Genomic DNA, 144179 nt, shown 5'->3' on the forward strand with positions numbered 1-144179 from the left:
AATTATGCTACTTGGAAAATTGATGCATGGAGTAAACTTATGGAAAAATGACTAACTCATTATATTGATGGAACTATTGTTGCTCCCATTGATCCTAAGGCTGATCCTGTTGGTCACTTGGATTGGCTCACTAAAAATATCATGGCAATTGGTACCTTAAGAAAGTATGTATCAAAGGATCTCATTTTTCATATTGAGAAATGTACTCTAATCAAAGATGCTTGGCAAAAGTTTCAAGACTTGTATGGTCAAGTTGATGAGATTAGGGGATATCAAATTGATAGTGATCTCACCATGTTAGATCCCAAGAACTTTGATACTATACAAGATTATGTCACCAAGGCAAAAGATTTGAGGGCACAACTCAAGGATTGTGGCATTGATAAGAAGGATACTCAATTGATCTTTGATTTGATGGGCAAACTTCCACAAGAATATGCAACATTTCTTTCTAGTTTCCAAACCCATAGGATGACAATGGGTTCAAGCTACACAATGCCTACATTTGATGCTTTCGCTGAAATGTTGATGATGGAACAAACTAAGTTGATAAGCATGGGCATTCTTAAGGCTTCTAAGTCTCGAGAATTAGTAGCAAATCAGGGGAACAAAGGAAATCAAGGAATGGACAACTCAAACAAGAAGAAATGGCAATCAAAGCCTAAGGACAAAGCACCATCTTCTCCACAACAAGGAGATTCATCCTCTTCCAAGAGGGACAATTCACCAAAGAGGGAGAGACCTACTTGTGCCTATTGTAAAAAGTTTGGTCGTGAGGAGCGTCGTTGCCATTCTAAGAAGATTGATGAGCTCTCACAACCCTCAAAAATCATAACATTTATTTGCCTAATGTCTACAAGAAGGATGATTCATCAACTTCCACTTCCATGCATTCAAAAGGAAAAGGGCAAGCATTCATGGCTTCTAAAAGTGGGAAGACTCACTCTTTTGGGACAAGAAAAGGAAAATCTCTTTGTGCTACTACCAGTCATGATTCAGGGAGATGGCTTCTAGATTCAGGGGCTTCTCATCATATGGCATCTTCGAAGTCTATGTTTTCCACATTTGAGCCTTGCACCATGCCACAAATTTTGATGGGCAATCATACATACATGTATGTGATTGGGAAATGATCTATTGCCATTGGGGATAATTCTTTCAATGATGTGTTGTGTGTACCCCATTTGACAAACAATCTCCTTTCCATCTATCAAATCACACATGGCGCAACTAAGAGAATTGTGGAGTTCACACCTTAGTCAGTTTTCATTAGAGACTTGGAGACTAGAGCTATTGTTGCGACTGGGGTTGTTGATCATACATCTCGGTTATACTCCTTTTCAGATTTTGTTGATGAGGATGATTTCACATATGATGATTCTACACATGATGATCACACTTATTGTGATTATTCAAATTTTGAGGAGAACTTTGGGTACTTGAACTTGCGTGTTCTCACATGTGACCCCGTTCTTGAGCCTTGTGATTCATCTCCTCCTATTGATATTACATCACCTATTGCACCTGATGATGTAGATAGTGCGACAATTTTGCCTTCATGTGATTTAGTGCAACAGGATATATCTTATCTTCCAACTCCAGTTTCATTGGATGACTACTTGACAAACATTGCAGGTTTACTTGTGGGATCCTACATTGTAGACTTGGGAGACATCATTGATGATATTCATCTTCTCTTTGATGAAGATGATCCTTCTTCGTTTGTTGCGAGGGAATACTCTAACCCTCTTGTTCATTCTCTACATGATCATTCTTTCGAGGTTGACATACATCAGTTGGAGGAGGTCTCTTTATGTTTAGAGGAGACATGTGAGTCTTTGGGACCTGTTCTACATTCATCTCCACTAGATCTTGGAGTGCCTTTTTCAGCAGTGTGGGGCAATTTACCACCTTTGGAAGGGGTATCTTTCATCTTCAACATGGGGACACTTGAGCAGTTTTCAGAGACTTCATTCATCATGATTTTTTTTCATACATTTTCCCTTCATGATTGGGGAGACTTCATGGATACAACTTTGGTTTTGTTTCTTCCTAAGGGGAGGAATGTTGTTCGACGTTCATGGAGCAGTTTTTTCATTCATCATCAAGCTTCTATCATTGGTGCAAATTCTACATTGAGGGGGTGCTTCCTAGCTTCTCTTCTTCTCTCTTGTGGGGGAGACTTTTTCCTCACATGGGGTTTTGTTCCTCACATGCTTCTATGAGAGTTCTCTTGTATAGTTTTCATCTCTCTTTTGGGGGAGGATTTTTTCTCTCTTTCCCCGTTTTGTGAGAGATTTCATTGCATTGGTTTGCATGCATTTGCATTTGTACATGGGTACCTAACATGGCCTCGTAGTCGGGACCCATCTTGCATTGCTTAGTTGCATTGTAGACTTACGTGCGTTCCCCTAAGTTGCACTTAAGGGGGGGTGTTGGTGTAAATAATTATTCATCGTGAATATTATTACACCTCACTTGAGTTTACTTAGGAAATGCATTTCATAGTAGTTTGGGTATGTGACACTTGGGTGTTTGTGCTACATTGGGATAGTGTGTGTAGGAGAATTTCCACCTTTTATGGTGTTGATATTGTTACTACTTTATCATATCCACTTATTGTGGAGTGATAATTCCACTTTCGGTGGGTGATCCACCTCATGTGGAATATTTTATTGTTTCTCCTACCTACCACACCTATTTCTTACCTACCCTTGTTTCTTATTGAGCCACATGTCATGTTTGTGTGCTCACATATCCATATTTCCTTGCCTATATATGCAGGCTCTTATTCATTGTATGAACAACTTTGATCTATTGATCATTTATCTATTGATGAGAATACAGTTTATTCTTGTCCCATGTCTTGTCTCTCTATTTTGTACATTTCATTGAGCTCTTGATCTTGGCAAAATCTCACAATGAGGAATCATGCACATACAATAAAACACACAAAGACAAAGGGGAACCACACCAACAAGCTAATCTAGAAAACAATCCACCTCCCAATATTGCTAATTATTGTAAAGAAATGGTAGGCAAGGTGCTAAAGGAGCTATTAATAGTATAGTCTAGCTCCAAACATGGATCATTCTCTAATGAAGGATCATTATGTGTGTTACTAATAGCTAGAGTTAAGGGTTTAGAAAAAATAAGTATAACACATTATTATTTTCAATAGTTTCAACCACGTTATTTGAATCATCGTACAAATTTATTATTATAGGTCGTTTAATAGGAGGAGAAGAAGAATCCCTTGGAATCACTAAATCTAGCTTTCGATGAGGTTGGGCAAGGTATGGATCATCTTTAGTGGTGGGTGACAATAAGGATGGTCAAGAAGGTGGGGCCAAATCAACATCTAATTACTCAGGGGAAGACTCACTTCTCATAATAACCTCACCAACCTTAGCACGACATCTTCATCTATATTCTCTCACATTATCATTTGTTACTTATGACTCAAAGCTTTTGTAGAAGGAGGTTATCACTCAACATTAATTCCTTTTCTTCCTTTTCTATAGAAACACAAGGAACCTCTAAAGATTGAGAGATACAAGGAGGTCTTGATGGTATTGGAAAATTGCCTCATTGTCCTTTATTGGATGGTAGAGGTGGAATTGCAACACACATACTATACACAATAGAAAGAGGGAGGATTCTTGATATAAGATGTGGTTCATTCATTAGCTATGAGGCAAAAATAGTAACTTTTGTATCCATAGACATCAAAGGATCCTTAGGGGTAGCAATTGGGAGTGGCTCCCAAGGAGCTACCTAAGGATAACTTAGCTATTCTATTTACTTTGAACTTTTAGTAGGAAAGGAATAGGTTATATTTATGAGATCGAATTTGTTGAGGTTGTTAAGGCTAAAAGTATTCAAGTGTAAAGTTTTCATGTCTAGAGAAGGGTTACAACCAACTATGAGATATAGTTTGTACTTGTTTATACAGAAGAGGCTGCCTTCATGGAGATGAGCTAAGGATGACCCAACTTAACACGAAATTGGTTTGAGGTAGGGATAATGGTAAAATGAACATCTAAGCTTTTATGTCCATCTTTACCTTTAAGGGCAATAGAGCCAATGGTGGGAAAAGTGAAACCATCATGCACATTTATCAAGACTTCGTATTTTTCATAAGTGTAATGTTGATATAACTCATGTGTATAATGGATTTCTTCTATAACCAGATTAACCATACATATTTATATTACATTTGTCCCATCGAACTAGATATAGTCGCTATCTTTCATTTGTCTCACCAAGATATTCCATAATTGATGTTTTCTGTAAGGTGCACCAAGAAAGTGTGTGCTAGTTATAATAATGTCCTCAATTTACATTAGTGACTTTATAGTGTCCTCAATTTCCACTTGTCACAATAATATAATTATAATTGACAACTACACCAAGAAAGTGTGTACTAGTGAATTGACAAGGTCCTTGATTTTCATCCATCCCATTGAAATAATTTGTGATAAACCTTCCCCCTTATTTCTTAAAAAAAAGACCTGGTAACTAAGTAGAGACTAACATGTCCATTAACATATTTAAAGAGGTCAAAGAAAATATTGGATCTCAAATTCAAAATGGAGCTCGTTTACTTTTGCCACATATGTTAGGGACCTTCACATCATATATTAAAAGCCCAAAAGGCCTCTCCATATGTTAAAACTAATTATGTAAAGGTTTCTATAGAAGGTATTCTACGGAACTACTCTATGAACTGTATTTGTGGCTAGGGAGTCTCATGAGAAGAAAAAAAATATGTTGCATGATGAAATAGAATCTTGTGCAAGAAAATAAGAGATCATGCTTTTTAGATTTTAGATTTGAGTGGGTGTCCTTGAGGTGGGCCACAAACGAGGGTTCTCATCCCCAACATTAATGTAACTTCAACAGTCTAGACCCGCAAGCACAATAGCCTAGCAGGGCACAAAGTCCATGAGTACACCAACCCAACGAGGGTCTGACATAGGCATGAACACTTGTGTAACCACCAACATGAATTCCATAGTGGTTCGCAACCAATGTAGCGGAGGTTTGAACCTTGGTGGCACCATCAACAATGCCACAACTTAACCATCACATTGTGGGATGAACCCACCTACTTTAAAAAAAATTGTTGCCACATGTCATTCATAACAATTTTTCAAATCACTTCAATAATTTTTTTTAGATGCAACCATATTATTCTAGATTTAGTATTAATTTCAATAACTTCCATAGCTTTGTAGAATCTTGAAACTTATCTTTCCCATAATTCAAAAAACTATAAAACTCATGCTTATTAAAACTTGTAAAATTGAGATAGCACTTATTGAAATAATAATTAGGTAACAACACATAAGAAGATTCTTGAAAGAGATATAATTAGTAGCCAATAGGCTATTATACGTGATAAACTACCTACCGAAATATAATGTATCATACTAAAAAAAATTCCCCTATCTTCACACCAAGTTTCTACTCCAATGCCATAACATGTATGCAAGGCTAACTTGCGTGTGGTTGTTCTTGAGGGCTTCAAGAGCTTGTAAAGCTTCTGTTATTCTGTGTAATAGGAGGTGTGATCTCTCAAAGCCTCTAAAATTTGGAAGAAATTTGCAACATATTTTGTATTCTTTTAATTACTTTCCTCCTTTCCCCTTTGAACATGCATATCACCCATCCTTTCCTTTCGAAGGAAGGTGAACTTGTGTGTGGTTGTCCTTGAAGGTTTCAAGAGTTTGTAAAGCTTTCATTATTCCATGCAATCGTTGGTGTCATCTCCTAAAGACTTTAAAATGTGGAAGAAATTTGCAGCAAAGTTTTCAACTCCTATAAAGGAATAATTTTAAGCACCTTATTTTGTTTTTCTCTTAAAAGTTTCCTTGTAATGACATTTATTTTATCTTTCTTTTTAAAAAAAAAACATTTTTCTTGTCTTCTTAATAAGCCATCTCAATTTTTTTCTATAACAATTTTAGTGAAATTCTTTTTGTATATTTGTGTTTATTTTATAGCTTATTTTAGGAAATGCTTGTGAAGAATTCCTTGAAATTACCCTGGTCTTTGTGTGACTATTTTTAAAGCCTTTTTCAATAACTTTTTGTAGAGGATTTTGTGAAATTACTGATGCACATTTTCCTTTTCTATTTTTGAAGCCATTTTCAAAGAATTGTTGTACATAATTTAGTGAAATTACCCCTATTTTTTTCATTTATTCATTTTAACCTCTTTTAAGAAATTGTTGTGGAAAAGTTAATTGAAGTTTTCTAGCTTTTGGCATATAGATGAGCCAAGTCATTTAGAGCCATCCATTGGGATAGTGGGATGGTCATCAATTCAAGTTGTTGTAGACTTTTCTTTGACATCATCGCCTCCTGAAAGTCCCAATGGTTACTTTTCCTAGTGCAAACATGTTGGTCTTATTGACTTGAAATGTCAATGCAGAAATACTTTTTGTGATGTGCATTGCTATGCTGAGAAACATAGCTACACCTCTGAAATTAAAACCATTGGCTGCAAGATAATATCCAAAGTCAAACATATTATTAAAGCTACAAAAATTGACAAAATTTGAATAGTTTGAGCAGTGTTATATGTTATTGAAACTTCACAATGCCCTTGTGAGTCTTTCTTAGGAGTTTGACTAGTCAAATCAGTACACCTCTGCAATGCATAAATTTTAATATTCCTTTTGCACCTAGATGTTGTTGATTAAACTTTAATGGGGAGGGTTGTAGACCATGGAGGCGATACACTTTGTATGGTTTTGTGACCCTAACAGGTCAGGGTTTTATCCATTTATTCTTGCCATTTTGGACTTGTTAAGGAACACTTTTTTATTGAGTTATACCAATCAAGTATATGTAGAAGTTGCTTTTGGATTGTATGTAATGGATGTTAAAATATATTTTTGTAGATCATCATGAATGTTTATAGATTTTAATCATTGAATTGATATTTTTAGTATGATATTTGATATAAAAGAAGTAATTTTCTTTAATTATGCAAATCATTAAATTAGTATTTTTAGTATGATTTGATATAAAGGAAGTAACTTCTATAATTATGCAAATCATTAAACATTGCAATGAGTTTTATGAAATATAAATTGAGAACATAAAAAAACAAGTTGAAAGTGATATATAATTTTAGGATCGCATTTGTAGTTGCAAAAGTAATTGAGAATGCAAGAGAACATATATTCTTATTTTAATATTTTCTAGAATCAAATTTATAATTTTAAAAAGTAATTTAGCAAAACTAAAAATGCAAAGTATTTCTTTATTCTACAATTAAAGTAATCTAGAATTTAAGACAAACCCTTTTTAGAATCAAATTTACAAATGCAAATAACTTAAGATGTAAGATAACATTTGTTTCTTCTAAAGTTTTTGAGGATCAAATTTTCAATTGCAAAAATAACTTAAAATGTAAGACAACATGTTTGTTGATTCCAATTTTTTTGTTTGCTGTGTTATTGAAAATAATTAATTCATACATTTCTTCTTTTATTTTTTATTTAAGATAGATTACAAAAATTTATTTATTTATCTAAATTCAATGTATGAATGATTTTATTCTCTTTAATTTAGTAAATTAGCAGCATTCACTCTTCCACAATAATTTTTGACATCTATTTGTTTTTAATTTTATATAAAATATAACTTTTAGATAGTAGTGTTCATTGATATGCATATTTAATATTTTTTATTCTTGAAATTACATGCCATAAAATGTGTAATCTTTTGTTTTCAATTGTTTAGTTTTTATTTGTTATCATCATATAACCAATACTTGGTAATCTTGTAATTATTAGATATTAATGTACATAAAAAAATGTGTTAATGCACATTTGATACTTTTTATTTCTTTATATTATTTTGTTTATAGATTTATTTACATATAATAAAATATAAAAAAAATTAACAAATAAAATTTATAAATATATATATTTTTTATCAATAAAAGGCTGGAGCCAAAATATTTTATTAAATTATAAACAAGATTACATTCTCCGCTTAGTGCGGGCGCTGCTAGGAAAGAGCGGAGAGGAGAAAACCTCCGTCCTTGCCCGGGACATTAAGTCCAGTTAGATAATGTATCTAAAACTCAACAACAATTATAATTACAACATAACCGTTTGACTCTTCCTTTCTAGATTAAGCATACTCCTGCAGGCCTTGATGATTTTCACTCCTTCATCTCATTTTGTTGCGTTAGTATTCCTTCATGGAAATGCTCCTGTCGGCATTCTGCCTTAAATCTCACTAGTATCTTTCCTCATTTATCTTGACACCCAGACTTTCTGCTAGCTCTGTCACCTGCAAAATAATCTCAACACTGCCCTACAACAAACCACTTCATGATTTGTTAGCCTAGATAAAACAGACAATTTTCATATACCATGGTTTGCATAACACTTTCCACTACTGCTATTACAACCATGGTATCTTTTATATTGAGACAACAGAGAAATCCTTTTAATGTTGACTGCGAGATGAAAGATTACCCAGGTTACAATAGCATTTTGAGAAGTGACCCTGCCGAGATTGTCATATAGATCCTTAACACAACCTTGTATATCATTAGTTCCAGGATAAACATCTTTTATATAATTAAGTCAAACAAAATATTAACATAGCAAGGGCCCGAAAAGAGAGGATGATCCATCCTCCCTAAAGAGTTGAAGAAACAAGTTTCAATCCTATTTTATTTCCATTAACAGGAGATTTCATTTTCTTTCCACAAAGGATGACCTCCAAATCCTTTCCAGAGACTATGTGTGAAGCAATATATATGCCTATGTGTGTGAAGGGTCTAAGTCCCAGAGTACCATCCAGTGTGAATCATCAAAAAAGTTTTAAAACAACTGTTCACCCTTATACCAGGGTTACCCTGGTTCCTAAGGGAACCAAGCCATAACCGTAAGTAGGTAAGATAATTATATTATTTATTTTTCAAAATTAGCCAGAAATTCACCGTGAGATGGAAAATACTTAGAGGGCATATAGAGATGTCTGATTATAAACCCGAGGGCTACCTTCATCAGGCTAATCAACAAACTATAAATATTTGATAGTTCTTAAAATGAATCTTTGTCCCAGGTATCTACCTATACATTTTGAAAATAGTTGTATGGAACTTTATATTCACAAAATTATCCGCTTAAACCCACAAGTAGGACCTACTAAATTACCCCTATCTTTATCATGCAGAATTCTGAGAATGCGTTCAAATCAAAGCAAACAGTGGAATAAATTTGATGCGAGAAGAACACAAAGATGGAAACAAAACAACTCAATAACATAGCTATGCTACATATAATATTAACCTGAACATCCAAATGTTTATATAACTTGTATCAAAAAATAAAAGTATAAGCAGCCTTTAAGTATCTAAGGAAACCAGTTAGAGCCCCGAGAGACGATAAAGTAAACCAAAAAGAAACATATAAACTATCCTACAGATAGGGATCAAGTCCTAGGACTTAGGAGAATCCTGACACCTTCTCGACCGCACCTTACTTGTCGTCGTCCCTGAGCTAGCAGGGGGTTCATCTGGACTGGAGGCAGGGTCGGAAGGGATCTCCATATCATCGGGGACTACTTCAATGTTTTATGCCTCGAGATAGTTAGCCAACCATCTGTTCCAGGGCGGTTTTTTAACATGCAGGAGCCACATAAGAAAGAAAAAATTCCTCTGCCTTATTGGATTATAGGCCGCAAAGGCAGCCTCATCTTCTATTACCAAGATTGGAAATCTTGGCACCGGTTTGTTTTTCCATATATATCTGTCATAGTCGCTAGGCTTAGGAATAGTTAACTCCTCATTCATGTTGATGACAACCCTATCCAGTTCACCCAACAGTTTCTTCTTAAAGACACTTCTACATAATTTCACAACCACCTCCCTATCCCTCTCAAAGTGCATGGCCACCGCTAAAAAAATTGCAGCTATGTCAAAGTTGGCCATAGTACGGTCTTCGTTCTTAATATACTCTTCCCCTAATATTTTCTTGACTGCTCGAACAACTAGGACATTTGGGAAGACCAGAATGCCTTTCAATCTATCTTCTTTGATGTCCCCTATAAATGCCATTTGGCGCTTGAGCCCCACTAGCCTCAACGGTGTATCCATAATGAGCTTAACTCACTCAAATCGCCAAACAACCTCGGTTATACTGAGATTACTGACTGCTCTATAAACAGAGCCATTGCTATATTAATTATGCTTTGAAGGGCTCCGTAAAATACAACTCAACTATCTCGATAAAAGACCAATTTGATCGCTTAAGAGTGCCAAAGGGGCAACAATGAAGGGTCATGATGCAAGGAAAGTGGAGAAAGACGATCTCCAAGATCAAGGTAATTACTACCGTCGGTGTTGATTGATCTTTCTACATACTATTCATAGCTAGTGCGCGTGACAAGGAAGGTCACATCAGTGTCTCTGTATATGCCGCTAGAATAGGGGTTTTAATATGAGTACAAGAAAGGCTATGCTCGACAACTTATAGATTAATATATACATAAATGTATGGATGTTTATACAAATGCGCAAACAAATTGATGATTTTATATATATATATATATATATATATATTCGCACACACACACACACATATACATGTATGTCCATATATATCAATATATATGTATAAATTATACACACACACACACATATGTATATACACGTATATATATTAAGATGTGTGTGTGTGTGTGCGTGTATATGTATGTATATATGTATACAGATACATACATACATACATACATACATACATACATACATACATACATACATACATACATACATACATACATGTATACATAGATATACATACACATACATATATATATGCATATATACACAGATATACATACATATATGTATATCTATGTATCTATGTATATATATATGTATGTATGTATGTATGTATGTATGTATGTATGTATGTATGTATGTATGTATGTATGTATGTATCTGTATACATATATACATACATATACACGCACACACACACACACATCTTAATATATATACATGTATATATACATACACATATGCATACATATACCTATATATGTATATCTATATATAAGTGTCTATATATCCATATATATGCATATATCTCTGTGTATATTTTATATATACACACCTATATATATGAATATGTTTATATTTTTATTTTTATATATCTAAGAACCTGTGAGATGAGAAAAGGCATGAATATATAAAGTTCTTCTGTATATCAGCATAATGAGTATTTTCTCTTTAGGAAAAAATGGCATGAGTGTAAATGTGTCCTTAACGTAAGGTAGTGAGAAATATAATCTATGTCCACCCTCCAAGCCTCTTATCCGCTACCCCCTTACAGATCAAGGAGTGAGGGGGAGGTTTGATCTTAGAATTTTTGAGGCTACATACATGATGTTACTGTTAGTCTATGTAGATCCCATCTGCCCCCTTATTAGCTAATTCATCTGCCTTAGAATTACCCTCGCGGAAGATGTGATTAAATATGATCTTCTTTTCCTCAGGTTTAAAGCTTTGTCAAGCAATGCATCTAACCTCCAATTTAGAATGGATCCTTTTCTCATAGCATTGATTATAATGGCTGAGTCCCCTTTGACAACCAATTTCTCCACTCCAAATGCCCTGCACATTTCGAGCCCTTCCACTAGCGCCATGAATTCGACCCTATTGTTAGTTTCAATGCCTACTGGTTTAGCCCTTCGAGCCACCTCATTCCCATCTGAGTTGTGAAGACAACAACCAATGCCAGCCTATCCTGGATTACCTCTGGAGGCTCCATCGAAGTTTAGCTTAAACCAGCCCATCTTAGGTGGTTTCCAAACACAAGTTTTCCTTTTACCTTTACCTAGCTTAGACCCTGGTCCTATATAAGAGGGAATCTTCAAGCCATTCCACCGCCCTCTCATCTTCTCATCCCAGAAGGACATGTTTGCCTTCCCGTGCTGACCCTGCATTACTTTTTTATTCAGAATTTCAATAATAACAACTTTTATTTTGTTAGTAAGTTGTTCCCCACCCAACTTTTATCCTTTGAAGAGTCTCCCATTTCTCTCTTTCCAGAGTTCCCTGATAACAATAGATGGATAAATGATCCACATACCTCCATACAAACACTTCATGTTTCTTATAGGGCAAGCTTGAAACATGTTCAAAACTAAGCTCGATATTGTTGTACTCCATCCCAATTTATTATGGAGCCAGTTCTAACATTGAAGTGAGAAATCACAGGATAATAAGTGATCCACATTTTCCTCCCCTTTTTCGCAAAGAGGGCATCTACTTGGGCCTTCATAACCCCATTTTGTAAATAGGTCGGCTGTAAGGACCCTATTATGAAGGGCTAACCAAGAGAACATACCTGCCTTTGAGAGGCAATTTTTATTCCAACATAACTTTAATGGAATGTCACATTTTGGGCTTAGCTTTTTTCCAGCTAGAAGTTTATAGCCTTCCTTGGTATTATAGCTTCCATATTTGGATCCATCCCACACTAGTTTATCATGGCTGAGATAGAAAGAAATGATTCTCGATTCTAGGATTTGAATCAACCCCTCTTTCTCTCCAATCGGAATGTCTATGTTATCCAAAGATTTCCATCTCCACTTATTGGTTATGCTACCATCTTCTACTTCAATATAATTCTTGACGTATTTTTCCCAACAATCTTCCAAGATGGTCTGTGCATTTATGAAATTAGCTAGTTCGTTGATTATCGGATAGCCACCCCATGAGTCGAACTAGAACAAGGCCCGACCACCCTCTCCTAAATTCCATGTGAGTTTTTCCAAAATAATACTTCTACAGTCAAACATGAATTTCTAAATGCGTGACCCTCTTGGGGGGTTAGCAATTCTAAAGATGCTCTCAAGGTTGATGCTATTCAAATATTTATGATACAGGATTTTGGCCCATTTAAGGTGAAGGGATTTATGCATATTCCACACTAATTTTGCCCCTAAGGCCTTACTCTGATCTCTAATGTTCTTAATTCCAACCCTACCAGTCTCCTTAGGCTTGCAAACTTTATCCCAAGCCATTAATGCATATTTATTTTATCTCTTGACCCTTGCCAGAAGAAATTTCTTAGGATCTTATTTAGCTCCTCCTTTTTGGCTGCGGGGAGGTCAATACATGACAGTTGATAGATTGGCATGGAAGAGAGGACTGATTTTATCATGGTAGCTCTACCCACTAAGGAGAGCCATTTTCCTTTCTAGGATTTCGCTTTGGACTTTAATTTGTTGACAATATGATCCCAAAGCTTAGAAGATATACAACCTTTTGCTAAGGGTAAGCCAAGGTATTTACATGGTAATTCCCCTACCCTAAAATTCAGAATATTGTGGATTGCATATTCTTTGTTTTTATCAGTGTTAAAAAAGAAGATTTTAGATTTTTCAGTGTTAATTTCCTGCCCTGAAGCCTTGGCATAGTAATCGAGAATAACCTTGAACGAGCATGCCTTTTGACTCTTGCCTATGCCACATAACATAGTGTCATCAACAAAGTGATGATAAGTGATGGGAGCTACCCCCTGGTTATTCTAATGCTTGCCAGGGACTCCCTCTCTCTAGCTCTAGAAATTGACCTTCACAAAGATTTTGCCATAATGATAAAGAGGAAGGGAGAAATAGGATCTTCTTGCCTTAACCCCCTTGAAGTGCCAAAGAAGCCCTTGGCGGAGCCGTTTACCAAGATGGACATTCTAGGAGAGGAAATGCATTCACAAATAAGGTTTATCCATGATTTAGCAAAACCAAAGGCTTCCAGACATTTACAAAGGAAGTGCCAGTCCACTTTATCAAATGCTTTCTTAATATCTAGCTTGATAAGCATACTTGATTCCTTGTTTTGTTGGATGGGGTGAATGACCTCTTGGGCAATGATAACACCATAAAAAAATAGACCTACTTGGGACAAAACTTGTTTGATCTTCACTTATAAGGAGAGGGAGCAGTTTCTGCAGTCTGTTGGCAATAGTTTTGGAGAGCAATTTGTAAATAGTATTGCTGAGAGATATTGGTCTCAAATCATCAAAGTCCTCTCTTACGAAGGGTAATAAAAGTGTTGTTGATTTCCTTGAGGACCTTACCCGAGTTTCTGGCTCCCTCCAATGCCCTCGTTACATCATCCCCAATAAAATGCCAACACTTCTGAAAAAAGGCAGTTGGGAAGCCATCAAGCCCTGGAGCCTTGTCAGGGTTCATCTGACTAAGGGCTACTTCCACTTCTTCTTTGGTAAAACTAGCATTTAAACTCTTGTTTTGTGCATCGGTAATAATTTTTGGGATGCTAGCCAAGATAGTATCTCAGGAACTAAGGTTAGAGCCTTCCCAGTTATTTATGATATTCTGAAAATACTTGACTGCCTCTACAACAATTTGGTTAGGGTCCTCTGTATAATGTCCATTACCCAATCTAATTTTGGTTATTTTGTTTACTGACCTCCTTTATTTAGTGCTATTGTGAAAAAACTTAGAATTCCTATCTCCATCACTTAACCATAGCTCTCTGGACTTTTGGCGCCAAAAGACTTCCTCCTTAGCCAGTATATCCTCATAATTCGCTAGTAACCTTTTTTCTTCCATGAAGAGAGACTGATCCATCCCATTATCCATAACTATCCTATTGAACGAACTAATCTCACCCTTTATTTTGGCTTTTGTTTCAAAAATATTACCAAAGTGTTTTTTATTCCATCTCAACAAGTTATTCTTAACCACCTTCATCTTGCTAACAACATTAAAAAATCTAGACCCTATGGACTCTGACTCTTTCCACCTTTGCTCAATCAATCTCAGGACCTTGTTGTCTTTCAACCACATCAATTCAAATTTTAAAGGACATCTTCTGGGTTTGCATTCCTCTGTAATTGATAACTGAATGGGATAATGATCAGAGGCAGAGATGGGAAGGACTTCTGCGCTGAGTGAATTAGGGAAGTCGATTAGACTTCCCTAGATAAAAAACCTATCCAATTTTTCCGCTATGAAACTAAAGCCTAACCTCCTATTGTTCCAGGTGTAAGTTTCCTTTGCAGTCTTAATCTCCATAAGACTGGATCTCTGTACCCAATCATTAAAATCCTTCTCTGATTGTGATCTTCTACCAATCCCCCCCATTTCTCTTTTGGGTCCAAGATGGCATTAGAATCTCCCCCAATGATACATGTCTAGTTTGGGATAGTATTTAGAAATAGATCTAGATTCCTCCATGTCCTTCTTTTATCCTTATTTTGTGTTGGACCATATACATTTATGAGCATAAACCGAAACTTGTTTTTGATACTCTTAACCCAACCACTCATCCAATGTGCCTGGCTATTAACCATCTCAAAGGAGACCACTGTAGGGTCCCAGATTACTGCCAAGCCACCCGAGGCTCTAGTAGGCGGATGTCCAACCACCTCCCTAATGCCTAGTTTTTTCTTAAAGGTCCCAATATCATCTGAGTTAAGCTTGGTTTCCTGTAACATGACTATCTCATAACATTCATCGAGAGGAGTTTCATGGCTCCTTGGGAAGGTAATTCCCTTTCCCTGTATCAAACATAGAGGTTGATTTTACCTGGCCTTATACAAATCCATCTATATTTCTCAGTTCTGATAGAGATTTCCTGCCTCTCCTTTTACACTGTTTAGCACAATCTGGGGTTTCCAAGCCCCACTCATTCTGGTCAATCCCCAAAACTTCCATCCTGAATTCCCCTACCTCTTCATCTTCGCTGCCCAACCCTTCCCCACACTCATTCAGATTGTTAGCCTCCCTACCGCATCTTTTAATTCCAAGATCTCTGCAATCAGGGCTTGTTTCTGGAGACCTAATTCATCTTCATCAGCAATTTCCTCTATGAATCTATCCATAAGATCATTAATGACTTCATTACAAGCTTGATTGATTAAAGCCTCCTTCCTTTCTACTAATGACACATCCTTGACACATGGTGATATGTTATCTCTGCCCTCCAGCGTCTCAGGGTGCCCATTAACCACCTCGTTATCACAATCCACCCTTTCAGTTATATTGATTATCTCTACAGCCCTTGCGGGGCTCTCTTGAAAGGGCTCCTGACTCCCACCATCCCCTACATTGGACTTCGATCTTTTACTAAGACCACTCGTAATCTCCCCCTCAGTTTTTCCCAACTCTTGATTATGGACTACCTTATGAGATGAAGGTGTTGACGTATAATCAAGCGAAGGACTAACCAAACATGGCTGGGCATTTCCCGTAATAGGACAATTCCTATCACAAATTACAGTCTCATTATTTTCTGGGGGCTTATCAAGTGCTGGTGGGGAAGCAAGGAAAGGTACCTTATTCAACACTAATTCTCCTTCTTCAATTTCAGAGGGAGGGTTTGGGGTTGAGGCCACCTCGTTCATCCTAGACGGACATTAAACACCCTCAGAGTCCTCCCTCAATATAGTTGAATTAGTGAAAATCATGGGCTTTGTCATTGGGGGATTGGGATTTTTAATTAATTGAGAGGAGCATGATAACTTAAAGGCTAAGTGGTTTGATACCAGACCTTTGTAGAGTTCAGGTTCTAAATGGTATTAACAATTAGCAGTAGTGAAGATCAATGATTTAAGATGAGGTGAGCGAGAATCTAAATTAATAAGCATTTTGATATCTGAAGAGCGACACCAGTCCTTCTCAAGGCCAATAAAACCCCCAAGGCTATCCTTGATTTTAAGCAGGATTTGGGAATGCATAAGTTCTACTGGGATGTATTTAAATCTAACCCATTTTGAAATTCTTTGAAACTTATATGTGCTAGGGAAGAAGTTCGGCTACCAATCTATGAAATTAAAATTATAGCTATGATAAAATACAACTTTACCAGTTAACAACTCCATTTTTAAAGATTGCCTTATACAGTCGATAAATAGAAAGTAATTAGGGAGGATAGTAATACTTACCTGACCCTCATAAGTATCTTCCAACCATTGGGCAACTGAATCCACCGATTCCCCTTTCCCACACCATTTAGCAAACAAACCATACTTTCTGTAATGATCCCTCAAACCCTTCACGAATTTTTCTTCGGAGACATATAATAATTCATCTTTCGGGTCTAGGGTTTGCATTTTCTGGTTTGTTTGTAATTCTCTGAATGAAGGCGTCATTCCTAGATCTTGTTTGAGGTATACGACTAGGGGGCGATGAAGCACCAGGGGTAGGGGTTCATCTCTCACCTAGGGGGATCACATTGGCACTTGTAGCAAAACTCAGTATGAATGAGGATATGGGGGAAATCCACACCTTCTCAAGACTACCAGAGGACCTGCCCTGGGTCTCATCAGTTCGAACCCGCAATAGCCTACGATATCTCCTGCTTAAGACATCATGCCAGTCATTTGCCTTGTTTCCATTGGATAAGTTTTCTAGGTATTGTTTTTGAGGCCGCCAACTCCTCCCATGGGAAACCAAAGCAGGGCAAGCAACAAGATCTCTACCTGTATTAGGGGGAGGAAGACGACCCAAACAATCAAATTTGTTCCCCTGCAGCCTGTAAGTAGGAAATCTCGGCGTAAGGTTATGCCCTATTTTCAATTTTTCTGCCAAATTTCGCTTCTTGCGAGTCATATTGCATACAATTATAAAATTTATAAATATTATTTATTATAATTCATTTTCTATTAATTTTTTTGAAATTGAAGAAGTAATAGTTATTTGTAAGTTCATTTTGAGTAGAACAATAATAAAATTATATATTTGCAATTTGAATATGTTTTTAAAATAAGATAGTAATGAAATTCTATATGATATAATCATTCATATATAATTGATCTTTTTTTTTTCACATTTAAAAATATTTAAGTTATCACAAAATAAATCTATTGACATCTCCATATTACTCACCATTGTTACAAATTCACATGGTTTCCCATATATCTCTTTGTCATGCTTTGTACTTTGATTATGTAAAGTAAGTAGTAATAGACAACTATTTTTTGCTAATTCAAAAGATGCTAAACCCATATAGAATGTAAATCTTAAATATTCAAAGTGCCACACATCTTTCATTATCTAAACAATGGCTTTCTTTTGTAAAATTTAAGCCCATATAGAATATATATCTTAAATATTCAAAGTATCACACATCTTTCTTTATCTAAATTGTGGATTTCTATTGAAAAAGAAGTTGTTCAGAGAGGGTAACACCAATGGGCCACATGCAAGGCATGATATCATATTTCTTAAAGCGAGCTAGATCCTTGAAGCCTTTCATGTCATCTCACATTGAAGCTTCACAAGATATAAATGATCTTTGTTGTCCATTCTAACTTTTTCACAAGCCTGAAAGAAGCAAACATGTAATTTAAATTCAATCACCCACTCCTCCACTACCTTGCCAACACCCTTCCACTATCTTGTCATGCAAAATGTATCGCCTTAGGCTAGTGTGCAATCCACTACAAACGATTAATATGCATGCAAATGCCAAATTTTTCTTAAAATAAGTTTTCAATTATACTAATACTATAAATCAAATACTCACAAATTATATCTTCTTACATTACACAAATCAAAATTAAAAAAAAAAAGATTAATACTTGAAATCTCTCTAATTTTCTTCTTATATAATTTTGCATTTTAGCTATTGATTCAAGCTATATAATTACTTTCAAAATTTAACACCTAATATAGGCATCTAATCATTTTGCTACTTTTGTTTTATAGGCGCCGAAGACAAATGACATATATCACAAAATTCAAGTATTCATTCATCTAATAATTTTGCTACTTTTGTTTTATAGGTGCCGAAGACAAATGACATATATCACAAAATCCAACAAATGACATATATCACAAAATCCAAGTATTCATTTTTGCCTACCTATTTTTCTTAATAATCTTTGAAATTATTGTTTTCAATAATAATACCCTAACTCAACTATTGGTGTGTGCATTTTATTCTTGACGTTTAAAATTACAACACACAAAAGAATCAATCAAATCACTTGTATTTTTTTGACCACACTATTACACAAAGATCATCTTTTATTATACTCATACTAAACACACTCATTGTTGATGATAATATTCTTGAATATAACACAAAACAAATCTACTCAATGTAATCAGTATCCTAAATTAATCTTCTTCATAATAAGAACATTTTACATAACTTACCATTTTAAATTATAAATTATATCGGTTCTTATACAATTTCCCCACATTTAAGATCAACTTATTCACATTCCAAATAATTATCTTCTAACTTTTACCTGCCCTCCAAGTCTGTTTTTTAATCTAATTTTGTGCTCTCGGCGGGTGACTCAGCAGACAAAAGCGCACCGCAACAAACACAACATCCCTGATACATTTTTATACCCACATTTCATAATCAGTTTCTGCTTCTCTTTTAAGTTTTTTCGGTGCGCAAACTAAAGAAAAAGTATTGCCTATGCATTCACATTTCTTCTCAAATTGATGCAGAAAACAAGATTTTGCAGATACAAGAGGATTCTATATTTCTTTCCCAAGGGAACTTTCTGTAATTATGTGATCTGATGCCATAACTGGCCATTCACGTACTTCCTTTATTTCATTTAAATCATTTCTTTTTTAATTCATTCCCAAATTATACAAATTGCCATTGTAGAAGTATTTAGCATATGCTTTTATCTCATCGCCTCTTTTCACAGGCCCGAGGCTTTATTACGCATTGAAAAAACTTAAGAATGGTAGATTTGTAGCCTAAGTGGATTCTTGTGAAGGGGGCAGCTAAAATGGCATGGCTGAATAAGGTAAGTTTCACAAATTTTCCCGATCTAGCTGGCGCTGTCAACAAGATCAGTGAAAGTGTGAAGAATATTGAAAAAAATTTCGACTCTGCACTTGGCTTTGAGGACAAACAAGATGCAAATGATACAAATGGAGGTAAGTACAAATTGGTTTGTGCCCAATTGTGTAAATAGATCTTTTTTGTATCTTTTTAATTGATTTATTTGCCCTGTATTTGTGCATTTGAGCTGAATTTGAAATGTATGTTGTGTTTTAAGCGATTTGGGTTTGAGATGGTTAGGCGAAAGCTCTATTTTAGCCTCTGCCCTTGCTTTCTTTTGAACCCTTGCCCTGCCCAATGCAACTCAATAGGGTAAACAAACACCAATTGTATTTGTAGGAATCGAACCGGGGTATGATCCGTATAGAGGTCCTTAAGGGTTGAGAACGTGGATTTCGTCAAAGCTTTTCTGGATAAAAACTTCTAGGCAGATTATCCAAAGAATCTTTGGCAAATCTCATCCTGCGAAAATCTTGATTTTAAAACTCTATTATTTTGGATTTAACTTGGTTATTCTGAAGCTGTATGGGAATTGAATCAGTGATCAATTTTGTAACAACTAATTCATTTTGTAAAAAACTTCGCAGTTAGATCAAAGTCAATTTTTCAAATGGTTAGGAATGTACTTTAAGTGTAACCCAACTGTAATTGAAAAGGATATTTTTTAAATTTTGAGCTGGCGGGCCTTGAGATTTGGGTTTAGCACTCCAGACTAATAGGCCTCCTTCTGTCAGTACAATATTCCTTGTTGAAGAATTTTTTTAGCTGGTATGCTGGCGAAACTTTGAACTCTGGCCATTCTGCAATCTGGTGATAAATGCACAATCTTACCATCACAACACAACTCATTCTATTGTAATTTTTATCAGTTTAGGAAGGTTCCTATCATGCATTTCTTTAGCTTATGACGTTTATACTTTATAGGCTTCTTGCTGTACAGGCAATTGGAATTACTGAAAAAATATCGTTTTCTTTGTCATGCTGGTATGATTTATGAAAACAAGCTGCTAACTGAAAATAGTATCGAGATTGGAAAATTATGGCTGAAAGTCAGAAATTGAAAAATACCGAGTAGCAATCAGAAATATCAAATTTTTAGAGCACCTTGAAACAAGCACACTTTATTATAGTAACATAGTTTCATTTTGATTTGAATCTTTTCAGTTTCCGACCTTAATTTAGAATTTTCTGAGTTTGGATTCTAGTTATAGATTTCCATTCCCCATACTTCAATTAGAAGTTTTTTCAAGTCATATTAGAATTTTTGTTTGTTTTGTTAGCTGTAATAGTTTGGGCTCATTAGCAGTTGGTTTGTTCATATGATTTTCACTCACGTATTGATATGTCATCACTCACATAAATTATCATTTGCAAATTATATAGTCTTTAATGGGATTTGGAGTTTGTGCACCAGTTCACTCAATTCTGGTTTATTCTAACCAGGAAGCCATGGCTGATGTTCTTTCATTTATTAATAGGTCTCAATTTTGAGATAATGCTCTATGGTAAATATTTAGTTACTTTAAAGTGTCAGAAGCTTAAATTACATATTCTGTTTTTTCTGGATTTTGTAAATGGACTTTGGACATCAACAGACAGAAGAACTCTGTTCGACCCAACTGCAACCCTATTGAAGCAGAGAGATACAGATGACAATATTGCTGTTGAAGAAGTTTCCCAGTCTTCTAAAAGCACGGCATTGCAAGACGCAACAAATATATCATCGGCTCAAAGTCCATTGGAAACTGTTTCTAAAGATGTTGCTTCTCAATCTGAAGAGCAGGTTCAAGCACCTCAATCCAGGGAAGAGGATCAGTTCCCTTCCACAAGAAGTGAGGAGGAGCATCAGCATAGTCCTTCAGCCTTGGATCAAGATGAGCATTCAAATCCACCAAAGGAGTCAGAGAATAATAACAATTTAGTTCCCGTGGAAAATGCTCAGATAGAAGCTAAATTTCAAGTAGTTTCAGAGGTGACTCTTCCTAGTGAAGTATTGGAATGCCAGGAACTACAACATGCTGAAGTGGGTCGTTCAGAAGATTACTCAGATGGAAATCACTTGTTAAAGCTTTCAGAGTTAGTGGAAGAAGTTGTGCCAGCCCCGGCAGAGAATAAGGACGAAGTCAAGGATTTGCAAGAAAATGTATCTCAGGAAGAGATTGCTTTCCAACAGCCTGACTATGATACTAATTTAATAAGGAAAGCTAATGCATGTATCCCTTCTGATCCTGAACCTAGTAATTTGCCATCAGTTACCATTGATAGCAAGGATGAGAGTACGGTTGATGCAGCTGAGAGTAATGAGATGCTCGCAGTTGATAAATTTTGTGCTGAGGATAAAGCTATGCCCTACAGTAATGGGATCTCAGACAAAACAATTATTGCTAGTGCTGGACATACTCAAGAACTGGAAAAGGATGCTGCCATGGGACAGAATCAATTAGAGTTGCCTCTCAAGCCAGATTCAACTGTGTCTCTTATTGTAGAAAGTGATTCTGAAATTGAGAAGCTAAAGAGAGAGATGAAAATGATGGAAGCAGCTTTGCAAGGTGCTGCACGACAAGCTCAGGTATTCAAACATATTGTCCATATTAACAAATTAAAAAAAGATATAGAAAATGGTGTCTTAGAAGCTCATGTAAACATAGCAATACTTTCTTATTCAAATCTTAACATATCTTGAAATGCTTTGGAAACTAAACAAATATATCACATGCTCTTTCATTGTGTAACAGTAAAACATTGTTTGTGACAAACACTTCTTTCTGTGTCCATTAACTACAGTATCATCGTATAGATGTATTTTATGATATAAAGCTAAGATGTGCACTTGCTGTCAGAGGCAAAAATCACACATGTTTGACACCGAGACATTGCATTTTAACTTTACAAAGTTGGCTGCCCTGGTCTAATTGAAGCCGCTTTCATTAATTTATCACAAATTTGTTTCCTGAATTCTTGGAAAGCCTCTGTAAATATAGATAATTAGCATTTCAATGTTTCTTGAACTTTTTGTCTGGGATATTTGAAACTTGAGAATTAGGGAGCATTGGTTGTAGTTGGCACCATTGCAGTTCTGAACTCTTCAATTGAAACAAAGAAAATGAAGTCGCTCAACCTGAACATGTTATGCTCATTGTGTTTCTGGATTAATCTAAAATAATATGTTAATTCATTTTCAACATGCTTCTATAAACAATTGATAGCTTTTGATGACAAGGAAAAATGAAGCATTGATATGGAGTTTGCAAAAAGCAGTTCAAGAAAAGCCATTTTATATAAATTCAAACTTAGTATATGTTATTATTGTGGTCCGAGGAAAAGCTTGTATCAAAAACAATCTAGCTGTGAAGGATCCACTAACTCCTATCAAATTTTTTATAATCACTAAGTAAAGGCATAAATCAGCCACATTCAAAAAACCTTGCTAAATTAATTTCAATGATCTCTTTGGATTTTTGAGTTACTGATATGGATGGGGTTTCTCATCCATAACTATTAGTGGCACAACTCTAACATGGCAATGCCATATTGTCGTTAAAGTATAAACATTTAAAAGAAAAGAAAAAAACTTAAATACTTTTTGAAAAAAAAAGATTTCTCACGTTTAAATGAGGAAAACACGACAATTGAAAAAAAATAGCAATAAAGAAAGTAGCAGAAAAGGATTTATTTTTCAAAGTTTTTCCCCCTTTTCAAATGCATTCACTTAAAATATAAATAACATTTGCTTTTTTTTGAACTGCGTGCTAGTTTGACCAAGCAATTGCCAAATTTGGCCGGTGTGTAGGGTGGCATATCTCAGCGAGATTGTATTACGAAATGTAATTGGTAAAACTTGAATTGTATTTACAATGAGCAAGAACGCTCAATAAATAATGTACAATGAATTACAAATTAGAAAGTTTCTAACAAGAAACTTAGGATAAGATCGAAGATGATTATTACGAAATGTAATTGGTAAAACTTGAATTGTATTTACAATGAGCAAGAACGCTCAATAAATAATGTACAATGAATTACAAATTAGAAAGTTTCTAACAAGAAACTTAGGATAAGATCGAAGATGATCTAAAAATACAATATATTACATGATTGAGCATTAATAATTAACTTAGGAAAATATTATTTTAATACCCTCCCCTAATGCTCAATCTATCAATTACACCAAGATGCCCCCTGAATTTGACAAACTTATTTAGACTGAGCAACTTGGTGAGAATGTCGGTTATTTGATCCTCTGTAGGAACATATAGCAACTGAACTGATCCATCTTCAACAAGCTTTGTGATGAAGTGATAGTGAGTTTCCACGTGCTTGGTTCTTTCATGGAAGACTAGATTTTTGGCAAGTTTGAGAACTCCTTGATAATCACAGAATAAGGGAGTCGGACCTGCTTGAGATAATGTGCATATCCGCAAGCATCTGACGAAGCTACGGCCTCACATGCTGCCTTAATTGCTCCTTGATACTTTGCTTCTGTCAAGAGAGAGCCACTGCCTGCTGCTTTTTACTAGTCCATGTGACTGCACCAGATCCCAAACTAAACACACACCCAGATGTTGATTTTCTATCATCAACCGAACCTGCCCAATTTGAATCTGTGAAACCACTGAGTCTAAGATTGTGACTCCTAGTGTAAAGAAGTCCATAATCAGAAGTGCCCTTCACATAATGCAGCACACGCTTCGCTACTACCCAATGGTTAGCCTTAGGGGCTGTCATGAAGCGTGAAATGTAGCTCACTGCAAAACTGAGATCAGGTCTAGTGGTAGTGAGATAGATGAGATTACCCACTAGTTGCCTGAATTGTGTTTCATCTATAGGAGGAGAATCAAACTTGGTTGACAATTTCAGTCCTGTCTCCATAGGCATGGAAGCAGGTTTACAATCCTGCACTCGAAACCTGTCAAGCAAGTTCCTGGCATACTTAGACTGAGAAATAAAAATGCTACCATCAGTCTGCCGAACCTCAACACCTAAAAATAATGGAGAAGCCCCAAATCTGTCATCTCAAATGCCTTGCATAGGTCCTGTTTGATTTCTACAATCAAATGTGCTGAACTGCCAGTAATGATCAAGTCATCCACATAGACAACAAGAAAGAGAACTTCATCACCAGAGTGTTTGATATACAGATTACTATTAGAAGGGCTACGCTGAAAACCATGAGCAACCAAGTACTGATCAATCTTGATGTACCACGCTTGAGGAGCTTGTTTGAGTCCATAGAGTGCTTTCATGAGTCTACATACTTGATGTTCTTTGCTGGCAACCTTGGAACCAGGAGGTTGCGTCATGTAGACTTCTTCCCGTAACTCACCATTGAGGAAGGCACTCTTAATATCCATCTGATGGACTTTCCATCCAAACTGAGCTGCAATATCGAGAAGAAGACGAATTGTACTCATCTTGGCAGTAGGAGCAAAAGTCTCCTCATAATCAATGCCCTCTTGCTGTGTGAATCCTCGAGCAACCAATCTGGCCTTGTATTTATCTAAGGTACCATCTGCGTGATAGTTGACCTTATACACCCATTTGCAACTAATGGGCTTCTTCCCTGGAGGAAGATCAGAGAGAACCTAGGTGTTGTTCTTCAAAAGGCTTTGGTATTCTGCGCCCATTGCCTGTTCCCACTCTGGGATCCCTTTTGCTTCTGCATATGTCTGAGGATCATAATACTATGAATGTTGGCCATGAGAGCAATGTTAACTGTATTTGCTGCTTGCCCTTATTTCTAGAAGATCTACCCTTAATGAGCTTATCAGGATGAAGATCACTGATGGTCTTAGCCCACCATTTAGGCCGGAGAGTAGAAGTACCAACATTGGATGTAGGAGGTTCAATTGGAACTGGAGGAGGAACAAGTATAGGTGGAAGATTAGCATCATTCGGAGGAAATTCAGGTAGTGCATCATCAAATTCTGAATCTGCATCATCCCTCCCATCAGGTGAACCAAATGGAAGACGAACACCTAAATGAGAAGCCTTCAAAGGCTGATCCTTAGAATGCTACTTAGATGAGGAAAGTTGAAAAGGTCCTTGTTCTTCATCAAAGACAACATCACAACTGAAGATGAGATGATCAGTGTCTACATCAATCAACCGGTAAGCCTTGAGGTTGTCACTATACCCTGTAAACATAAGCTTCTAACTCTTGGAATCCAACTTGGAGCGCTTGGCATTTGGAATCCATACATATGCTAAAGAGCCAAAAACCTTCAGATGACTGATCCTGGGTTTGCGACTAGTTCGGGCTTCCTCAGGAGTCTTCCCCTTAACAGCATGAGTGGGAGACTGACTAAGGAGGTAGACTGCAGTAAACACTGCTTCTGCCCAATGCTTCTTAGGAACATTTCTGTGTTCCAACATAGACCTAGCCATTTCTATAATGGTGTGGTTGCAACGTTCTACAATGCCGTTTTGTTGAGGAGTGTACGGTGTGGTTAACTGACGTTTTATGCCATGTGTATCACAGAAAGTGGAGAAAGCAGTAGAACAAAACTCCTCCCCATTATTAGACCTAAGAGTAATAATAGAACAACCAGATGCTTTTTCTACTAAGGCCTTAAATTTTTGAAATACAGGAAACACATCTGATTTCTGTCCAAGAAAGTACACCCACATTTTACGAGTGTAATCATCAACAAAAAGCAGAGATACCTGCACCCAGTAACGGAAGGAGTATTCATTGGACCACATACATTAGTGTAGTCCAAAGATATAACAATTGGTTGCAAAAATGTGATTGGACCACATACATTAGTGTGGTCCAAAGATATAACAATTGGTTGCAAAAATGTGTATGAAGTCAGCTCCCAACAATTAGTAGAAAAGGGTAGAAGTTGGCAATTTCAATTTCAAAATTTTGAATTTGGGGTTAGTTATGTGTTGTATGAGATTGAACCTGCTCATTTTGGGATTGTCCTGGGATAGAGGATGTAGAATCTCAAGGCAGGGATTAGGTGCATGGACATTTGGGTTGATGATAAGGTGAATGTGTGGGATAGGTACAAATAGGGCTAGGATAAGGTTGAATGCATGGAAGTGTGGGAAGGTGAGTAAAATGGGTTTGGATAAGGATCAGGGAGGGAGCCAAGCTTAGCTGAAAAGTGTGCCACTTGTTGCCATGCAATTGTATTAAGCCATTCCATCAGAATGGACCCAAAACCGAATGTGAATTGGCATGTGCAACCTAATTTGAGTATTACAATAACCATACTACATAATATTAGACCTGAATTGAAAATTGTAATGTCCCTTTTCTGAATCACCTTACATTTTGCTTTATTTTCACAGATCCAAAATGAAACAGATAGTATAATATAGTTAGGGATATAATTCTCACCCAAGAATAAGATAAGATAAGCCTGCTTTGGAAACCTGCAATTGAGTTATATAACTATGAAGGTATAATTCATGAGATACATCCATTTCTAGGGTTAAAGAGAACACATATTCATAACATTTCACAAATCTAAACTATTATGTGTGGTCCAACCATAATGGGGGTAGAGATAAGGAGACATGATAAGGTGCCTAAATATCACCTACCCTAGGCCCAAGAGCAGAAACTTTATACCCCTTGGCCTCATGTGGCCTTTTGCCATCTTCATTAGGTGATACCTAGTGAGGCCTGCATAGCCGTTCACCTTCATCATGCCATCCTTCTCAAACTCTTATGATTGAAGGTCCCTTGAGTTCATCTCAACAATTGATCAATGTAAAGTTTGTAGGGGTGCTGTAAAATGACCCTCTACCCTAGGCCCAACAGCGGCAATTCTGTCCCTCCTGGTTCCATGTGGCCTTTCTGCCATCCAGATGGGGTGGTGTGTCTAGCGAGGGATCCACGGCCGTTCCCCCTCCTTGCATTGCCTTCCTTACCCTACCATGATCGTTTATTGCAAGCAGAAAATCATATTATTAAATGCATAGATAGATATGCTAAATTCAGACATTCATATCTGCATGCAACTGATATAAATATATACATTCACATCTACATACAATTGATACAAATACATATACATGAGTAATATAACTATTTCTGCATACCACAAGAATTTAATATGTCACTATAGGATCTACTGCATATGAAAGTCTTTGTTGCTCATTGATGCTCTGTCCTGATTGCTGATATTTATAACTGATTTGCACATGTAATTCTTCTTGGTTTATGTAGATTATAAGTATTTGAATTTTTGATCTGGTTCTTTATTCTGTTCTGCCTTTATATCTGCTCTAATCTCAGAGATTAGAATGACGTTCCATGAATTGTTCTTCTAATGTTCACCAAAAGTTTTGTTTATGTATCTTTCAACCTACCTCTTTATCCAACAGTCACCTCCCTTTGATTAGGTTGGCCAACGTTAATATAATGTTATTTATTTGTTCTGATCCCATCTCCAAAGGAAGTTGGCCTCTCTTAATTAATTCGCAGTTGGCTCATTCCAGCAGGAAATGATTCATACGTGGCCACTAACAACCTATTCCAGGTCGGCCCTATTTAGTTGTTTCGTTGCCGAGGGTATTTTATTAGGTTGGCCCCTAGAAATTTCAATTAGTTTTACATCTGAATGTTTTATCTATTAAGGCTGCGATTGTTATTTATTTTGCCCTAGTGTCAGGCAGGGCACGGCAAAAATTCAGATGGGAGTTTACATACAAATCACCAAAATTTAATTGTCTTCATTTTAGTTTTTGTTGTCAATGTAGAAAATCTCTAAAGCAATATAGCAACTAGATCTACTTCTTCCACACCTCATCTTTGCTTGTGCCAAAATCAGAATATGAGTTTGAGTCACTCCCAATATGAGGGATTGCCTTGTCCAATGGAACCTCAACCAATCTTTGGGATCAATATCCGATTGTGGGACTGGCGTCTAACGATACTCATGGGTTTATTGATCTTGAAATCTTGTGTAATGTCCCATTTTGGGATTACCCTAAATTTTGCCCTAGGATCACACGTCCAAATGAAACAGAGAGCATAATATAGTTAGAGATATAAATTCTCACCCAAGAATAAGGTAAGATAAGTCTGTTTTGGAAACCTACAATCAGTTAGATAACATTGAAGATATAATTCATGGGATAAATCCACTACTAGGGTTAAAGGAAACATATATTCATAAACATATAACAAATCCAAACTATTATGTGGGGTTCAACCCTAACAGGGAATGAGATAAGGAGACATGATAAGGTGCCCAAAATACCTCAAAATATCTCGTACCCTAGGTATTTTGGGAGAAGAATGCAAACCTTGAATAGAAGGAAGAGTGGTTTGGGGTTTCTCAATTCACAAATAAGTTACTTCATTCTTCCATTCCACACTTCTACATCATGGCAAAACTCTTTGACCAAAAAGTGGCTAAGGTCAAGGTTGATTCAAATAGGGCAGCTGAGTCTTTTATGAGGCCAAGATGTTGTTACTGCTCATGTGGGAGTAAAGGATGGCAAGTTATAGAGCAGCGGAGTCTTTTATGAGGCCAAGATGTTGCTACTCTCACGTGGGAGTAAAGGATGACAAGATATGGTGCTGAACAACTAGTTGACTGCTAGTTGCTAGAGATTCTTCTTTGGGACTCACACTTAATTACGAACACAATGCTTTGCAATTTAATATATAGGTGTACTACATGTCAAGTGAACTCTCCCTTCTATGTATACATTGTTATGTACATGTTTCTCACTTGTTCAATGCAAATCAATGATAAAGGTCATGAAAAAGAGATATGAAGGGCTCAGAGATTCAAGACATAATAATGGATGCTTGTTTTTCTCCTATGTTGATGGGGGCTAGGTGGTTCCTTCAACCTTCATTAATTCAAAAGAAATACAGTCAGAGAACACTATACAATTTATGTGAGAAACATGCCAAAACATATTGGCTTCCATGATATGCTTTTACCAATTAACAAGAAGAAGGAATGCAATAATTAGACTACTAACCAGTAATAGAGAATGGCTGCCACTTCAAACAACTTGATTACAACTTATGAATGAAAAATAGACTGCATATCCTTTTTTGTAGGTAGTAGAGGCTGAGAATTTTGCTTTGAGCTGGAATTCAACATAAATTTCAAGAGGATCTATACAACTCTTTTGTTTTGGAAGAGCCAAAGCTACTTGGGTTGCTGTTGTCAAGTAGGGCAAGAGTTGAATAGCTGAACAAGATAGATTCTTATTTCAACTAAGAGCTTATACAAAATGGGCAAATTCTGTGGAAAAGTTTATTTATTCCATGCTTAAATGTAAGTTCTTTCATAGCTTATTTGCAAGCAGGGAAGAATTTTTGTGTCTGTATCGGCAATACCTTTTAAATTCTGTAAAGGAAGGCACCAATTTGTTTGGATGGACCTGCAATTGTATTGGGATGTAGATGTGGATTTGAAACGTAACATTGATAATTTTCATGGGGTTGGTAAGTATGATTTCCTTGATGTTGTTGAGCTATAAGTACAGGAGTAAGAGATGCGGTTAAACTAGATAGTGATAATGACATTGTTCTTTATGTGCTCTACAGTAGCCATTCAGTTGTGTGGGAGCTGGAGAGGCTTGTGCTTTATTCTTTTATTCTTTCTCAAGATTTTGAATTGTGATTTAAGTTTAATGAGTCTATAATGTGTAACTGTATATGTGTGATTTAATGAAATTACATAGTTCCATACATAGTTGAACTACTCGCCAAAAACAAAAACTCGCCAAGGCCCAAAAAAAAACTTGGTGAAAACTTGGCAAAAACTTGACAACTTAAAAAATTGCTTAAATTTAATTAGAAGTGCATTTGTTTTGCAAAATTCAATGAGGAGATGCATCCAATGAGTCAATAAATGAGTACACAAAAGAAACAAGCTTAGTCTAGATATATTTGATTGATTTAAATGCAAATTGGGTACAAAATGGCATTCTCTTGTGGAATGCTGATGGCTGACAGGCTAAAACAAAATGAAATAACAAATTGTTTTTGTAAAGTAAAACTAAATATTACATCAAAACATTTTACATCTTCCTCTTACCAGCTCTAGTGAAAACCAGGGGAGAGATGGAACTAGAGGGTCTAGTCCTAGGAGTCTGATGTGGCTCCTCCACCTCGCCAAAATGAGGTTGAAGGTAGTACTCCTTGTGGGGGTCTGAGGGTGAGAGAGGGGTAGAGAGATAAGTCTAGATCTTGGGGGAGAGAGGAGAGAGTGAGATAGAGAGTGGTATAGAGAGGGGATAGAGGAAGAGTGATAGGGAGATAGATAGGTCTCAAATTTGGGGCAGATAGAGTGAGTGATATAGAGAGAGCGAGAGAATGCTGATAGGAGTGTACTAATTATTGAAATTTGACTAAGTCTGAAAATTTAAAAGATCTAAAACCTAGAACTTGCATTATAACTCCTGTAGGTCTGAAACCTCTTTCAAACATCCTGCCAATATATACATGAAATATAACTTAAAGTATAAGATATAATCAAATGTTATATTTCATGTATATATTCTGATGAAGAGAATGAGACTGACTTGAAAAAAAAAATTGATAGTTTTTTGAGGTGTTTGGGCCTCTTGTTTTTATGCAGCCAAGTTTTTGTCAGAGAATCGCCAAGTTTTTGTGAAAAACTTGCCAAAAACTCGGCGAGTTTTTCCCAAAAACTCTGAGTTTTTTGTGCGAGTAAATGGTGTAAATACTCACCGAGCAAAAAAACTTGCTGAGTACTCTGTGAGTATTCCATCTATTAATCTTATGATCTCTGGAAGTTCCATAGATCATAAGAATATGGGACTTGGCTCCTAGGATGAGAAAACTCAGGTTTTGTAATAAATTAATTGGAACAATTTTATCATGCCTTTTTCATGATTCAATTGCCATGAGACCACCAAAAAAATTGTTTGATTGCATAAAAGTTAAAATTGTGATTATATCCATAATTTTTCTATTGTTCGACTTTGCGACGATTTACAAAAAAATAAAATAAACACCCTATTTAATCTTAACGAGATTCTTTGTTTTTTTGAAAACCCTAACTGTAACTGTAACCTGAACCTGATTTTTTAGTTTGCCATTTTATTCTGGAGAATGATTCTTTTGCTGCTATGAACAACTATGCATCACATTGCCAAGGTTCAGTAGGCATTTTGACATTTTTTTCATAATAAAAGAATAAATTAACAAGATAGCTTCATTGTAGTATTTTTCAAAGTCAATTGTTTTCATTGTGATATGTCTGCTAAATTTGGAATTTCACAATTAAGGATTTAGAAATTAGAAATCAGAACCTATCAGTCAAATTTGATTGTTCTAATATGCAGATGACTTCTGTTTTTTATTAGTATTGTTTCCAATCCCATCTTCCATTGTTTGATAATGATGCCGTTTTCTGGCCTATCTATAGCAAAGCTTCAAGTTGAAATATGACCCTAGCCATCCTTCTTTATGATTTTCCTTTTTTGATTGTTTCTAAGTTTTTTTTTTCTAAATTAAGCACAGCTGTTTTCTTTACTGATTGGTGAAGTAGGCTAACTTGTTCATAGAAAAATGTTAGTCTGGCTTTCCTTAATTTTAAAATAAGAAATGCCAACACATTGACTAATTTAATAAATACTATTGTTATATGAAATGGCCCCAAGGGTTGGCATGTTTGGTTGGGTCAGTGTTGTTAAAGGCGTGAGGGTTTCCCATCAACCTCAGTTTGACTCTTGATTACTGGTGGAAGTGGTGTGAAGCAGCCATCTTTCTGCTCAGGAGTTTAGGGGAGGTGTCCATTAAGGTGTGAGAAACCCAGGAACCTTCTGATTCTCCTAGTTATCAATTAAAAAATTTAAAATTTAAAAAGAAAAAGAAAAAATAAATAGTATATGAAACAGTATCTTTTCTCTATATCTTCTTCACTAATGTTTTAAAAACATTTTTATCGTAGACGTATTTGATGTCAAGTTCAATTTTTTTGTAAATTATGGCCAATTTGTATTTCACTAAACTTTTTGCTTATGCAGTCAAAAGCAGACGAGATTTCAAGATTGCTGATTGAAAATGAACAGCTGAAAAATACAATTGAGGATCTTAAGGTAGGTATGAATCAATTCACTATCTAACTTTTATTCTGAAATGATGCAGTAGTTAAGCTATATAAAAATATTGTTTGATTGTCTTTTCCCTCTTATATTTTCTTCTGTGAAGATGATTGAGTTTATTTTGCCACTAGTAACTTTTCCTGTTTATGAATGTTCTTATCATTCCTGATGGTGTGTATGGATTTTACCTTGTTTTTTTTTTCAAATTTTATAGAAGAAATCACCGGAGGCAGAATCTGATGCATTACGTGATGAATACCAACAACGTCTTGGGGCTCTTGAACGGAAGGTACACCAAATTTTCTGTAGAGTGATAATTTCAGTTAGCTAGCACAAATTTGTTATTTCCCTGATGAGATGAACAATTCATTTGTTTTTCAAAAATAGATTTGCTCTAGACACGTTCTAGTTAAAGTTAACTTGGGTTATATTTGATTTCCTAGTTAAGCACCTCAGTGGTATTCAACAGACCTGTGTGTGTGATTGTGAACTTTTTTAAGGAAAATGTAAAATCCTTTGATTTCATGTTGAATTTGCACGAGGAAATGAGGTACATCTTGCTCTTTTGTTGTGTAGATTGTGATAGCTGTTAGATGGCCTTATTTTAAATACCATGGTTATTATCTGCCTGTAAGGAATGAAACTTGGACTATGGTTTTATTAAGTAGTGCATGCAGATTGTTATCAGTAGGAATTACAATTGGAAGTGTGTGATTTGATTTGCAATTTCTATGAAAATATGAATACTTTCAATCTGGGTAGCAATTATATGTTAACTCATATTGAATGTTTTTTAATCTAGCTTGCAATTACGTGATAACTCATATCAGCATATGCTATTGATAAACTCATTTTAATATCAATCTCCTGCAGACTCCCATGCTTTGCAAAAGTAGATCTCAGGTGCAACTGTCTCATTTGGCTGATAAATATCAGCAATACATGATTCTTTTAAGATCAATGGTGACCCATTTTATAATGTGTCTTATCTTGGAATTTTCTAATTTGATTAAACTTTTAGACTGCTTGTGATAGGCTTTGGTATATCAATTTGCTTCTAAAAGTGGACCGTCAAATCATAATTTTAGCAAGGTATTAGTTAAATCTTGTAATCTCCCCTTCTAGATATAGGCCTGTTTAATAATAATTGATCTTATATTGGATGAGTGTAGTCTTGGAAGGACAACCTGCACCTAAAAGGAAAGGCAAGCACCTACATACATGTTCAATTATAATTAGACTTAATTCATTCTAATGCAAAAATAGATAGAAATTGGTATATGAGACATGAGAGGGGTTGCATGGGTCCGTTGTCTACAAGCCCAAGGAATGGTTGCTTCTAACCTCTTTGCTAGACTTGGCAGCCCATGTTGCTTGCCCTTCAAGTCCATTACCCATACGCACAACATCTTTTGAGTTTGGCACAGGGAGTGCAATCTGGTTCCTTGACTCAAGGGTCCTTATGACCACTTGTGAGCCCCTCGTCACCACTGGATTACACTTCAAACCTCTTCCCACAAGATGTGGCAAACAGATTGCACCACTTCTTCAAGTGCATACATCTCATATGGAATTAATCTAAATAAATAATGCTATTGTATAAACATATCCAGTTTTGATTCGATTGTATTGAACATTTACTTATAATAGATATGTATCATATAATTTATCATATAAGGCTGTTACGTACCTGAATCCCTGCTTCTGCAGACTTAACTAATATGATTGGTGTTGATGCTAGGTTGCTGGTATAAGTGATGCCACATACCTGGCCATATGTTGTTTGCAACTATAAATCAATTTCACTGAATGTTTGAGAGCCAGACTTATCGCTGCCCTTTCTTGTAGGTGGAACGATTGTCTTATATGCTATTCAATGGCAATGAAAGTCATGTTGCAAAAGACATGACTCTTGGCTGTGCATAACCGCCACTTTCCTTGCACCCTTTCACATCTATTAGCCACCGATTATTCTCTTAATCAATTCGCTGTCACATGATAATAAACCATGCATTCCCGGTATCGGTTAGATAGCAAATTAATCAAATTATCATTAACATTATTTACGGTTTGGTGTTTGTCTTAGACAGCAATTTCGATCTCTATATATATTTATTTTATGCTCCCTTGGGTCTGCTAATGCATATTCTCATTTCACGATAAATTAATATATTATCATAGAATTCAGACTGTTGTGTGAATGACTGTAACCTTGCTTCTATTCTTCTTCTTCTTGCTGATCGATATTATTCTAAACGTAAATCCATGTCCTTCCCCTTCGTGTCCTACCAAGAACAAGGATGTTGCTGCCTGTAACTTAATAACAGTTCTGATCCAATCTGATCCATGGTGATGCCCCTGGATGCGTTTGATTCTTTTCCTTTATATCTCTCAATGTGAGGGAGAGGTCACACTTCTTCATCATATATGTTGGTGTTGGAAATAAGCCACACCCGGACCGACGATGGACTGGTCCAAGAGGAGCCAGTAGCTCAGTGGTAGAGCACTCCAGCAGTGATGGAAGGTCCTAGGTTCAAGTCCTAGCTGGTCCATGTCTCAACATGGTATCAGAGCCAGGTCCAGGCTAGGAGCCCCAAGCATACGAGAGGTGTGGCTTAAGGGGGGGTGTTGGTGTTGGAAATACGCCACACCTGGACCGATGATGGACTGGTCCAAGAGGGGCCAGTAGCTCAGTGGTAGAGCACTCCAGCAAGTGATGGAAGGTCCTAGGTTCAAGTCCTAGCTGGTCCATGTCTCAACAATATATGCCCTTTGGCAAGAGACAAACCCTTTCACCATTAGCACCCTTTGGAAGAGTGCAACTCTGCTCTTTGAAACGGACACAACCTTTCACAATCAGATCTGCACTTCTGATTCCCAAATTATCCCCCTCAAATGACGTTCTCCTCTCCCTTTTATATCTCATGTTTGAGTGAGTCACAACTTTTCGTTCCATCTCTTTTGACCATTCATTAACTTAATTAAATTTTAATTATATTTAATTCTATTTTTTTATATTTTAATTTTTAATTTTATTTTTATTCTTCTGAATTTTAATTTTATTATAAGTTACCATTAAATTCTATTTCAAAGTGGGGACATTACAAATCTACTTAGTATTCACCGTCTTTTTCTTTTTTGTTTTGACCAGTCCCATAAGGGTTTGTAATAAAATCCAAAAGATCACAGATCACGTGGATCTGGACCAGTTTGTATCTATTTCTCTACGCTAATGCTGAGAAAATGATGCAGGCTGCCTGAATGATCAGTTAAAAGGTTTGCACCATGCAGCTTTCTTAAGGATTCACCAAAGAGCTGGGCTTATAAGTTATAAGGATACATGTATAACTTAAAATATATGGTACATTTTTCATTCATTAAGTGTTGTATAAGAAACTTGAAGTGAATATCACTTAGCAAATTAGGATTTCAATTGCAGTATTAATTTATGATGGAAGCATATAAGTCTGTTAGGCGATAGCAATGTCAATTGTAATGTTTCTGGTAGAAAACTGTACAGTTTTGTGGCAGAAGCATTACAATTGATTTAGATGGATTGTGGAAATATCATGTCTCTAATTGATAGTAACGTGTTCCTTGATCTTGTGAATAATTTTAGAAATGCTACCTATTAGCTCCTTTTTCTTGCATGTTGATTGTATTATTCACAAATAGTGTTATTATCAGTCTCTATTAAAACTTGAAACATTAATTGTTAACATATATGCAATTTGTACATTTATGGTGGAAAATGTGGGTTTGACTGTCTCTGTTCCTGGGTGCACAAGCACACGTGGCTGTGAGAGTTGAGGCTATGGTGTCTTGTGCACTTCTCATTATAGGGTGTTAATTCTGTCCATGATGTATAGTCCACATCCATTATAGTGTCATCTATATGCAGCTAAGCAAAACTTAAGGTAAGTATTATATATGGTGTTTTTTGGGAAATGTAATATATTTTGTTGTTGATGTTTTAACGTACATGTCTGCTTATGCTATTTCTTTTATACTTTTGGTACTTAGTCATTCAAGTTTCAATAAAGAAATGCATGGGTAGAGCCTCTAGTTTAAAAGTAAATAAATTGAGCATTAAGCTCCAGAGAAATGTAAATGCAACAAGATGGATGAACCTGATGCAGTTAAATCTGGAACCATGAGAACTAAATACAAGTACAAATACTAATAGCCATGTGAGGGGAGAACCCTTTAGCGAAGTATGGAGCCGATGAAGGTTAAAGGGGGAGATCAAGACATAAGACCAACAATGCTACTGTTGGATATTGTTGAGAAGTTTGCTGGAATGATGTTTTGTCATTGATGTCAACATATTCTTCCGTGTATTCTAGTGTTGCAGTCAGATTAAATAAGTTGGTTTGGTCAGCGTGTTGCAGATGAGTTGTTGTGGTTTAATGGGTTTTGAGATAAGTATCTCTAGCTGAATAAGCAGAAGTTTCAGTGGTCCGCATGATGTTTTGATCGAATTGTGTGATCTGGTATTATGGTTGTTGTTTAGTTGTTCATGTTATTCGGTATTCTAGTTTGTGCTCCACATTGCTCCGGAATTGCTATATCTTGGTTTGCGGATTTGACTGAGTGTTTGGGATGTTCAGGTGTGTCCTCAATTCAGATGGTTCGTGATTTGGAAGTCCGCAAGTGAATCTTTTAGTTTGTTAGTCAGTTGAGTTGATGTTTTTGAGGTTCGGTATAATGATGATAAAGATTCTAGTAAGTGGTGATGTTGCGATGTTTCTGTGGTGATTCACGTTGCTTGTGGATGTTTCTAGATTGTGTTCTATCCGTATTGTTGGTCCGCATTGATCGTTGTGTGTGATATTGACCATTTTCTTGATCCGGTGGTGTTCTTCGTGTTATGCTACATTTATGATGATTGTAGCGTGTTGCGGATGATCAAGGCATAATTCTTGGAGGTGTTTCATGTTTGCGTTGGTAATTTGGGTTCAGACCATGTCTTAACCGACATTGTTTTGGTCCGCATGTGTTGTTGTAGTGTGTGAGGTTATTATTTATTAAGGGTTTAGCTGACCTTCAAATATAGGTTGATGAATTGTATAAATACATGTAATATTCATTTGAGAGATGTATTTGTGTATGCGAATATTGTTTTGATCTTTCAAAAGTAGAGGAGAAAAACAAAGAAGTGCGAAGAGTGTGCAGAAGTGTGAAAGTGCAGAGTTTTAGTATGTGTGCTTAACAGGAACTGTAACTTGGCATTGGGAGATGCTATTTCATGAGTTCTTGTAATCCAGACTGTTGTCCGAATCTTGTAAGGCAACGAGCCTTCCTAAGGGTTGTAGCCCTTTTTGTATTTGAGTAGTGAGCTCTAGGCAGTGTGCCTGGATGCATGTGCATTCCCCATTGTAATATTTCACTTATTTCTAATAGGGTATTATCTCTTTGTGGGTAGGTTCCCACTGTGGTTTTTCCCTTAACCGGGTTTTCCACGTCAAATATCTTGGTGTTATGTGTGTTATTGATGTGGTGATGTTTTATGTTTTCATTGCTAATGATCAGATTTGAATTTGTGTTAAAGTAAAGTTTGTGTGCAAACTGATTCACCCTCCTCTCTCAGTTTGCTGCATTATCGCCTATAATTGGTCTCAGAGCTAGATCTTCTGAAAGAAGCTTGATCGCTTGAGGAGATCCGGGATGGCAACCTTTGCTTTCAAGAAGGATAGTCCGAGGTTTGATGGAACAAATTATAGTCTGTGGAAGAACCAGATGGAATGTCATTTGAGATGCATCGGTGAAGACTATTGGAAGATTACTAAGAATGTGTATAATGTTCCTCAGAATGGTCCTACATCTTTGGATGAGATTAAGGAAGCTGAATTCAATATTAGGGCAAGGAAGCATTGTTGAGTGCTTTGTTTGATTCTAAGATGACTAATGTGATGGATTTGCAGACTGCTCATGAGATTTGGAAGAAGCTAGAGACTTTGTATGAAGGTGATAGTCATGTGAAAGTTGCTAAGTTGCAGAGCTTGAAAGGAAAGTATGAGATGTGAAGATGGGCGAAGATGAGAACATTACCTCCTTTATGCAGAAAGTTAATGAGCTGGTGTTGAATATCAGATGTGCCGATGGAGTATTGGAAGAATCTGAGATTGGTGCTAAGGTGTCGAGATCCTTGCCTTCTGCTTACAAGCACAAAGTTGCTGCTATTGAAGAGATACGGACTGTGATAGATGTGACTAGAGACATGCTGATTGGAAATCTTGCTGCTTTTGAGTTGAGTGAATTCGGTGAAGCCCCTCCTAAGTCTGAATCTGCATTCAAAGCTACTGTATCCGGGAAGCAGAAATATGATCCGGGAGAAAGTTCTACAAGGGTGTCTAGATATGAGAAAGAGATGAGAGAGCTTGAAGAGCTTGAAGTCGTGATTGCTAGAAGATTACTTAAAGGTGCCGGTAAGTTACCTCTTATATGTTTTTCATGCAATAAGATAGGACATTTTGCCTCAAGGTGTCCGAAAAGAGATAGAAATCCTAAGAAGCCATCGAAGCCATATAAGCCTAAATATCAGAATAAGTGTTATTTTGCTGCTGATGAAGGTGTGACAGATGATGAGTTTGAGAAGGGAAATTCAGGAGATGAATGGGTGTTCATTGCTATCAAGGAAGATGATCCGGTGACTGCTGATTCTACTAGCTACATTGTTGAAGAGAAAGATGAATGGGTTATTAACAGTGGTTGCTCTCATCATATGACATGTGATAAGAGTAAGTTTGTGAGTATGGAAAAGTATGATGGTGGTGTAGTAAGGTTTGGAGATGACAAAGCTAGTATAATCCGTGGTAGAGGTTCTATTTTTCTTGATGGTAAGCATAACATTGATGATGTTTTGTATGTTGAAGGTCTAAAGCATAATCTTTTGAGTGTTGGATAGATGGTTGATAAGGGTTATGATTTGCAATTCAAGAATGAAAAATGTAAGATCTTGAGTAGCTCCAGAATTGAGATTGCATCAGGTACAAAGACTAAAGGTAATATCTTTCACTTGAATGTTGGTGGTAAAAGTTGTTTGATTGCTCAAATTGATGAAAGTTGGTTATGACATAGAAGGATGTGTCATGTGAATTTTGATTGCATGGTTGAGATAAGTTCCACTTAAGTAGTGAGAGATCTACTTAAGATTGTAAAGCCTTCTAATCCAGTATGTAAGGAATGTCAGTTAGGGAAGTAGATAAGAGTTTCTTTCAAAACCAAACAATATACTTCTAATGGAATATTGGATCTTGTGCATACTGATTTGTGTGGTCCCTTTAGAGTGAGAAGCTTGTAGGGTGACAGGTATTTCATTTTGCTGATTGATGACTATTCAAGGATGATGTGGGTTACTTTTTTAAGGGATAAGTCTGAAGCATTGGAGAAGTTCAAGATTTTCAAAGCGATGGTTGAGACATAAACTGGTCTGAAGCTGAAATGTCTGAGATTTGACAGAGGTGGTGAATTTACCTCCGGTGAGTTCAAATCTTTTTGTGAAGAGCATGGGGTGAAGAGATAGTTATCTGCTCCGCGGACTCCTCAGTAGAATGGTGTTGTGGAGAGGAAGAATAGGATAGTTCAGGAAGCTGCTAGAACCATGATGATTGAAGGAAATGTTCCGCATATCTATTGGAGAGAAGCTGTGAGTACTGCAGTGTATACTTTCAACCGAGTTCATGTAAAAAGTGATATTGGTAAGACTCCTTATGAGTTATGGTTTGGTCATGCTCATACAGTTAGATATTTCAGAATTTTTGGTAGTAAATGCTATATCAAAAGAGATGAAGATCTAGGGAAGTTTGATGCTAGAAGTGATGAAGGAATCTTTCTTGGTTATTCTACTAAGAGTAAGGCCTACCGATGTTATAATAAGAGATTGAGAAAGATAGTTGAAAGTGCTAATGTGAAGGTTGATGAAGGAAATGAGAGACCGATCAGATCTTGCGGATATGATTCAGATGATCAAGATGTCAGTGCTAATAAAGAGAAGCAAGTGTAGACCCAAAACCAAGTGCAGACTGTTCCAAAAAAGCCTGAGAATGAAGGAGAAGGTGCAAATGCTAGTATAGAAAGAGGTCAAGAGTCTGAAAATCATGAAAATCCTAAGACTCCTAGGTATGTAAGATTGAATCATTCAGAAAATCAAATAATTGGTGACAAGAATAGAGGTGTGATGACTAGGAGAAGAGTTGCCAAAGAGTATTGCTTGATTTCTAAGATTGAATCTAAAGATGTTGATGAAGCTTGTAAAGATGAAAATTGGGTTAAAGCTATGGAAGAAGAACTGAATCAGATTGAAAAGAATAATACATGGATTCTTGTTCCTAGACCTAAGGGTAAGAATGTAATTGGAACTAAATGGGTGTTTTGGAATAAATTGAATGAGCAAGGTGAAGTTAAGAATAAAGAAAGACTTGTTTGTAAGAGTTATTCTTAGATGGAAGGTATTGATTTTGGGGAGACTTTTGCTTCGGTAGCTAGAATTGAAGCTGTTAGACTATTTCTTGCTTATGCTGCTTACAAAGATTTCAAATTGTATCAGATGGATGTCAAGTCAGCCTTTCTAAATGGTGAGCTGGAAGAAGAGGTCTACATTGAGCAACTTGATGGATTTTAGTTGACAAAAGAAAAGGATATGGTTTGCATATTGAAGAAAGCATTGTATGGATTGAAGCAAGCCCCAAGAGCCTGGTATGCTAGATTGGATAGGTATTTGATGAAGCTTAAATTCAATAAAGGTACTGCTGACATGAATCTGTACATCAAAATTGATAATGATAACATCTTGATTGTTGAAGTTTTTGTTGATGACATTATCTTTGGTGGAAATGATAGTTTGTGGAAGAAGTTTGCTGATGATATGCATAATGAGTTTGAAATGTCTATGATTGGTGAGATGAAATTCTTTTTGGGATTGCAAATTACTCAGTTAGATAAAGGTATTTTCATATCTCAGTCTAGAGTATGTGAAGGAATTGTTGAAGAAGTTTGGTTTGGATGATGCAAAGCCTGTTGGTACACCTATGGTGACCGGATTTAAGCTGATTAAGGATGATTGCACCTCTTGATGAGAACTAAGATGCATGGAGTTGCATCAGTCCGGTGAGCTTCACAGAGATATCTTGTGATCCGAATTGATGAGTGTGGCTGCTACTCAGGGGGAGTAGTCAGTGTTGTGGATCAAATGTTCAGATTTGTGTGTTTATCTAAGAGAGAGAGAATCAAGATTTGTGTTGTATGTGTCTTTGGCATTGCTGTCAAAGGGGGAGAGAAGCATTTGAAAAATTGCTATATCCCGTGTTGATCTCAGGGGGAGATTATTGAGAGTTATGGGTTGTTGACTTCTTTCTTTGCATTGATTGTTTTTCACATCCATATGTTGCCATCAATGCCAAAGGGGGAGATTGTTGGATATTGTCGAGAAGTTTGCTGGAATGATGTTTTGTCATTGATGTCAACATAATTCTTCTGTTAGATTAAATGAGTTGGTTTGTTTAATGTGTTGCAGTTTAATGGGTTTTGAGATAAGTATCTCTAGTTGATTCAACAGAAGTTTTAGTGGTCCACATGATTTTTTGATCGATTTGTGTGGTTTGGTATTATGGTTGTTATTCAGTTGTTCATGTTATTCGGTATTCTGGTTTGTGCTCCGCATTGCTCCGGAATTGCTATAGCTTGGTTTGTGGATTTGGTTGAGTATTTGGGACGTTCAGGTGTGTCCTCAATTCAGATGGTTTGTGATTTGGAAGTCCGCAAGTGAATCTTTTAGTTTGTCAGTCAATTGAGTTGATGTTCTTGAGGTTCGATATAATGATGATAAAGATTCTAGTAAGTGGTGATGTTGCGGTTGTTTATGTGGTGATTCACGTAGCTTGTGGATGTTTCTAGATCGTGTTCTATTCGTGTTGTTGGTCCGCATTGATCGTTGTGCACAATATTGATCATTTTCTTGATCCGGTGGTGTTCTTCGTGTTATGCAACATTTATGGTGATTGTAGCGTGTTGTGAATGATCGAGGCATAATTCTTGGAGGTGTTTCATGTTTGCGGTGGTGATTTGGGTCCAGACCATGTCTTAGCCGACATTGTGTTGGTCCGCATGTGTTGTTGTAGTGTGTGAGGTTATTATTCCTTAATTTGTATTAAGGGTTTAGTCGACCTTGAAATATAGGTTGATGAATTGTATAAATACATGTAATATTCATTTGAGAGATGTATCTGTGTATGCGAATATTGTTTTGATCTTTCAGAAGTAGAGGAGAAAAGCAAAGAAGTGCGAAGAGTGTGCAGAAGTGTGAAGTGCAGAGTTTGAGTATGTGTGCTTAACCGAAATTGTAACCTGGCATTGGGAGATGCTATTTCATCAGTTCATGTAATCCGGATTGTTTTCCGAATCTTGTAAGGCAGTGAGCCTTCCTAAGGGTTGTAGCCCTTCTTGTATTTGAGCAGTGAGCTCTAGGCAGTGTGCCTGAATGCATGTGCATTCCCTATTGTAATATTTCACTTATTCCTAATAGGGTATTATCTCATTGTGGGTAGGTTCCCACTGTGGTTTTCTCATAACCGGGTTTTCCATGTCAAAAATCTTGGTGTTATGTGTGTTATTGATGTGGTCATGTTTTATGCTTTCATTGCTAATAATCGGATGAATGCATGTGCATTCCCTATTGTAATATTTCACTTATTCCTAATAGGGTATTATCTCATTGTGGGTAGGTTCCCACCGTGGTTTTCTCTTAACCGGGTTTTCCATGTCAAAAATCTTGGTGTTATGTGTGTTATTGATGTGGTGATGTTTTATGCTTTCATTGCTAATAATCGGATCTGAGTTTGTGTTTAAGCTGTGCAAACTGATTCTCTCTTCCCCCCCCTCCCCCCAGCTCCCTCTCAGTTTGCTACATTGTTGGCTACAACTACATATCTATAGCAAGGGCTGGACCAAAATTCTCAATGGCATCATCATCTATAACCATGAACGGAGGCCAATTTGGGATGTGTGATAAAGTTCTTAGGAAATGCCAAGGAACCAAGGGACTGAATTCTACATTCTTGGGTGTACACCCCCAAGAGCCTTACTTAACATCCACGATCCATGAACCTTTAGTAGAAAAGAAAAAAACAGTAATGTTTGAATGTCAATGGGGCTACAGACAAGTAGACCTTCAATTCTCAAATGAACCATGCCCACTGTACCTAGACTGAGAATAATGGAGTTGGGACACTCTAGTAGCAACACGCAAAGAGAAACATCATTATGTCAAGAGGTATAACCTACTACAGCAGTAGGGGGAGAAGCATCTGATGTCATGATTGTGAAAGAAAAACTATTCAAGGCCGATATTTATTTATAAATATTAAGACATCAGAGTTAAAAAATACATATTAATACCTACAAATGAAACCATCAAAATGTAACATGTTAGTATATAAGATTTACTACCATTCATAGTAAAAACAAAACAAAACAATTACCAAAATAATGAATGGTGGCTTTTCCAAAAGTAAAATCAAAAGCTCCATACAAAAGTAATAAGCGTCTTACCAAGAATAGCTCTTTAAAGAAAAATAAAGTAAACAATGTAGATAAAATAAAATAATTCTTAAATAAAAACAAATATTTGTGTCAATGTATCTTTGTGGTAACTAGTAAATATAATACTTTGAGAGTAAAATAAATAAATTCTCAAGTGTATAAAATAGTTTTGTGTCTATTTTTCATCTATTTATTAATTACATCTATCTGAAAGTTGCTGAGACAGATTAGTCTGGAGATGCGATATTAAGATCAATGGCATCTTCAAACTGATATGTCTTGACATCGTTCGGATAGATGTTCTTAAGATATCTATACTAGTCTTAGTGGTCTATCTTCATCAGCTTGAGAATTGACTATATCTAACGGGCACTTACCATTTCTAATGCAATAAGTTTGGCAACTTTGGGAGTCCCCTATAAGGATCTGTTACTTTGAATGACAACATCCCAAAGTAATATAGCCAAGACCTAGAGGCAGGATTTTGGCAGAAAGTAAATAAAGAACCACTTGAGTTGCTATACAAAAAACAATGGCATCTCCGGAGGATCTTATATTTGGTATGACAACTTGAAAATAAAGGCTATAGATTCTTTTTCTGTGCATAGTATGGAGTTTGGTCTCAACTTGTAACTTGTGGAAGCACATCCTTAGCTTATCAAGGGGAATACTCGAGCCATTTGATCAATGATGTTGGAGATAGTTAGACTGAATGTAATGTCCCCTTGTTGAAATAGGATTTATTAATAAATAATAATAATAAATTAAAATAATATAAAAGAATAAATATAAAATTAATATAATTAAAATTTAGTTAACTTAATGAATGATCAAAAGGCATGAAATGAAAAGTTGTGACTCCCTCAAACATGAGATATAAAAGAGAGAGAAGAGAACTTCATCTGGAAAGAAAGGGGAGAAAGGAAGAAAGAAGGGAGCAAAGGAATTAAGGAAGCATTAATGGGAAGAAGATAAGGAAGTGACCTTTCAAAGGGGCAGCAATGATGAAAGTTTATGACCCATTCAAAGGGTGGTAATTGTGAAAGGTTGTGACCATTAAAAAGAGGTGTGACTCTCCCTCACATTGGAGGATATAAAGTGGAAAAGTTTTCATTTGAGAAGGGAGGATCTATGGAATAGAACAAAATTTCTGACGCATTAAAAGCAGATTTAGGAGCAGACCTAAATCATAATTATAAGAAAATCTGGAAGAATGATATGAACATTTATCAAAGAGATCAGAACACAAATACAAATCTGGAAACAATAATAAAGCAGGCATTGAAGGAAAAGAAGAGGAAACATTAAATCAATAACCAGAGAATCAGACCTGATGCAATAGAAAGGATTCTCATACACATATATATCTGAGTATAGGTAGCAGATCAGATTGATATAAGCAGCAGACCTGTGCATTTAAAGAACGAAACAACATCTAATTGAATCTGTCCAAATTAGTACAGCAGACTGAATACATAACTGCAATAATTCTACAAGTATATTGGGCAAAATTTAGTGTCCTCCGAAAAGGGGACATTACACTGAATGATGATAGCATCTACAACCTGAAATAAATTCTTGGCATATAAAGCCAACATGGGATGGAGTGGCTATGGGAGAGATGTCCAAGTGATCTAAATGTATTGTTCTATAAATATCCTTGTTGATAGTGTTGTTGATTACCACCTTCAAGGGAAGAAGGTGAAGAAGGGCATCTAAGGAATACTTGAATGGAGGAAGCTGATCAATAGATATGCTGATAGGTTGAAGGATATATGTGACCTGAAGATACCAATAATGTTGACATACAGTGGGACCCAAAGAAAATATCTTAGAAAAAGCAAGGGCCAAAGAAGAAATATCTCAGAAAAAGCAAGAGCCGAATACAGTTACCTAAAATATTATAAGAAGAGTGTTCCATTTTGAGCTAAGGCTGGTGACTCCTATTTATACCTCAACCTAAAGATTTCCTTGATTTTTAGATGTGTGTTTGTGTGGACTTAGGCCAATAAGCATTTGTAAGTTTGATGATGATAACCTGAAGAACCCTTATTTTGTTTCACAAGCTTAATGAATAGAAATTGAGGGCAATTCTTATGTATGTTTGCATCTTTTATATATGTGATAAGTTCAAGATTATGCGATTGTTTATTACAATACTCTATTGAGGCATCCCTTAAAACGTTTGGCATAAAAACTGTGGATGATTATTACAGTTACCTCATAATGATCCCAAAAGGCTTTAATAAGGAGTAAATTTCAAAATTTAATAGGATCTGACAACTGATTCCAGGAGCACCTGTAAATCCTTCGGTATTGATGTTTCTGATGGCCTTCATGCATCTCTCTTTAAAGTATGGATGGGCTTTGCCCCCAAATGCACAATAAGGATGTTCACCTTGTTGAAATGTGTGGCAATTTGTGTTTGAAACTTTGAATGAATCTAAAAAAGGCTACATTTTAGACTAATAAACAATTCAAAAAGAGCTGTTATTATTGTTTTTTTCTATTTCAAATGAAAATCTTTTTCAAAGAAGAATTTATTTCAATACAAGACATCAACTAGGTAATAACAATTGAACAAGCTTAGAAGCAAAGGTGTGTTTTGGGGCAAGGTGTCAGCCTAATCATATGTGAAAATAAAGGTAAAAGTGAACTAACTCAATAAATAATGTGTCCAAATAAATGTTTTGATCTTATCATTTCTAATAGGCAATTGTGTTTATCTGCAAATTAGTCATGCACATCTCCAGTTCCAATGTAAGGAATCATGAATGCTTCATTTCTGACTTGATAATTTTCTCAAGGTTTGTGATATTACTATATATGCTGATATATATTGAATGATTCTTAGGTGGCTTTGTTATTTTCTAGGTTCTACAAAAACAGTCCACTCCTAGGTTCTAGCAGACTGTTTGCATTCACAAAAAATTACTTGGGTTTTCGTTGTTGTGTTTGATGATGGTATTTACTTTCAGGTTTACGCTCTAACAAAGGAGAGAGATACACTCCGGCGAGAACAAAGCAGGAAAAGCGATGCCTCTGTCCTCCTTAAAGAAAAGGACGAAATAATCAAGCAAGTTATGGCTGAAGGTATACCTAATCTTATTGTATTTCATTAGGATAGCATCATATTTGGTACAAAGTAACCATTTTTAGAGTCTGACATATATAGACAGCAATCTTGATAGTATTTTTCTTGTACTTAGCTACATGTGTTGTTTATAAATAAAAGCACACAATTCAATAAAATGAATGAATAAATAATGTATAATTTCATAAAGGCATTTGTAATTTATGGTTATGTAAGAGTCGCCATGTCCAATGAACATACCTGATGTTTACCATCTTAAAAGCACTTCATTGATCTGTGTGAACAGAACTCTCCCAATTTATAGAAAAGATCGATGTTTAATGGAATATGTACAAATTGCATATGAGAATAGTTGAAGCATTCTTTGTTCCATACATTCATTCATGTGAAAGGGTTGTGTGCCATGCATGTAAGATAATCTGTGTATGTTTTAGGGAAATCTCCTCAGTTTTTAATAGTCTGAACTCTGAACATTGATTTTGTTGATCAATTGTCTATCTCATCTCTAACATTGTTGTCACTTCATCCAAAAATTGTTAAAATGGAATTGCAGGTATTAAGTCATGACTTATAAAGAATCATGAAAAACCTTGAAAATTAAATATTCAATGAATTACAAAATGGTGAACCATAGATTCAAAGGATCGACAACCAGATAGAAAAAAATGTAAGTTGCACACCATACTAGTGGAGGTTAATGGTAACTGTTGATGGTGTTTTCGTGTACTATCGAACATAGAATACAATATTGAATACTCTATCCTCTCTTGAACGAAGACTTCTCAAATGGTGAAGATGGTGAGGATCACTTGAGATGACTCCAAGATTTTGCTGCACTTGCGAGGTGACTAATGTAATTGTTCTCCATCAATTCAAGTTCGATGAATATTATTATATCGCTCTTTCGTACTAAGGTTTAGGAATGCTACGCTAATGCTAATGCTAAGAATGCAAGACAATGGACAACTTCAAGTGAGCTCAACTAAGCTTTGCTTTCACATGTTATGGACATCTCCACAATGCTAGTGCAATCTTCTAAGGGTAGCTTGAGGATTTTCAAATCACTACCACAAGCATGGATACCTTCAAGATGAAGCATATAAATGATGGAATAGTAATTGAAGTTAAGCTTTAGTTAAACTGAGTTCAGTCAACTATGCAAAATACTTCACCATCAATGGAGTACTAGTAGTATGAACATTTAGTTTCACTATCAATCATGCACATGCATTTTTCATTTATCTAAAATACTTAAATCAAATTCGACTCTATTTTTTTTTGTCTTTTCAAATATTAAGTTCTCTCGTAAAAGGATGAAGAAACAAGCAAATGCCCCGAAACTCAATAAATCACCAACACTTCAACGATTTTATTAATTCTGGCAGCATCGAGCAACAAATCTTCAAAACTCTTCTAATTGATCCTTTACAAATGAGATGAGTTGAGCTTATATGGTGCTCTCAAATACAATGAATGGCCAAGATTAAATCAGAATCAAGGGCCAATATCTTGCCACCTAAACCCCAATTGTGGTTTGTTACAATAAAAACCTAATCTGATTGCAAATTATATAATATCAGCCAATGGGAATGTGACATCCATTTGGCACAAACATCGAGGAAAAATCCTCCAATAAGAAAAAATGATGCTACATAGGATCATAACAAACTATCTTCTAGAATCTTGTTGCCCTTTTCCTTTTCTTTTGTTGCGAATTCAACGAATCTGGACGCCATGAATTCAATCTCAAATATTGGAACTGTAGGCAGGTTCAATTGTTCTTCCAAGTAGCTAACTTCATCCAAAGCAGAGGCAAAAGTTGTCTCCCATCCTAGGTCATAATCTCTAGTCTTGCTAGCAAGTATTGTGAATGAGTGTATATCATCCAGCTGTTACTCAGAAGGTGATTCATCTGCTCCAAAGAATATGATCTTCACTCTTTCAGCTAACTGATTGGCATCAATATGGATTCCTTCATTCATCTCCTTCTCAAGAATAATCTCATCTACTTCTACGATCTTATCATGTATCAATTTTATTGCTCCGTTGACTTGGGTGCATCCACTGCTGATATCTTCGAAAATGACCTTCCTCATTTGGAGCAAGCTACAACACTACTGGAAATCAAGGGATTGTCCATCTCTCAATGTTCCTCCATTCACCAAAGTTCGTTTAGGTAGTTTCTTCATTGCTTGCAATCTAGGCATATTATAGTCTTTGGTGTAAACGAAAGTAATCATAAGCTGCCATGAGGACTTGAGTTCTTTCAAGGGCACTTACGACCTTATCAAATATCTTCACTAATTCTTTCACAAATGCATTCACCTTCTTGAAAGTCTTATTTATCCAAGTCTCCATCAGGTGTGCTGGAATTCTCATCTTTTCCAAATTGTCAACTGAGTCTGGAGGAAGCAATGGTGGTGGCGCAGTTGAAAGATCATGCTGCCTCAGCGGTTCCTTGAACTGCTGGAAGTAACTTCTCAATGCACTTCTCTTTCCAATTTCTTTTTCTTTTCTACTTCTAGCTTCAACATGTCATGGATTCTCTTCACTATGTCAATTATGTCTTCCAATGCCTGCTCACTGGTGGAGTACCTAAATCAATAGTCTCCAAGTCATATTTTTCCGTTGTGATCGCGCCTTCAAGCTTATCTACTATTGGAGTGGCAATTTGTATCACTCGAGATCTTGTACTGTCTCTTTTCATTTGACATTTTCACTTCTCTCTTCTTCTCAATAGTCTCTTGAGTTCTGTTCAAGAAGTTGTCGAAATCAATAGGATCTTCCTTTGCTATTATCACCTCTTTTGTTAAGCTCTCCCTAAGCCATGCTGGGATAGCTGATTTCTCTTCTCCTCCTTACACCTCATTGAGTTGATCTTCTCGGGGTGGAGATGTTACTTCTTCATCTTCATTTTCAATGTTTACATACACATCTTTGCCTGTTTTGTCATTGATTTGCTCCAACGGAACTGAATTGTTTTGACCTAATGGTTGCTTACCCTTGTCCGTCTTTTCACACTTACTGTTTTGAACTGTAGATTCCATGGACTCATTCACTCCATGATCAATGCTCTCTCGGTGGATGATTTTCCTATCCAGCTACTTGATTCATCTCTATTTCTTGCATGGAAGAGGTACTAGTGGAAGGGCGGCCTAATCCTGATTTATGCTTCTTGTTTGGAGGCTCTTCTTGTGACTTTCTTTTCTCTTCGATGCCTTGGAGTGAGCTGATAGGGTGGCACTTCCACTCACACTTGCACTTTCTCTATCATCATTGGAAGACTCTACTACCTCTCCCATCAATTCGAAAGTAGAACATCCAATTTTTGAACGAACTAGGATGCTTAAGGGGCTCCCATGATTCGGTTGAGCAAACTGATTAAGTCATTGAATTCCTCCTTGAAATCAATCTTGTGAAGCTTGGTGGGTAGCTTAGATATGCTAGGCCTACTCTTTAATAACCAATACTTGTTAATTATGCCAAGGCATTTGTTGGGATCACATCATAGAATGCTTGGGCTACTTCCTTGCTTTTGTAGATCATGCCAGTGAATTCAGGTATGTGGAAAGCTTCACTGATAGCCGTCTTGGATAGATAGGCAAGTTCTCTGCCATTAGGTACTAATATTGTCCTTTTGCTAGCATTATAGTGTTTAGCACACTCAACGATCAATTCATTACATTGTATAGCTGGAGGTAAAAAATAATTGAATGAATTTTATTCATGAATATACAACGTATATATAGAGATTTACATGATGGTGTTCTAAAATGAACAAACCGTTGCCCGAAGCTTCAAATTGAAGCTAAAAAGCTAAATACGCTTAAAAAGATAAAAACTAAAAAGCTAACTACTTCTTCTAATAAAAGAAGCAGTAGTTACGCTAAATGAACTAAAAAAGACAACTAAGATGACCATTATAGAATAAATATAATATTATTTTAATACCCTCCCGTTGACGTGTTTTTTATGACTATGTCGAACACAGAATAAAGTTGCCTAACGATCACTTCACTCTCTTTTGATCAAAGTGCGATTACATGCTAAGATTGCAAGAAGTTCAAACAGTCGACTCCAAGGTTCCTTTATGCTATAGACGTGACTCAGTTGGCTGATGTGATTGCTGGTAATCCAAGGGGCCTTACGTTTGCATCATTCTTTCACTTCTTTGTTGTGGCTGGAACTCCATCATTGGATATGGCAATTCTGCGATGCTTTTGCTTCGAACGAACCGAAATGAACTGAAAATAAGGGGGAAAGGTTTAGAAGGGCCTAAATCTACTCCTAAGGGCAATGATATCAACAGTTAATGCTTTGGTGGACAAATTCCAAATAAACCAAGCTCTGCTTCGCCAAGTTTAACTACAACTCCGCAAAAACCGGTGCAATCTTCTGAGGATGTTGAAGGATTTTCAAATCGAGAAAGTGCATTTGAACACCCAAAACAACGCAATCCAAACTATTGTCCACAACCGAACTTAGCACAAGTTTAATGGCTTAGGCTAACTTTACACTGCAACTTACAATCAACAAGATGCAAAAAGCATGAACCATGGAAATTCATCAGAGATCATTACATTCTCCACTGAAACCAAAGCACTTTATCTAACAACTGAAAAAATAAAATTCTACTCTAAGTGAGGAAGGTGAAACCATGCAAGTTTTGAAAAAATAACTTAAAGTGGACACCATTAGAGAACAATGTTTCATTGTTATTATCTCAAAACTTATCGCAACAATTTTATACAAATCTCCCTCCTGTACAAATGAGGGGGGTCACCCCTTTATATAGGCTTTTGGCCTTGGCTACATGCAAACCCTAATTAGGGTTTTCCCTAAAAGATTCTCCACTCAAGATGCAACAAGGTGGGAATCAGCAATAAATACCCCATAAAGCCCATATACAATCAATTACAATCCTTCCAAAAATGGCAGCCATAAAGCATTAATTAACCATTACATTCAAAAAGTGCTCACTGTGCAATGAATGTACCCATGCAAAAATCACCCATGATGCCATAAATGCAACATCATCTCCTGAACGTGACGGTTGCATGCAAAAGGAATTTGCCATAATGCCATAAATGTGACGGCTGCATGCAAAGAGATGCTTCATTAATTCAGCGTGTGTTGACTCGGCTGCCACTTGGCGAGAAAACCTTGGAGAGAGAAAACTTCAGGAGAGAAGAATTTGATCCATGAAGAATTTTCTTGAAGTTTCTCGAACTTTCCTTGCTTTGGAGGAGATTTTTAATGATTTTCCACCATCTCCTATTTTTTAGGAATTTTCCACAAATTAGGTTTTCCACGGTCTAGGAGAGAGAAAATTCTCCTACGAATCCAAATCTGTAAATTTTTTGAAATTTGGATATGATTTAATGCTCGAGAATGGATTTTTAAAAACTTTTCCTTGGGGAAATTTCTTGTTTAGTTCATCCCTGATTCCTTCCTTGCCAAGAAATTATTTTTCCACCTTCAATTCATCCCGGCGTGGAATTCATGTTGTGAAGGAATTCTCCTTTGAAAAGAAATTTGTTCCTTACCCCTGAGGAAGGAAATTCTTCATGCCTTAGCCAATTTTCATGATTTCCAAGAACTATGTCGTGAAGGAAGGAATTTCCATCACTTAGTCAATTTTTTTTCTTCAGAATTTCTTCTTCTTGGGCGCAATTCTTTCTCGAGGAAGGAATTTTTTGTGCTCTTTGAATTCATCACATTCGCAGGGAGCTTTATGACCAATTTGCCACATTTCCTATTTTTTAGGAATTGTCCTAAAATTTAGGACCTGGGTCCAGGAGATAGAGAATTATCTCATGAGTCCAAATCTGCAAAACTTTCCGGATTCTGATAAGATTTGGTGTCTTAAAAATGGAAATTTCAAAAAATTTCTTGAGGGGATTTTTTGAAATTTCCATGTGTAGAGGAATTCACACTTTGTTTGGAATCTTCCATCACTTCCTTGTTTTGGCACCTTCACCATGCCTTGGGCGGAATTTCACTGTGGAGGAGGAATTTCATCAAATGCTGAATCCTCCATGACCCCTCCATTTTGGCGCCTTGCTGAGTGTTTGGGTGGGATTTCACTGTGGAGGAGGAATTTCATCAAATGCTGAATCCTCCATGACCCCTCCATTTTGGTGCCCTGCTGAGTGTTTGGGCGGATTTTGGCCATGAAGGAGGAATTTCATCGAATGCTGAATCTTCCATGACCCCTCCATTTTGGCGCCCTGCTGAGTGTTTTGGCGGAATTTCACTGTGGAGGAGGAATTTGATGTTTTCTACCAATTCAGGACATGTATATATATGAAATATAACATTTAAGTATAATGAAGATGCCACTTATACTTTAAGTTATATTTCATATATATTGTCAGGATGTTTGAGAGTGGTTTCAGGTCCCTAGGAATCATAACGCAAATTCTGGATTTTGGAAGATCTTTCAAATTTTCAGACTTAGTCAAATTTCAGGTCATTTTCGGATCAGGATGACATTGGTGGATTGATGTGAATTTCCAGACTTGGATGATTTTGCATGCTTTCCTCTTCTGGAATAGGAGTTCCAAACTTAACCATTTTTTTGATCCAATTTGTCTGCCTTTTGACTCTTCCGGATTTATAAATGATCTTTAGGAGCGTTCAGTCTTCAGCGTCTTCAGGGATGTTCAGTTTTCAGTGTTTTTCTGTGAAGAACCTGCCAAAAATAGATTTTCCCAAATAGTAAGTGTTTCAAAATGTCAAGGTTTGGGCAAAATAGGTCAAGAAAGCACTTACTAAAAATATAAACTTACTAAAAATAGAAATTACTAAAAATAGTAAGTTTGGTTTTTGGCAAAATTAGACCAATCCGGGAGGCAGTGAAACTTACTAAAAATAGTAAGTGCTCAGAATTCGCTCAAATTTTATTGGGAGGTTCCTTGAAGGGTCCCGATTCCAGTTCTAAGTTCAATTTTTCCAAAAGCCTAACAAAAAATCCTCAAATCTAGGACTAAAGGCAGAAACCCTAAAATTGATGAAACGAGTCCTAGACTTAACCAAAATGACCCCCAAACACTAGCAAAGCAGAGAGACTGACAGGATTGCGGCGAAAAAGACCCAAAAAACAAAGCCAAAAGATCGGAAGGGCCTAAAAAGTACGGGGTCTCCATTTGCAATGGGTTGATGTTTGAAAACGTCACAACACCTCCGTAATGGTCATCGTACTCAATACCCTATAGAAGACACTGTAAGTCTTTTGATCACAAAATGCAAAGAACACTCTGCTGCTACGAAGACCCTCCTAGGATTTGCAGAATGTTAATGATAAAGAGTACCAGAAGTCATCCAACTTGATGTAATCCTCACACGCGAATTATAGAACTGTCACACGCGAATTGTTGAGCCCGAAACCATGCTTTTGAGGAAAAATTGGCAAACCCTCCAAAGAGCAACATACACGATTTTGTCAAAAAAACCGAATTTTTTTTTTGTAGATGAGCACTGAGCACTGTTTGCTCCAGCAACTCCAAAACAGACTGCAAGATACCACGGTTGCAAATGTTAGCCTCAACAACTTTAGGTGCGACTCAAAATAGGCTGCAACAAAGCATGATTTTGTGGAAAAAACCATCAAACCCTAATCTGGAACCCTCCAAAAGAGAATTCATGATTTTGAGGACAAAATTGACAAACCCATAAATTTGAAGTTACAAATCGTCATTTTTGTGGAAGAAAATGGTAAAACCCCAGAACAACAAATTCCCACGTGAACATTGCGAATTATAGACTATACACAATTTTTGAGGAGAATATTTGATCAAAACCCAACAAATATTTTTTTAGAAAAAAATCGTGAAAACCCACAAACAATTTTTGAGTGAAAAATTGTGAAAACCTCAAACAATTTTTGAGGAAAAAATCGTGAAAACCCTAATATAATTTTTTCCTCAAAAAACCAACAAATAATTTTTGAGGGAAAATTATAAAAATCCAACAAATAATTTTTGAGGAAAAATTATAAAAACCCAGAAATAATTTTTTTTTGGAATAAAAAATTATAAAAAAACTAGAAATATTTTTTTAGGGTAAAAAATTATTTAAACGCAAAAATTTTGCTGAACCCACGAAACTCCAATTGCGTGACATGAAAAACCCTATGTTCCAAAAATCCCGTCGCTGTTGCTGCAATACAAATTGTGGGTGTAGAAAAATACAGAACCCGCATAGAAAAAAATCATGATTTAAAAAAATCATGCAGGAAAGCAGATCGCAAGATTTGTAGATCATGGGCAGAGAGGAAGATAACCCCGTCGTGAGCAGAGAAATCGCGAAACACCGTCAAGCAGAAAATTGCGTGGAAAAGATGCAGATCGTACCCCAAAAATGCGAAATAAACTCGCAATTTTTGCAAAAGACAAACAAAAAATGGGTGCGAAAACGTGCCCTCGAAAATCCTGTAGAACATGAATTTTCTTCAAACAGAAAAAAATGGGACCTCACGAAAAACACCCTCAAAAATCTCCAACAAAATTGATTAAAAAATATCTAGAAACAAATTCCAGGTAAAAAAGGTTACAAATTTTTTAAAAAATCGCCAAACCCTAAAAAAGTCCATCGACCCACTTTGATACCATGAAAAATAATTGAATGAATTTTATTCATGAATATACAACGTATATATAGAGATTTATATGACGGTGTTTTAAAAAGAACAAACCGTTTAACGGAAGCTTCAAAATGAAGCTAAAATGCTAAAAACTATAAAGCTAACTATGCCTTCTAAAAATGCAGTACCTCTATAGAATAAATATAATATTATTTTAATAGGAAGGAAGCCTGTTACTTTCACTATCTTGCTCTCGATCATCATCTTTGAATATTTAGAAGGCTCGGTGGTGTACAATGGACCTTGGAACTTCTTCATGTTAATTTGCCCGAGGTTGGTGTCTCCTACATTGCCCCAAAATGATGTAATCTTGGACTCCAACACCTCTCCCTTTGAATCTTCTTTGATAAGAACCTGCCGTGCACCTGCCCCGGTTTTTGGAGTCGCCATCTTCTACTTGTGAGAGTTGCCTAAGTTAGGGTTTTGATATGATTATAATGTCAATAATGTCTCAAGGTTAGTAATTCGTTACAAAAAGCTCATAGAATCATCGAAATCATTGATTAATTACAAAACCCTAGACGTATATAAAGCGCTAAAACTTGCTTGAAATCTGGAAATTACCATCTAAATCAATGAATATTACGCTTTTGAAGAATGCTTAGATGATTAAAAGTTATGAACAAAGCATCTCATGACCAAAACCACATGAAAACAATGAACAAGAAGCCGTACCAGCATAAAATTATGGTCCGATTTCATTAAAAATGGTCAAATGACAGTCAATTCAGACCTGTAAACAACTTCTAATGTGGCTGGTAACTTCAAATTGACCGTCTATTTGGCAAAATCACCCTCTTATACTGATACGTTTTTCGCTATGACAAAGATGTCAAATGCTGATGTTTATCTGATTTTTGATGCAAAATCGCTGATCTTGTGCGCTGATTGCTGTTCTAGATGTTGAGAAGTTGCTGGTTGCAACAACAAAGTTCGCTTTGTGTTTGAACAAGATCGCTATTGATTGGAGAAGGAATTCACTGATGGCAAATTCGCTGATGCTAAGTTTGAACCTGCTGATGTTTGAATGTCAAATCGCTTGGTAATGATGGAGCTCGTTGCTTTGGGGTGAAATTTGCCTTGGCAAAATTGCTTAGTGCTGAAGTTTGATTAAAATCGTCACTAATGGAGAGGGAATTCGCTGTTCAAACAATGAAGACTTTGACAATATATTTCCTTGAATGGAATCGCTGCTTGATTGAATGAATTCACCTTATCAGTTGTATGTTGATCAAATGAAATGATCAACATTATCTTTATAGTGGCTGGAAGGGGTGCAATTCCTCATCACAAGGCCGACTTGGGTTTTCATTTAATGATTTACAATTGGAAGCTTAAAAGCCGACTTGTTGTATAAAAACGTTTCGCTTCATTGTGGGGCCCTTTCAAGGTGGCGCAAATGCCTCTCCCTTTGTCTTGAATGCAAGATGGCACTTCTACTTGGGTGGTAGAAGTGCTTATGCCTTAGGTCGCACTTTGGAGGCCTGACTGGAAGTCTTAGGTCGCACTTTGGAGGCCTGATTGGAAGTCTTAGGTCGCACTTTGGAGAGTGAATTGGAAATGTCAATGACAAAGTTCGTACTTCAAGGAGGCAATTGGAAATGTTAGTTTGTGTTTTTGATGCCTAATTGGAAGTGGAAGATCGTTGTGGATTAATCAACTTGCTAACACATTCACTTCCTTGACTTACTATTGACAACAACTTCTTGGCAACGTACTTAGCAAGATCATAGTCACTTTCAAGTAATGAACATGCACAAGGCGTAGTTCGCACGTTTGGATGGCTACTGGAAGAGTCAAAGCTTAGCTCGCTGATTTGAAGCTCAACTGGAAGTTTTAGTTCGCACATTTTGGGCTCCATTGGAAGTGATCCCAAAACGATAACTTCGCTATCTTGATCCCCTTGTTTTGAGCCTCTCATGGTGATTTGAACTCTAGCCTATCCTTCCTTAAAATATTGACTCTCTAAAACAAGTTTGCCTTAGCCAAATTTAGCATTTCATCTCTGTCTAAGCAAGCAAAAGATGACAATCAAATGGAATGATCATTGTGAATCATTCATTGCCAAAATGTTGAGTATAAAGATTGACTCAAACTTATTTCTGAAGGATCACTACTAGCAATCTAACCTAAAACCAAAAAACTGAAAGCGAAAGAGGGGGTCCCCATTTACAATGGGGTGATGTGTGAAATGGTCACAACAGTAACTAGTGTTTCTTTATGTTCTTGCGATGAGGGGATAGGGAGATTGGTTTTGTTTACGAGATCTTTTTTTGTTTGGATTTTGTGGATAGTAAGGTATGGCTATTAAAGCAATCTAAAGTTACCATCTTTTTACTGGTTTGGGGGTTTGGTTTGCAGGTTTGGTCAAATTTGTTTTGGGGGTTGGGTTTGTCCATACGAAAAAAGATAAAAATCAGAAATCTATACATATTTGCAGTAGTAGTTAAGTTCAAAATACTACAAAACCACTATAAAATAAAAATAAATGTTTGAATATCCATTAGTACTTGAATGCCTTAAAATATATTATATATCAAAAATAAAAAGTAATTATGTCAAGCATCAACAATCAGCCATCACTGATCAAGCACTGTCATATGGGTTTTCAAAAATGTCATCATCACCGTCCATATTAGATGATATAAGTACTGGTAAATTAGAGGAAGAACCACAAACAATGCCACTAGCACTAACACTGGTACAATCATGATTGTGAGCTGGCTTGTCTTTAACATTAAGTGCAGCAATGTGAGAAGTGGAAGCATCCAAGTCAAGATGCTTTGGCTCAATATCTCACTTCCTTGTAGCCACTTTGTTTGTGTAAAAGGAGGTGCAAGTTTGAATGCACATACATGTAGTCCTCTCCTTTTTTTGAGCGTAGTCGATTCTGATTTATTGAGTGGATGGACGAGTATGTGCTTCTATTCCTCGTTGATGTAAATGATCTAGCTACCTATCAAGACAAAATTAGAGAGTTAAGAGTTGTAAAATTAAAAAAATACAAATGAAACTCAAAAGGTAAAAGATTTTTTAATAAAACTTGTGATGAAATTTTGATTGTAAGAGATTGCAGGTGTGTGAATGATTGGCCATGGAAGTGTTACTAACTTTAATACTTGTCACTAAGAGCATCAATACTAAAGTCCCCAGATTGTACAAAATCCATGAACTCAATACTCATTGCATCTTACATGTGAAGATCAGTGAAGAGTCTGTGAAGTGCTGCCTTGTACCATTGGTTGACTTCAGCATCTCTATATGGGGCAATTATTGTTGACATAGAAAGGAGCTCAACACTATAATTTTTGGAACTCAATGGAGTGGAGTGGCCATTTTGTTCGATTTCTCTTCAATAATTTTGTGTAGTTGTTTGAAGAAAGTTTCTTCAAGATCTTGCTTCATCTTCTCAATAATTAAATCAATGTTATCATATATTTCTCCCAAACAAGGCCTATCCATGTCAGTATAATGGATCAGACTCAATATTGGCTTGGTAAAGTTGAGGAGATATTCAACACAATCCTACCAAATGTCATCTATGATCATTTGTTTAATAGTTGCTGCCCTTGTAATGCTAGAGCCTACATATGGACCAATTTGGGTTGATGAAAATTTTAGAAATTCTCTCACGAACCTTCACAAATTGTTTCAAGACAATTGTGTTGGAGGCAAAATGGGTCTCAACAATCTATTTGAAAATTAAAATTGAAAAAATACAAAAGATAATAAATCTTATTGTTTCACTTACTTTCAGCAGCTCCAATTTTGAGAATTTTCTAAATATTCCTTTTGCACATGGTGGTTGCTGATGAACATTTGGGTCTCTCTTCGGCCTTGACATACACTTGTTTGATTCAATCAATTTTGGTGCCATTTTTTTGTAGCATAAGGTTGAGGGAGTGGACAACATGAGATGTCCAAAAAACATGTGAATAATGCTCCTCAACTAATTTTCCAACCACTGTACAATTTTTCGCATTGTCTATTATGGCTTGCACAACATTTCAAGGGCCACTTCCTCAATGGATGTCATGAGAATGTTAGCAGTAAATGCACCATCCTTCAACTCGCTTTCACAATACCTTGCTCTCAAAAACATTGGCCCTTTAGGGGACATTGTAATAAAATTGGTTAGTGGCTGATTTCTTGAATCTTTCCATCCATCAGAGACGGACACCCCCTATTTTGGGCCACAAATCCCTTATGGGCTTTAATTACTTCTCTAAAAACTTCACATCTTTCCAATAAGGTGCTACACATTTTCTCAAAATTTGAGCCCTTGTATTCTTTTGGAACCTTATTAATTGCTATCACTATTTTTTGCCAATACGGTGAGTAAGCAATATTGAAAGCAAATCCATTTGCATAGAGACATATCACTATGTGTTGATCATCAATCTCTTGAGACTCATTTTGAAATATCATTACCAAAGGTCCTTTTGATCTCTTATGTGTAAAGGCTGTGAGTTGCTCTTCAGGTGTGGCCAAAAATGGGTGGCCCTCTGTAGGTTGAAGATTAGAAGGTGGTGGAGGGGGCTTCAGTCTTCTAGATCCTTTCTTTAATGAAGGATGATTTGATTTGTGGTTTTATGTTTAATTTGTTTTTTCTTGCTCACTAATATATGCCATGATTTGTGCTTATGGAATGTGTACACCATTTTTCTTCGACAAGATGATTCCTATTATAGGGACGTGGCACGAATGGCCTTTCACTTGATTGTATGAGTTTGAATACCCAACATCACACCCACTAAAAAACCAAAGATAACCCCCAACACTTGGAAGCCGTTGTACCATATCAACATATTTCCAAAGGGGAGAATTTGTGTTTGTTTTGAAACAAGGTCGGCCCATGGAGCTAGAACTGGTTGCTAGGATGATTCCTATGAGAAGTTCAATAAACAGCACATTTGAAGAATCAAAACAAATGGAAGCAAATAAACTATATACAACTTAACTCATTTAAAAAAAATAAGCATGTGTTATAGATTCTTAGAATAATGAAATCAAAACAAGAATTTCAAAACAAAACAAGAGAGTTGTTTTGTAAAAAAAATGTAGAATAAAAAACCCAAAACTTGAAAATTCAACCTCTTTGTAGAAATCTTTCTCTGTGATGCCCTTAGCAACAAATAGGCTCATGCAATTGTGTAGGAATAGCAAACCAACCACTTTGGAATGTTCACCACTCAATCTTCACTCTATTCATGATGTAAGGGGCTGCTGTCTCGGGGAGATCAGTAGGCTTTTGGGGTGATAAGTCCCTTCCGATTCTTAGCAGGTGGAAGTTGTGGTGATTGACAAATGGTTAATGCCAAGCTACAGCTGTGTGAGAACTAGACGAAAAATTTATATAGGGGGAAGCAGAGTACTCCGCCGTTCACGAGAGAACGTTTCTACAGTGTGCTTTACTTTCCCAGGCAAAGGTTCATGGTGGAGAAATCCAAGGAGAACCAAAACAACATTCCAGCGAGCAAAGGTGTTCAGAGCGATTGCAGAGCAGAGGTGAAGTAGAAGCAGCAGCAGAGAAGCAGTGAGACTTGGAGTCCCCGTTTAGGGAGGGGGCCTGGGTCGTGTGCTGGGTAAGTTGTCGTGGGCTCACGAGAGAGTCAATGGTGCGCCAGGTTGAGTTCCGAAGAAGACAGGGTCTTTGTGGATTTGGAGTCTACGTGAGAAGCTACAGCCAAGGGCGAGGTGCAGTGATATCTGTACCGGTGTTTCAAGAGTGGACGCAGATCCAAGGGCGAGAACTTGTAATCGGGTGCTTGGGAAGTACTTGGGTTAGTGACCAACGACATAGTTGGAATTGTTTGTAGACTGGGCCAGGGGCCATTTCTTTAGATCAATAAAGCTATCTTATTGCCCCAACATTGTGTTATTGTGTAAGGATTCCGCTGTGCAAGTTTGTACGTGTTGTGCAAGTGTGTGTGTGCAGGTTCTAGAGCTTGGGAGTGCTTACAGGTGTAGTCCGAGTTCTTGGAAGTGCTTGGATCTCACAGACAAGTACCTAAAAGATCGTTGGTGCCGCATGGGTTAATCTAGCCCCGTGACACATGCAATGGGAAGCAAGAATGTAAGTTCACCAAAGGATGAACGATATTTTTGTTTTGCATTCACAATAAGAGAAATGAATTTTATTGTCTTCAAAATATCTTGGAACCCACATTTCAGGGTTTGGGTGGTGTTCAAAAGTCGAATTAGAAGATTTTTTTAAGAAGGTTCAAGTTTTCGAGATGGGTGTGAAAGGCAGCAAAATTTGTTGTGGGTTTGCTTGGGCTCAAAAAGGATCCATAGGCCTAGAACAAGACCTTGGATGGCCCCTAGTTTGGATTGGATCCAGACCCTTATCTAGGTCGGATTGGGTCCAAATTGGTAGGCCCTAGGGCTCGAATTGGTTGCAGTAAAGATCAGATCTGGACCCTTATCCTGGCCGGATTGGTTCTGCATTGGTAGGCCCTAGGGCTCAAACTGGTAACATAGAAAATAATTAATAAAGACTAATATTTGAATTTTGAAAATACAATAATTTAAAAATAACTTAGAAAAAAGTGACAAACTAAAAGAAGATAAAATTTTAAAAATGTGATTGGTTTTTTAATTGGTAAATCTCAGGAGTTTTTATGCTGGCCTGAGCCAATTGAGGTCACAAACAGGGGATCTCATCCCTTGCATTAATGCTAATGGTTGAAATCCACGAGCTCACAGAACATTTAGATATATCTGCAAAAAATATAAACACGAGCCCATACACCGTTAGTCTGAAACAAACCCAATTATGATGTCGGTGAATATAATTCATTCAGTGTAATTTTCTCTAATCTTGTAGACATATGATGACATTGTTTGACAAAAAAAAGCTTGAGTGGTTCAATTCATTTACTCTATAAAGCATAGCATAAGTATATCATCTTTTGGGCAGCCTCCCATGTTTTAATAGTTTAATGTTGACTTAACCAGCATTCAGAACAACACTCTTAGCTGGCATTTTGAATAATGGACAAACCTTTGACCTTCAATAAGAGGAAATCACAAGTTTACTTTCCTTCAAATACGTCCCCGACTTTTATTTATGTCTATGTTTTACAGTTTATTACTTGCTTCTATCAAATGATGACCTCATGCCTGCATTTTTGTTTTTGTACTGCACATGGATGCCAAAGATTTGATGTTTATCCTTTTATTTGTGGATTCTTTGGCTCAGCTGGGGTTTGTTAGAGGAATGAATATTTCCAGTTCTAGTGTGAATGTTTTTCTTTTCAATTTTAAGGATTTATTTCTCTTTCCATGGATGTCCTAGCATCCCTGAGGTGGTTGAGGGAGATCTTGATACCCCTTCTCTATGGAGGCATTCCCTTCTTGTGGTGTGGGAATTGAGGATGGCAAAGGGATGTTTTATCCCCATCCCATCTCCCTCGGGATGTCAGGCATGGGGCTGGGGACTTGTCACTGTGGACCTTAGGTTAGAACTAAATAGGATGAAAAAGTGGAACTTCGATGGTTATTCTTGCTAAAAACGCAGATTACTATTTACTGAGATGGTTCTATCAGTTGGAAGAAGTGAAGAATATCATAAAGAAGCCAGGAGACAGATGTAGAGGCAAGGTATGTAGGAGCAGTTGCAGAGGATGAGTCCCACCAATGGCATGCAGTGCTTTTATGTTCCAAGCTTTGATTGGAAGAAGCATTAAGAAGTAGAAAGAAGAGACTGCAAGAAAGAGTACAAGTACATGGCTGTGAGCTAAATAAATAACTAAGGTCTAATTGTGTGGATACTGCATTGGGTTCTGTTTGAAGTGTATATTGGAAAGAACATGCTGCAAGAGTTGTTCAAAGGCATGGTAGTGTAGTTGGGGGTCATGGCACCGTGTTGATCAGAGAATTCTAGTTTGAGTACATCCCACATTGTTCTGTTAGATCCAGAGGACTTCATAGAACTTGATCGAGTGAATTGACAAAAGTGATTGAGTGACAGAATCATCTTCAAAAATTAGAATCTTGTACTGCTACCTCATATCCTTCCTACATCAGTTATAATGGGAAAAAGATACCTAAGTTCTTTGTTGGTGGGAATCATGAGCAGATAGAAGAGGCATGGTGGAGGTAATCTTTTACAGCTACTTCGAGGGATAGTGTGACTGACTGTTATATAGAATTTGAGAAGGGCCATTCTAAGAAATTGGTGAAAGGTATTTGAAACTGAATTTAAGTTACAAAAAGATCTGACATCGAGTGGTAGCACTTTACAATATGGAGTGAGGTAAAATCAAACTAGCCAGGACACACAACAAATGACTAAACAAGCTTATTGGTGAATTCAAGAAAGGGCTTGTAGATGACTAGAGTAAACTATGGTTTATCAAAGGGTTATTCACAAAGTATAGATTGAAAATTAAAGTGATCAAGTAGGTGGTGCAAATATAGATTGAAATTTAGGATGATGTGAATGGTGGCTCTAAAAAGCCAAAGCAAATGGACAAATGTTAAAATGTAGAATCAACAAGGGGTGGGAAGTTGTATCTTGTATGATACACGTGACAAACAAATCATCTATTGGACTCAATGGGGCCATACACAATTTTTCAAACTATTTAGTGCTCTATCTTTACCATGTGGGCCAGTTGTCTAGACTGTGAACTATAAATTGACAAATGTTAAAATTTAATAGAAATGGAAAGGAAAGAAGACACGGTGGTCGTTATACAGGTACAAGCAAATAAAATGATGTTTAATTACCTTATCATAGAAAGAAGGAAAGTAAGAAATTATATTACTGTCCACAGATGACCAAAATAGGTCAATGGGACTTGAAAGCATCACTCATTACAATGGAGAAGAATTAGGGTAAGAAGACCCTAGGCTATGGAAATAATTGTTGATGGTCAGAAGTTTGTTTTCAGTAAAAACACACAGATGTGGCACTTGGGACCAATAACAATGGAAAGATTTGCAGATGTGGGATGTAACCGGCAAATCAGTCTTCAAGATTACGAGGTGGGCTCCTTATCTCTTTTAACCTACAACTAATCTGTGTGAAGAGAAAAGGGAAGAAATGCTAAAAGCAAATAACAACAATTACAAGGCATTAGCCAGAATAAATTTCCTTGTACACGTAGACAGAGCTTTGTAACACACGATATCATAGTCAACAATTAAACAAACAACAAGTCAGAATCTATGGAGTAACAATCTCATATATTAGTTCCTCAAATATAGTTCTCAATTACATATGGTGCAACACAACTTAATGCTTGAGACAAATACATAGGTTCCCCTGTTTCAGATACAAAAGGATTGTGAAAGTGTTTTATACAACAGGCTCAATTGCTTTGATATACAAAAGAATTTCTACACCTAGAAAGGGCACCAAGTCAATATATATAGAAGAATTGCAAATCTATTATGAGATCTTTACCCTCTGAAATTTGATCTAGAAGTTACTGGATGGCAGGGAAAGTAGACAATCCGCAAGTGGATCCTGCCTTGCTTGCAACTTTGGTACCTTAAATGTCTTGGAGAATAGTTGAGAGACTTTGAACAGAGTGCAAGGGTACTTGTGGCCATGAATGCAGAATGAAGAGTGAAGTACATTCTAGATTGCAGTGATAATGAAGTGAATAATAACTCAAAACATAAATGGAAACCCTATAGAATCTCAAAACACTGCCAGCAAGAGAGGAGGCCTTGGGGGTGCAAAGCATAACTCTAGTAAAGGGTTTCCTGCGGACAAGTTTCAAGGTGTTTGAGGCAAGATTTAGCTGTTAACAATAAGACAAAGTTCATATTTTTGTGCAAAAGACTTGATCTCATCAATACAGTCAAGAGATTTTCAGGTAGCTGTCGCATGGAAGTGATGTTTGGTGCCAATTCTGAAGTATTCAAGTGTGAAAGGTTATCCCTATGAAATCTGGAAGGGCAGTCAAATTATATTTGGCTGACAAACCAGGTTGCAGTTAATCTGTTCTATGTAGTCATTACACTCAGTCAATTGTACATGTAAGGCTTAAAATTTTCTCTAGGATTTTTTATTTTGTATAAATTTCAAGGCACATGTATGACAATAATTTGTGATAAAATTGTAGTTTATGTAATGTTGTGATGTCAGAACCCGCCACCCTATAGCCAGATTTATTTTAGCCTAGAGATACCTAAAACATGGGAATAAACTCAAAATAAGCATGAAAACAAGGGACAAGTGTTAGCTTCCATTGGAAAACAATTGCAATTAGGATCAGAGCCACTTTCATTAAGATTACTAACCTTGAAGGGATCTAGAAGCCTCTCAGAGTCCAGGGAACACAGTCAGAATATTTTGAAGTTTGTTAATGACAGTAGTAACATTTATGCTAATATAGCATTAATGGGTTCCAGAGTAACAGTTTGATAGATTATTGGATAGTCATTATACTCAGGTTTGTCCATTCCTATAGTTTTGAGAGTCCACCTATTCTTGGAGTTTCTAAAATTGTTTATAATAAAGTAGTTATCAAGAGTGCTCCTGTTCTATGGATAACAGGATTATTAGTTTTATGATAGTTCTTCATACTTGGGAGTTAGGAGGTTATGTTGATATTATAATATTTTGTTTACAGTTATTAAATAAATATGGAGTATGATTGAAGTCAAATAAAGTGGTTCAGTATTGTTGGTTATGTACCTAACATTTGGTGGTGTTTTATAAAATTGATATAAATCGTAATGAACATGCTTCTTTTATGCCTCTATTGTCATTGTTGTTTCTCCTTTCTTCATCTTTCACAGATTGTTTCTGCCAAGCCAGTTGTCATTCTCCAACCTCGGGTTAATTAAGGAATGTGAATAAGAGGATGCCAGTCTAGAGGGGCTACTTAATTAATAAATGGAATGGGGCATTCTGTTCGTATGTCAATTTTTAATAAATGTTAGGAATAAAACAATATGGCTTGTGTTTGGCAATGGATCTAGTTGTTATCTGATGTTCATATAATTACTTCTGATTTTTGATTGTTGTGATTCCTAATTAGGATAGGTATTCCTTTCCTTATGCCTTTTTACAGATCTTTAAACATGGTTGACTGATGTTTGATTATATGCGATGCCATAACTCAGAAACAATTTTGTTTACACCTTTATAAAATAGGATTATAGTGCCACTAAGCGATTGAAATCAAACAGCAGTAGTAATGAAAGGAAATGAGCAAGTTAAGTAGATAAAAGTAATCGGTCAAAGCATAATATATAATTTCACAAAGATATGCCATTGAGAAACTCAATGGTGAGAACTAGGTGACTTAGGGCCCTGCCTCCTTACGCCCACTTATATTAGCAAAAACCATTAGTCAGTTACTCCCTTGGTGGATCCTTTCAATGAGTACTATGGTACTAAATCAGCATCACTACAATGCTTATAGAAGCTTGCCTTGTTTTGTAATATACTCAAATAACATACACTTCTTCAATCCTTGGATGTATCAACATGTAACAATTCTGGATGCCATTTACAAGACCGTATTGAGCTTATTTGTGCAAAAATGGGTTACCAGACAGATGCAGGGAGACCCATTTGATGCTCTATTTAATGGCTGGAGTGGGGTATTGTTGTGACGTTTTCACACATCGCCCCATTGCAAATGGGGACCCCCACTTTTTTCTGTTTTCTTAGTTAATTTTGAGTTTTTTTGCTGTTTGCCTTTCGTTTGAAGAAGTATGAACTCAGCCCATGATTTATCTGTGATCACCTTCAAAATTGAAAAATCAAAAAAATTGGCTAAGGCATGGAAAAGGTTAAGGTGTTCTAGCTAGGAACCCCGTCCTTTGAACATGAACGTCGTCCTTTGAACGAGAACCCCTTGTCCTTTGAACTAAGCAATCTGTCCAAGACAAGGCGTTCCAATCTAGAAGGTTACACATTTGAGGCTAGAACATGAGATGTGACTGTCAAGAATTCCGTCCTTTGACCAAGAGGCCCGTCCTTTGACTTTGATCATCTATTACCAATCGATTCTCATGAACAAGTTCAAGTTCAAATGGGGTGAGTTCAAGGTGGCACTACTTTGATCAACAGGATGTAAGCCATTCAATGAACGTAGCAAATGAAGAACAAGAGACGCGTGCAATGCTTAGACAATCAATAATGCTACCTCAAGATTTACAGTCTCCACGATGCAACCACAAATACCGCATTCAATGCAAAATTCTGAACTTGAGGAAGATTGCAAATATCAAGTCCAATATTCAAATGTGAGCGCAAATGGTTTTAAGTTCAAGGTCGAATTGCAAATAAACGGTTGCAATATATTTAATGAGAAACGCTTAGATTGCACAATACTTTCATGAGATAATTGCAAGGCAATTATAATTGGACGACTAGGAGCAAAACTCGATGCTTCTTGCTAATGGTTAAGGTGGCGCCAAGTTGTAAGATTCGATGGCTGGAATTGATATTATTGAATTGCATTTAATAGGAAGCGTTCACCTATGAAATGATTGCAAAGCGATTGGGATTCGAAAGGCAAAATTTGAAGCTTTGATATTATGCATTTGATAGATGTCATCTTGCCTTTTTAAAACAAAGAAGTAAATTTGAATTTCCAAAGCACCACGATTTGGAGTATCAAGTTATTTAAAATTTGCAATTCATATCGACCAAATATTGAATAAGGGTGTTCATGGTGTTTATCATCCCAATCTAAGCATTAAATGAAAGTTGCCAACCCTTTTGTGATGTATCGATTTCTATAAGCTTCAAATTGATCATTTCATTTGATCAATTTGAAATCGATTTTGCCTTTGTATGTCAACAATCAAACTTCGACAGCAAACTGAGGCCAGCAATCTAATTTTGATCTGATTTTGATCAGATCTTGAGAGCAAATTTATCCTAGGACACAGCGATCTCATCTTTTACCTATGGCGATTATGTTCAGAGCATAGCGAATTCCTGTCTGCACGCTGCAACTCCATTTTGATATCAACGATTTGACATTTATTAAACCCTTCAAGCTCAATTTTGAATCATCAGCAGATTATGTTTCTTGTTTGACAGTGATTCTTAATGGGGTGACTATGAATTTACAAAGAGAATTGGGCCTAATCAAGATCCATTGATCAGTGATCCACTTTTCACTTGATAGGTGATTTTGTCAATCATTTTTGATAAGCGCACTGGCTTTGCACAGTGAATTGGACCTCAAAAGGCGGCGATTACTAATTTTGATCAGAGATTCAAAGTTGTTGCAGTGTTTTATGAAGAGCGATTTCTCACATATCAGCGATTCTGATTATCGAATTTGTCCAATTGCGCCTCTTGTGATTAGCGATTTTGTTCATTTTAAAAGTGAAGTTGTAACTGTGGCATACAAGATCAAGGTTATTTCATAAGCCCAGCTGATCGACAAATTTTAAAGGGATCAGTGTGTTCACATTAAAGGGTTGTACAGAGTCCAGCAATCAATCAAAGTGTATACTTGTTTAGGTGTATGAATTTGCTCCAGACTGAAGAAATACTTACAGGTCACCTCACTTCGAGAGAGCATTGCAGACCTGAACAAAGACTTATTTCACCATTTTTGTGTCAAATCAAGACTCATTTAGTGATCTATTTGCTTTCTTACTTGTTTCTTCACAAGGGTTTTGTTGCCTTTGATGCTTTGTTGAGATGCATTGGGGTGATATTGCTTGGTAATGGGTCTGATTTACAAGCTGAGGGTTCAACTTAGATACCTAGGGTTTTATGCAATATTGTGGGATCTTGATGAATTATAATTTCTTAGAGAGTTCTTAGCCTAGGTGATCGATTACTTATTTGCAAGCAAATGCCGTTACATGAAACTTAGACAACTCTCGCAGGTGAAAGATGACTCTAGTAAGGCAGGCTCTCACCGGGAAGGACATTGCATTTCAAGTCTTTACAAGTTAGCTGTTGGGATCGTCAAGTCACAAGCTCATACAAGGCAGGAATAGGAGTCATATACATCAAGGGGAATACAAGAAGACTCTAGATCAATGTACTCCAAGGCGTCCTAGCCAAGAACAAGGTGTCCAAGGCAATGACACCATACGTCCTAAGCAAAGACAAGGACCAAGAACATGATCAGCACGAGCAAAGTCATCATTACATCAGGACCTTGATAATGTTGAGTATCAAGAGATATGCCTCATTCATTAACACACTTGTGATGAGTTACAAAGGACCAGCTGAGGTGGCGCCTAGTCATCATTTAACCAATCACATCATTTCAAGATAAGGCATCTAGATTCAATGTACCTAACTCATCTGTCAAAGAAGATAATTACCACATGGGCACAAGGTTCAATGTACCTTTCGTTGCCATCTATTGGTTGAATTTTCTATGAAGGACATGTGTCCCATCAAATGTAATTGTATCATTCGTCAAGCATTAAATGCTTTGTAATGGGTTCAACAAATCCTCATTAGGGTTTCTATCTTTCGATCTTGGCCATTGATTTGAGCCATTGAATGTAATGAGAGCACTATATAAGGCCTCACTTCTTCATTTGTAAAGGGAATAGTAATAGTGAATAGCGAATAGACAAAGTTCAAGAAAGTAGTAGAGTAGAGTAGGAAGAGAAGGCAAAGATTGTTGCCAAGACATTGATGCAAAAGGCATGTAAACTTCATCGAAGATATGGTGAATTCTATATGTTGATTCAACAATTCGCATGGTCTCTACTTCTCAATTTGATTTCATATTGTTTAGATAAATGGTAGACTTTTCAATGGTGAAATTCGTATATCCATACTACTAACACCTTGGCGATGCTAAAGTGCCTTGCATAGTCAACTGGATCTATTTAGCCAAGCTTAACTTCAATTATCGTTTCTTCATTGATATGTATCAACTTGATGGTGTCTATGCTTGTGGTGATGATTTGATAATCATAAAGCTATCCTTAGGAGATTGCACTAGCCTTGTGGAGATGTTCGTTGCAGGTCAAAACAAGACTTAGTTGAATTCCACCAAAGATTGTCCTTTGCTCTTACATTCTTAGAGTTAGAATAGCCTTCTAAACCCTTATCCTTTTTTCTTTTTTCCAAGTTAAGTGAAATCCCACGTTCCAGCGTCATTTGAGCATTCAGTCATTCAACGTAAGTCCACCTTGTGACCCCAGCAATATCACATCATATACAACTGAGTCTATCCAAGAGCACGTCAAGACCTAACATTTGAGAACCTTGGAGTCATCCCACTTGATCACATAGCTTAGCATTTGGGAGTCTTTGTTCAAGAGAGGATAGAATACTTAGTATTTTATTTTGTGTTGTATAGTGCTTAAAAACACCATCGACAGAATTACAACAGGTATCCCACAGTTCAGTGGTAGCCAAATCTGTTTGTAGTATATCTTGGCTGTTGAATGTGACACCGTTAGTTTCTTTATACTTATAGTGAATGAATTTGATCACCACCAAATCAATCACATATCCTAATATTTGAAACATAAACAAGTCATACTGGGTTTCTGAGGGTCTGGACCATCCATAGAGCCCTTTCGTTCTTCCTTCTACTTTGTAAATTCACTTGCAATTGTCTTCATTTTTTAAAGTGTGTTCTAGTGCTGTCACGTGTCAACTATGGCGATTCACACCATTGCAATTGATTACAAATAAGTCATAACTGAATACAATGAAATTGGCTTCCATTTGGATTAAGTTGCATGTGGAGGCTTGGACAGTTGTTAGTAGTTTTTAACATACATAATGTTTAATGTCTGAGTGATATGTTCATTTTATGAAATAAATTGTCAGAGCTCTCTTGTACCTTTCCCAGTATCACATTGTTTATTCTTGAGTATTTTACTCACAAACAACTAGGAAACCATGTGAATGTAGACATCAGCCAGGAACTGACTAGTTTTAACTCCGATGAAGTGGATAACATTCTAATGTCAGACATTGGGGTATTACATCGGTAACTTGAAGACTCTCAAGTCTTCTCTCCTTCCTGTTTTTGTATAAAGTAAAAGGAAAATTCTCACTCAGAAACAAAATGATTGGATGATCTCATAGTCTATGTTGACAAGACAACCTAATGATGTCTGCGTTGAACTCAAATATAAGTGTTGCTTGTTAATTTAAAGATGTAGATATATCATACCCAAAGAAAATTAATCCCTCTCCTTACCGCATTTCAATATCAAGAGTTACTTGTGGATGCTCCAATTAGGTACATAGGCATTGCTACTGAAGACCAACTTAGGGAATGGAGGATAAACTATTAAACATGGACTAATAGTCTAATACATGTTGGTTGATGACTGGGTTTTCGTTTTGAGTGTTTCTCTATTCAGAATATTCCTTGAATATTAAGATGTGTTTTCCCTGACATAGAGTGACCTTATGGTAGTATTGCCTGAACTTTGTCTTCATAGAATCGGTCTAGTTCCATGGACATATTCATTCTATAAAAGACCATAAATGAGGAACTCTGCATATGTGTAGAGGGTGAAAGCCACAAGACAGCTTCAACAACAACATTTGCATTGCCTTGTACAACAATCAAAGTGGGACCTAGAGGATCAACTTCTTATTTACCATAACCACCTTCATCATCCTGACAATCTGTGCCTACAACTTGTACAGTAATCATGCATCAGTTTCTCATCAACAATCTTCCGATCCTCCCTCTATGTCTAAATCCACGATTAACTGATTGGTGCCGGTGGGTAGACCAACTAGTCTACAGGTTTGAAATGTAGTCGTTGACCACAATTTTGATAATATGTTTTATTCTTACATACACATGTCGCTTATATGTAAAGAATGCTTTCCTTGGAGGGAACAATTAAGTAATGCATAATGCTGTAATGAACTACGTATTACTAATTTATTTTATCATGTTTAGTCACATATGATTATGCACAAGATAATCATCCAACTGTAATACCTGTCATAGGCCATCTCATTTCTACTTCAATCGCTGGTATAGAATGAGCCCTATCCATTGGTAAAGAAGACCAATGTTATAAGGAACAGTGTCTGTTGTGTTTGAGAATAATGAAAGTGCTTGTTAGCAATGTAATATGTATGCCATGCGTGTAATATAATTCCGTGCTGGTTCTATGTTAATCTTGTTCAATGAACTTCCATATTATCCTATCTTCTTTCATTCGTAAATGGTTCTTTGTGGGTAATTTTACTTTGGCTCTCAAACTTGTAGGTGAAGAGCTTTCAAAAAAACAAGCCGCACAAGAAGCTCAAATGAGAAAATTGAGGGCTCAGGTTTGTTAGAAGATTGCTGTACCCCTACCCATCATTCAATCTCTTCGTATTTTATGAAATGTGATGGTCAGTTTTTCTTATTGTGATTTGCATTTTGACCAGACTTACATTAGTGTTCCGTTTGTGCTAGATCCGGGAATTAGAAGAAGAGAAGCAAAGGTTGAATTCCAAGTTACAGGTATTTGAATAGTTGTTTCTGCTATCAATTTTTTTGCCATACTGATAAATCACGCTTGTCTCTTTATGTGATCAAGATATTAGTTGTGTAAAATGAGATGGACATCTAATAAAAATATACACGTGGATTTAGATACCACACAATATTCATGATATCAAATTCCAACTTCGCTAAATTTTTTCTATTGAATAGGCCACAATTGGTTACCGGCTTCAAAAGAATGTAGAATTACTGTTGGGTGAAAATAGCAATAATTTTAGTTTTTTAGCTGTCTTAAAAAGATACTTTGGCACATATGTAACCAAAGTATTAGAATACATAAATATTTACATCAATATGCACATGGCAATACAGAAAAAACCATGCAAAATTTTGGATTGCAATAGCCAAAAACTAGCCTTAAGATACTATAAAATAAAAACAGCCTCAAGCTTCTACAAGTAAAATTTTCCATCTATTTTTTATTGCTTCCTAGTCTTAGCATTTTTTATTTCTTCCTAGTCTATAGCAAAAGATTAAACTAGTATCAAAAGTGGATGAATTAGTGGCGAACCATCCTAGAAGAAAAATAAACACTGTGCTACAAAATCAATATTTAGCTTTTGGATAAAGGAAATTTCTTGATCGTGTAATTTTTAAAGAATGTGTGGAGGCAGATTCTTCCAAGATAAAAGCAATTGTCAAGTGGCCTATGCAAAAATAGTCTAAAATTTAAGATGGTATATGTGCTCAGTTAAATATTATCATATTGCTGAATCAGTGAAACACATGCTCATTTTGTTACATCATTAAATAATTATTCTTTTTCAAGCTTCTTAGAAGCTGAAAAATTTCAAACTAAGAAGAATTATCATCTATATGGATGTTCTGTCTACACTAGACTTCTGAAACTCTTTATGGCCAAGTTTGATTCTTGTGGTACAATTACTGGATAAATATTAAATAATGTAATTTCCCCAATTTTTAAGTGACAATTAATTAAATTGATTTTTATGAAGTTGTCAAAAAAGCCAAAAGATATATTCAAATGATGACTTAATATTAATTAATAATAATAAAATAATGAAATATTATTAAATGTCACTTTATTAAATAAGGTTCTCCAAATATGATAAATATTAAAGTCGGCTAAGTTGGCCTAATATTCTAGATGCTTCCTGGAGTTCTTTATAAAGGAGGTTGGATGGAAGAAGTAAGCATGCTGGTGAATTTGATGTGAAATTTTGAGGATGAAAACCCTTGTAGTTGAAGGTGTGGATGAAAACCCATCCCTTCCTCTGGAGTGTTTGCAAGGCAGTAGGCACTATTGAGAAAATTTGTGAAGTCTCCTTTTGAGACAAATTTGATGAATGTTTCTGGAATAAAGCTATTTGCAGTTCTGAGGTATTTGGTGTTGATATCTTCTTTTGGCAATAAAATTATTTTATTCTGAAAGGCACAAGTCTGTAAATCTTTGGCGAGAATTCTTTATTTACCATTGCCGTGAGCCATATGGTTTTATTATTTGTTGAGTCAGGACTTGATTGATATTGCCGATTAAATTTTTTTTTTCCTAAAGATTTGGAATAGCCGTGGATAAGTATTTGGGCCGAACATTAAAAGTTTGAAATATTTGTGTTAATAGTATTGTCGTGCCTTACCAAATATCAGATGTTTAATTATTGGAGACGACTCTTCTATAGTTTGGTGCATATAATCTTTAAGCCGTGGAAAATATTTTTGAAGTTAATAATGTTGGCACTTTAGCATCCTCGTTTCTTTTGCAGCTGTCATGAAATATTATTTGGGGAGTGCTAAAATTTATACCTACCATGAGGACCTCCTCATCATTTTATTGTAGAGCTTGATTTCTGGTTGAATCGTGCGGCGTGAGTTCATGTGCTGTTGGTGTGGTGTATTGAGGTTGGATACTATTATCACAAAAGCTTGCACCCTTGCTGAGCTATCAACTCGGCAACCTTGTGAAACATGGAAACAACCCCGAAGTGTGGGAGCTTGCGCAAGGGGGTTGAATCTTCGGAGAAGATCGGCTTCCTTCTCAATCCAAGTGCAGGTGTTGAACCAATTCAACACTCCAAATCTTACTTCCAAACCTATCCTAATAGCTTGCAAAGGAAAAGGGAAGAGAGAAATGCTTAAAATGAAAGGAGGTGATGCACCAAGATAAGAGATTGTTTCTCCCCCCACCTGAAATGGCACAAAGAATCAACTGAAATACGCAGGAGATGCACAAACTTTAGTTGCATGAATGACCTCGACACACGTATGGAGGTTAGAACTTGCTGAATGTCAAGAGGGGAGAAGGCTTCCCACAAGTCACACCCAGAAACAGGTTAACACAACATATATGTGAAAGAAAGCCACAAACATACACTTACAATGAAGGTAAGAACACATACACAACATACATAAGTTGAAGTAAGGCAAGAATGATGATTTCAATTCATTATAAGGCCAATGGCCAAACTTACAGTTGCAAAAATGCAAGATAAATACAAGTCTTTAAGAGAAGTGAAAGAGCATAGAATAGCTCAAGCCAGCAGGGAGAGAACCCTTTACAATGAGGCATAACAGCCTTATATAGAAAACTGGTCGCAAGAGTTGTTGGAGTATTAAAAGCCTTGAGTGTTGATCACGCCATCTAGAAGTGTTGCAAGCCGGAAGGAAATTGGGAAGACTTCGGAAACACAGGTTACCGAAGTTGGGAAGACTTAGGCTTGGGGTTCCGGAGTTCCAGGGAAGAGAAGAAGAGGTTAAGGAAAGGGGAGTTCCGGGGAAGAGAAGAGGAGACTAAGGAAAGGAACTTCGGAACCTCGGGGTTCCAGAGTTCCGGGGAAGAGAAGAAGAGGCCAAGGAAAGGAACTTCGGAACCCGACTGAGGAAGAGAAGAGGAGATTAAGGAAAGGAACTTCGGAACCTCGTGGTTCCAGAGTTCCGAGGAAGAGAAGAAGAGGTTAAGGAAAGGAACTTCGAAACCTCAAGGTTCCGGAGTTTTGACAAGACAACACTTCACACCTCATAATTCCATTGCTTTCTCCTTGATCCAATTGGGGCAGCGCTGGTCCATGGAACATATCTTTGATTGGTTCTCACTGATGGACCAAGGGTGTCATAAAATGACAACAGATACCAATCTCAGTGCGGAGTTTATATTGAAATCATAATCAAAGGCTTGGAATTGATTGCAAGTGCTTAGATACACGCTCATCTGTAGGAATGATCACTCCACAGATAAAAACAAGATCACAATTACAGAAGACGTGCAGGCTATAGTTTGAAGTAACAGGTGTGAATAGGAGACCCCCTCGAAGCAGATATATTTACACAGGGCAATAGTGGGAAGGTGCAGAGTTATGGGTCCCGACTGTGTGAATCAAGTGGGGATTTGAACATCTGCCTTTGCCTTTGTCTGTCGACAAGGCAAAGCCATTTCCTATTACATAATATCCCTCTTACCCAGATCATTTGGAGGTGTTTATTCTCACAAAAGTCCAATGTGTTATTTCTGCTCCATTTTGGACTTGTAAACTGTGAGATGGCTTGACATTTTATTGATAGGATATTGCTTTAATTTGATTTATTTGTTGTATAAGTTGGTGATTTGGAGTTAAAATATATTTTGGAAATTGATAGAAAAGATTGGTCATTGTTCTATATTACGTATTGACATTTCTAAATGTTCTATTATTACATTTTTATGTTTTTTGTCAACCACTACGCCAAAATATCGACAAGTGGTGAATGGCACCCACTAGCAATAAGAGTGGGGTTTTCGTCCCACCTTGCAGGTTAGCCCCCTCGTGGACATGTGTTTGCCTGATTGTGGGTGGGTCTCAGCCCTGGGTACACGCCCAACAGGAATCCGCACCACTGCAGCATTTAGATCGGGACATCACAACCCACCACGCTTCGTAGGGCTTGACATTGAGACCTTGGCTGTGATACCAAGCAAGGTAACCACTACGCCAAATGCCGGGACTGGTGGTGAATGGTGCCCATGAGTATTAAGAGTGGGGTTTTTCGTCCCACCCAGTAGGTCAGCCCCCTCATGGACACATGGCTGCCCGATTGTGGGTGGGTTCCAACACTGGGTACATGGCCAATGGGAATCTGCACCACCGCAGCATTTAGGCTGGGACAACACAAATAATTGCCCAGGATGGATGCCTATTGCATTTGAAAGTTGAAGCTTAACCTAGAGAATTTTTTAAATGTATAATATGGTAAGAAACTGTTAATTTATATACCTTCTTGCAAAATAGATATGATATTGTTTGGAAGAAAATTACTAGTCAAAACTGTTAATAAGAGTCTTCAATATCTCCTTGAACTTACAAAAAATTGTCAATCAAACAACAAAAACTGAAGAAAATATGAACATTTGATTTTGAAATTTTGTATATAAAGAGCAAGGATATTGTTGGGTTGCCTCATAGATATGAGAAAGGGTTAGCCTGTGCAATTATGATTGTTGCCCTATGTTGCAACTTGCAACAAAGAAATTCAAGTAGAGCATGTCAAAGATGAGTGTTGAAAAATAATTAAAAATATCAAAATTCAAAATTTATGGGGTCTAAACTGGATTAACTTTTCCCAAAATTAAAATTTATAAATCAATATTTGAAAGAAAGTTTTTTCAAAAGCTAACGCCATTTGCCAATCATTTTATTGGAAAGTTATGAGAAAAGATATACCCAATAAGGTCTTTGAATGTAATACTTGTCTAAGAATTGGAAAGGACTTTATTGTAACCATTTCAGGTTCCTTAATAGGAGTGGTTAGTAATTCCAATGGATTATTTTCTGGTCTTCTTGTCATAGAAGGTAGAAGGTAATAATCTTTTTTTCTCTTTCTTGTGGTAGATCATCTCTTGAAATATACTCATTTTAAGGAAATGCAGAAAATGTGTCCAACAAATCAAATTGCAGAATTAAATGCAAACACATGTCAAGTTTCAGGTTTTTCCTAAATTAATCATTAATAGTCTGGATCGTTTTTTGTATGAGTAAATTTTGGATACCTTCCTCAAATTGGTTGACATACTGAGATTAAATTAGTGTTTGGAAGGATATCTTTGATGATTTTGTCAAACAAACAAAACCAGTAGTTTATTGGTTAAACTTGGGTGAATGGTGGTACTATACCACATTTCACATATCCACCAGTATGATAACTTTTATAGCTTTGTATGTAACAAATGTGAAAGTTCCTACAGTACAGAATTTCTTGGAGAATTTCAAAAAGTAATTCAAATTTAAAGGAGAATTTGGAATGGGCTCATAAATAAATGAAACAACGGAAAGATCAACAGTATACAAAAAATAACTCTAGGATGGCAATTGGGTTTATGTGCAATTCCAGGTGCATAAGGGAAACTTTGATAAAACTTAAACAAAGATGAAAAGTTCAAAAATTATTGCCAAAAATTTGAAGTCCAGTTCCACTTGTGAAGATACTTAGATAGGTTACATATGCCTTGAAGTTTGAACCTTAGAAATTAAAGATATATTGATGATGTTTTTCATGTATCCCACTAAAAGGAAATGTTGGGCATGCGTTCAACTATTTAGGCTGAATTACTTATACTAGAAGAATATGGAAGGCCTGGATTGAAATTTGAAGGTATTCCTAAGACACAAAGTAGATCCTTTTGTTAAAAAAAAAATAATATGTGCCTTAAACTGGACTAATTTGATAGTGGAAGAATGTCAGAGTTATTAATTCTTTAGGAGAGCTAATTACATTATGCTTATAGAAGATTGAATGATGTGATGTAAATGTACAATGAAAAGAATTAAATGGAGCAGTAACGGAAGAACACAAATTGAAATTTATGGTGGGGAAAACTATATGGTGAAAAACTCCACAAAGCATCATTATTAAGAAAACTTACACATTTGTTTGTATACTTACAAACTCATAAACTTGTGTGGTGAATCACTTTCTCCTCATTCCAAATGGTCTCACATAAACCTCTAGTGTAGAGTAAATATTTCAATTTTCAAATTTTCATTTTCTCCATCAATAATTTATCCCCAAGGAATTCCTTGAATATAGGAAAATAAAGTAGGTATTACCATTTCAGGAAGTTACCACACCTCTTATAAACAACATTAGTATTAATTATTAAATTTATTGATACTAAAGAAAAATCTTTTTATACTAATAAATTTACTAATTAACTAAATATCTTGGTACAATGCTAAAAACATATTGATATAATAAGGTTTTATACCTTATATTAGAGCTTTATAAATATTTGTTTTAGGATTCTTAATTAATGTATAGACCCTTAATAAACTTTAAATAATACAATTTTGAGGACAAAGCATGTTTAGAGAGAACTTGTTTTGAAATTAATATATATAGTTCTGTATCACTTAAAAAATGAATAATTGCACCTGGTCATTCATATCAATAACCTATTTTTTCTCACTCATTTGTTTATTCGTTCATTAAATATATTATTTTTGTATATATTTAATATGTATATTTCTAGATATGTGCCTTCAAATGTGTTTATGTACCAGGCCAGACAACCTGAATCCTAATCATCACCAATAATATCATCAGCATATTTCAGAACCTAAATCCCTTGATTCTGCTTTTAAAGAAGAATGCTAGAAATTGCAAATATTTAAGACTGGAAAATACAATTGTTTAGATTTGACAATATTTTTATATTACCTCTCAAGAAAGTATTTAAAAACTTCATTTCTTCTTTAAAATTAAACCAATCGGTTATGGTAATCTGTAGAATACCCTGGTTGATATGAATGGCGGCTAAACTGAGTTCATTAGAGAAAATATTGCAGACAATGGATCAATAAAATTACAGCAGCAGTGGGTAAATTGGGGGCAGCACCAATGAAATGTTTTGCACCCTACAGCCAGGCGTGGTATTCTGCAAGCGCAAATCAAAATTTGGAAGATGTTTCTTGGCTATACCTTTCACTTTGCCCTTGGATCTCTGTTTCTAGAGGCTAAGGATTAGTATTCTCTGAACTTTAGGACTTTTCAATGGCCATTCCAAATAAATTTGTGGCAGCTGTCATAAGATTATATAGTTGAGCCTCCAGTTTAAAATCATTAGAAAAATTAGTTCAGATTTTAATGTTCGGTATGCTTATAGAAATTTTAGTTTTACTTTGGGAAATGTTTGTATGATTTTTTAATATATTTAAAAACAATTGATTTGTTTCAGGGTTGTTACTAACTTTATAAAAAAGAATATTAACTTGTGGTTTTGTACTATCGTTTCATAATATAGTATTGCACTATCATTGTTGAAAAGAGATAATTTTTGAGTCTACAAAGTATTTTCAGAGTTCTTGTTTTGTTGTTAATCTTAAAGAATAAATCCAATAATAATATTGACTTTTATTGCAGACTTTTTAGAATTCACAAGTTTTATAGGAAGAACACATATCCTGATTCTTTAGTTTGTCTTTGTAGCCTTTTCTAATGAATATGAAAATAATAAATCTGCATTTTTCATCTGTTCAGCACAATGATGAAAATTATCATTTTTTTTTTGCATTGTGCAACATTTCTGAAATTTACAGGTGTTGAATCTGAAATTGAATTTGAACCAGTTAATTTACCTCAGGACAAAGTAATAGTCAAGTAAGTAAACGGAAGAAAACTTTATCGAGTCTGAAGTGGTGTCTGGACATCAAGTCCATAGGAATATGAAATATTGATGGTCTAGCATCTGTCAGTGGCATGACTATTATGAAACCATAGTGGCAGATGTCACCTGTGTATTATAAGCCTAACTAAAACATAATCAAAATTACATTCTAACTAGAGTTTTGAGAGAAAAGTAATCATAGTTATGACTTCTGATTATCATATCTGTAAGAGGCAATCAAGACGATAAGTACAATAAATGGAACAATAAGATTGTTGGTGTATGGCGTTCTACTCATCTACTCATTGTTAAATTAATTCAGCTGATGTATGCTGATGGTGCTCACTACAAGGCTTTGACATATCAACTCTATGGAAGTACACATAGGTCCTCCTAAAACAAATGTCAATTGAAGTGATGAAGTAAACTGCTTCTCCAACTGATCTGGTTTCCAAGAGTCCGTATATATTACATACTTTTCTCAGCCCTTGTACTTCTCAATCTTGGTTCCTTTATTTACAGTTAACCAGGATTCAAATAGTTCGCATTTGATCCATCTGATCTTTGGTAATCCACAGTGTTCCACGGCCATTGGGGACGGGGGGAAGTGGGGACGGGTTTCGGGGACAGGGGGACAAAGGGCCTAAGTTTGGGGATGGCGGCGGGGTGGCGGCAGGGTGGTGGTGCTGATATAATTATACATATACTTACAGTACTTGAAAAACTAGTTGTGAAAAGAAGTATAACAGTATAAGAATTACATTTCAAATGAACTATAGGAAATTAGTAAAATTGCAAAATAGCAAAATTTGAGTCTGACGTGTTCGAACGGGAGACTCCTGCAAGTCTCCTTGCCCCTCAAGAGACGTCTGGGAGTCTCCCAAGGAGTCTTGGATACGTCAGATGAGAGATTCCTGCAAGTCTCCTCGCCCCTCAAGAGACTCTTGGGAGACCCCTAAGGAGACTTGGAGACGCCTGGGAGTCTCCCAAGGAGACTTGGAGACGCCTGGGAGTTTCCCAGGGAAACTTGGAGACGCCTGGGGGTCTCTCAAGGAGACGCCGAGACGTCTCCCAAGGAAACTTGGAGACACGGAGACGTTTCCCCATCTCCGGTGGAGCTCCGGTGGCAGTGGCGGGAGACGTCGCGTCCCCATCCCCCCTCTTGGAAACATCCCCGTCTCCAGGACGTGGCCCAAAAGGGGGCGAAACGCGTCCCCGTGGAACACTGGTAATCCATGAATCATATTCTTCTTACTCAAAAATTCAAGATACACAAAATTTGAGTGGGCAAGTTTTCAATGCTACCTACTATCTACTTGTGAAGTAGTCTATAATAGTATGAAGCTATGAACTACCATCAGAAGTTATAAGCATATGCTTTATCAGAAATTGGATAGCATCAAGCTGTCATAAACCTCTTTTTTGTGCTCTAGCAATCACCTTCTTGTCATTGTTTTCTTAATTAGTCACCTTACATTATGAAATCGCATTATTGTGCAATCACATTTATTGTAAATAGATTGTGCTTCCTTCTGGGAAAACGCATGACACTACTAGTGCTGTAGTTATCAACTTTGAGTCTGATTGGTACACTTCCACGTCCGTGAAGTTGGTTTATTAAGCCATCTCTTATATCAATCTTAATGATTTATACTTCTTGTTCAAGCTCTAGGAACCACTTACTTTTTTAGATTTTATGTTCCATAGCGAAGTCAATGCACTATATATTGAAGTCGAACAAAGTATCCTGCAGAAATTAATGACAGTCTTCATATTTTTTCAGGATGATGTTTGCCACAGTCCAAAATGGAAGCAACACTACTCTTTCTTATTTTGGCTACTGACTACCTTCCTTGCTTTGAATATTATCTCTTTGTTTTAAATTTTCATTATCCCATGACAGCACTTTTGTCTTCTCGCCCCTTAACTTTGTATCAAATGCTTTGGTTGATGTCTAACTATAACTGAAGTGCTTGCTGTGTGTTTATTTTGAAGCAAGCTGCTGATTGATTGATGTAATGCGCTTAAATATGTTGTCACAATTCTGGAGATATAGGCAGACCATTTGTTGGATACTAGATTATCCACTGGAAGAGCTCTTACGAGTGCATACAACTCATCCTTATTTCTTTCAACTTACTAATGGCTCCACAATTGAGCAGCATGCTTCCATCTTCAAAGTATGCTGGGATCATAGACAATCTGACATCATCTCTTCAGGATGTTTTAAATCCATTCCATCAATTCAATCGGATATAAGTTGGATAGAAATGCAAAAAATGGCAACAATGCACTACATTTTGCTATTTTCTTATTTAGTTTTCATCTTTGCAGCAAGCTGTAAGGTAAAGATCAGTCTACTACATTACGAATGTGTTATTTGTGATTTCCAGGGGTAAGGAAAAATAAATCTCAAGAGCTTGGCAATGCACACTACTAGCTAGAAAAGCAAGCTGGGCTGAGGTTGACATACAATTAAGGCACAGACATAGCTTTTTTGTTAAGGATTATGAAAGGTTTTCTGTGTTATTCCTATCTGTGTGATGTCTGCCAAACTAGTTAAGACTTTTTCTGCAATTTTGTGGTTTCATGAGAGAGTTCTTATCTCAAAAGAAAATAGAGTATTATTCCAAAGAATAACAAATTAGTACATAATGATAAAACAGATGATCCCCTGCACAGAGTAGCACTTTCCCTTCCTACCCAGGAGCAGACTAGCATCCTAAATTGGACCCCAACATTAGTAGCAATCATATGCTTTGTAACACAATGGATCACAGTACAAATACGGATTTATTTTCTAAGCTAAAGAAAGTATTGTGGGAAAAGCACAAACAAATGGCTCACCAAGGATGGCAACTCTACATTCGAACAGGTTCCACAAAGAAAGCTGGAAATTCCTGTTGAAATTGGATCTGTAATCACTGAGAAACTGTGCATCTCAAAGATTTAGGCTGTTAATCTCTTTCTTCCCGTATTGCATATGAATTTCGCTGGAAATTCCTGTTTGGGCAATTGTCATGAAATTGGCAAGTGTTCGTTATAGTCAATCTAAGTTACTGGTCTTGGTACTGGTTCGGGTTCGAGAGTTTGGTTCGCGGGTTCAGTCAATTTTTTTGGGGGTCTGGTTCATCCATACAAAAACATACTATACATATTTGATATTTCCTAATATTTTTATTGTAAAATAATATTTATAATTTTATACAATATTTAATAAAGTTAATTATAATATATAAAATATTATATCTTAATTCAAATAGTAGTTAAATTAGAGAACAAAGAGTTGTTCCATGCGACTACAGATTTTAACGATAAAAACATAGTCAGCTTCAGTAGAATGGCAACTATGTATAGCTGGAGGCTAAATATGTCAGGCAGTGAACAAGCTGTAGCTGTGAAGAGATTCAAAGAGGAAATCGACGACAGTGTTGCAGTGAGTGAGAGCTTGATTGCTGAAATCCGAGTAGTAGCTGCTACAAGACACTGAAACTTAATTCGCTTTTTGGGCTACTGTTGGGTGTCAAAGATCATTGCTTTAGTTATGGGGATGATGCCGAATGGAATATTGGCCTCACATACTCAAGAAAAGACACTTATATGGAGCATATTCTTGAAAATTGCACAGGGCGTGGCTCATGGATTGAAGCACCTTCATCATGAATGTCCGTAGCCAATTTTACACTGTGATCTAAAAACCTGCAACATCTTGTTGGACATGAACTTCAAGCTCGGGATTGTCGATTTTGGGATTTCAAGGACTTTGAAATACAATGACTAATGAAATTTGGTGGTTTGGAGCGGATAATTCGCTGAATTTGCCCTGGGTTTACCGGACAGACCCGCAGGCTGTTGGCGAGACCTTGCCCGAATCCATAGGGGACCTTATCTGGACCCCAAACTTGGGCCAGACCGGACCAGGACTTGTGGGCTACGGGCAGTGAACCGGTAATTTAGTAGTCAATCGAGTCGGTGATTTTCAACCTTTGGTTTTGTGACAAATTGCAAGCCTTAGAAAAAACCTTCTTGTAATGAGCAGACTGTAAATGGGAGATCATGAAGCTGAAGCTTTGTGTGGAATGATGTTGGATAAGTTGAGGTGATATTGGGCTTTCTGTGGTTTTGCTTGATAGCTTGCTTCTGTTTTGGCTGATGAAGGGAAGGATCCTGAGCTCAAATGGTTTTGGTGTGCTGTCTTGTCATGCCATTGGCTTCTTTTTAGTGTATGGTTCTATTTCAATTGAGGAAAATTTAACCATAAAATTATTCTCCTTGGCAGAGGGTGATTTGGATGGGGACCTTAAACATGCTAATTGGGTTTTGGAGATAATGACTATGTAGAGAGAGGCTTGGGTTATACAAAGACAGGTTCTATTTGAAATAAATTGGAAAAAATGGTTGGTATAATTGGTCCAATAAACAAAGTGATAATTGCAGGATTCTTGGTAGATTAGATGGTTCTATGAGGCTGTAGATTTGTTTCACCTTTGTAGCGCTGCTAATCTCAACTCTCTTATATGCTTTGGTCACTACCAATTGTCACTTCCTGAAAACTTTTAAAGAACAAGGAGAAAATGAGGCATGTGTTTGTCAGCTTCGTACTTACCAGGTTTGTTGTTAACTTGGTATGTCCAAATTCTTAACCAAGTCTTTTTGCATTGGAAGGTTTAAAGGTTACTCTTAACTGCCATGTAAAATTTGCTAAAATAAGGTGTCTTTTGGAAACTAAACAGTTTTGTTTAGATCAATTGCTGTGACTGGATGCTTGTATAGGCATTTTTTATTTCTTATATAGAATGTTTATGTGAGATTGATTTGAGCTTTTTTGTTTTGGATTAATCTATACATTACAGTTTAGTTCCTGACTGTTCAACACTGCCTAATGTTCTCTTGAGTTTTGTCAAATAAGGTAGAAGAAGCAAAGGTGGAAAGTATTAAAAAGGATAAAGCAGCAACGGAGAAGGCATTACAGGAAGCTGTGGAAAGTAGTCAAGCAGAACTTGCTGCACAGAAGGAATTCTACACAAATGCATTAAATGAAGCGAAGGAGGCAGAGGCACTTGCAGAGGCACGCGGAAACAGTGAAGCTAAAACAGAGCTTGAGCATCGTTTGCATGAAGCTGGAGAACGTGAGGCAGCACTTGTACAAGCACTTGAAGAGCTAAGAGATACTCTTAGCAACACAGAACATCAGGCATTGGCTTCTTTCATCTGTTTTTTTTGATAAGCCTGTGAAATATGATTTGCAACTTTTCAATATTTTGGAGGACTTTCTCACATTTTCTTAAGGTAATATAAATTATCTGCATGACATGCCCCTATTTCATGTACTGCAGGCAGCATCTCTGGAAGACAAGCTACGGAATGAAATTGATCATCTTCAGAAGCGTTGCCAGGTATATCTGTGTTGATTGTGTCTTTACACTAACAACCTGCCATCAAATAATGATTTATTGATAGCATCTGTGTTTCATGGTATAATATTGCTATAATTGATGTGCAGGCAACTGAAATGCGCTACGAAGAGCTGGTATTAAGAGTACCTGAGTCCACAAGACCATTGTTGCGACAAATTGAAGCAATGCAGGTTTTGCCTTCTGCTTTTGTAATCATTGCATATATATGTTTTAATTGGTATTAGTACACTGAGCCTGCCTATATTGTTCATACACAGGAAAGTGCAGCAATGCGTGCTGAAGCATGGTCTGGCGTGGAGAGAAACCTCAATTCCCGTGTCCAGGTACTATCCTCACAGGGATTAAGTTTCTACAGCTTTAAAATCATTTTTTGTCAGCTTCAACATTTAAGTTAGTATAATTTTTTAAAGAACATAATTAACAGGAGGCAGAAGCAAGGGCTGCATCAGCAGAAGAAAGAGAGAGAGCTATGAATGAGCGTCTTACTCAAACATTATCTCGAATGGCAGTTTTGGAAGCTCAGGTGTGTAAGCATCAGTTAAAAATATATTTTTGTAACTTTTCTCTTTGAAGGATGATTACTTTGATGAGAAGATTGACTCCTAAAGCTTAGCATTCATATCTAGTTTCTTCATAACCAAATGCAGGTTTCATGTCTGAGGGCTGAACAAGCACAAATCAGTCGTTCGTTAGAAAAGGAAAGACAAAGGGCATCTGAAAATCGTCAAGAATATCTTGCTGCACTAGAAACAGCAGCCAGTCAGGAAGGTCGTGCTAAGCAACTTGAAGAGGAAATAAGAGAACTGAGGAATCAGCATAAGCGTGATATGGTGGAAGAAATGGCACGGCGACAACTACTTGAGCAGGTGGTACTGATTGATATTTTGTCTTGATTGGAAATGTGAAGGATGGTTTGTGGTCATATGAGCAGGGTATATAATCAATGCTATGAGATATATGATGAATATTATAATAGAATTAAGGTCAACTCCATTTGCTCAATCATTAATTTATGACAAGAATACGTGTGGTGAAACTTGAAAGTTGCAAGTGGATCATGTTTTTTGAATGTTTTGTTTTCGTTTTTTTTTTTCAAATTATTTCTGTTTTGCCTACTAGCAGCTTATGTAATAACATTTTATGTTATGAAGCAGTGTGTCTGCTTTCTTTTTCTGGATGATTGGATACTGGATGTAACAAATCGATATGACAAGGGAAAGTAGGTGCTGAATGCTCATTTATAAAAAATGAAAATACAAATGAAGGATGATTTGTGTAGCATGAGCAGGGTATATGATGAATCTAATCATAGTATTAAGGTCAACTGCATTTTGTCACAAATTAAGTTTCAAATTTGTGACAAGAATTCAACTGTGGCAAAATTTGCAAGCGGGCAGATCTTGTGTTGAAAATTTTAATTTTGTTTTTGTTCATTACATTCTTTATTCCTTAGTAGCCTATGTATGATAAGATTGTAAGTATAATAATGTCCACATGTGACCAAAAGTAGGTCAGTGTGACAAGAATTTAAGTATGGCAAAATTTGCAAGTGGATCATGTATTTAGAATGTCTTGATTTCATTTTTTGTTCATTACTTTCTTCTTTATTGCTTAGTAGCTTTTGTAAGAATATGTTTGATTCAGTATGTGCTTGATTTTTCTGCTGTACTGGATAAATGAAAATAAATTATACAGTTAATACATATTTCTGAGCAAACGAAATTGTAGCTCTTTTAAATATAATGGTTTATGCTAGTAGCTTGGTATTGCAGGAAAAAATGTCTTTAATTTTAAATTAATATTCTTAGTACAATCATTCCACAGGAACTAGAACGGGAGAGGACTACTAGATTAGATCTTGAAAAGACAGCTCGTAGTGAGGCATGGCCAAGCTTAGAAAAGAATGATACCTCTAAATACACAAACTCTTATTTAGATCATGGTAATTATTTTAATTGAGTCAAGTGAATCAGTTTCTTGACATTTAAAATCCAGAGTTGAGTTCTTATGTACTGCCCTTTCTTTATGTAATGAAAGGAGCAAGCAATAATCTAAGGCGATTCTCAAGTGCTGGGAGTGCAAGTAGCATGGAAGAAAGCTTCTACTTACAGGCTTCATTGGATTCTTCCTCAGAACAGGCCCCCATTGACAGGAGAAGCACTGGTGAACTTGGACCATCAGCTTATTTTGGAAAAAGCTTTGCGCCAGCCACAATTGAACATTTAGAAGCTACTCTACGTCAAAAGGATGGGGAGTTAGCTTCCTACATGACTCGTTTGGTATTATTTCATTTCCCTTAATAATATTTTTTTATTTGCTTGTTTTAACGAAGCCCTTTGGTTCAATTGGGAATGAGTATAGATGGAAAGTAAAATGCGGTGAGAACATCAGTATGTATTGTTTTCTTTAGAGTTTAGAGTCACAAGAATTCAAATATGTTTGCCATGAGATATAATATTTGTTACAGCTAGAAGGTATTCTTGTGAAAATGTGCACTTGTTTTGTGGTTGAAATGGCTATGTCCAGTAACATGCTCTAGGGGTGTGCGTGAAGATTTGCTTGATGGTTTCCTACAATCTAAAGGAATATGGTCATTTATCTTTATCAAAAAATAATGACTATAGAATGTGAGGCCTCTCCTGTTGGTTTTATATAGCTCTTATATTTTTTCCCCATTTGATGATCATGCTCTGCTCAAAGTCAACTGCCAGTTGCTCTTTTGTTACTTGTTGGTGCATTAAATGTTCTTTGTTTTTAATAAGAGATGCATCTTATATTACTTTAGTTCAGGGAACAATAGAGTGATGTCAACCTAAAAATAGGTTAACCAGGAAAGTCTCTTCCTAAAAAAGAGAGAAAATATCATAGGCACAGAGAAACATTGAACGGCCAATTGAGTTGTCTAAATATAGACTAATGTGAGAGGTAATGTTATTTGTTTTCTTGTTTGTTAATATTATATTGGAATTGTTAAAAAAATCTTTAAAAAAATTAAAACCTACGGTTTGAATATCTTTATCGAATTAAGCTGGTTTCCTGTGCAATGTAGAGCTGTCTTTGCAGTTTTTCTTTTATTTTTCAACAGATGCCCCTTTCGAGCTATTTTCGAGTTTGAACACTTTTGTTCCATTTAAGTCATTCTATAACAACTTGAGGTAGGCTGTAATTTGCCATTCTATTCATTGATGGAGATTTATGCTTATCTATTTCATCAGAGTTTTCATGAAATATTCTAAACTGATTACACACAAAGGGTAAATCCTGAAAGAACTCAGAAACCAATATAATAATTTAACTACTTAGAGTCACCCATCTATTTGCTTATTCCTTGCTGTGTCTGGTACTGTTGAGTGTCCACAATAACCTCGTTGCAGCCCTGCAATACTGAGTGTCTAAGAGGGTCTGCTTCTGTAGCAGTGTCCAAGTTCTGAAACAGAAGCAAGTTTGTTTATGTTGTAAGGATCGATGATGCCTTTCCTCTCTCTATTGTTACCTATACAATCCTCTAAATCTAGTGATTCAAAATGAATGGAAGGTAATTTTTTTATTGGTGGTATCTAACTAAAACTGACTGAACAGATTTTTCGACAATTTCTTGCAGTTAACTAACCAGTTCTATCTCATTCATTGATGGGCACTGCAACTACATTGAGTCATGGGAATAACACAATAGCAGCAACCCCATTATTTAAACAGCTACTAATAAATTGGTTGAGTCAACTCCTTTAATCCGAAGACCTAGTCTCCTTACTCCAACTGACAGACATACTAATTCTAACTGCTGACAAAGATCAAGTCAAGCTCCAATCCTTTCAAAATTTCAATTACTATCCAGTATAGTGTTTGCAGGTTAAAAAGAGGACATTACATTTCAGTGGAGGTTCTCAATAATGTTTTGTTTCTTTATACAATTACCTGCACTTAATGTATTCATTCGGTGCCTTTCCAGGCATTCAAGTTGTGCTTGCACATCACCAGCACGAGATTTATCCTTTCCATAATATCTTTTGGAAACTCTCCAAAAATCCATGGCGAATGGTTCTTCATGAAATGATAATTCGATGTTGTAATTAATTAAGGAGAGGAATACTCCTTATATAGAAGATTACAAGACAATCTTTCCATAATGGAAACAATCGAGAATAGAAACACGAAAGATAGAAAGGAAACTTCCTAGAACTATCTAAAGACGAAATACAAACAGAAGTTTTTAAATACTAACTAAATGACTAAGATGACCATTATATCAATATTACAATATTATTTTAATACTTCAATAATAGAGTGGAAGCTGCAAATATACATATCATAGGATCTTCTAGCTTGTGGATGATGGGCAGCTGACTCTCTAGGCAGAAGAACAACAGGTCCTCCACATCTAGTGTGTGAGGACAAAAACCCTGGTTGCTTGTTGTGTAGTGGGACACTATTTTCAATATAAGCAAAGAAATTAGATGAGAGAAAAAGGCATGTCTCAATGAGAGAACACAACATTATATAGAATAGATAAATTTACTATTACAACTACCATATTACTGTCAGTACAACAGGCTCATTAAAGAGCAGCAACAAGTACAACAACCTTATGACTATACTAGAAACAACACCAAGCTTGTCTCAAAATTTGAGAAGGCAACTAGGACCAAGTGTCTTAGTTATTAAATCAGCAGGCCAGAGGAGTGCAGAAATGAGGAGAAATGTCTTCAAAATCCACCAGTTGCCAAATATAGCGATGATGAATCTTGATGTGTTTGGTCTGAACATGATAAATTGAAATCTTTACCAACTTCAATCCTCCCTGGTTTTCATAGAAAATGGAGGAGTATGGTGACGAAGCTTAAAGTCTATCAAGTTTCTATGTAACTGATTTCTTCACAATTGCTTTTATTCACTTCGATAGAGGACAAAGCGATGGTTTGTTGAAGCTCACTTCGCCATGAAATTACTGCTGATCCTAAGGAAATGTCCTTGGTTGTAGACCGCCAAATATCAATAAATTCTGCTTATTCAAAGTTTGTATATCCAATCAAACCAAGAATTGTTGTTCTTTGATAAACTATGTCAATGTCAAGAGTACCTTTGACATACTACAAAACTTGCTTTGCGGCCATCTGATTAGAAAGTTTCGGTTTTGACCAAAATTGATTGTGATAGCTAACAATGAAGCAAAGTTCCACTCTAGTGGTTGTAAGATATATCAAGTTGCCCAGCAATAGTCTGTAGAGTGATTCATTGTCCAGGGATGAGTCATTGGAGGCCAACAACTTCAGCTCGACCTCTGTGAGTGTAGAGGATGATTTACAATCCACCATCCCTAAATGTTCCAAAAGTTTCATGGCATATTTGATTTAAACCATGAAGAAGCTATAATCAAATTGCGAAAACTCAACTCATAGTCAATAGTGTAGGAGGCTTAAATCATACATGTCAAAAGCGCACATAAACCTGATTTTACTCATTGAATAGTAGTATCAGTGTTGGCTATGATGGCAAGGCCATCAACATATACAATAACAATCACAATATTATTATCATCACTTTTGACATAGAGATTTGGAATAAAAAGACTCTTGAATCTAGAAGCTTTTAGATTGTTGCATGAGATTTCCATAGTCCATGAAGCAGACATATGATAGCTTTTGGTTTTAGTTGTGTATATTTTTCAGTCAAAAGCTATGACCATACATCTTTTAGATGTCTATCAATTTTGAGATACCAGGTTTGAGGAGCTTGCTTAAGCCCATACAAGTACTTAGTTAACCTGCAAACTAGATCTTCACAGGTAGAATTCTAAAACCCTTAGGCTGCACCATTTTATCCTCGTAATCCAAGTCATTGTTCAAAAAGGAACTTTGATATCCATTTGACACCTTCTTGCCAAATTGAGCAGCTATGGAGAGAAGCAACTAAAATGTGACCATCTTAGTAGTAGTAGCAAAATTCTCTTCATTGTCTACCCCCTCATTGCAAATATCCCTTAAGAGTAAGACATGGCTTGTACTTGTCCAAAGAAACATCAATTTTGCATTTTACTTTATAGGCCCATTGGCACCCAATAAGCTCTCTACTTGGAGGTAGTTCTACCAACTCCCAAGTATATGTGTTTTTATCAATGCATCATACTCAACCTTCATGGTAGGTTCTTGTTGTGGTTTTCCTTGTGCCTTAGAAAACTTGTGTTTCAGAAACTTGAAAAAAATAAAAATATAGAGCAAAATGGATGGGCTCGATAGTTGAATCAGTAACCATTTTTCCTTTTCTCTTAGGTCTTTCAACTATCTGAAAAGTTCATCCTTATGCAAGTTTTATGAAGCCAAGTCCTCAACTTGAGCCAAACCTGAAGTGGAAACACTTTCAGTCTTGTTTTCTTGGTAGGCAAGTGGAGAAGAACTGCCAAAGGTTGACACATAGAAAAACCTGATGAATTGGAATATTCATCTTTGAAAAGTACCATGATACTAGATTCAGAAACTTTGTGGACCTCTTTTTGAATATTGGAAAAATATGGCCATCTCTTCTACATTAAAATCCAAACTAACATTGACTTTGTTAGTAAAAATATCAATAGGCCTTGGATTGTTCACTGTAACCAACAAATAAATATCTGATACTTTTGGAATCTAGCTTATGTTCTTTTTCTTATGAACTAAAATGTATGCAACTGAACCAAAAATATGAAAAGATGTTACTTAAAGTTTGTTATCAAACCAAACTTCCTCCGGTATAATATTTTGCAAGGCTCTATAACGACTCTTGTTTGAGTGAAAAATTGTTGTGTTCATACTAAAATCTGACATAAAAATTAGTTGACCCAATTAACTTCTTGTTGTCCATAGCATATTGCAATGATAAAGTGACATATTCAATAGTAAAATTGTACTTGTTTCTTCATTCCCCATAATTCTATTCAAGACAGTATTTCTAGGCAATTGTGATTTGCCTTTCTTTGGAAGTTTTTGCCAATATCTCACTATGTTGCTCAATGCTCAAATAAGTTTTTTTCTATGTTACTTGTGGATGGGTACTTGACCAAAATTGGGCTGTCCAAGGTCGAAAACATCCGAGGGATGCTGGAATGCCTCGAAAATGTCCCTTGACTTTCCCAGGGACAGTACTTGTCCCCTATGACACATGCAACTTTAAGTTGCCTTTTGAGAAAAATAAAAAAAATAATAAAAACTGAAGGGGTGGGGGTGTCCACAAGGGTTCCCACCTTTGCAAAAAATCTCAACCTATAAACAACAATAAAAGATTCAAAATGAAAAAAAACCTCATTTGTGTCAATATGCAAATTGTGAACAGAAGCCAAGTGACTCGATATCCAATTTTGATGCAGTGTTAGGGGAGGCTGATTAGGGACAGCTGCATATTAATATATCTAATATTCTATATATTTGTCATTTTCTAGCTGAAACTTTATTAAGATTTCTAATTTTCTATATATTTGGCATTTTGATGTAATTTTTATATAATATGTCATGTGTTTTTTTAAATGAATGCAATAAAATTTTGTTAAAATTTCATTTGTTTGTGGCTTTCTATGAAATGAAAATATCAATTGAACTGCAATATTATGTGTTGAGGTTCTATGATGTATATGATGATTGCTTTATCAATGCTATCATATGAATATTTGAAAATTTCCATATTTTTAAATTTTTTTCCTATTTTGTTAATAGCTGTCCCCTAATGTCCCCTAAAAGTTGGCTCCCTCTTTTTCTCGTTCCCGAAACTTGAGGTAACGGTTTTATTCTTTTAATGGAAGAATCGATTGGCATTATCCATGTTCATGTCACTATAGTCATCTCTTTGAGGGAGTTTGAAATTAATGCTAATAGAAGGACATCCAACTTTTGCCACCAATTGATCATTCACCATTTTCACTTCTTTGATATCAGATTTATAATGTGTCACGCATGCCAGCACCAAATCTGTGCATTGAATGGAGGTTGGAACACTTGTGGCATGAACTAGACTGCTAGAGAATGTAGTCTCAACGATTGAAGTCCTGGGATTTTATTGGATTCTATTCTAAAAATATTCCATTTTTATATGCCCTAGTTTGTTGTTCCCCACTCAAGATAGAGATTGTCTAAATTTGCGGTATGTTCATAACCTTGGCAAGTAAAGTTCATCTTGGGACATTGGATAATAAACAAAAAATTCGAGCTAGGGTTTCTAACAATTATTTGTAAATGAGCTGGGAGAATGGTTTGTATTCAATTGTAAAGCAACAATTTTGAGTAGATTTCATGGAACATGTGGAATGCTATAAAGATTTCGGTGAGTATAGCTGGTTCTACCTTAGGATGTGAATTGGAAACAGGTGAGGGATGCCTTTGCTTGTTGAGCCTAGTGATGGCATTGATTCAGCCAAGCATAAGTTCATAGGAGCTCCATATATGTATGAGTATATTGTGATTACTAGTGAGCCCTAGAGCGCCTTATATTATTTTGCATTTTTCCCTTGCTAATTTCTTAAAACATCTTTGAAGCCTTGTCAATGTTTTAGAAATTTTGGGAACTTTCAAAAACACTGACGTTTCTTGTTTTAGAAGTCATAAGGAGCCATTGGGGCTTGATCACATTTTAAAATTCCATTGGTATTTCAATGAAGTTCTGAACCATCTCAGCATTTTAGAAAGTCAAGAAATTTTTTGAGATTGCTAACATTTTTTGATATTGTTTGCTTAATGAGCCTTAATCATTCAAATCTTATCGGCAATTTGGAGAAACTTTTACTTATGTTGGCTTTTTAAAAAGTTAGAAGAAAACTTTTGAAATCACCAACTTTTGTTCCCAAATGCTCAAAATTTGCTTTGTTTCTTCATATTTTGGAAAGTTTCAAAATTGTTGATACTTGTATCCTAAGTCACAGGATACGGTGATTTTCATGGATGAGGTTCGAATTTAATCGGATTTCAAACTTATGTAAAAAAAATTGAATTTAATCGAATTTCCTCTATAAAGCACTGCTATCTGCCTCTAAACACAACTCAGCTGGTCGTGGGTATTCTTTGTATATGCTTTGTATCTATTGGGTCATGGGTGTCTACAACTGCTGGGTTGCCCTCAGATTTTCTCCAACAAGGGTCGCTATTTTGATAATTTATTAGAAGTATACATATATTTAAAAATAAACAAAATTATAGAAGGCGAATTTTATCCGAATTTTTTTTTGAATTTTTCCCTTGTCGAATTTCATCCGAATTTCATGGCTGTCGAATTCGAATTTGAATTCGAACCTTGTGACTTAGCTTGTATCTTTTCCATGTTTCTCCTTATATTGGAAATTTGAAGATTCTTGAAAATTTGTCGAAGGTTTCATGGTTATAGAAATCGCCAAAACGACAATTCTTTTATAAAATCATCAAAGTCTCTTCACTGCTCGGGCTTTTGGAAATTTTGAGAGCTTGAATAAAAATCAAACAGACTTTGGAAGGGTTATGTACCCATTGACAATTTAGAAGTTTTGAGAATCACTAAAAGTGCTGATTAAATCTTTTGAGCCTCCGGTTGGGTTTTTGAAGGTTCGAAAAACTTCAAAAATGCTGACAAGGTTTTACAAAGGCTTTAGAAATCTGAGAAAACAAAAAGGACTTTGAGAGTTGGAAAATTTTGAAAGTCTGTAACAATTAACATGGCAAAGCTGAACACAAACTGATTGAACTGAGTTATTACCTTAGCTAGAATTTTGAAAAAGGACTAGTGCAAAATTGGAGGTAACAACTTTTAGCCCGATTAATTAGACTAAGTTTAAGCAAAATCTTTCCATGAGAGATTTTGGTGCTGTAGCTCATAGACAATTAGAATTTAAGAATATGGCTTTTGGTGCAGATTGTCAGGAAATAGAGAATTGCTAAAATATATGTGAATGCAGATAGAGAGGGATTTAGACAGTGAAAGGGAGAAAAAATTAGTTAAATTAGCTCGGAGGACACAAAATGATGAAAGCTTCAAAGAAAATGGGAGAATCCTTGCATGTTGAAGAAAATATTCTTAAAGATATGAAATAGCTGTAAGAAAGAAATCAAATTATTCGAAGAAGGCTCAAATAATTAAATACTAATCAGAAAAGAAGAAAACAATTTAATTGCAATCACTGATAGACACAGAGGAGCAGATTGCTTATAAGGTAGAAATCGTAGAAATCACAGGCTGACCATTGGACGAAAATATTGAGCTGGATGAAAGATTGGTATATACTGTAAGCAAGATATGCAAGCTTTTTCTTTGAATAACCCCTGATAAAAGAGGTTTTCTTTTTTTGTTTTGGTTCCTCTATACTTTATGAAGGACAGGTTCACCAAGTGATGCCAGCTATAGGTTCTTTTGTGGTGTGATCAGTCTGGGGTTATCCTTATGTAATCGACCTGTGGTCTTACATTGTTATCCTTTTTTGGGTTAGTAACTGGTTTGATGGTTTTTACTGCTTTCCCCATTTTAACACAAATTTATAGGGCTTTCAAAAAGATATTGAATTTTTTGGTTGAAATTCTAATCTGCTGAATGGCTCCTTGATATTGTTTCCTGTATTTGTATGATCACAGGCCTCTTTGGAATCAATACGCGATTCGTTAGCTGAAGAGTTAGTTAAAATGACTAATGAGGTTAGTTTATCTTCTGTGTTGCATATGACTCATGGAGGAAGTTTGAATTTTAAGAAGATTTCATTTGTGATTATGCTTGATTTTCTTTGCTCAATGTGGAAAGATCTAAGGAGTGATGTTGTGGTCCATTCAGTGTGAAAAACTACGAATAGAGGTAGCTGCTTTGCCTGGGTTAAGAGCAGAACTAGAAGCATTAAGACGTCGACACACATCTGCTTTGGAGCTTATGGGGGAGCGTGATGAGGAGGTAAAGCTCTTTTTCCCCTTTTCATAAATAATTTAATGGTAGTATCATAGTACCAGGTATAATTTATTTATATGCTTAATGAGAAGCTGAAAATAGTTAATTTCCAGGTTTCCAAAAATGTGAAGTTCATTGTGAAATCTGACTTTACTATTCCCAAGCATTAGATATCCCAATTCAGACATTAAAAATGTGGTTTTTATTCTATATTTACAAAAAAGTTTCTTTCCCTACACTACCAGTAGATTTCCCAATTTAGACAATAGATGGGGTATCAGGGGGCTCATATTATGTTGTGGGTGTAAATTGTAATGAATGTTGTAGTTTTCAAATTTGTTAAAGAGCAGGAGCATGGCTTTCAACTCAAGTTAATATGAGAAGCAATACATTATTTTTTAATGAATCGTGAAAACCGTGTAAAACACAGTAAAAATTAGTTTGAACATTTTAAGCTAGATTCATCACATGAATGTTTGTTTCTGCTTCCTATTCTGTTTTATTGGTATCAAGGTATTCTGTATAGATTCTGTAAGTATCTTCCCTTTGTAAATATTTTTGGTTCAGGCACCAAATACTACGATAAAATATCTATTTTACTTAGCAATAAAAAATGCACAATTTAATTTTTCTTATTAATTTTTTCATTGGAACCTAAGAGGAATGCAATTGTCGATTTGAGATTTCTATTTGAGATTATTAAAATTTAGCTTCCTGATTTGAGATTTCTATTTCAGCATATTAAAATTTAGCTTCTCGATTTGAGATTTCGATTCTTTATAGGTACTCTGCAGCCAGTAGCATACTTTAATGACTAATAATCTGGAAAATATTTGGCTAAGATGGAAATGTAACAGTACTTTCTCAGTTGATAGATATTTATGACAATATTGAACGAGCCCTAGTCCTGAACATTTTTCTGGAGGAAGAAGCCTAATTGCAAATCAATTTAACATTCGGATCCGTATTGTTTGCTAGGATTTATGTATAGGGAAGATGATTGATTGCAAAATCAACCCTTTTCTTTGCCTAAGTTTTCACTTTGAATGAATTGGCTTATCTCACCAAAAGTGTTAGCTTTCCCGCATCATTTGCTTTTTATTGCATTAGCACAGTAGTTAAAGCGGCATTAACAATACAGGCTCCACAATTGTAAAACTCCACTTCATCATTCCAAGCTACCTTATTTGGTTCATTTGGCTGGAGAGGGATAGAAGATTTTTTGGTGGCACCTAATCTTCCATTAGAATGTTTATAAGAAAACCACTTCCAATATTCTTGCAGCCACAATAGCTAATGCAAAAGACGAAGTCTTTCTTCTCGCATGCACTGAGGAGTTGGCTATTCAAAGGAGACGTTTACTCATGTTCTAGTACATCAATCCACTTTCTCCATGATTCCTAGAATGGGCTAGTCCCATTTCATTTCTTGTTTTCTCAAACTGAAATTTAATGGAGCTTGTGTTTTAAATCTGGGGATCACTAGTCTGGGTGGAAGAATAAGGATTAAAGTGGGTTACATGAGCTATTGATTATACATTGGTGTCCAAAGAAATAACTTCGTAGAAGTGAATGCTCTCCTACAAAAGGTATATTCCATTCCAATTGATCTCTTTTAAATATCTACTACTAGTAGTTCTGGAAATTAAATACTTATACAACACTCATATGCCACTACATGCTACATTTGAGCCAGCTAGTAGATAGAAGTGGAGGTGGGGAAGAGTCCATGCAATTTGAAGAGGGATGATGGCCTCAAAGAAAGGAAAGAGATATTATTTTAATGTCTGTAAGTGACCAAAATAGGTCAATGAGACTTGAAATTACTGCTAGAGATGTTAGCAAGGGGAGCTAAAAAGAGCCTCCAAAGAAGCTACAAACTAAATAAAGCAAAAAATGAAAAATGAAGGGTCAACCTAGAGTGGGCAAAGCCAAGTCTCATTAGAAGGGAAAGAACCTATGAAACTACCATAAAGACTAAAATAGTCCAGAGACCCAAGAGAAAGGTCTCTTCACCAAAGAAAATAGAACCAAGGATGTCAAAATGGGCGAACTAGGTCTAATTTGTATCATGAAAAGAAGAGCTAACAGACTAGTTAGTAACAGTGAAGTATGATTCAAGATTTAATGATGTCTGCTGTAAAATTTTCTTGGGAAAGGTTCTTGGCTAGATGACCCTAGGTAGGCATGAATAGTGTTGACCCTAAACTTTGTAGAAGCTCTCTTAACATTTATGTCTGAAGATCCTCTACCATCTAAGAATCTATTGGAGGTAACAAAACTAGTGATGTGTGTGCTTGAATAAGAGGCCTCCATTGGGATTGAGACACAAAAGTGACGTAGTGCCTTGGGTGGTGCCTTAAATGAGAGGTGGGATTTTGTGATCCAAGCATGTGTAGAGGTAGTGCATGTTGAAGCACATTTTCTTATTGATCTGTTATCAATTGTGTGAAAACTTGTGGAGTCTTGAGGGCATCTATTGTGTCCAATACCAGCAACAAGTTGAAAAATTGAGGTGATCAATCTAGTGGCCCTAGGGCTCCCTTGTAATGCCTTACGCTTGAAGGTATTGTTCTCCCTTAAGCAAAGAGGCAAACATTGCTGAGCTAGGTACCAAACAAAATTATATGTAGGGAGCCACTAGTTTCTCCGTACAAGCAATGTTATCTTCCCTATATCTCATATATACAGGGCATATGAAATAAAGTACTCCATGTTTGCTTCACGGAGGAGGCAAAATTGGCACATCTTGACCTTGTGTTGAATGTGATGATTTATCTCAATCACAAAGCTAGTGTGAGCATATTATCAAGCACTTGAGGGGCATCATTTATCTATGGGATCAATGATATTGAAGGTAGTTACGTTGAATAATGATACCATTCATTATTTGCAAGAACTGATTGACATAGAATGCAAGCTTAGATTGAGAAGATGAAGAGAGATCCAAATGAACTAGATATATTATTGGTAGATGTCATCTTTGATAGGTCAAATGATCACTGCTTTAGGGGGAAGAAGGTGAGTGGCATGTAAGAAATAGTGGAAAGTAGGGATCCAATTGACAGAGATGTTGATAGATTGAAAGAGTGAAGTGGTTTTTAGTATACTAGTAATGTCAATGTCTAGTGGGACCAAAAGAGGTAATCCTCTTTGATGAACATAGTGCTAACTAGGGGTATCTCATATACCTAGAAGCAGAATCACCCAAGGTTTTAAGTCTATGAATGTGGAAAGTGAACTTGAAAAGACACTTGAGTTGTAGGTGGTGGGCACTAAACTTGGCTTGGACAATGCATTGAGTGATTGTCTACTTACATTTAATCATATGGTACAACATATGAATTTGGACTCTCTCAATTCCAACCTAGCAAACAATCCCCGAGTTAGGACCCCAAACCTCAATTTTATAGAGAAATGTGCGTCTAATGGGTGTATTGAAGGAGCACCTCTTAGAATGGATGTCTTGGATGTGTATCTGAAAACATTGTCTCTCTGGGTTAGAGAAGTGTAACCCTTGCAAAGGTATGAGAGCGAAATGCAAACCTTAGATTGAAGGAAGTTCTTATAAATTGAATATCCAAGTAGATATAGGATGTCATGATTTGCTTCCTTTTGAAGGAGATATGGAACCTTGAAAGAGCATATTTGGTATTGAAGACCATAACCTTAGATGGTATCAACTTTCCACAGTCCATAGATTATAGAACAAAAACTTCTGGATTAAATTGTGTATGCTTATTTGATCTTATTTTATTGACTATAACCTTAGTTTCATCAAGATTCACTATCAACAACTTAAGCTCACAAAAGTTTGCAAAAACATAAATTTGTCTTTGCAAGCCCTTGGGGGAGTGAAAGGAAAACATCTATCAACAAAGAGAAGTGCAATAATCAAGACATGATGCAATAAACACCCATCAATCGCATGAGTGTGTTTCCGAAGGAAATCCTCAAGATCATCAATGTAAAGACCAAAGAATGTTGTGAAGAGAGACCACCCTTGCTTGACGCCAATGTGTTGACGTGTTTTTTGTACATAGCCAAACACAGAATAAAATACCCAAATGGTACCTTATCCTCTCTTGATTAAAGCCTCTGAATGCTGAAGATATCGCGAAAAGGATCAATCAGGGTGACTTCAAGGTTCTTCGTTGTAGGATCTCTACGTGTGGATAAGCACCAGTGGTTGTTGTAAATGCTGTTTCTTCAAGGGGTCTTATGCACTTTCTGAGAAAGCTTGTCCGTGTCACTCTCTTTTGACTGCAGGAACAGGATTTTCCTAATACTAACAGATTCTCAAAAAATAGCAAAAGACAAGGGTTTCAAGAGATGAATTCTAATCTAATCCTAAGAATGACTCAATGTAGGCTAGACTTGGTAAGATTCTACCAATTTCAGTTGCCAAGAAATTACAACTCTACTGGAATTGATGCGATCTTCTAAGGTGATTCAGTGATTATCAAATCATCAAGGATATAGATACTATCACAAAGATACATATCAATATTTCAACAATGATTGAATGTTTAAGCAATTTCAATATCTCCAGTTGACCACACAAGGCGTCCTTACAATCAGTAAGAAGCTAGTGGTTTGGAACATGAATCTCACCAAAGATCAGGCACCACACTTAGTCCTTCAAACTTAAACTTCAATACTACTTCGACTGAGAATGATTCAAGAAGATAAACAACCATGAAGATAGCCACAAGTATTGCAATAAAACACCATAACTTCAATATTTTATTGATCTCAAAGCCAAAATAGACAACAATTGTTCAAAATTCTTTCTTCACTACTCAATCTTGCTACACAATAACTTTCTTCTCTCTAAGCTCTCTATCTTCTCTAACTTCTAACTATTATCAAAATGAAAATGAGTGAGGGTATATATAGCATCCTCAAATACAATGAATGGCCCAGATCGAAAGAAGATCAATGGTTGAGATTTTGACACCTAAACCCTAATTAGGGTTTGTTACAAAAAGGTCCCCATTTAGATGAACATTATTAAATGCATAGCCAAATATTTAATTGGCACAAAAATCGAGGAAACATAGACCAATAGGAATTAAGTTGCCACATCATCCTATAACAACTTTTCATCTAGAATTTTGTTCCCTTTCCTATGCTCTTTTTTAGCATATCCAACGAATCTAGACACAATTCCCTCAATCTCAGCAATGGGAATCTCAGGAAGATTCTTCATTCGTTCTTCCAAGTGAAGGACTTGATCAAAAGCAGTGAGAAGAGCTGCCTCCCATCCAGGTTCGAGTTCTTTGATCTTCTCAATCAAGAACATGGTAGTGAACATCAGATCTCGTTGCTCATCTGTGATGACGTTCTCCTCCTTGCAAAAGATGACCTTGACTCTCTCCTCCAACTCTTGGATGTCCACATTTGTCTCAATCTCAATCCGCTTGCCAAGAATGGTACACAATACTTCAAACACCCTATCTTGAATTGGATGGATGACACCTTCAACTTGACTGCATTTGGTGTTGATGTCTTCAAAAAGGACCTCTTTCATCTGGAGCAGAGCTGACCACTGTAGGAGGTTATGAGTTCCTCCATCCATTATCTTTTCTTGTGCCAGGATCCGTCTTGGTGTTTGCCTTATTACTTGTAGAACAGGAATGATGACATCTCCAGTGTGAGTGAAAGCGGCTACAGTTATCATTAGATTATGGATGACCTCAAGGACCTGGATAGCTCGATGAACTGTCTTCATCATTCTTGTTGCAAATTCAACGGCTACCGTGTGGGATTTATCAATCCAAGAGCTCATAAGCTGAACCAAGCTCTTGACCCTTTCTTCTTCGCCAACTGATTCAAGAGGAAGTGCTTGTAAAGGAGATACTGCTGGATCCTGACGTCTCAAGGGCTGATTGAGATGACTAAAATAGCCTCTCCAAGCACCAACCTCTCTCTCAAGCCTCTTATTCTTCTCCATTTCTTTTTTAAGTTTGTCCTTAAGTGCTTCAAATGAATCGGTTGCCTCTTCCATTGCTTGTTCGGTGGTAAGTGGACCAAGCTCAAATGTTTCTAAGTCATACTCATCTGCAAGAATCTCACCTTCATACTTGTCCACTACTGGTGTAGCTATCTGCAATTTCCTGGATCCTGTCTCATCCCTTATTACCTTGGACATCTTTGCGGCCTTCTTCTTTTACATCACTTCTTGAGAACTTCCTATAAGGCTTTCTAAATCAAATACATCTTCTTCCTCTTCAACCACAACTACCCTTGTTAGTCTCTCCTTTAACCAATCTGGAATGGCGGATCTTGTTTCTCTTACTTGTATTTCTTTAAGTGGTGGTCCATCCTCTCGGAAAGGAGATGTCACTTCATTGTCATTCTTCTCTTCATGTAGCTCACTAGCATCAACTTGGGGAGATTGACTTGAGGAATGTTGAGGCGTTTGTCCCTTCTTTGGCTTATCATTTTGCACCATGGATTCCATAGATTCATCAACTTTAGGTACCATCTTCCCCTGACCTTCCCCTTGGCTTGTCCTCTTTTCATGTCGAGGAGATGTGCTTGATGGGTGACCATGATTGGCTTCTTGCTTCTTCTTGGAAGGTTCTCTTTTCTTAGGTCTTTCTTTCCTCTTTGCACCTCTAGGATGAGAAGTGTTCTCACTTACGCTTGCTTCTCCTTCTTCGGATCTTGCCTCCAAAGTAAAAGTCATTGATACATTCTGCTCCTTCAACTTCTGATGCTGTACATCTACCCATCTGCGAGTGCATGATAAAACAGGGGCCATCAAAGCTCTCAAGTCTAAAACCTCGGGCTCATTCCAATCTATCTTCACTCCTTTGTCTTCTTTCTCATAGGACGACTGGAGGTGTCTACCATTATCCTGGGCTTGATCAGCTACTCTATAAACTTTGCATTTCCTAATGAAATCTAAGGGTAGCCTGGAATGCATCTTTCTTTTAACCTCTAAATCACTTGGGAGATTCATCCAAAAGTCCTCCACTTGAAACTCATGTTTGTACTTCTTACCGCTTGTCTCCTCCATATAACCATGAGGATCAAAATTCTCCTGCGAGGCAAAGGATGTGAATGAATATAAAGATAATTCCTTCTCTGCATCTTCTGAGGCTTGAGTGTTAGGACACACTTCAAGTGAATTCCCTAGTATGATAGGCACGGGAATTCCATTTCCATGCTTGTGTCTGGATGCCTTCGCATAAGCTGCCAACTGTCTAGTCACCTCAAGTAGCACTATCTTGTCTGTCGGATACCTCGGCAACATGTAGGGAGGTGAAGGACACCCTTGAACTCTGATGTATGTAAACTTTTGAAACTGGATGAACCATGCACCATACTTCTTCACAAGCTCTTGTGCATCCAGAGATAGTCGATTATGAATCCCACCTTGCAATATCCTACTAATGTTCATCGTGAAGGTATCATTGACTAACTTGTAGTTACTTCTAGGCGGATGATGCAGATGAACATAAGAGTCACAAACTCTCATTTCTCTGGGTCCTCTTCCGATCACTCCTTTGTGAGGTAGCCCTGCATACTCGAAACTCTTGATTAAGGCATACATAACATATGAGCTCATGTGGAATGATTTGGTGGGTCTTAGCCTTCTCAACTGCACATCCAGACAATTGCTAATAATTCTGGCCCAATGAAGCATTCCTTTTCCTTGGACTATCACTTGAATGAAGAAAAACATCCACTTTTCGAAGTAGAAGGCTTGAGGGGCCCCTGTAACTCGATTGAGCAAAGTTATCAAATCTCTGTACTCCTCCTGGAAGTCGATCCTATGTGGAGTATTGGGAATCTGGTTCAGGCGAGGCCGACTTTTGAGCAACCAATTCTTATTGATGAGATTCAGACAAGTGTCGGGATCATCTTCATAGATTGACCTGGCTCCCTCTAAGCTTTTGTAAATCATATCTTTATGCTCTGGAAGATGAAGAGCTTCACTTATAGCTTCCTCTGAAAGGTAAGCTAAAGTGTTTCCTTCCTTGGATACGATCGTCCTTGATTGTGAGTCATAGTGGCGGGCACACTCGATCATCAGCTCATGACACCTGACTGCTGGAGGGATACCCGCTGCCTAGATGATGCCACTTTCAATTATCTTCTTCGCAACAGGTGATGGCTTGCCAATGTAGGGGACCTCTCGAAACTTCTTCACATTGAAGTTTCCTAAGTTGGTGTCTCCGATATTACTCCATTTGGACACGATCCTGGTCTCCAATTCGTCATTCTTCTGATCTTCTTTGATGAGAGCCGGGCGACTAGTAGATACTCCTGCCTTTGGAGCCGTCATCTTGATACCTACACAACATTTTCAAAATTAGTCCTTGAGCATTAAAGGATAAATCTAGAGTTATCATTTCCTAATTAACTAATCAACACTTAGACTTTTTAAAAAAAAGTGCCCCAAAATCAAGTCTTAAACAAGGATATTAGGATAATTTCGCCATACCTCCTCTTGAGTACTCAAAAGACTTGACAATGATGAAAGAAAACTAGACTTTGGTGGACAAGGCCTAGATTATAGTCCTCCTTTGGATGGATTGCGCCTCCTCTAGCTTCAAAAAGAATAAATTCCACCCTCCTTAGTATCCACACTTAGAAGAAATTCGCTCCAAACAAGCTATATTTCGCTCCTCCAATTTGCTATTCAATTTCGCACTTAGGAAGGGATGAATGAATGATTAAACTTGAACAAAGCATCCCCATTATATAGAGCGCTCACCCTACTCCCTTCAAGGCCGACTTGGCAAAAAAGAGGGTAAAAAATAAATAAAATCTCCAAAAAAGGGTGGCCGACTTGCAAAATAAAGGCAAAATAATGCCTTGAGTGCTTATTTTAAAAAATTAATTTTAATCCTCCAAGGTAAAATTTCGATTATTTCAAGGCTTAAAATTAATTTATTAAATGCAAAATGCTTTTAAATTAATGTGAATTTAAATTTGATTTTTCACATGCCTCAATTTTAGCAATTTTGGTGATTTAGTGCAAACTGGAGAATATCAATTTTTTGATCAAGGTCTTAATGAAGTTTTGTTAATGATTTCGCCCTGGACCCTCTCCAAGGGTCAGGAGTGATTTTCCAAATTTAGCCTTGAATATTTCATACCTTGACTCTAAAATCTCTTGGAGGGTAAATTCATATCCAGTTAAGGTCTTGCATTTCAAATTTTGGTATTCTGCATGAGGAATTTAGGTGGAAATATGGATTTCGCCCTGGATCCTCTCCAAGGGTCAGGAGCGATTTTCTCATTTTAGGCTTATAATCCACCTTAACTTAATCGTTGAACTCTCTATGCACTTTCTAAGATCTATTTCCTTGCACCACCAAGTCACTTCATCAAAATTTTGAAGGAAACAATGCTTTTAGAGGAATTTCGCCCTGGACCCTCAGCAAGGGTCAGGAGCGATTTTCCAAATTTAGCTCAAAATTGACATTTTTCAAAGTTCAAAATCTCTTCAAGGCATCTCAAATAGGTTTTCTCACTGAATTCCAGACTTAGCTCTATCCATCTTAGGAGAAAAAGTGTGATTTTGGTGTTTTTCGCCCTGGGACCCTCTCCAAGGGTCAGGAGCTATTTTTGCAACTTTGACTAGAAATCCTCACTTCCTCATCTAAAAACTTCTTCACCAAGCAAGATCATGTTTATGCCTCCAAACTAAGCACGAAAATCCCCTTTCCAAGTTTTTCGCCCTGGACCCTCAGCAAGGGTCAAGAGCGATTTTGCAAATCTAGACTCAATTCATCATCATTTTTCGTTGAAACTTCATTCACCACTAGGTAACGTCTTTCCTTATCCACTCCATCCAAATTTGTCTTGTTTCTGCAAGGTAAAATAAGAGGTTTTCAAATTTTCGCCCTGGACCCCTCTCCAAGGGTCGGGAGCGATTTTTCTTTCCTAGCCCAGGATCAAGTTTTGGAAGCAAACTTTCATTCATCATGTCTTTGAAGGCCTTTTCTACCTTAGTACAACCTTGCCTTAGCACAATCTTGAAGGAAACATGTTGGTTTTATAATTTTCGCCCTGGACCCTCTCCAAGGGTCAGGAGCGAATTTTGAATTTTAAGCATATTCCTTCATTATTTTGACTTCAAATCAACTCTAAGGCATAACACATCACATCCTTCTCCTATCCAAGGAAGATATAGCAAGATTTTGTCTTAATTCTACAAAAAAAAAAAGAGAACCTTGGAAATTCGCTTTGGACCCTCTCCAAGGGTTAGGAGCGATTTTGATAATTGCCTTCAAGACTTTCATTCTCAACAATCCTTCCTCACTCTAAGGCAACTCAAACATCATTTCAAACTCATGCCTAGGTTTAACTTCGTTCAAACTTGGAGGAAAAAGTAGGTTTTTAGAATTTTTGCCCTGGATCCTCTCCAAGGGTCAGGAGCGATTTTCCCTATTTAGCTTGATTGCTTCTTTGTTGGCCATCCAAATCATCTTCAATGGGTATAACATACCTTTTCACATTCATTCCAACCATAAAAATCATTTTGACTTTGCAAGAAAAGTGTGTTTTTGAGAATTTCGCCCTGGGCCTTCAGAGAGGGTCAGGAGCGAACTTTGCCATCTAGACCAAAATGCTTCACTTTTCACCTTGAAACCTCTTTGCTAAGGAAGATTTGATCTTGTATTGTGCTATGAATAGGTTCTCATGCCCCAGAAAGGTCAAAGAATGTGTTTATAAAGTATTTCGCTCTGGACCCTCAGCAAGGGTTAGGAGCGAAATTACCTTTCCTGGGCAAAACTCCTTCATCTCTTCATCTTCAAACAAGTTTGGAGGCTTCATCACGCTCACTTCACCGTTCATCATGCCTTAGACATCTCAATTTGACCAAACAAGGCCAGAAATGACTCCAATAGGATTTTTCGCCTTGGACCCTCAGCAAGGGTCAGGAGCAAAATTTGGGTTTTCAACAAAGTCCTCCATCATTTCAAGTTAAAACCTTTTCAGGCGGGTAGAGGGAGTTGTTCATTTTCCATTCATGTTCAAAACTTGGTCCTTTTTCACTGCAAAATGAGGAAAAATCAAAATTTCGCCCTGGGCCCTCAGTAAGGGTCAGGAGCGATTTGTCTTTGTTGCCCAAAATTCATCATTTTTCATGCTGTCAAATCTTTAATTGCCTCAAGTGACATCCAATCTTCCTTCCGGGAGACCCTGCACAAAACAAGTTAGCCAAAATTAGTGCCAAATAAGCTTTAAACAACATTTTTCGCCCTGGACCCTCAGCAAGGGTCAGGAGCGAAATTACCTTTTTAGGCTAAACTGCTCAAAATTTAAGTCTCAAACCACTTCACAAGGTAGAGTCAGGTCATTTTCAAGGCCAGGAACCAGTTAGCAAGTCCTCTCAAAACAAGGAATTGTGTTTAGAATGAAGTTCGCCCTGGACCCTCAGCAAGGGTCAGGAGTGATTTTTCTACTTCAGGCATCATCTTGTTCTCAAAAAATCGATCAAAACCTCTCCAGGCAAGAACACACAAATTCCTCTTCAAACATGTTAACACTTAATCAAAATTGTGAAGGAAATCCAGTTTACAAGAAATTTCGCCCTGGACCCTCAGCAAGGGTCAGGAGCGAATTTTACACTTTCAGGCTCTTGATCCATTTCATTTTGTATTTAACTTAGCTGACTAGACTCACTTTCTTCACTGATCTTGCCTAACTGACTCAGACTTGGAAACAAACAGGACTTTGCCCTAAAAACCTTCATTCAATCCTAACCTGAGACCTATTTGACCCCCCTGACCTAACCAATTTGACTCTCCTGAAAGGTTTACCTCATTCCAACAATCTCAATTCTTTAGGGAGACACTTAACAATTTTCCAAAATTTGACTGGACCCAGCTTGAATGATACCAAAAAAGAACCCTTAAGGTTTAGCCCTAGCCCAGACAGATAACCACTCACCCAAAATTCCAAAAAAGCAGAGAGAAGAATAAACAAAGAGAAAGCAAAACAAAAGCAAAAAGAGGGGGTCCCCTATTCTAATGGGGCGATGTGTGAAATGGTCACAACACAATGGTACTCTTAACAAAGTCAAAGAAGGCCATGGGAATTTCAAAACTGGCCAGCTATCTCATAGTCTCTTTATGGCAGTGTTGAGGGAGTGTGAAATGCCAGAGTCACATAACCTTTGAAAAAGTGTCTCAAAACAAAGTTGAAAGCCTTTTGAAAGCGGACAAAACAACGTGAAACTTTGGAAGATCACTAGTGAGTCTCCTCAATAATAGCTTAGATGATGTGATCAATAGTTCAGAAATATCTCTTGAAACGTACTTGTTCTCTTGCTCTCAAGTTACGTCATTAAATACTAAGGAAGCTTCATGTCCAAAATAGTGGCACAAAGCTTGGCAAAGGAACGCTCAATCATAATAGTCTTGTAATTGTTTGGGTCCAAGCTATCACTGGATTTAGGCATAGGATTCGATGTTGTTTTGTTGCCATGATTGTGGAAACCTCAAGCATACAGCCACATTGAAAGCTTGACAAAAGAAGAGTCAAGTGGATCAACTCCATATTTGAAGAACTTAGCTTGAAACTTTGGAACTTGCCAAAATTGATAGCTTTGTTGGGATTTAGCTTAGAAATGGTGTTGTTATCACTTTTAGATAATAAAAAACAATAGTAGGAAGAGGAGACAAATATGATAAGATGATCAGTAAGGTTGTAAAGAGAGAGGGCATAAAAAACCTAGTCATATGGGTCAATGTTGGGGGGTGCATTAGAATGTTTCAAGAGAATGGTAGAGGACATAAAAGAGTTTGAGTCATCAAGAGTCAAGAAACTTACATTTCTTTTATCATATGTAGTATGCAACCCTGTTTGTGCTATGATTTTTTTGTTTTGTTTTTTGGAATGTGTTTTGATTGTTTTTGCAATGTTTTCAAATAGCAAATATAGTGCTGAAAAATAGGAAATATTGCAGTACTTCAAATGCAAGACAAACAGATAATACTCATAAATTACATAGCTGAAAATTCCAGACTTTATTGTTGATCTGTTTTTTCAATATTATTCAAATATAATGACAACCCAGATCATAAAATGACATAACATATCTAAATCCCTCATGCCCACGAAATGCAGCCAAGAAATAACTCGAGTTGCTCACAAAATATGCATTCTTGAGGTGCCAAAATGCTCCCAAAATGAACGGCTAGGTCTGAAAATGTCAAGCAGCAGAAAAGAACTCCAATAAACACAGATTTCAGCTCTTACAAACCCCAACGGCTGCCCTAGAAACGTCACATGGCCCTTCAAGAAGTGGTATGGCTGTCTGGGAATGGTACGACCAGCTAGGGAGAAGATATAACCAGCAAATGGAAATAAACCCTCCTCAATCTTCTCCAAATGTGCTCTCTTCAAATCTGATAGACAGTAAGCATTAAAAGTCTGATATATAATCTCCAATATGCCCAATGTGACCTCTGAATGAAATCACTAAGTATTCTCTAGATTGTATCTCTCAACAACGTAGAGAATTCTGCCTGCAAGGGTTTTCGTCCTCACAAACCAAAGATGAAGAGGCAATCTCCTCCAAACAGAAGTAATATCAAAAATCAAACTCAACATGTCCAAAATGAGAGCTAACAAGTCTCTTTTATACTCTCTCCAAGAGGGTCGACCCCTTTCTCCCAAGCAACTTTATTAATTAAAGTTATTTCCTTTTATTTCCCCAAAGTCTTATTAAATTAAAGGGAACATACATTTCAAATATATCACTTTACTTTATAATCGGCCCCGCCCCCTTTAGTCCCTAATTAGATAATCAAAATAATGATAAAGTTAAATCTTTAAATTTAATTTTATAAACTTATAACTTATCGTTATTTAATTTAAAGTCCCTGGGCTATATCAGAAGTTGATATGATCATCAAAACTGAACCCGCCAACGGTGCTAAAAATAGTAAGTATGCCAATTGACTCTGTTAGTGCCCATAATTGACTTAGTAAAAATAGTGTGGGAGAATTAACTCGAAAAGGCTCCAGAAAAAAGTGTTGCGCTTGTCATAACTATTTGATCATGAAATTGGTCTTGATACGGCCTCCGAGATTCCCTAAACCCACTCATTAGCCTATGGGAATCAACTGAATAGGCTAATGGTCTCATCATGCTGAACTGGTTTAGGAAGGGGACATTTTATCATAGGAGACATTGATAGGCTCTTTGGATGGATGGTGGTTTGAGGTTGAAGACAAACAAAAGCATCCAATCCATAGATTTGTGTTGTTCATCATACCAGCAATTTGTAGTGCTTGAGTAAGAAAAGAGGGTGGGGGGCAAGAGTTCTAGTATAGGAAACACATGAAGAGTTGTTTCCCAAAGGGACCATGTCACTCATTCTTTCCTAAAACAATGGAGAAATGAGGTGCGAAGGTGGGCATGTAGTTAATGGTGTCTTCAACATCAAAGTGGATCATGGGAATATGAAAAATGTAAGGTATATTAGTTTGGAGGTAGGGAAGTAAGAGGTGAGGGGGGATAGGGGAAGTGAGAAGAGCAATGGGTGGGAAATAGTATGGGGTAGAGTGTCAAGGGCCACCTTCTAAAGGGAATGAGACAAAACCTCATATTTGGTTGCAAGAGTAGAGAGAGCCATACAATCAATAATAAGGTGAGAGATGGGCAAAGTATTTAATGGCGTCTCCAATTTCATAATGGATTGTCGTCAAGGGTCATCTCCCAAAGGGAATGAGACAAACACTTATATTTAATTGCAACAATGGAGAGAGTGGTAGTTGGTGATAAGGTGGGAGAGATGAGCAAAGTAGTTAATGGTTTCTCCAACAGCAAAATGGATCATGGGATGATGAGAAATGTAAAGTATATCAAGGTAGGGTGTGGGGAGGGGGCGGCGAAAGTGCCAAGAAGGGAAGTGAGGGGGTAGGGGTGGAGAAGAGTGTCAAGAGTTGTCTCCCAAGGTAATGAGACAAAAATCATATTTGATTGAACTTGTAGAAAGAGAATGGTAGTCGGTGATAAAGTGGGAGAGAGATGGGCAAAGTAGGTGATGGTGGTCCAACATCAAAGGGGATTGTGCAATGATGAGAAATGTAATGTATATTGGTGGGGGAAAGAGAAAGGTAGGGGGGCAAGGGGTGGAAAACAGCATGGGAAAAGTGTCAAGGGTGGTGTTTCAGAGGGAACATGACAAACATTCATACTCAGCTGCAATAGTGGAGAGAGAATAGTAGTTGGTAATAAGATGGGAGAGATGTGTAGATTCGTCATTGGTATCACCAATGTCAAAGTAGATTTTGGGCTGAAGAGAAATATAAGGTATATTGGTGGGTGGATGGAGATGAATGGGGCAAGTTGTAGGGAAGAGTATGAGGAAGAGTGTCAAGGGCCATCTCTCAAAAGGAACGAGCCACACTCATCCTTGTTTGCAACAATAGAGAGAGAAGGGTAGTTTCACTTGCTGATAAAGTAGGAGATAGGTAATGTAGTTGATTTTGTCTTCAACATCAAAGTGGATCTTGGGATGACAAGAAATGTAAGGTATATTGGATAGGGGGAGGGAAGTGAGAGGAGAGAGAGTGGAGGGAGAAGTTTATAACAACATAATAGACAATTGGGGGTTGAGGAGAGATAGAGAAGTCATGGATAAAAAACCTTACACAGAACATAATCCATCACACTCACTCCTATTGTAAGGTATCTTGGGATGACAAGAAATGTAAGGTATATTGGATAGGGGGAGGGAAGTGAGAGGAGAGAGAGTGGAGGGAGAAGTTTATAACAACATAATAGACAATTGGGGGTTGAGGAGAGATAGAGAAGTCATGGATAAAAAACCTTACACAGAACATAATCCATCACACTCACTCCTATTGTGAGGCAAGTAAATTTGTAGGAGTCAAGGAAACAAGGCAACTTGTTGAAAATATGAAGACCATGTGACTTGCTGTCATCGTCTTCTTTTCTGAATTAAGATAATTAATAATATTATTTAAGTTGGGCCGAATAATCTCTAATTTTAAGGGGAACTTAATAATATAAAGAAATAAATAAATTCAAATTTAAAAAGTATTTTTAAATACTTGGAGGGAAATATAGGGCCCAAGAGCTTAATTCAAAAAGGTATATCAAGGAGTCACCTATCTTCATTTGGGGATCATTCAAGCTATCCTTTTGCATCCAATTTTCAGATTTGAGCAGTTTATTCAATCTAGAGTATCCAAGGACAAAAACTCTTGTTTCCAATCTTGGGTGATTCCATCTGGGGATCATGGTTGTGCTGATTTGGGGAGGATATGAAGATATTTTCAGTCAGTTACTGTAGCGCCAGTGTTTTTGCAAGAAAAAATCATTATTTTGTTGCCTTATCACATTTGAGGGTTCTTGCATTGGTTTATAGAATTTTGGAGAGTTATTGTGCATCAAAGATGCTGGATCTAAATTGTTTATGACATTTACAGTCAACCCTAGCTCAGTGCCACCTTTAAAGCAAGAAAATCAGACATTTTGTGCATTGAGATAGTTACATCAGCTGCTGTTTGTGCTATTATAGTAATCTTTTATCAGCAATCAGCAATTTGGAGTAAAGTGCAAACCTTGCAAGGAGAAAATTCCTGATTTATGACGTATTGCAGATGCTTCTAGGGCAGATCTGAATTTTATTAGCATTTTTGTTGAGATCTCTAGCCAGCTGTTCCATTCCATGTTTAAAGTAATAATAATTCATCATTTGTTAAAGGAATCAGCATCAAGAAGGGTCAGCATATCAATTTCAGGAACATTCCACATTCCTAACAGCAGTTGTACAACTTTTCAGACTTCTAATTAAATATTATTTTTGAATTTGTAAAGCTTGATCAACATTTTGGCAATAAAAATAAATTATTTGTGGAGGGTTTAAAACAACGTTCCGCCCCTAGGGTTTGCTGTGATTTTTCTACAGAAGTTAGGGTTTATTTTATAAACCAGAAATTTACATTTCCCAAGTTAAATATTGGTTGGAACATCCTTTTTCATTTCAAAATATAGAAGAAAAAATCAGGTTTTGTCATTAAAATGTCTCCAATGAGTAGCCAAACTCAAGATCGAGCTACTCCAGACAGATCCTATTTAATAATTTATTAAAAAATCATGTAAGGGTGTTTAGGAGGGTCCAGTGTTGGAAATGAATTTGGCCAAAAGAATGGCATCACCAAGAGAAGAGTAATGGGAAATCTCTAGATTGCACTAGAAAAGGTGAAAAAGCTATAGGGAAGTAACGAGCTACAATGTAAGTGTTATGAAGGGGTGGGCTCTTGCTAACATGAAACCGAATCTATCTAGAATGCTCATTAGAAGTGACTAAAGAATCCAGAAAACAGAGGTTGTCCCAAATGAGACAAGCAAATTCCCAAAGCTGTGAACACCACTAGATGTATTTCTTGCCTAAGGTAGACGCCTTGTGATAATTAATAATAGGAACTTCAACCAGCTAATCTTGGAGAGCCTAAACTGCAGACTTAGAAATGGATTTGGTCCTGACTAATTAATCGTTCTTTTGGGGAAGATTAATGAATTATTTTATCTTTTATGGTTGGCCCTGATGATTAATTAATTAATCTTGGAGATTTGCTTGGATGGTTCGTTCAAGGATCAAAGATTGCAGACCATGGAGTGGATGGAGCATTTCCTGTGTTCTGTATTGTATAATAATTCTGTGTTCAGAATCTCTGGATCATGTGTGGCTTGAGCATTTTTGTCTAATCATCATTTAGATTGGGAAGGCTGTCATTAAGTGGGCATGTCGGTGTAATGCTACTTTTCTATCTTGACATCTTTTGTTATGATTCCTTGATTGGTGTAAGGCTTGGCAAATAAATCTTGGGATGATCACTCTAATTGGGCTTTCTGTATGTCCTTAACTTACACCATACAAAGAGATGTTAGCATGCAATAGAGGCTTTGTCCACCCATTTATAATCACATCAGCATTCTATTCTCTTATTTATTGGGTATATTCACCCCAGAATCATGTTTTGCATGTTATTATGTCTATAGAAATTTCATTTCTGTTTGTCATGGAACATTGCACCTAAACAAATCACATTGCCCATGGCCATTTTCCTTCATTATGGGGCCTTTTCCCCAGGTTCTAATTACAAACAAACTAATTAATATTCTCATTTTGGTAGAATACGTAATAAATTAATTTGATTTTCGTTTGGGCCTATCTAATATCATGTATGTGTACGGATTATCATATAAAGAGATCTATATTTGCAATCCATATTCCGTATATGCTGAAGACCTGAAAAGTTGGTGTTCTTAATTTCTCAAACATTCATTTTTCCAGTAGTTTCTGACCTTGCCTGTTAGCATCATAATTTGAATCTGAACAAATTTGAATACTTATTTGAAACATAACTCCCCTAGCTCATTTTTCTATAAGGAAATGCAAAAATGCCTCACTAGTGAAATTTAATTGATTCTCATAATGCAGTGCAATTATTTTGTAATGAGATGGGGTTCTTACATAGTGTGTCGGTTAAGTGGTGGTGGTGGTGTTGTGGCCACCAAGGTCTAAACCCTGTTGGGCCACTATGATCACATGCTTGTGCCTTTGCTGATCCAATGTGTTGGTGGGTTTGAGCCTCAGCTTTGATAAAATGGGGATGAGGTCCCCTGTTTGTGACCTCACCGGTTCATAGTTCTAGGTCAAAAGTGTTTCACATGGGGCTAGAGGACGTAGCGTTTCTGTGTCACTGGTCACATTTAAAAGTTTACCAGGTACTTAAATTTTCCAAAAAAAGAAAAAATGATTTGGTAATGAGATGGTAATGTACATGCTCAGGAAAACATAAGATTTACACTAAAATGGGTGTGCCACAAATGATTATAAGGTTGTTTTATTGAGTACCATACACCTTTAACAAGGAAGCAACCTCTACTTCAGATATGAGATAAAAGCAAAAGGTTAGTGTAACCGTATCCTTTAATTCTTGGCCACACACTTTCTAGCAGATGTTCCTGTACAAAACTGTGATGTTAACAAATACCGTTTCATGCAAAAAAAAAGACATACATACTTTCTGTAATTTTTCAGGATAAGCCTAAGCATTAAGCATTTTTTTCTTTTTAATTGGTAAATTCTTCTTATTGGGGAAGTCACATGAGAATCGTACCCAGCATCCTTTGGGGCACGGCACAGCCAGAATTGGATGGAGTAATTTGTCCAGTTTCATCACTTCATGCTTCTTGAGAATTTGAATGAGCTGATCTTGTCCCATTTGAACACACACAGCGTACTTTTATCCATGGGACTTCACACTGGGGAATGTGAAAAGTTAAAAACTATCCAAGTAGCCATCTACTGCAGCTTTTCTCATGTCCGAAGTCTGATTGCTTCTGAGTTTGTTGAGCATTTCATTTAACTTTGCAAATGTTATTCAGAGAAGCTTCCAATAAACTAAAGACGAATCTATGGAAGAACTTAGCTTTTTTAAATCTTTTTCTTTCCTGCTGATTCGTCTGTTCATACTGCAAAATATGTTTTCTCGTTTCTTTTGGGTTCTCTCTTTTGTGTCTATTTATGTGGTGGGTTTGTAATTTAAAATATTTTTAGGGATGGGTTGCAGCCATATGGGTTAAATTTTCCACTGTTCTCTTGCTGATTTTCTTAGAAAACGGCATTGGTTGTCTTGTTTGGGTTTTGCTCAAAGAACATCCTGGAAGTTTGTGGTTCACCTCTAGAGCATCTTGTTCACGAGTAGACCTTCCTAGGTGTCTCTGGCCCCGTTTCAGGGGTGGGCAATTCATACTGGTGTCGGGGTGCACATCTATCCACAGGGGGAATACCCTCCTGTCACAATTTTTATAGAATATTGCATTGAGTCAGGACGTTTGCAAATGAGAGGCAGAGTACAAATCACTGTGTAGTTCATTTTAATTTTTTTTGGCTTGTGATAATACCAAACTTGGAGAACAAAATGGTAATCAGGTATTTCAGGTAATTAACAATAGTGTTTGTTCAATGGATTTAAGTTATTTTGAAAGAAAGCAGAGAGATGCAATGTCATTATTTGTATTTCAGATTTAAACACACAGCATTTGCATGATTGCAGTTAGAAGAACTTAAGGCTGATCTTGCTGATGTCAAGCAAATGTACAGAGAGCAAATAGACATGCTTGTCAGCCAGGTATACAAAAGAGTAAAGACTATATGCAATCTACAGTATGAATATCAAGCATTTCAAATATCTAAAGGTAATTGTTTTTTGTTGGTTGTTGTGCACAGATTGAGAAGTTGAGTTCTTCTCTTGGCAGCAAATGACTTTATTGGATTTGCAAGAGGTCATATGGAGTCCCATGTGGGAGGAAATTTTAAAATTTATTTTGAATAGATTTGTTCATTGCAGATTAGCTCACAACATTTAGATTAGCTTTCTTCAATCGCTTTTGTTGATATACTTGTGTTGGAGGTAATGTTTATGATTGAAGTTTCATTGGAATATGCTCTGCATCATAAATTATGTGAATTGATGATTCCTCTACCTCTGTAATCAACGAGTTGTCTTTCATATTCTTTGCTTCAACCTTCAAGCAAGGATTGAATTGTATGATAAATAATTGGCAAAAAAGTTCTATTTGCTTTAAGTTGTGCATCATCTCTTTTTTGTTATAGATACTAATTCTGCATTGTTTGTGAAACTCCTGCCTGTTTTTCCACTATATGCAAAAACATTGGACTGGTACAGGAAGTTATTTAATATAATGTAATCTAATGTATTATCTAATCTTCTGTCAGCTGAAATTAATAGTGCCAACCTTAGAATGTTCTGGTCTACATTGTTAAACATTTCTAACAAGCCCTGTAATTTTTCAAATGTATTTATTAATCAGAAAGAATATGACCTTAGTTAACTATATTATTGATAACAGCAGGCTTAGAGTTACATCTTTGTTAGTTTGAACATGCCCTTAAAACATTGAAACTCGGAACATTTCAATTTTAATAGTCGGAAGTTTTTTTTAAAATTTTTTTCAGAGCTTGGTTACTTCCATTTCGTTTTTTGGTTTTGTAGTAATTATCCAGACTAGCCCCTCTTTGGATAATTCATTACGTTTAAAAATGTTGATTCATGTGTTTTTCATGATTTAGTTTGTAACTTGTAGTCCATCTATTTATAAACTACACCAATTTTCATGATGAAAGAAAGAAAGCATGGTATATCTGCCTCTCGCTATCATTGATTACGAGATCATAACCTTGGGTTTAAACTGCCTATCTTCCTGAGAATTGATCAGCCACTTTTTGACAGGGCTAAGGATGCATTTCGGTTATACCAGTTAATTTCCCATGCATGGGCCTGCATTTCTATTTATCTCATTTGGGGATGTCATCATCTTGTCATCATAAGACATTTACATGTATGAGTACAATAATCATCCTTATCTAGTGTGACACGATAATAGCAAAACTACAATCTATAGATAAACATTAGAAAATGCCTAACAAAATTATGCCGCATTACATAGTGCTACATAATGCCATATGGTGTTGCATAGTGTTACACAATAATATGCAACGTCACAGACTATGAAATGGTGTTACACAATGCATCATGGCCATGCACACTGTTATGCGATGCCTCACATCCTTGCAGTGTTAATGACACACAATGTTACTCAATGCCACGTGATGTTACTCAATGCCACGTGATGTTACTCAATGCCTTGTACCACAATGTTATAAAGTGACACAAGTCCTTATGTCATTGCACAGCGTTATACAAGGACATGCAACATTTCAAAATATTAAGTGTGTCATACAATGCACATGGACATCACCCAGCGTTACACAATGTTAAGCAAATGCCTTAATGACCATACACAGTGTTATGCTGTTAAACACAATGTTTGAAAATATAAAGTAGTGTTATACAAAGCTTGGTGAAATTGTGTAATGTTTTGCGTCTCACACACTTGTTTAATATCATGTTCTGATATTCAATGTTACAAACTATAAAGGAGTGCTACACAATGTTATGCAATGGCTTCTCACCTTGCCCGATGTTACACAATTATATGCAAGTTTATAAACTATAGACCAATGTTAAACAATGCATCGTGTCAATATACAGTGTCACTCAATGCCTCACATCCATGAACAGTATTATAAGTGTTACAAAATGCATCACAAGCTTGTATAATGTTACATTAGTGATATGCAATATTACAAAGGATAATGGTTTTATACGACAATACTTTGTGTCTGATGACCTTACCTAATGAGTTGGAATTGGGATCTAACTAAATGTTAGCTAAATTTTTATGGTTAAACGATCAATTCATCTTTTTATGGCTTATCAATACATATCCTACCACTAGTGTCACCTTTAATTACTTATTTTTTGGTATGGTATTTATTATATACTTAAGTTTACTGAGGTTAATTAGTTATTTCTTCAATTAGATATATGTTTTTAAATTTTTTTAACAAAATTAGGAAATTAAAAAAAAGTAAGTTGAGTTTGATAAATCATAGTCAACCTTTATTTATTGAAACTCTATTTTTAGTGGGTTGGAGAAAATATTTTTTTGAATTAGTTGGTATTAGAGCATATAAGATGAACTATTGAGGTTGTGGACATCTATCCACTAGATTAAGTGATACAAATATGAGATTTTCTCTAGACAGTAGATAAGAGCAAGAATAACTATAATAAGGGAAGCTGATGATGTTGAGGCCGATTTGAACTAGAAAATGTTGTAATAATTATCAATTTGGTGGGCAAAATAAATATTTTGCAGAAAAAAAATGTTGGGTATTCATAAGACACATAGGGACGAAAAAGAGTAAGGACCAAAATCTTAAAAAAGTGGTAGCCTCTAAAGGTAGCTTCTTCAATGTTGAAGCTAAAATAGATATTGAATCCTACGATAGTAAAATAAGTGTAGAGAAACTTGACCAATGTATATTATGGATGGAAGTGTATTTTAATGTTCACAACCTCACACAACTTAAACAAATTTCATTTTCTTGACTCAAACTTGTTGGTCATGCATTATGAATGCAAAAAGGTAGCTCTTATATCATGCTTAATAAAAATTGTATATCATTCATAATGAGGAGCATGCGATATAATGTCACTACTTTCAGCGAGTGCAGACCAAGGTGTAAATTAGTACGCAAGTGAAATCCAAAAAACAGTAGTTCAATTAGGGAAGGATGTGTTGATCAAGTACATTGGAGGGTTGTTAGGGAACCTCAAGAAGCTTGTATTGATGGCAACATCCCAAGATATTAATAAAACATGTGTCCGAGCTCTCTATCTTGAACTTTACAAGAGAATATCTTTATTTAGGCAAAAGAACAAGGAAAAGCAAGGACACCAAATGGCGGAGGAAAGCATCAGGATAAAGACCAAGGAAAGTTCAAGAAAACCAAAATTTTAGTCCAAAAGAATGACAATGGGAAAGAGAAAGACAAGTTCCATTGTCCACATTGTGACAAGGAAATCATTCAAATTAGACGTGTTAGAAACAACACCTAAATATTTCACCTTCATGAGAGAAAAAAGGATTTTGATTCAAATGATAGGATTTCTTGTGTGGTGCATAAGGATACTTGTACATTTGATTAGAAATGTTAAAGGAGAGGAAAACTCACAAAGAGAAGTTTTAATTTTAAAATTTGAATCAAGGACAAGAAAGTAGATTTGTGATTTAAAACACGCTCTTAAGTAAATCCCATTGTTATAAAAGTTATTTGGCAAGTTGCGATCGAAGATAGTGCAACCCTAATCACTCAATTGGCTCAAGCAAGGAGTGAATATTTCCATAAAGAAAAAATGTAAGTTGTCATCTTGCATAGGGTTTGATTACAAAAATGATATTTTCGTTGATGTGATTCCTTAGATTCCTTAGTCGTCTTTGGAAGCCTATATCTAAATAGGAGGGGTGCCAATCATTTCCTTAGGCCTTATCAATATAGGTTTATGCTTAATAGGGAATTGTTTCATCAAATGCTTTGGTGAATGAAACCAAAATTTCTATGGTAAGGACTTCCCAAGCCAAGAGGCTAATTAATTGAAGTGGGAATATATTTGTTTCATGATTAGATGAAAATAAAAGCAATTGGAGGCTAATATATATTAGTGGCACGAGTTGCCCACATATCAAGATCATAGAGAAGTTAGTGAATTGGTGAAGCAAGTTTCAAAATTATTTATGGAGATTAAGGGTTACCCCCAAACTGAGCTATTGAGTATGAAATCCAACTTTTATTGATTGTGCTTTCTCCAACATTGAGTTTTACTATCAATATGCCACTGAGGTGAATGAGTTGAAATATCAATTGAAAGAACTTCTAGAGAATGGTTATCCACGTGCAATTGTTCCAAAGAAGGACGAATCATGGCAAATGTATTTGGAAAGGGATGAAAGTTCAAGTACATCCATTGTAATTGTTCCAAAGAAGGATGAGACATGATGAATGTGTGGACTATTAGGGCTTAAATTACATTACAATACAAAATAGCTACCTGTTGTCTCCAAAGATGATTTTCTCAATCAACTCTAACATGCAAATATTTTCATCCAATTAGATTAAACTTGGAGTATCATCAAGTTCAAATAAAGACATAGAAGATGACATTCAAAACGAAGAAAACTTGCTTTGATTGGTTGGTGTTACTATTTGGCATATGAAATACTCCAACCATCTTCTATGAATAATGAATGAGATATTGAGACCTTTGATGGATTCAAGCATCATGATTTATCTTCATTATATATTGGTTTTTAGTTGAATATATGAAGTATATGTACAACGTTTCAAGGAAGTCTTCAAAAATTTTACAAGGAACCAAATTTTATTGAATAGTAAGAGATGTGAGTTTTAAAAAAATGCATTAGTGTATTTGGACCATGTGGTTGCCAATGGAGAGGTTGTGATAGATCCCTCTAAATTTGAGGCCATTTTGAAATGGTCTATAGTGCCCCTCCCTCGATCAGACTTTGTCTAACTTAGTTTGACTTTGGTTGTTTTCTTCGGTGGTTTATGTGACTAGATGATACTCTCTTATGTGATGGCTTTTATCATGTTGGTTATGCATTTTATCTTGAAGGATGGTTAGATGCTAGATTATATGTGTATATACTAACCTTGGACTGACATATCTTCTTTATGTATGAAATATTTCTTGTGTTCGTCTTCGTGTATGGGTATGAGTCTGTATGGGGTGTGAGGGGATGATCTTCCGTCACCCACTTTGAAGGGACACATATTGCCACGACTCTCCTCCACCGATGTGCCTGTCCATGTTGGATACATGTATGTATGTTTCTCAGTGATGCAGGATTGCAGGTACCGAGCATCGACTCCACCCGAATCTTTGGGTCTGAGCATGCTCTATGACCCAATGGTAAAGTGGAAAACCGGAGATCAGTCAGACCCTGTTGTACCATCGTTCCCATGGAATGAGACCTATATCAGGTAACCTTGTTGTGTTGGTCATCCAGTCTCGTTAGTTGGTAACCCTGTTAGCCCTCGTGTTGTGTTGGTCCGCTGCGTATTGTCTGAGTGTTTGGGTCACAAGTTTATTTAATATTGATTTCTAGATAGGGGTTAGCATATTATTTAATTGAGTATTTATGATGATCTAATTAATTTATAAATTAAAAGTTGTTGCATCGTCTTATTAATTAAATTGTGGAGCAAGCGGATTTAAATTAGTTATCTTTTGGGAGGGATCATTTAGATAAAGCATTAAATATTTATCTTGTAATTTAATTATACTAATGGTAAAAATCTAGTTTTAAATAAATAATTATTTAAAAGGGAAATTAGTTACTTGTATTCTATTGCGCTTTTGGAAATTAATTCAAAAAGGCAAATTAATATTTAATTTATTTAATTCAAATTGCTTGTGTGGGAGTTACAAAATGAACTAATTAATGAAAAATAAAATATTTAATGGAATTTAATTATTAGGGAATCTTGCATGAGTATGGGAGTTACATTTTGGATAAAGCATATCTATTGATTTTGAAAAAAATGGGGTGGGGGATGGGGAGAAAAAGATTTGTGCCTCTTGTGAAGTTTTTGGCTCTGCATTTTTTTTTGGTATCTTCTGGTTATTGGGGTTCTGTAAAGGAAATTTGGAAATCTTGGTTTTGCAAAGGAATGAGGAGATTGTGTTGAGCCCTGGATTGGAGTGTTTTGTATTGGTGCCTTATTATTGCTGCTTGTCTCTGTTTCCTCTTCCAGATAACGTTTGGAGGTAGGTATTTGATTCTTTTCTTCTGTGCATGTTAAAATTTCTTCTTAAATTGAATAAAAAAAATTTAGTTTCATTGTTTTGTAATGAGAAAATGAAATGGATTTGGCTGAAATGAGAGCATTTGGGGGTTAGAACATAATTCGAGTGAATCTGTATATTTGGAATTTTAGATTCGAAAAGTTTTAATATCTCTCTTCTTGAAGAAGCTTTTGTCTGGTGATTTAGATGTCTATATGTGTGTGTGTGTGTGTGTGTGTGTGTGTGTGTGTGTGTGTTTATTGCGATAAGTTTTGTTGCTATGTTATCTGTTTGCATTCGGGTGTCGTGAGCACCCACGATGGTGGGGTATATTCCCACCCACCACCGTGGGAGTCCACGGTGGAGACTCCCTCCCAATCGACACTCCCTCCGTCTGCCTTAGTAAATTAGAAAGTTCAGTATGTTAAAAAGTTTTGTAATATTAATGTTTCATGTTTAATTTTTCTGAGGGTTAGATTATATATATGTAATTTTGTGAAATGATTTTGTTGGAATGACCCAGTACCTTTAGATGTTTGTGAAATAATTTTCAGATGTGGTTGTCTCATTGCACACTATTATGGAAAATGACAAAAAAATTCTTTGGGGTAATGAGTAGCAACAAATATTTAAATTCTTTAAGCAAACGATCAACCTAGCTCTAGCCTGATCATTGCTAAAATTCTGACAACCATTGAATATAGAAATAGATGCTAGTGAATATGACATGGGTGCCATATCACTTTAAGAAGGTAAGCCCATATGTTATTATTCATCAATTTTTAAAGGGGTTTTCATGAATTATAGCACACATGATAAAGAGTTATATTATTTAGTTTAAGAAATAAAGAAATGGAAGCATTATCTAATGGGAAACGATGTAAGGAAGTTAAGGTAGCAGAACAACTTCCTACACTAACCTTGAGGGTTGCAAAACCTTCTGAGTCTCTACAACTGTTACAAAAAAACAATAGATGTAAAAATATATAACATGCATGCCATAGCACAATGATTAATGTTGGGGAAAACAATTTCAACAGAAACACCCCACACTGCAAAAGCCACCTAATACATTATTAAAAACATAACAACAAATTGCAATATACTTGCAAAGCAAGCTTCTCGTAGAAGTATCCCCAACGGAGGTCCAAAGGCAATTCAATAGATATCAAACTCTCAGAATACATCACAATGCATAGTTGTAATACAATACCCTCATCAAATAAGGTTGCCTTCTAGGGCAAGCAGTGCACAAAAAAATTAATTGTTAGATCTATGACCTAATGATAAACAAACAAGATTTACAATGTTAAATTATCAACAATAAAATTTTATTATTGCGAGGTTGAGACACCATTTTACTAACAACAGAAGCATTTGTGCATATTGATCACCAATTATTAACATTATTTGAAAGTACAAACAAAATTGCAAAATTACATCATAAACCATTGAATAAGATTATTACAAAAATTCCATCTAATTATTGAGTATAAGCATGGAGCAACAACCAAATTAGTAGACATGCTTTCTAGACCCTCTCTTCTCTCCGCAATTGACATTATTGCTTTGTTGAAACCATTTCGAAAAGAGGTATATGTGAAAATTTTGTTCATGATGAAGATTTTTATTGAAGTGTACAAATGTGTTCATGATGAAGATTGCATTAAAGTGTACAAATTAGCTACTTAAGGTAAGCATGACAAGTTAGAAACTAAGGCTAACCTTCATCTCTTAAATGGGCTTTTTTAGAATGTGGGAAATGTGTGCCTAAAGAAATAAAGACAATTCTCATAAAATAGGCACATACATCAGGTGTGGCTAGGCATTTTGTAGTGGCAAACGTTGTGAAATATGTGTATTGGCCTTACTTGCAAGTGTATGTCTCTAAATTAATAATGGATTGTCAATTCTATAGTGCTAACAAACCCAACAATAGGAGAATTATGTTATACCAACCATTTTTTGGGCATTTTAAGGTTGTGGGGGAGTGCATCCATGGAATTTTTAGGTGTATTTCTAATGATAAAGTATTGTAATAAATATAATTTTGTTATTGTAGATCATCATTGGTTGCAAAAAGATACTAACTAGAAGTGATGTAACTGGGTTATTTTTCAAAATATTTGGATATACTTTATACTTATAGAAAGTATAACTTTATATAATGACTTAGATTTCTAAGAAAGTTTTGGTGCACCTTGTGGAGTAGAATGGATACTAAGATTAAATGAACTATGTCATTTCATCCTTAAATGGATGGAAGAATAGAAGTAGTGATTGTAGATTTCGTGCAATCGCTCCATGGTTATATTCAAATAGAAACTAAAAATACACAATGAACATTTGGCCTGTATTTACCACTATTATAATGTGGCTATTCACTTATTGACAATTTTGTCTCCATTTGAGGCTTGTTTTGGCTATTTCCCTCCTAACCTTTTTAATTTTTTCTTTGGACAGTGAAAAGAAGTGGTAAAAAATGAGATACAAAGGTGGATAACGTAGCTAATTTTACTGGTAAGGTGAGACAAATCCATCTCAAAGTTTAGGAAATACTTAAAAACATAATATATTTTGCACCCAAGGAGCAATGAGAAATAAAAAATGATGTTGTCCTCAATAAAAACTATGACAAACATGACAAGGTGAGCATGAAGTGTGGTTGATACTTAGAAATGGTAGTTTCTGATCAAAATAAATGGGAAGAAGGTTCCCACATTTGATTAGATCCTAATATTTTAGGAACTAAATATGATATAGGAATTAGGTGAAGTACCCTAGACCAATAAGGTTAATTGGAAGTCATTTATCAAGACTTCTACTAAGAGAAATTTTCATCATCAAAATAATTGATATAAATACATGATAATTGATGAGGTGTTTTATAAGGTGTTAGGGTTGATCCAAAAAATCCTCATTATCCTTGCCTTAGTTTGTTGATGTTAGACAACCAAAAGGCTATTTTTCAAAATTTATCTACTTGTAAATAGGGTGAACATTCCAATCACCATGGTGAACATGAAGATCCTAGCGGTGAAAAAATATTCCCCTTGATGAGCTCGACACAAATAAATAAATAGTTTATTGTAGAAATAATGAACTTGCTCTATTATAAGTAGTGAGTGCAAGATTAAAGGATTTTGTTAATGAAATAATTCAATGAGCTATTTCTTGAATTTTGATGAATTGTGCGAGTCTAGAGGATTTCTATAATTTTGATGATAATGTGTGTACATAGGTTGGTTCTAAGAACAACCTCTTATTCTATGACCATTTGGTGGATTATGTCAATATAGGAGGTAGAGCACGTGTGAAGGGATTTAAAGTAGATTTTTAAGTTCCGATTAACAAGTCACTATGGTACAACACTTATATAAACATTAAGATAGTGGAATACAGAGTTTCTACGCTCTCTTCTTAGAGTTTTTGACTGATTTTGGGTTTTTTCTAGTAGTATCTTGGAGTATGTGTCTCTTTTGATGTGTGATTGAGCTTTATTTTTATATTTTCAAGATTTTCATTAGTTTAAAATAAATTGTAAATAGTTGTATTTTGAAAAAATATTACAATGGAAACAAAGTTTTATGTGTTGAAAGTACAAACAAGATTCATTTTTGGTGAAGATTAGATGAATAATATTAATCTTGAGTGGATAATTATTTAAAACTTTTGAATATATACTTATATTTTTATTGTTATTGGTAGTTTTCATTTGTCTTTTGACATTGTAGTTGAGTCAATTTTAAGTAAGAGTTGTGAAATATGTATCTTGAAGAGTGGAGAAATCAAAGCTTGATGTAGTCAAGGATGGATGGTCCATAATGGATCATCCAACCTTGTAGTATAATTCAACATAAATTTGAACACAAAATAGAAACATGTAATTTTGTTGATCAAAATAGAGTTCATACATACCCAGAAGCTCCTCATATGCCAAGTACATCAAGCCCATTGACCCCACATGTTGGCGCATAGGCCACGATGGGCTTATTACAATGAAAATGCAAAAAATTATTTCAGATCCTAACATTCTGACTCCTATCTCCCTAACTATGAATGCTACTTTCCTAAGATAACTGAAGGTGTTATATATTAACTCCAAGCACTAGGATTGATACACATCAACCTCCATTAGGTTCCTCATCCTATTTCTAGTGAAACATGTAGGTTGGCTCTAGACAGTTGAAGAGGGCACACCATTTGTTACAGATAGGTGCAAGCCCAACTAAAGGTTGTCTTGCATCATATATGTTGTGTGATGTATTGTGTAGGCTTTGCAAGGTTCAGAGAAGTTCCACATGCTATCTCCTTTAGGTCCAATCCTAGGCTATTTGATAAGACAAAAATATGGTGAAGGGATCTTCTGGTCGGTGTGTCCCCAACTGCACCTCAATATGTTGTAGCAGACTTTTTGTGTTGCCTCCATTTCATTCCATAGAGGAAATTAGTCTGATGCAGTATGATATAAGCATGTTCTCTGGTATGATCGTGCATTAGACCCTCAAGCTCATTGGAGAAGTGTGCCTTGCATGTTGCTAGCTTTAGATATGATCCAAATCAATCCAAGTTGGTTTTTGAGATCCATGTTTCATCTTCTACTAGCTTTCAACTTCTATTTAGCAAAATATTCCTTGTATTACTTGTTCCCAGTACTGCAATTAGTCTGGCTATCCAAAATTTGTTCTATTTGTTCTAGTTGTAGTTGTGGTAATTGGCCCTAAAATGATGTTTTTGTGTTGTCATCATTGGTATGTGCTCCATGGTACTGGTAGAGTTTTGTGATGTTGAAGATTGGTGAGCTCTCCTTCTTAAGGTGCACCATGAATTCATCTCCAACAGTAAACTCCTTATACCACATTTTGGTATCCGCCCGCTCCTTGTACTTATTATTCATGGCATCTAGATGTTGCTTGACTTCCTTGTGCACAACCTCCATGTGGTATGCAAACTCTTATGCATGTGCACTCCATTTGTCTTTTGAGCTGATGTCTCTAAGTTCCACCACTCCTTTCTGATGCATTCTTGTAACAATTCAATTTTTCTAGTACTCTAGTTTACAAAATTGTTGTATGTAAATTTTGCTTGCGATGTGATTAGATCTTAGTTTCTAGCATTGTCTCCTACCAAATATCTAAGCAGTTTTCCCAAGCTTCTATTAACCACATCTATTTGTCTATTAGTTTGAGGATGGAATATTGAACTAAAATTTAGGTTCTTCGGCATCTTCTTCCATAGTGCTCTCCAAAATTATTCGATAAATTTGGTATCCTAGTCTAAAACAATGCTCCTCGGTGGTCCATGTAGTCTTATCACTTCCAAAAAGAATAGGTTAGCAATATGCACCACATTGTGAGTCTTCTTGCAGTGGACAAAATCCACCATCTTATTAAATTGGTCCACCACTACAAATATGGAGTCATGTACTCTAAGTCCTTGGTAATCCTAACACAAAATCCATACTAAAATCCTCCCAAGGTCTTTCTGGAACTAGAAGAGGTTGATACAAACCGGTATTCTAACTAGTTCCCTTAGCAAATTAATTGGTCCTACATTCCTGAACATACTTCCACACATCCTTGTAAATTTGAGGCCAAAAGTGACTCACTCACCAAGGCTACAGTTTTCTCAATGCCAAAATGTTTTGTTAACCCTCTAGAATATTTTTCTCTGATCAAATTCTTCCACATCTAATTTCTAGGAATAAATAATTGGTTCCCTTTGATTAACATGTTAGCTTGAATGAAGTAGTCCAACCACTTGCTTCTATCAATCACCACCAATTATTTGCTTGCCTTCTAGGCCTTTGCAAAATCAAGGTCAACTTCATACAAATGCTTCAACTCATCAAACCCCATATTGCCATTCTCATCTACATCATCAGGTTTCTTCTTCTGCTCAATGCATTCACAACCTATTTTGACTTCCCACTTTGGTGCTTCAAGACAAATGTGCAATTATGAATGAATTTCAGCCACCACATATGACTTTGGTTCAAGTTGCCTTGACTGTTTAGGTACCGGAGGGTTGGATGGTCCCGATATACCACAAACTCCTTTGGTATCAAGTAGTGTCTCTACTTCTTCAAAACATAGATTATGGTAGATAATTCCTTATCATACATTGAATATCTTCTTCATACATCATTCAAACTTATCATTGAAATAAGCAATTGGCCTCCCTTCCTGGCTTAGGAATGCTCTTATAGCACTACCACTAGCGTCACAATCCACCAGAAAGACGTTAAAATTTGGCAAGGCTAGTACTGGTTGCTCCATCACCTTTTGACTTGACAACTCAAATCTCTTATGTGCTCTGGATGTCTACTTAAACTCCTTCCAGTGTTCTCTCTTGGTCTATGTCATTAGTGTGTAGATGGTGCTAAAATTCCTGATGAACTTCCTGTAAAATCTCGCCAAACCATGAAAAGGTCTTACCTCTGTAATGTTTGTTGGTGTCAACCATTCCCTAATTGCTCTTACCTTCTCTAAATCCATCTTCAATCCATCCACATAGATACCAAAGTACAAGTAAACTAGCTTTGCCTTCATGAAACTGCACTTCATGATGTTGAGATCAACAAATTCTCTTTCCTTGGACACTAGCACACTTGTCTAATGTGGAGAATATGTTCTTCTCTCGTCTTGCAAAAAATTAGAATGTCATCTAGATAAACATTAAGGAGCTTACCTAGGAGCTGCTTCAACACTTTGCTCATCAACCACATGAATTCTCTTGGTGCAATAGCACTTGCAAACAAAATGGATAGCCACTTATACAATCCTTCATTGATCTTGAAATCAGTCTTTCATTCATCACCTTCCTAGATTCTGATCAATTTTGGTGAAGTATCTTGCACTAATTAAACAACACATAATGTCATCCATCATCGGAAAAGGAAATTGATACTTAATTGTGATCTTGTTGATGGCCCTTGAATCAATACACATCCTCCATTCACCATATTACTTTGGTACCAAAATAGAAGGAATCACACATGGAGTCAGGCTCTCCTAGACCAGTCCTTTCTCTAGCAAATCCTGCACCTGTCTAATCAACTCTTTATTCTTTGTTAGTGCCATCTGATGTATCTCTTTGTTAGGAAAACTTTCTCTAGGTATGTGATCTATATGATGGTTGATACTATAGGTTGGTGGTAGTCCTTTTAGAACATTCTCTGACACAATATGTTGATACTATTTTAGAAACTTTGTGGCCTCCTTTTGTGATCCTTCTCCTTTTATGTCGGTGCCTTTTGAATCCCCACTATCATATTTCCTTAGAATGAGTGCAAAATAGCTATTCTCATACTTCAATCCATCGAAGAACTTCCATCAAATAAACATATTCTTGCATTACGACATACTACTTTATTTTGTTTCCTATATGGGAATCAAGATGTGCTTCTTCTTGCTCATAGTCATGGTGTAGGTGTTCTTTCTTCCATCTCTCCTATTATACTACCAAGGTCTCGCCAATAGAAAATGGTAGGAATCATCACACAATACTTCTTCCCTGTAAAATCTAATGTGAAAATTGACAAGGCATTATTGACTTACGAAGATTATGTGATCATCTTGAATCCAAGCAATCTGGTATAGGTTTGGGCTTTTCATCCTCTTCAGATTTAGATTTAGGACCATCTAATCTGAGACCAATTTTTTGTGTTGTCATTGTCAATGGTGACACTACAACATTTGCATGATCCCAACTTGCATCTTGTCTAGAATAGGCTCTTTCTCTATGTTGATTTTTCCTTAACCTCTATCTACAGTAGGAATCTCCTCATGAGCAACAATTATCCTCTTTCTAGATGTCCCATGGACCTAGATGATTTGTCTAGTTCTTCCTCAATATAGGTTGTTCTAGCTTTGGGCTCTCTCTAATTCCTCGCAGTCACTTGGCAACATCCAAAGGCACAATTGCCTACTTCTCTACATGTCAAACAAATTCCCTAGAATGGTCCTTAGTCAAATCTTCTTTCATTCCTGCGTTATCCATCATTACAGCGGTAGTCTTATCCTTCCCTCTTGTTGCGGTATGAGTCCCCCCTTGGTTTTACCTCCTCCCTCTGGTATAGGCTCCTTCCTCTATTTTCCTTAGTATATGATGTCTTCTCTTTTCATTGTGACCAACCTTTCAAAATTCTTTGGCTTTTTCTTCTCGACATTTGTTCTGCTCTCTTGGTTATATTTTCTTCTATGTTCAATGCAAATTGTACGCTTCTTCCATGGTGATCATCCAAACGAAGATTAATTCCTCTTCAATGTTGGTTCTGAGAGAATTGTTCTACCATGCCGCCTTTTCCCCTCCAACTTCACCATGTCCAGTCTTGATGATCATTTTATGGAACTCCTTGGTATACTCCTTTATTTCCTTCTCTCTTTGTGCAAGTTTTAAAGTTTCTTCAACATTTCTAACTCATAGTTATCAGGTATGAATTTCCTCTTTAGTTTCCTTACCATCCTTCCCCATTTTGTAGTTCGCTCCTTTCCTCTTTGGTTTCTATCCAATTTCACTTCATCCACCAGATAGTAGCATGTCCTTTCATCTTAGTCTTGGAAAACTTTGGATCTTAGATCTCCTCATACTCGAAGTACTCTTCCATCTTATTTATCCAACCAACTATCTCCTCTAGATTCAAGTTTCAGGCATAATTCAGAATTTTGATCCTTGGCCTCTTCCTAATTTTAGTGATAACCTTTATCATTTTGATATGATTTGACTCTTTCTCTTCTTGACTCTCCTCATCCTACTCCTTGATCCTCGGTTCATCATCATCACTCTCCTCCTTCGGTCTAGACTTTATGCTCTTTCTCCTATCCTCCTTGACGACATCTGGCCAGTTCTTCATGGCTCTCATCGTGTCTATCATCTCCTCTACCCTTTCAACAACTTTGGCCATTACTGACATTCTCCTTGGAGGCATATTTCTTTTAGATTGGGTGCAAGTACCTTAATTCAACGATTTGGCTTAGCCTAAATTTGGCGCTTCATTGACAACACCCACAACCTGCCTAAGATCATCGATATATCCACACCAGAGTCTTCTAGAAAACACTGTCAAAGGATTTAAAACTTGTTCTGATACCACTTGTTGCAATCAAGGATGAAGGTCTGAAATAGATTGTCTAGCCTTGCAGTAGAATTCAACATAGAACTGAACAAAATAGAAACATGTAATTTTATTGATCATAAGCCCCTCATATGTCAAATACATCAGGCACATTGGCCCCACATGCTAGTTCATAGGCCACCATGGGCTTATTACAATGAAAATTTGGAAAAGTCTTCTGGATCCTAACTTACTGATTCCTAATTCCCTAACTTTGAATGTTGCTTTATAAAGATCATTGAAGGTTGTTATATACTAGCTCCAAGCACTAGGACCAATCCACATCAGTCTACATTAGGTCCCTAGTCCCATTTCCAACAAAATGTGTAAGTCAACTTGAAACAATTGAAGAGGCAACACAATTTGATGTAGATACGTGTGAAACTAAATGAAGGTTGTCTTGCCTCATATTGTTGTGTGATTTGTTGTGTAGGCTCTGTAGGGTTTAGAGAATTTTCATATGCTATTTCCTTTAGGTCCAATCCTAAGCTATCTAATAGGACAAACTTCTAGTGAAGGGATCTTTTGATCGGTGTATCCCTAGTTGTTGCCACCTCGATATGTTGTAGTAGACTTGCTATGCTATCTTCATTCCCATTCGTAGAGTAAATTAGTCTAATGTCGTATGATATAAGAAAGTTCTTTGGGATGCTCATGCATCAATGCTTGAGGCACCATATTGACTCCCCCATTTCTATTTTTAGTTTTCCTCACATTTTTTTTCCCTCTTCCCCCTCCTTTTAAATTTCCATTAAATTATGTCTTAATCAAAAATTAATTTTGGGTAGTTGAAAATTAAGCTATTGAAAGTGATATTAGGGGGTTGTGAAGAAAATGTTACAAAAGTTTGAGATTTTTACCAAAAAATAAATTGAGATTTCAAGTAAAATTTTTACAAAAAAATTATTTTTGGTAAAAATTCAGTTTTAACCTTCATTTACCTCTCTTCGTTTCAATTTTAATTTTATTTTTTCAAACGCTTGTCGATTTTAAGAAAAACTAATCAAAGTGCACCCTCTATAACGATCCAAATATTCAATCTACGACATCTTAAAGGCCCTAAAGGGCTCTATATTGCTCTCTACTTATTTGTAAAAACCTCGTAAATTTATATAACATGTCACTCTTCCTGTACCTATCCCTTCATTTTAAAAAAGTAATTGCATTGCTTTCAAATTGATCTTGTGCATGAAAAATTGATAATTGTTAAGGTTTTGCATAACTCAAATGTCTTGTTGAGAAACTCATCACTTAAATTAAATTGTATTGAATTTTTTATCCATTCAATCATCACCAACACTCTATTAGAATTTTTTTTTTGGGGAAATTTTTATTACAAATCCCAAAGCAATTTTTTTGGGATTCGTTTACTTGAAAAAGATTCGTGGGTAGGCTTGGCATGCTAGGTGGTCATGTCCTTGGCAAAATATTTTTTTCTGGATATATGGGAAAGGACCTAGTAGTTGAGCATGTACCAATTGTTGTGAGGGTTGTTGATACCTTTTGTTCCAAAAATTGAACAAATAAAACCTATTGTTTGAAACAAAAAATATCAATTTTTGTTAGGAAATGTACCAACAGTTGTTAGGAAATGTACCAATAGTTGTTAAGAAATGTAATAATATTATAAAAAGTAACCAATCAGGTGATGCCATGTCAGCTGCACAACTATTGGGGTCTCTTTTGCACGCCTATTGGTCTCACTTTTTTTTGGGGTTGTTTTGGACACCTTGGCAAAAAGCATGCTGATGTGGCATCATATTTGATGATGTGGCCCTGAAACCTTAGTTATAAGCAGGGGACTTGCCAAGTAAGCTGCTGTAAAAAAATCAGAGTGATTTGAAATTTCCAAGTAGGATTTTGAGAAGTGCAAAGTTAGGGTGCACAACTACTGGGTCCTTTCCCCTATCTTAGTATTTATGCAAAGACACCAAAATTTGGGAAGCCAAAACTTTTGCTTACATGCTTCATTTTTAACATTGTCTTTTTGAAGTGCTTTTTTCTTAAAAAGTAATTCACTTTTTTTTCTAATATATTGACTTGATATAGTATCAAAAATAGACATTCTATATGCCATTGTTAAAAAGGAAATTTTGTTGTGTAGTAATGGAAACTTATATAAAATCTTGAGTAGGGGAAATGCTTTGTAAACACACTATCTTATAAAGTGACATATATTTGTCTGTTTTTAGAAAATGTTTCAAGTCCACAACATGAGGCATGGATTTGGTTATTATCCATTCTTTAAAATATCTTCAACATAGAGTAAATAATTTTATATGTTTACTTTAGGTTCATAAATTAAATCTATGTAATTAGTTGAAAAACTAAATGACACAATTGATGTAATGAATTATTTGGTTTGATTGTTCTTTTTATCTCTCCAAAAATCTTGTTTCATATCGATTGTTTCTACACTTGAATGCTTGGACAATATTAAAATGATTTTTGGTGTTTAACTAATCGATTTGGAGGTTGTTAATTGGAAGTTGATATTGTGAGTCTTAATCCAAATGAAATTGATTCGATTTAGGATTTCATTTCAAAATTATAAACTCTCAAGATACAATTATAAACTTGTAATAGCAAAATCTCCACACATAGTTGATTCCATGACTCTTGTACAAGTTGGAATACCTTATTAATTTTATATATCTATTTTTCATTCCATCAAAGATGTTTTCATGATGATTTAAAAATTTATTTTGATGAATATCATGGGAATATAAGGGTTATTTTTTCTCTATTATCTTAAGTTTCTTGCTCTTGTTGTAAATACTCCAAAAATTTCAAAGCCACCTTCATAGCATATGCATAGAAATTGTAGAGAATAGTTTCCTAAGTATTACTTTATTTCAAAGTTTGTGACTTAATTTGATTCCAAAGTGAAAATAGATAACAATAATGTGATTTTTGCAACAATGAAGGTCATTTAGAGAAATGTTATTTCATAAAATTAGTTTTTCTTTTGATAAAAAATGAAGAAACAAAACATAATTGTATCCCCTTCTCCCTCTTCAAAGGGAAAATTAAAAACTCTTTTGAGAACTATTAGTATTGCACCATTATTGTAAATGGTTATTTTACTCTAGTACATCACATCATAGGACTCACATAGAAAAATATTTTTAACAATTGATGCATGTTCCTTTCAACAAATTTTTATGGGTGATTCTTCATTAGTCATAGTTCAAGGATATGTATATATATCATACATATATACATACATACATATATACATATATATACATATATATACCTATATACATATATACACATATATACATCTATACATGTGTGTGTATGCACACACACACACACACACACACACAGAGAGATATATATATATATATATATATATATATATATATATATATATATATATATATATATATATATATATATATATATATATATATATACGTATGACATACATACATACATACATACATACATACATGCATGCATACATACATAATGTCCACTATTTACAATTTTTTTTTTCATATTACACTTAGATGTTCTAGAAAGACCATGAGTTCATTTGCAATTCAAAAATCATTTGAGAGTGTGATGATATATAAAAAAAAGTGTGCTAGAAAAGTCATATCATAGTGCATAACTACATACTCTCTCATTTTATATGTGATTCTCCTATTTTACTTACATATACTAATAATGAGATTACGTTATAGAATGAGCAGTTTGATCATTTAAACTATCATTATTTCAAACAATTAAGAAGCATAATATGGTCATTGGTCTTCAAGATATCTCTTTTTTTTTAATGGAAATTGTAGAGGATGCATTGTTTATTTGATATGTGAACCAAGAGATTAGGGCACTCTCCTCATAATATCTTAAAGATAAAAATGCATTACAAGATTAGTATTATCCATAAATAGGGATAAATGATACATTATTGATAATCACCCCATGAAATTTATATAAAAGATCATTTATGGAGAGCTAGTGAATTTCTTTAGCTTGAACAAAAATATTGTAGGGCCATTTTTTAGATTATCTTTTCAAACAATAAGGCTCGTTTTTTGCTTACTTTCTTTTAACTCTATTCTCTAGTCACTATTTATATAAGCATAAGAGTGGAACTTTTACCCTTGCTTTTTTAATTTTCAAGGCATTTTCTCGCCACTTTTGTATCTTTAGATGTCATGCATGTGCACATATTCCGAAAGATATGTGTAAGGCTATGGAACCTCAAAGCAAGACTTTCATTTTTTAGCTACTCAAGATGTAAAAGGTTATCAACTTGTTTATCTTGATACTTGTTGATCCTCAAAAGGGATTAGACCTTTATGAGGCAGTCGGGAAGCTTCATAGGAGGGGGATAGGTGCCCTGTGAAACAATCTCCAAAATTTTAGAAGTTGGCTCTTCAAGATTAGGGGAGAAGAAAAAGGGGAGGGGTGAACTCATAAAGCTGGTTCCCACTTTTTGGTACATCCTGATTTTTGCTGAAATCATACATTTTTTGGAAAATATAATTATTTAAGCTTTAAGAGGTCCCATTTGAAGTAATTAATTGAAGAGAGTTAGATCAAAGGCTCTTAGATCAAAATTTCTTGGATAGAACCTCTCTACTTCTAAATCATACTTGCAATGGAGTCTCCTTTGCATCTATCAAATGCTGATAAAAAACCAATTGTACATTAGCTTTTGAGGGGTCAAACGAATTCATTTAGAAGTTTTGTTTTCTTGAGGATTTAGTCCTTATTATAAGCTTTCCAAATAGTATAATTTTTAATATATTTAAGTTTATTAATATATTTTTATTTTATTTTTTATGAATGTAGGTTTTTCACCGAACATGAACTTCTTTGTTCAATGCATTGGGAAAAATAGCAAACTAATTCAAAAAAATTCTGAAAAATATCTATGCCCTAGGTATTGATGTCTTCTTTCTAACAAAAAAAATAAAACTTAATTTTGATATATATAGAGCAAGTTATGTGTTCAAACGTACACCTATATCTAAATTATAACTAGTCGGACTTCAAAACTTAATAAAATAAAAAATATTCAACATATCACTATCAAACCAACTGCATGCCCTGGGTATTGATGTTACAAACCAAAATTTAAAAGAGATAAGTTTTTATCATTTATAGAAAAAAAATTATACGTTTCGGGATGCACATCACTCTTAAATAATGTTGTTTCCTGTAAAAAACTACTTTTGAGGGAGATGGAAAAATCAATAAAATTTTATTCAAAAACATTTGAAAAAAATATATTTAGAATCTACAAAAAGGATGTTACAAATCACTAGTTTACATCATCTCCAAATTCTTAACGATTTAAAAGTTATAGGTGTTGGAAAGTGAAGGTTTTTTGTAAAATGTTCATCTAAGTGTCAAAGTTGGTCAAAAAGTGGGAACCGGTATTGTGAGTTCACTCGGAGGGATGTCTTTACCGTTAGACTAAACTAAAGGGGTGATGCCCCTATAGTAAAGACTGGTTTAGGAAATGACTTATGGTTGTTTCAAGTGAGAATGTGTGTGATAATATTCATAGGGTTTCGGCCATTACTGGCCAAATATTCACACCATCATTGAGGAGACACAATGCACCACATACCCTTCATTGTTAGCCAAGAGAACATAATGTACAAAGCTTATAAGGCATATGACATAGCATCCAAATCCCGACTATGGGAAGCACCTACAAGGGTCTAAATAACGATGTAACTCCTAAAGAGTGTCGATCCCTTTATAAACTATAACACGATATAGGAAGATAATTCTGATCAAGAGATCCCAAGAATGGGTTCTTGCTTAATCAGAATAACCCCTACAAGGGTTCAACAAGAAGGTTTGAGCCTCCAAACTACGGTTTCTTGAAGGGCAAGCTATGGGAAGTATAATTAATCTTATGTTTTAGGTGCCCTATGAAGAGAAGAAAACATTCATGATCATAAGCACACCTAATTAGACTGAAAAATAAAGATACCAATATAAGTAGACTGGAAAAAACTCAAAGGAAATAGCAAAAGACACTTTGATTAATAAAAAGAAAAAGGCCCCATGGGCACAACTTCCATAATTCATTAAGAGCAAAAATGCCAAGGCTAGAGAAAATATTCCAGAAAACTAATAACATGATGAACCCTTCTGGTATTAAGAACATGGAGTTTCCAAAGAAAAATATTAATTTACAATTGTTTCTTAGCAAGAACTTTTTATCTCTTACAAGTTCACCTCCTAAAAAAAAATCCTAGTCCTTTTACAGTGAGAGCTCGAGGGCTTTTATAGAAAAACAGGCCTCTTTCTTGGAAGAGGCTGAAACCTTGATTTTCTTGTGTCAAGGACAGATGTGTCCTTCTCACTGGTTGTTAATAGGATGTGTGCCAATTGTTGATAAAAATCCAATCATCTTGATTTTGAGGTTTTTCATGATTGCATGGTTAGATCGAGGTCATGCTTTTAACATTTGTCAGCTTCTGGTTGCATGTGAGAAAGCCAGTAGCTGCGCATACTCTGAGGATGCTCGACAACAACCTGGATGAGGGAGTGGCTATCTAGGTGGACACATGTCACGAAGGCGAGCCTTCCTGAGGGGAACTTCTTAGAGTGAGCACAAGGAGCCGACAAGCTAGCCACATGGAACATGACACGTTTGGTGGGGAAACTATGCGCGTGTATGCGATTGCTCTCAGAGAAGACGAGGCAAAGCAACTTGGTGTAGATGGAGTATACAATACTCATAGCTTGATTATAATAAAATAATATCAAATTTGATTAATGTAGCACACGATCAATATATGCTCCTTCCACTTATTCTGTTCATATGGCTTCTCTTTTTTACAATGATTGTTATGATGAGGATTTATCTACTAAATAACCTTCTCTACTCTTCACACCTATACTTTTTAACTACCACAAGGTTAAAAAAATACTAGAAACGTGCCCCTTTATTTTCAATCCAAACGATCTCAAGAAGATAGTAAAATTTTAGCGATTATTGTCATTATTTTCTTTCCATTACATCAGATTGCCACTACTATAGCTATGCTAGTGACACTAAATAATAGGATAAACTCATCAATACAGAATACAATTATTTGACGAAGAATGATACATGGGATTTAGTTCCTCCTTCACGAAGAAAACTATTTTGATGTATGTGGATCTATTAAGCCAAAATTTTAGTAGATAGAATTATTGAGAAACATAAGGCTAGATTGATCACAAAAGTTTTTTCTTAGGTTGAGGGCACTAATTTCTTTTGAGACCTTTGCACTATTAGCGAAAATAAATTTCATCTATTTTGTTCTTTCACTTCCACCTTTCAAATGTGCATAGCATAATAGATGTATGTAAAGAGTTCCTTTCTTCACAATGATATTCATGAGACCTATATGGAGCAATCTTAACGATTTGTTCGTGATCCTTCTCTTATTTGTAAACCTAAGAGATATCCCTATGGTCTTAAGTAATCTCGTTGATCTTGGTATTAGAAAATGGATTGATTTATTTTTCTCAATGGGATTCTTTTATTGCATTCTAACATCATTGTCTACTTTCAATGCCCTTAAGAAAAAATTCTTTTTCTTATTTTTTTATGCACATGATCTCATCCTCATTGAAATCCTATCCTTGTTTTTCAATTATCTAAAATATTTCATTCATTAGCAAATTTTCATGCAAGAGTTGAATTGTCTATAGATAAGATTTCCTTGGTCTAGAGGTCACACAATATCCATCTAGGATTACTCTTTCACAACCCAAGTATCCCTTCAATCTCTTGGAAATATTTCACACGTTAGATTGTATACCTCCAACTTTGTTATTTCTTTTAGTCCAATTAAGCTCATAACTAAGTTCTCTTCTCCCCGAGTTGTGAAACACATTATTTACCTCTTAAAGTATATTTTAAAAATAAATTTGCCTTTTAATTGTGATTTCTATATTTAAATAAATTACATTCAAATTAAAATAACAAAATATTAAACATTTAGATATGATATAGACACAATAAATGAAAGATTTGGGAATGGCAATTTGAAATGAACTATTCAATAGAAAGAAACTAAGAAAAAAGGTTAAAAAAACATTTTTGATTGAAAATGGATGCCAAATGTACCAAGGAAAGTTGTAAAATAATCTATCATGGTTTTCTATACTTTTTAGCAATTTTAATTTTTGGAGTGTCCATGTATGAGTGTAAGGAAATTTTGTTTAGAAATTAGGCGATAATTTCCTAAAACTCTCAATTTTGAATGGTTAGCAACATTTAGGGTTTTCATCACTTGCAATTTCCTGCTCTACAATTTTCAAATTTCAAACACTCACCGTTCATGGTGGATTCTGCAGGTGGGGATCATCCCCCACCGCCTTCGGGCCCTGCTTTGGGCTCTGCGATGCTGATGAATTCTGTCACATCCCCTCTTGCCACCATGATGGTTCCTCCTTCTGGTCTGGGTGAGTTTTAGTCGGTTGTGACCTGTCTTCCTGAGGCTGTGACGATTGACGATCCTAAACAAGGGAGTTTATTGGTCACGCCCGTGGTTTTTGCTCCTAAACCCGATGCGTCAGTTGTTCATGATGAACAAACTAAACTAATAACTTAAACCTCAAAGGCTAGAAAAATGTGATGGTCGGGAACACTGAGACTATGGACCCCAACATTGTCCCCGTCTACTCTCAAACTGAGGAGGAAATGACTTTCGAGCTCCCTGACACAATTTTAGACTGCATCTTGCTCAACATGGCCAATACCTTGGTGGGAAAATTTTTATCTCTTCGCCCCACGGTGGAAATGGTTCGAAAATGGGTTAAGGACACATGGAAAGTAAAAGGGAGTGTCTTTGTTAGTGCTATGCCTGGAGCCCTCTTCCTCTTCAAATTCACTGCTGAGGAGGATGTCTCTCTTGTCCTTTCTAGCTGTTGGTATTATGGACGATGCAACCTCTCCCTTTGTTGATGGAAGGTTGGTTTTGATCCAGCGACTGATTTGCAGAAAACTGCCCTAGTTTGGGTGCGGCTCCCAGGGTTCCCCCTTGAGTACTGGGAGGAGTCCATCTTTAAATGGATTGGGAACACCTTTGGACACTTTGTTGGTGTCGACGAGATTACCAAAAACAAATCACACCTGGTCTATGCACGATTCTATGTTCAAGCTACTGTGAGTATGAATCTCCCTAACTTTATAACCCTCAAGTCCAAGCTGAGAAGCTAGACCCAAGCCCTTGTTTATGAAAATGCCACTCTTATCTGCCAAAAATGTCAAAAAGAAGGGCATATTATCTCTCAATGTAAAGCTTCAGATCCCATTCCTCTCAAGCTCAAGGGCCCCACTCTTGATGAAAGCCCTGAGCCCATGGTTTCTCCTAAGCCTAATGGCATGGTAGTTGGGCAAGATGTGGCTTCTGCTTATGGCCCTAGTTTGCTTTCCTCTGCAGTTGATGACTCGGTTACGGAAGAGTACCCTTTTTCTGAGAGTATTATCAACCTTCTCATATCTCCTAGAAAGAATGAGGATGAGGCCCCTAAGTCATCTTTGAAGGAGTGGTGCATCTCCTCGATGACCGGCTCGGTTCAACCTATTGATCAACTGGAAGATGGCGAAATCGCAAGGGGCCCCATTCTTGCCCCTGAGAGGGCTTGCTCCCCAACAATGTTAACTCACCCCACTCTGAACCTGAGCCTCTCCTCTCCTGGTGCACCTAGAGCTTCATCTAGTGGTTGCAAGATACCCGATGATGAGGGCTATACTACTTAGAGATGCAAAACTAGGAAAATAAAGCCTGATGTGGGGACTGACCTTAAAGTGGGTCGACCATCGTAGAGACTATCCAGACATAAGGAAGTAGCAAGGGACATTACCAATGGAAGGAAATGAACCTTGGAGATGTCCATAAAAGGTAAGAAATGATGGCCCTCTCATGGAAAATGAGGGGCCTCAATAGTCCCCAAAAGCTATATGCTCTTAAAAATTATATTTTTGAAAATAAAATTAAGGTCCTTCTCCTACAAGAGGTTAAAATGTCTATGACCTCCTTTTCCCTTGTTGCTGGAAAAATTTGGCCTGGTGCACATTCTTTATTAGTGATGCTACTGAAGCTTATGGTGGCTTGGTTACCATGTGGGACCCCTCCCATCTCTCTGGCAGTCTCCTCTCCTACTTTGCCAATTCTTTGGTCTCTAAACTCTCTTCCTCGATGGATTCTTGCCTTCTCATTAATGTTTATGCCCCTAACGTCAGGTCGGGTAGACTAAATCTCTGGAATGACATAACTGCTCTAATTTAAAATAATGCCAATGCCCACTAGTTGATTATGGGCGATTTCAACTCTCCTCTGATCCCCTCTGATAAGTTGTGTGGCCTCCCAGAGTACTCTAACAACATGACAAACCTTGCTGACTTCATTGGCATGAATGGGTTATTGGATGTGGAATTAATGGGGCAAAAATTCACTTGGTCCAATCTCAAGAAAGGAACGGATCTTATACAAGTCAGATTTGATAGGTTTCTCATTTCGGGTAATTGGGGAATTGGTCCTTCTTTGAAGCTCTCTGCCCTCCCCGAAACGGTCTCCGACCACAACCCCCTGCTCCTTTGTAGTACCACGAATCCTGTTAGGAAAAACCACCCCTTTAGGTATGAAATTATGTGAAATTCTCATCTTGAATTCAAGGATTGCATCCAAAGATGGTGGGGTACCAGCATCCCTGGCACACCCATGTTTTGGGTTGCCCAGAAGTTAGAATTGATCAAAAGGAATGTTAGGGGTTGGAACAAAAATACCTTCAGGGACATCTTCATTCAGAAAAAAGGATCTCAATAATAAGCTGACTGCTATCCAGGAGCACATTGATCATGGTAACTCCCTTGAAGCTACCCACATGGACGAGGCGGTTCTTCAAAAAAAATGGAAAGAAAACTCTTACAAAGAACTCTAGTGGAAACATAAATCTCGAGTGCAATGGCTCAAGGAGGGAGATAAGAATACAAATTTATTCCACAGATCTGCCAATATCCACAGGTGAAGAAACCACATCTCTTCCCTCATGGATGACAACAATCAGGAGGTCAAAGATGAGGACAGTCTTGGTAGATTGACTATAACTATTTTGCCACTTTGTTTAGGGATGATAGTGATACTGGGGACCCTGCTGGGGAGGGCCTTCTCAATTGCCTCCTGCCCCCCTTTTGCTGGAGGATAATAACCTCATTATGCCCCCTATCTTTGAGGGGGAAGTCAAGACCGCTATTTTTTCTTTGGGTGCCTTCAAAGCCCCGAGTCCTGATCATTTCCCCCTGACTTTTTTCCAAGTTTTCTGGGATGTGGTGGGCCCTGATGTTGTTCTTGCCACTAGGGATTTTTTCAAATCT

At 36.2% G+C, this 144179-nt stretch overlaps 1 protein-coding gene and 1 non-coding gene across 3 annotated transcripts; both read left to right on the forward strand.

Moving 5' to 3' along the window:
- The first annotated feature begins 19302 nt into the window (after positions 1 to 19302).
- LOC131064197 (golgin candidate 5) lies at positions 19303 to 118063 on the forward strand. Of its 2 annotated transcripts, none has more exons than XM_057998249.2 (20): positions 19303 to 19573; positions 19688 to 19922; positions 21423 to 22396; positions 32806 to 32877; positions 33098 to 33172; positions 47400 to 47514; positions 73319 to 73380; positions 73511 to 73558; positions 86101 to 86385; positions 86528 to 86587; positions 86695 to 86778; positions 86866 to 86931; positions 87033 to 87131; positions 87256 to 87474; positions 88433 to 88550; positions 88646 to 88887; positions 97159 to 97218; positions 97352 to 97465; positions 117532 to 117606; positions 117705 to 118063. In XM_057998249.2, exons 2-20 carry the CDS (start codon positions 19772 to 19774, stop codon positions 117738 to 117740), a joined length of 2955 nt encoding a protein of 984 aa, XP_057854232.2. In that variant the 5' UTR covers positions 19303 to 19573; positions 19688 to 19771; the 3' UTR covers positions 117741 to 118063. The 2 variants fall into 2 exon arrangements, with proteins under 2 accessions (XP_057854232.2, XP_057854233.2); XM_057998250.2 differs by having other exon boundaries at positions 19303 to 19536.
- Positions 35364 to 35435, forward strand: TRNAT-AGU (transfer RNA threonine (anticodon AGU)). Its single transcript has one exon. It is a non-coding gene; the product is annotated as a tRNA-Thr (tRNA).
- Positions 118064 to 144179: the final 26116 nt, after the last annotated feature.

The sequence above is a fragment of the Cryptomeria japonica genome, chromosome 6 (genome assembly GCF_030272615.1).
Source record: "Cryptomeria japonica chromosome 6, Sugi_1.0, whole genome shotgun sequence".
NCBI classification, from domain to species: Eukaryota; Viridiplantae; Streptophyta; class Pinopsida; order Cupressales; family Cupressaceae; genus Cryptomeria; species Cryptomeria japonica.

Bases quoted from the DNA above. Each gene is read 5' to 3' on its own strand.
- LOC131064197 (XM_057998249.2), top strand. From the start codon at position 19,772: ATGGCATGGCTGAATAAGGTAAGTTTCACAAATTTTCCCGATCTAGCT. The intron at 73,559-86,100 runs GTATTTGAATAG...TTGTCAAATAAG, and splicing joins GGTTGAATTCCAAGTTACAG to GTAGAAGAAGCAAAGGTGGA. The intron at 87,475-88,432 runs GTGGTACTGATT...ATCATTCCACAG, and splicing joins GGCGACAACTACTTGAGCAG to GAACTAGAACGGGAGAGGAC.